The sequence below is a fragment of the Amphiura filiformis genome, chromosome 7 (assembly GCF_039555335.1).
Source record: "Amphiura filiformis chromosome 7, Afil_fr2py, whole genome shotgun sequence".
Lineage (NCBI taxonomy): Eukaryota > Metazoa > Echinodermata > Ophiuroidea > Amphilepidida > Amphiuridae > Amphiura > Amphiura filiformis.
Genome location: NC_092634.1, coordinates 24,802,531 through 24,946,709, shown reverse-complemented (window position 1 = coordinate 24,946,709; position 144,179 = coordinate 24,802,531). Strand labels below are relative to the sequence as shown.

The window sequence follows — 144,179 nt, the reverse complement described above, 5'->3', positions numbered from 1 at the left end:
CCAGTAGAAAACAGAAACCTAAGTCTGTCCCTGCTTCACGCTCAATTTTGACCTAAAACATCAATTTTTACAAAAAATTCATCATGAAATACTAACAAATAAATACTTTGCAGGCTTTTGCACCCAAATGCACTCATTTCACAGTATAAAGCAGGCGGCAAGTGGCATGATAGAGCCGGCAACTTGTGAAACCGCCAGGCCGTATGGCATTTTTTAAATAGTTTTGTGGGGTTCATTATCGAACCCCAACGGTTTTAGCTTGTAATTTATATTATTTATTAACATAGGCCTATTTGTTTGTGATATTTCAAGCATTTTAAAATTTCAAAATAATCCCATTCAATTACACTGTTGAGGATGGAAATTTACTTAATGCATGGCGCATACCACCTGGTATAAAGTATGGTAAGTACTAAGTATCTGATAGAAGGTTATTGATGCCCACTACCATCTGGGCGGCAGCCAACTCTCTTCTGTCGATGAATAGCCTTATCTTGGTCTATCATTTTCCACCGGTATGTCCTGGCAGAAGCACATTGGTAAAATCACCACCAAAGCCAACAGGCGAAACCTATTAAGGAGCTGTACCCTCTTAGGATCCGTGAGCAGCAATACATCAATCTTGTTAGACCTTACACAGTGTCGACACCCTGTGTTATAAATATAAACTTAATACTCTGTTGGTGAGTGACGGGCGATTGGTATTTCAAAGAACTCAAGAAAAGGAGTCCTATCTGATTGGCTAGAAATCGATCGCTAGATCGCTCAGTGGTAAAGTACAAACTCAAAATGGAGAGATGTATTCAATTCGATTGAAATCAATATTCTATTATTGACGCAGATGAAGAAATTAGTGGCATAGTGTGTCGATATATATACATTGTATAGACATGTGATTTAGTATTACAGCACCTACACGTGTTCCTTTACATAATTGTAATTCTCAAAAAAAGTATATCACAATTTTGATGAACGATTGAAAAATCGTTATGGATAAAATGCAGTAAAATATATCCGTAGCAAACAGCAATCGCCGCTATTAGTATATTGCATATCAGTTAGTGTATTGGAAACAAAATCTGGGTTTTACCTGACAACAAATCAAATTTTCTTGTAATGGCAATATGGATACTGATCATGCGCAAATTGTAAGAACGTAGAATAGAAACTCTGTGGCAGTCTCTGTGGTATCTCATATCTTGTAAGTTGTAAATGGTATGCTTAGCCTAGCGTCCGAAGTTTACCGTTTTCTAAAATCCATTTTCCGTGTTGTAATCCGTGTTGTAAAAATTGTAAATCCGTGTCATGAATAAAGCTAAAATGTATAAACAATGATATTAATGCCACAATAAAGTGTTCATATCGCGATCAATATGCTCATATCGCGATCAATATGCTCTGATTGGCATATTCTCACGATAATAGGCCGACTATTACGATGTTTAGAGGGATGGGGTTCATGCCTTGGTAATATACACTTATTTCGGTATTATTAAACAGTATTTTTATCATAAAAATTGATATACACAACTCATGATTGTTTTTAACATTTATTCCTCTTATCTTTTAACAATTTTTGTCACATCACACAAAAATGTCATTTTCCGTGTTGTACCTCCGATTCCGTGATTTTTTCTTCCGTTTTCCGTAAAACGGAAAACTTTGGACTCTAGCTTAGCTCGAGTCGCTCGGCCTATCTCGAATAAAATCGCCATGCGTAGCTGTTGAAAAACGAGAGGATTTGTCGTACTATCACAGCAATTTTTGACACGAAGATATAGGGATGATGACGTCGCGCTATGCCTCATTTGGAATAGGCCTACTGCAATCTGGAGCCCTCACAGTGAAAAAGATATCACCAAAGTATACAATGGTATAAAGCATCCAACGCCAAGCTGCCAGGTTCGTCCTGCAAAGATACATGTACTAGCGTAGAGACACAGTCTCAGGTATAATACAGCTGATACACATATTAAATCATGTGTAACTTGAAAACGCAAAATCGTAATCAACTCATGAACTGGAATTATGGAATTTTACACTATTTTCGTGATTATGATCTAGTCCGTGAAAAATGTCATAAAAAGTGGATGCTAGGATCGCGAAATACTCCTTTAAAGCCATAAGTATAACATTTTCAAACGAAATAGATTAGCATTTCTTTGCCATAAAATGTTAGCTTTTACTGTCATATATATCCCCTTTTATTTTTGAGCCGAACAACTACGGCAAAGCAAAGAAATTGGAATTTACTACCAGCGCACATGTCGCCAATACGTATCACTCCTTCGGTCATGTTATAGTACGACCTTTTGTTGTGTATATCACCGTCCCGCACGCCGTGTACGAAGGCCTACTGTGCTGTGTGTTATGAACATCGTGTATGCGTTTGACTAATAATTCCATCGTAATAATAAAGCGCCGGTTCCGGCGTTTTATTCAAAATTTCGGATTTTGACAAAACTATGTACAGCACCTAGAGTCTTGATTTTTGCAGGCTATATTGGAAATAAAGTACAATTTAATCGTGTAAAAAATGAATTAAAAAAATTCAGTGAGGGCGTCCTCCTCAGCAAATGTTATAATATGGCTTTAAAGCCTTAATGTACGATCTTATATATGAAATTGGTTTATTTTTTTCAAACCTGATTTTTTTTGCATATTTGTAATGTTTACACATGTCCCAACTTGCACCTAAATGGAATCAGCCAAATTTGTTGTCTTTGTAGGTCATCAGAGCAAAGTTCGACATATTATCATAATTTTAAAAATTATGACTTCATGTCCTCCCATAGAACTGTGTGTTAAATGGCCAAAATAACCAATGGGGTTTCTTTCACCATACCTTGTTATTTCAGCTTAACCCTTCCCGTAGTTCACCACGTAAACTTGTATGGCTCAAAATTCGGACCGCTCGCCATTAAGTTTACGGCTTTCTGTGTTTTGAAATTTGTTGATGTTTTAATGATCCCCGATTTCCGGTCGATTATTTTAGCTGTGTCATGTCACGTGCATGACGCTAGTGGGTACCAGCCAAACTTCAGAAAAAAAATCACGATCGCCGATAACGATGTGATAAATGGGACTTACATAGGATTACACAGAGATATTTCTTGCTAAAATTTGACCATTTCTAGGTAGCTTGGCCCTACTTTGTCTGCGTTATATGAAAAAGGACAGTCTTATTAGTAAGTAAATGTGCAACGCTTTTGATGTTTTGATGTTTTGGGAGACTGGGAGGGATCAGAACAAAAAAATGATGGAGTCATGTGTGTAATATTCCTTCACCACATTGTCGTACGGGGACAGTCTTATACGATGGACAGATAGTATACAAATACAACATGTTTTTTCGGGGAAGTAGTTAAAACTACTGGTCCTCGAGGTGTTGGATGATTTGACTACTTCCCGACGCGTCAGCGGAGGGAAGTAGTCAAATCATCAACACCGAGGACCAGTAGTTTTAACTACTTCCCCGAAATGAAACATGTTGTATTTGTTTTACTATACCTCATTTTATATTTTCACTATCACGGTAAAATTGTAAACAAAAGTCAAAACACACACCAGTCAACGTGGCGGCTAGACCTGCCTGCATGTCTTCGGTCCTAGCCTTCAACTGGAACTACGTGGCGGCCGGCATGGTACGGTAAATAAGCTTAATTTTTTGCTTACCTGATTTTATTGCAGGATTTCTGTTAAATTAATATTTAAATTTTGACATACATTATTCTAATTTTCTTTTTTAATTTTCCATAAATAACATTTTGTTTCATAAAACGTCAAATTCGCGTGTTATTATCCCTCGATAATCTCAGCAAAATAACTGCAGCAGACGCCATTTTCACGCTTAACGCATCCGCAGAATCGCCGCTGTGTAGCATAACGCTACGTCTGAAGGAACGGTGACGCTGCTGGGTCGAGACACCGTGTGGTAGTAGGGTGCGGAAGTTTTTACTTCTTCGCTGCGCGCGTAATTGCACAGGCGCGGGAAGTAGTCAAAATACCGTACTCGGACGCTGGCGTTATTAACCAATAAGATGTCTGGATTACCTAATAAATATTTATGAGGTATAGTACCGGGTAATATCAGTTTGTGAATGAGGACATCGTATATCCTTGTACTACCCTTCCCGGCAGTTATTATGAATTGAATAACAAAATTGAAAATTAAAATTTGACGGAAATCGTACATTAAGGCTTTAAGTGCTTGTAATGTATTATTACTATAGTTCATTCATTTTGACTCATGTTTTACCTTCACTTAAATACATTATCGTACATTGTAATTCATGAATTCGATGTAAGCTTACCGATCCGACTGCTGCCGAGAAAAAGAATGGCTGCTATGCATTTACTTCCGGGTTCAAATAATTATTTATGGGCGCACACCACTAAATATGTCTCATTGTCCCTGGTAGAACTAAACTACACTTCTGCACACTATAGAGAGGTTTATAACAACTGATCATAACAGCATAGGGGGCTACTGAATATTTCAGACTTTTTTCCGAAATAGTTAATAAATTGTATTAACGGGTTAGGCCATTTTAAATCGACTTTCGAAAAGTTTTTTGATACATTCATTGATTTCTCAAAAAGTAAAAATCGCAGTTTAACAAATAACGGTTCAAATGAAAGCCATTATTGGGGGCTAATTGTTGTATCACTATGAAAGGCCTGACACCAATATAAACACTTATTTCGGTGACCCAAGTTCATGGTCATTTCTGCTCACGCACTTTTTTACAGATGGCCTAGAATTTCATATTTCGGTTTCAGCGATTGCCCGAAAAAGGTGGTATGTTTTTGAAAAGCGTTTCCGCTTGGAAGATGTAGATAGTTGTTGTTGCTATTACTGTTCGCGATTTTAATTTATGCATTTTTTAGCCGACAATTTTCAATGCATTTTACATAATAGAAATGTCGCTGGCATAAATACCGATATTTTTAACAGTATCGTTTTTTTAAATCAAAATACCATCCAAAAGAGTTCCCAATACTTTTATGAAACCGTAGATACCAAATCGGACTGCAGGTGATGAACAGATTTTGAACTAGAATTAAAAGAACCAGCGTAGGCCTTCTCAAAATGTACTTTTTAAAATATCGAGTTGTTTAATTTTGGACTGCTTTTTCCTTGTTTTTTATAACAAGAAAATGCTTTACATACCCCAAACTTCTCACATAGTCTTGGCTAAGTGTCCGTTACTGGTTGATATTATTAGAATTAAACGATTTTCATGATTAACTTACTTTTACCGCAATGTTTTCCCTCGCAATGCATATCCCCAAAATGGCGTTGCTTTCTGTCTCACATTAATGACAAGGTTATCCCAAGATGTGTGAGAGTTTCTGACACTATATTCACGGGTATTCTATAGCTATTCAAACATATACAAATTTGGCTGGTTTGCGATAAGCTATACCATTTTCACCCTGATGTGGTAGACTGGATCCTTCAGTTTTTCAACAACTACGCACGGTCATCGGGTTGTGCTGTTGGTGAATAAGGCAAAGTGACGGATTGTGGGTAAATAAAAGACGCCGTCATTAGAGGCCAGAAGGATTCAGGCTACTGATATGGCAGTGACATCAGCACTGTATGAATTTCATTACACTCCCTAGCGCTCGATCAAAGCGCTGGTGTACACTCGCACGCCGCTTAAAGACACCGCATAGATGCGCCGAGCCGAACAGCTGCTTCAACGCTGCTGACGCCACTGCCACATCGGGTGAAAACTGGTATAGGTCAGGCTTCCTCAAATAGGTTTGTTGAAGCGCCACATGAAATAAAAGACTGAAAAGCGCCACTCAATGGCTGCGAAGCAGCTTTCATGGTGCTTTAGCACGGCCGGGGAGTCAGAGGGTGCCCCCTGTGAAGTTAACGTGTGTTTTTTTTAAGTTGAGGTGCAAATGACGCCATTTGGTGCAATATTTTGCACTATTTTAGCCTGTCTTTACACGGAGAACATGGGAATTTATTTATTTATTTATTTATTTATTTATTTATTTATTTATTTTAAATCTAAACGGCGCCTCGCGCCACTCGGGAAGCCACGCTATTTGCGGACCCCTGGTATAGGTAATAGATGACTATGAAAACTTTCCACATACCGAATATGGGTTTAGCCCATATTTAATTGCCTTTAGGCCCTATGATTTATTTTTAGAAAAGAAAGCCTAAGACTGGAGCCTAATCAATTGAGAAGGGAATGGATTTTGTCACAGTAATATCAAAATTAATATCGTCCATAACAAGAAGGAATGCATCACGATTTTTTGATATCCAGCTATAGTATTTTAATTGATTTACACTGAACATGAAGCTATAATATCTCTACTATATAGCTTCATGCATGGACATTTGCAGACCGACCTTCTCCATGTAGCGAGTACCACATTAGATTGTGTTTACAAGAAATATATAATAAGCGCCACTTCCACGAAATGTCCTATATGCCAGCAACTTTGATGATAATATATTATCTACAACATCACACCTGTTTTTCAAGAACTCTCTTTTATCCATACTGCAGTTACTGTCCGTTTTCCTATACACAATACACAGTGCTCTTTCCCATTGACGCGTGACCTTTACAAATAGCCCTACGTTAACAGTATGGGGATATGACTAGTTAACGTCGCTGTGTGAAAAATAACCGGCCAATATTAAAAGTACTCTTCTAAAGTTCTAGAAAATATAGTTTTTAACATGTCCTAAATTTTTAGCTAATTTAGATGTTTGGAAATATTCGTACTTTGGTGTTTTAGTTAATGTTATAGGTAATAGTACATTGCCTAGTTAACGTCGCTGTGTGAAAAATAACCGGCCAATATTAAAAGTACTCTTCTAAAATTCTAGACAATATAGTTTTGTAACATGTCCTAAATTTTTAGCTAATTTAGGTGTTTGGAGAGGGTCGTACTTTTGTGTTTTAGGAAGGACATGTAAACGACAGATAACACCAAAAATATGAAGAAATTATTTCTAAACCGTGTTAAGTCAAAAATCATTATGTTGCTCATTTTCAAGAATGCTGGTTTACAAAAAGCACGGCATTGTCTGATTTCGTGAACAAAGCCACACATAACATTGTTTCCTTTCGTTTCCTTTATAATCGGTTACCCAACTGAAGCTATGAATACCATCTTTATTGCGATATCGCACATGAAAACAGTCACTTGTGCACAACCAGAGAAGATCCGATTTAATCAGTTGAGCTGTTTCAATGAGTGTTATCTTGGTTTAATAGCTTTTAATGGGGTTAAGTCCTGCAAAGGTCGAGATGAATTCTACTGTAGACATGACTGCATCATGATTCACCTCAAAGAAAGGATTAGAATTATTATAATAGAATCCCTGACCTGATGCAACGCATTTTTAATGAGTTGCTGAGGGACTAGAAATCTTTATGGTCGAATGAACAACGTATGACCACTACACAGGTCAATGGCCTTATTGTGTTCTGGCGGGTTATTTAAAAGCACGGTCCCTGAATTTTTCCAGACAAGGAACAATAGGAACAAATTGCCTGGCAATGGGGTCACATATAATCCCAGTATATAGTGTGATCAGAACATTATAGGCAGGTAATCATTATAGTATAATCAGTACGAAAAGTCCAATGCGATTTTTAATGTATTTTAAAAATTCAAAGAACCACTTTTTAGCGGGAATTTTTGCAAGTTACACAGCTGAAGTTGTAAAATGGTTGAAATACTACAATATTACGGCGTAAACAAGAATATGTTTGTTTGGTCTTTGTTCCTACAGCCACATCCCTTAAGCTGGTTTCATACTACCCTGCCGCTTGCCGCTGAGCGGCGTGGAGCACGCGCATTGCAGACAAACGGACACAATCAAGGCTTGTCATTGGTTGAAACGCCCTGCCGCTTGCCGCAGCGGCAAGCGGCAGGAAAGTATGCTGGGGGCATTAGGCCTATAGTATAATCTGTTAATGATGCTATCTACTGAAGATAGCACATATCAGATTGTGTTGATGTTGCTATCTACTGAAGATAGCACATATCTGAGATTGTGTTGATGTTGCTATCCACTGAAGATAGCTCATATCAGATTTTCACAGTCTGTCACAATATGAACAGTAAGTTATTCACTACGAAGCATGCGCAGTCGACGAGTGATGGAGTTAGTCATCTGTCATTATCATGTCAGATTGTGCATGCAAAAAGAACAATCAGAATAATTTTCAGATTAGTGTTAACAGGCCTACCATAGAGCTGTATAATATAAAACCTTGTACAGGACTTTGGTAAATATAGCCCATATCAGATTGTGTTAATGTTGCTATCTACTGAAGATAGCTCACATCAGATTGTGTTAATGTTGCTATCTACTGAAGATAGCTCACATCAGATTGTGTTAATGTTGCTATCTACTGAAGATAGCTCACATCAGATTGTGTTAATGTTGCTATCTACTGAAGATAGCTCACATCAGATTGTGTTAATGTTGCTATCTACTGAAGATAGCTCACATCAGATTGTGTTAATGTTGCTATCTACTGAAGATAACTCACATCAGATTGTGTTAATGTTGCTATCTACCATGTCTACTGAAGATAGTTTATGTCAAATTGTGTTAATGTTTCTACCTACTGAATATAACTCATAATACATTGTGTATTCCGACTGATATGAAGATAGCTTAAGTTTTGCCATCTATACTGAACATAGCTTATATCTGTGTTAATATGTTACTAGTATCTACTGAAGACAGCACATTAGAGATTGTATTAATGTGGATATCTACTAAAGATAGCTGATATCAGACTGTGTTGATCTGATATTAGCACAATCTGATACTAGTATTAGCTATCAGATTGTGTTAATCTAGCTATCTACTGAAGTTATCTCATATGCAGACTGTATTTTACTGACGATAGCTCATTTCTCAGATTGTGTGATGTTGTTGTTATTATTATTATTACAAAGGCATTTATTAAGCGCCATTTCTAGCGATCACAGCGCATATACATAATAGGGGCCTACAAGCATAATACATATTAATACATTTTTAAAAACACAAGAATATAAGCAGCATAGTTATTAAAAACAAAATTAAGACAAATTTAAAATAGGCAATTAAAAAGCCTATACATAAAATACACATCAAAATTTTAAAAGCGCGTGGGCACTGGCAGTGGTGTCATACACAAACTAAAAATGTGGGAAAAGGTGGGTTTTTAATTTCCCTTTAAAACTTGACACAGAAATTGATTCACGCAGGGTGATCGGCAGCTTATTCCATTCCCTTGGAGCAAAAGCCTGGAATGACCGATCACCGGCAGTTACTAAGTTGGTTCGCGGCTCATACAGTCGTGTAGAATCATGTCCAGATCTCATACCTTCCCTTCCAGGTACGCGTTTGCACAGACAGTCAGAAAGGTATGGCGGAGCTTCATGGTTAAGACACTTGTACACATAGAGCATGTTTTTAAACAAAATCCTGTCATTTACCGGCAGCCAGTGCAGATCAGACAATAGAACTTCCGCATTCTGGTCTCGGGGAACACGAAACACCAAACGAGCCGCTCTGTTTTGAAGCGACTAAGTCTCTGCTTTTGACCCCGTACAACAAAGCATTGGCATAGTCCAAACGAGAGGTGATCAGCGACCTGGCAAGATGGTTACAACAGTCAAAATCAATGTACCGACGTATTCTAAACATGTTCCTGATATGGAAGTTAATAGAGCGACACATATCACTGACTTGCTTGGACATGGACATAGTTGTGTCAAAAGTAACACCAAGGTTCTTTACAGTGGGTGAAGCGGCAATTTCTGCATCTCCAATCTTGACTTTAAGCTCAGGTAAATTGCTTAATTTGTAGGAAGTTGATGTGACGAAAAACTCAGTTTTCTGTTCATTTAGTTGTAATTTATTGCTTGTCATCCAACATTTTACGTCGTCAATACACTTAGACAGTCTAGAAAGAGCACGTTCGTCATCCCCAGGTACACGCAGGTCAAAAGAAACGTACATCTGTGTGTCATCAGCATATATATGGTATCTGATGCCATGCTTTCTTATGATGTGTCCCAAGGTATATGTATACATACTAAATAATTGCGGGCCCAACACGGATCCTTGAGGAACACCAAACTCGACGGGCTGAAGAACAAAAAAATCATTTTCCACAGTCACGCGAAAAGTGCGATTTTGGAGGTAATTTTGAATCCAATGTAAAACGGTACCAGAAATGTGAAAAGTGTCTTGAAGCCGGTGAAATAAAATGTCATAGTCAACAGTGTCGAACGCTGAAGAAAGATCTAATAATACCAACAATACAACCCGGTGATTATCAATTTCAGCTAAAATGTCGTTCTTTACACGAAGTAATGCCGTTTCTGTGCTGTGTTGCGGCTTATATGCCGACTGAAACTGCTCATATAGTTGGTTAGCACTCAGGTGTTTATTGATTTGATCAGCAACAATTCTTTCAATGATCTTTGAGAAATAGCAAATGTTAGACACTGGACGATAATTTTCAAGCTGTTGGGGTCCAGACATGGCTTTTTTAAAATTGGCGACACCACTGCCTCACGAAGCACACTTGGGAAAATTCCACTGGCAAGAGATTCATTTACAATATCAGTAAGTACAGGCAAGATAGATTCAATATTTTCTTTGAGGAGCCACATGGGGATTGGATCTAAAACACAACATTTGTTTATCTACTATCTACTAAAGATATATTATGTTACTGTTGCTATCTACTGAATATAACTCAAATCAGACTTTTAATGTTGTTATCTACTGAAGATAGCTCATATCAGACCATGTTAGTTAATGTTATTATCTACAGGAGCTTATAAGAATTTAGATATAGCACATAATAAGCTATATATAATGAATAATGTTGCTATCTGCTGAAGATAGCTTATATCAGACTGTGTTAATGTGGATTGATTGATAGTGGTGGCACGTAGCACACTTCGCTCTTGCAATAACATTGAATTTCCTAGGATTTTCTTTGATTGTTGATTTGCTTTCTTCACAACTACCCGTGTGAGTACCTAAAGACACTTTTGAACTGGCGATTTCGTCATTTTTGATCTGATTCAGCCATAAATATCTTGCAATTTTTATCGTGTGTCTTCAAGTTACATTGCTTAATACACGTATATAGCATAAACTGTACAGTACTCTACGCACTCGGTGAGTTAATTGATTATTGAAGTGATTGATTGGTGATTGATTTTTGACTTTGTGAGTTTGAACACTCAAGTGCTACCATCTCGTCTCCCAAGATCCTTGTCTGAAAAGGCGTGATCAACACTTTTATGTCAAATTAGTCAAGCGAAGACCAAGCAAAGATGCCCACTAAAGGAAAAGCCAGTTCGTGTCACGACTGTCACACCACATCAAATGATGTTAGTAGTCGTCAAAGTGACTATATGTTATGCAATGGTTGTGAACTGAAACGAAACCCACCAAAAACAATCGCCCCAACCAAAATGGTTCAAGCTAGTCCCAACGGCCTATCAAAATATGTTGAATCCCTCACCGAAAAAGACAAAGAAAGTAATAATACCATCCCCGATACACAAACTGTTCCAAAACAATCTGCTGGTGCGGCCAATTACGATGTTATTTCCGATACAGAAACATCCGTAATGTGTTCAAGCTCCGCGTGCAAAGTAACACCAGCCTCGGAAACATCACAACCAAAGTGTACCTGCATTGCTTGTTGCAAAGACTTCCACACAAGTTGTGTAGGTTTGAAAAAACAGCCGGCAAAATCAACCAAATGGACATGCCCTGAATGTAAAAGCAACACTGATTAATGTCATCTTAAAAAAGCTTAACCAGACTGTCAACACCCTTCAGCACGCGGTTTCCAAGTTGCAATCCAATCAGCAATCCCTTTTGGAAACTCAGAATGTGCTGCAAAGGGAAAATGCGGAGCTTAAGAAGACTCAAACTTCACTTACCAAAGAAAACGGTGAACTAAAAAAGCTAATGAAAGAAATACAGACCACCCAAACAAAACAAACTGCAGAACCCAAGAGTCCACATAAGACACTGATAATCGGTGATTCAATCCTCCGTAATATCAAGGACTCGGACTTCTCAAATGCCCAAGTAACAAGTTTGAGTGGTGCAACAATTTCAGATATATTCAAAGAAATTGACTCCTTGGACAACATCACAACTTATTCTGATGTTGTTGTTCACGCCGGAACCAACGACGTGTCTCGAGGAATAAGTGAATCATCAGCTGCCATGGAGGCAATCGTCACTTCCCTCATGGTTAAAGCGCCAACCACCAAATTGCATATTTCGGCCGTTTGTCCTCGTATTAAGAAACCTGCAGCAATTGATGAACTTAACACCGGACTCAAAGATCTTGCCACACGGCTTGGTTGTGGGTTTGTGGACATTGGACCTGATATGACTTACAAAAACGGCACTGTTGATAAAACTAGACTTTGTGATGGACTCCATCTTAGCGATAGCGGAGACAAGTTGTTAATAGATGTCCTTGCTGATGCTGTTCCAAGCCTGCAAAAAACATCGCGCTGGGAACCGGTAATCCCGAAGACTCGTCGGCAAGCGACATATTCGTCAGCTTTGAAACGAGACAATCAAAGACGTGGTGTAAACAATGCAAATCGCGACACTGATGTTCGTTACAGACATGATGAAAGTCACTCAATGACTCGTCGGCAACCCTTTTCGGCGGCATTGAAACGTGACAATCTAAGACACGGTGAAAACAATGTCAATCGGGACAATGACATACGCTATAGCCAGGATGAAAACCTCTCAATGACTCGTCGGCAAACTTATTCGGCGGCATTGAAACGGGACAATATAAGACATGCCAATCGCGACATTCATGTTCATATGGTCACGACGGAAGTCACGCAATGTACTCAGGATGCCACAAATGTGGGTTGAAAAATCATAACGCTGATACTTGCTTCCATCGTGAAAGACTGCATATATTCATGGTGATAATCTTGTTGTTAATAATAATGTTGTTAATAGTAATGTTGCCATGGTTGTTGGTAATCATATTGTTGATAATCATGTTACTGATAATAGTGCTGTTGATAATAATGTGTTTTATAATAATGTTGTTGATAATCATGTTGATAATAATCATGTTGATGATAATAATGTTGTTGATAATAATGTTGATGATAAGCTTGTTGATGATAATAATGTTGATGAAAATGATGTTCATGATAATTATGTTGTTCATAATAATGTTGATGATAATCATGCTATTAATAATGATGTAGTTGATAATTATGTTGTTGATAATCATATTGATCGTAATAATGTTGTTGATGATCAGGTTGATCATGATAATGTTTTTGATAATGATGTTGTTAATGATGAAGTTGATCATAGTAATGTTGTTGATAATTATGTTGTTGATAACCATGTTGTTGATAATAATGTTGTTGATAATCATGTAGATCATAATAATGCTGTCGATAATCAGGTTGATCATAATAATGTTGTTTTACCCAGCACTGAACCACCGTGTACTCATGTAAATGAAGATGAAAATGTCACTGATAAGACTGATTTTGTTTCAAACCATGCAGACTACTTGCAACTTCAGGATGGCAAAGTTCCCCATTTAAAAACCAAGGGTATAAAATTTGCGCATATTAATGTCCATAGTCTTATTGGTAAAATTGACGAGTTCAGATATTTATGTGGTAATACATTTGATATTATCTGCGTCAATGAAACTTTATGTGATCATACAATCAATGATGATGAATTGAAGTTAGATGGGTACAATATTTTGAGATGTGATCGCAACAGAGGCGGAGGAGGTGTCGCTGTTTTTATCAATGATAGATTTAATTGTAAAAGACGGGATGATTTATGTGATAATACAGTTGAATGTATTTGGGTAGAAGTTACCCCTCCACATATGAGTTCAATCCTTATTTGTGCAGTGTATAATCCAGATGGCAAAAATAATGCTTTTTCTAACAAGCTATCAATTATATTATCAAATGCGTCGGTTGAGAAGAAAGAGCTTGTATTACTTGGTGATTTTAATTGTGATTTTTCAATTGGTATTGATAGTAGTAAACAAACCAAAGATCTAAAGTTTGTTTGTGATATGTTCCAACTACAACAGTTCATTACTGTTCCAACTCGAGTGACGCCTACAAGTAAAACAATTATTGATTTATTTTTTACATCGAAATGTGAATTGTACGGAGAAAGCGGTGTTATACAAACTGCCATAAGTGATCACTTTATGATCTATGCGATTCGAAATGCAAGGCCCATCAAGGGTGGCCATAAGACAGTTGATTATCGCTGTTTTAAATATTGTAATGAACAAATGTTTGTGAATGATCTCCATAAAATACCATGGTGTAGTATTGCTGATTATGATGATGTTGATGTTGCATTGAAAAATTGGGATACCATGTTCTTTGATGTAATAAACCGTCATTTACCAAAGAAAAGTAAGCGTGTTAAGACCTCCCCAGCTCCTTGGTTAAGTGTTGAGATTAAGAAGAAAATGTTACAAAGAGATTCTCTTCACCGTTCGGCAGTTCGTACAAATAATGTTCTTGACTGGGAGGCATATAAAAGAGCACGTAATGATGTAACATGTATGATAAGATCTTCTAAGAGTGATTATTATAAGAACTTAATCAGTCAAAATTATGTAAAAACTCCAGTAAACTATGGCAATCTCTTAAAAAGGTCCTTCCAACTAAGAAATCTTCAAATCCATCATCCATTGTTTATGATGGTAACGTTTTAACATCTGACGATGATATATCAAATGGCCTTAACAAACATTTTGCAAATGTTGCAACAAAGTTAATTGGTAGTTGTAATAATAATTGTACTGGTAATGTTAAGAATGAAAGTGTTAAGTTGAGTAAAGTTAGCCCTCTCCTTGATTTACCTCTCATAACTCCTGAGTTTGTTGACAAGGAAATTCGTGCAATGAGTGCTAATAAGGCCACTGGTCTTGATGATTTAAGCTGTAGAGTGCTCAAATTAGCTCGTCCTGCTATTGTAGACAGCTTGACACACATTTTAAACCTATCCTTGTCAAAGGGTATTTTCCCAACTGCATGGAAAGAGGCTAAGGTTACACCATTGCATAAAGGTGGTAATCTCGACGACACTAACAATTACAGGCCTATTTCAATTCTGCCTGTGGTAAGTAAAATAATTGAAAGGGCAGTGCATAATCATGTATATTCTTATGTAACACAGCATGGCATTTTAAATGAGCACCAGTCAGGTTTTCGGCCAGGGCATTCTACTGATACCGCTCTTATAGACATGGTGGACGACTGGCTCTCAAATATTAATTCAGGTAAAATGACCGGCGTGGCCTTTATCGACTTACGTAAGGCATTCGATACTGTAAACCATGATATCTTGATTAATAAATTGCCTCATTTCAAATATATAGTTTTAGTTTTGGTTTTGGTTTTGGTCACGTGGTTTCCTATTGTCCTGCCTAACCACTTGAATCATAAGATATCGAACTCATTGTTTCTACCTTTTGTTTAAAACCGAACATTTGTGTCAGTCAGTTTCGGTTTTGGTTTCAGTTTCTTATAAGTGGTGTGGATCGTAAAATTATTTGATTTGAAGTTACCTACTCTAAGTATACAAAAGAAATGTTTAAATTTCGCAGTGCAATATTCACGAGCAGAGAAGTCGAACAAAGCAGTCTACATTTGAAAGCATTGATTTAGTTTGAAAGCATTGACTTGAGACTACGAATTAGCCTAAGCTGATTTCACTGTGAAAATATATAGACCATCGAAATATTTCCACAGACATTACAATAGGCACTTGACAGATTATGACTTCAGTGATATAAACACTTTTATACACAATTCTATTTATGTGCATGTCGCATGACGGAAGATCAATATCATAGAAAGCTGGTTTAAACTAACTTTTATTCAATTTATTTATTAGAGAATAGAGAGAGAGAGAGAGAGAGAGAGAGAGAGAGAGAGAGAGAGAGAGAGAGAGAGAGAGAGAGAGAGAGAGAGAGAGAGAGAGAGAGAGAGAGAGAGAGAGAGAGAGAGAGAGAGAGAGAGAGAGAGAGAGAGAGAGAGAGAGAGAGAGAGAGAGAGAGAGAGAGAGAGAGAGAGAGAGAGAGAGAGAGAGAGAGAGAGAGAGAGAGAGAGAGAGAGAGAGAGAGAGAGAGAGAGAGAGAGAGAGAGGCGAGAGAGAGAGAGAGAGAGAGAGAGAGAGAGAGAGAGAGAGAGAGAGAGAGAGAGAGAGAGAGAGAGAGAGAGAGAGAGAGAGAGAGAGAGAGAGAGAGAGAGAGAGAGAGAGAGAGAGAGAGAGAGAGAGAGAGAGAGAGAGAGATCGCCAGGGAAAGAGGGGTGTGGAGGGGAGGGGGTAAGGGAGAAAGAGAAACAGAGGGTCTGCAGAGAGCATTGAAGTGGGAAGGGAAGGAGGGGAGAGGGGGCTCAAGAGTGGAGTGGAATAATAGGGAAGAGTCGATATCGAGCTGTGGGGAGGGGGAGGAGGAGCTCATAAGGTGGCGGAGGGAACATAGGTAAGAGGTATGGGTTGTGCTTTCGGGAATAATGAAAATTCATAATCAAATCATCTACATCATCATGCATCGTTTATGATTTCAGACAAATAAACAAAAAACACCCCACCCCCACCCCTCAAATATATGCACATAATGTCTATGCATAACTTATCAAACTCTCTGGAACGTGTAATTTTATGGTGTCATGGAAGTGTGCAGCTACGGCAGAGAACATCAAAAGTCGTCCGCGTTGATAGATCCCGATAATGAAAATGTTAGCAATCAATAGGTATTATATACGTATGGTTATAGGCCATGATACTTTTGATTATATATACCCTCTTGTGTCCTCTCAGCACAATAGTGTTATGATTGCATACCAGTTCATCTCCACATTTTAATCCCTTGATTTTTGGTTTCTGAACAATAGAGAAACCAAAACTATATATTTTGAAATGAGGGAAAGTGTGATATTGGTGCATCTAGTAACACTCTAAAATGGTTTAGGTCATATCTGACTGGAAGAATGCAAAGAGTTTTATTTAATGGTATTGTTTCTGATGCACTTCCCGTGAAAACGGGAGTTCCACAAGGCAGTATCCTTGGGCCACTTTTGTTTCTTATTTTTATTAATGATATGCCAAGGGTAATTAAACATGGAAAGATCTCAATGTACGCTGATGATACCACACTATATGTTAGTGGAAGTGATGTTAATGTAATATCCAAGAAGCTCACCGATGATATGGAAGAAATTACTAAGTGGCTTCGTAAAAACATGCTTTTCCTCAATACTGACAAAACAAATGTTATGCTATTGGGCAGTAGTTCAAAATTCAGTACGCAATGTTCATGATGATTCGTTTTCAGTTATGGTAAATGGTTGTAAACTTGACAGGGTAAATAAGGCTAAATGTTTGGGTGTGGTAATTGACGATGAGTTGCTGTGGCACAAACAAGTAAATGGTGTTACTCAGAAAGTTTTCTGTAAGATAGCTCTTCTAAGGCGTCTTAGCACATTTCTTGATGCCAATATTTTAAATATTTTGTATAAGTCATTGATTCAGCCTCAGTTTGACTACTGCAGTGCTGTATGGTTTGGTAGATACAACGAGGATGTCCATAAACTCAGTGTATTACAAAAACGTTGTGCCAGAATTATATTGAGTGTTAATTATCTAACTTCATCTGATATTATGTTTCCAATGTTAGGATGGAAGTCACTTCAAGACCGTTGTAACTATTTTAAGGCTTTATTGATGTATAAATCTCTAAATAGTTTGGCTCCATCATATCTCTCTTCAAAATTCAATTATATTTCAGATAGACATTGTGTTAATACGAGACAAGCCGCAGCTGATCTGCTGGCGCTACCACCATGTTCCAATGGCAATGATACTGAATATTTCAAGTCTTCATTTTCCTATAGTGGTGTTCAAGTATGGAACAAAATTAATCTTGACATCAGAAAGTCACCAAGTATTCAATGTTTTAAGCGCATGTACAATTTATGATGAACATAATGTTTGTTGCTTTAGGACCAATATTGGTCCATTTTGCATTAAGAGTATATCGTATGTTTTGGTTAATGTTGATGAATTTGGTTGTTATTTGTATCTTATTTTATGTTATTGTTAATTATCTCATCATGGTTGATGCGCACAAAACATCATGATAAACAGTATCTTCATTTTATGTTTGTATATAATTATGTGGGGGGGTGGTGTGTGTGTGTGTGTGTGTGTGGGGGAGTGTATAAGGTGTGAGTTTTTACGTGAGGGGTGAAGTAGTGTGGGATGTGTATGTTTGTGCGGTAGTGGAGATATGAGGACGATAATGTTGTGTGGGGAGTAGTGCAGTGGTGGATATTTGAGGGTGATAGGAGAATATGAGTTCAATATGAGTTTGATTTTGATTCGGATTTGTGCAATATATTTGATTATAATTTTGTGCCATGTTGAGTTACCAATATTATAGTAGTACTTTGTAATGATTTGTTCTTAACATTGTATTAGTTTAAGTACTTGTAAATTGGTATTCTCTATTTAAATTGTGATTTATATGTTTATGCTTTATTATAATACTCATGTATCTGTATGTTTTTTAATGTTATGCAGGGCCCCGTGTAAGAACAGCATTTTAGCTGATCGGGCCACCCTGGGTAAATATGATGCAATAAATAAATAAATAAATGTTGTTATCTACTAAAACAGCGCATCAGATATTGTGTTTAGGCCAGAGTAATGGAAAAATGAGAAAACCTTCCCTTGATGTGCTTAAAACATAGTGCAAAAAGTTTACCTTTTGTTTGCATATTTATTTAGTTATCTTGTCACAAAAATCGTGCAAAGGTGTGAAAAGTGAACTTTGAGAAATCGACGTTTTAGTAAAAAAATGTCAACATTATGCACAAAACATTCGTATATATTTTTAAATGGTAAGACTTTCACACTTGCGAAAGCTGTATCTGATACATGGTCCTAATTTGCACCCTTTTGCACCAATGAGTCCAAAATGCCTGCTAGTATATACGCCAATAATTCAAAATAATTAAAAATCTGAGTTGCATTTGTGACTGCAAATCTTTGTATTGTTTACACACGTTTAACAACATACCAAATGCAACTTTAAAGCGTTGGACTGCAAGAAATCTCAAATTCGGGCGTAGACGAATGTCTTCCCTTATTCTGCCTTAATGTATCCACTAAGATAGCTAATATGAGATGGTGCTAATATTGCTATCTTCTGAAGGCAGCACATATCAGATTGTGTTAATGTTGCTATCTACTGAAGATAGCTAATATCAGATTGTGTTCATGTTGCTATGTACTGAAGACAGCACAAATCAGACAGTGTTAATGTTGCTATCTACTGAAGATAGCTAATATCAGATGGTGCTAATATTGCTATCTTCTGAAGGCAGCACATATCACATTGTGTTAATGTTGCTATCTTCTGAAGATAGCTAATATCAGATGGTGTTAATGTTGCTATCTTTTGAAGGCAGCACATATCAGATTGTGTTCATGTTGCTATCTACTGAAGGCAGCACATATCAGATTGTGTTAATGTTGCTACCAACTGAAGATAGCTAATATCAGATTGTGTTAATGTTGCTATGTACTGAAGATAGGTAATTTCAGATGGTGTTAATGTAAATCTTCTGAAGGCAGCACATATCAGATTGTGTTAATGTTGCTATCTACTGAAGATAGCTAATATCAGATGGTGCTAATATTGCTATCTTCTGAAGGCAGCACATATCAGATTGTGTTAATGTTGCTATCTTCTGAAGATAGCTAATATCAGATAGTGTTAATGTTGCTATCTTCTGAAGGCAGCACATATCAGATTGTGTTAATGTTGCTATCTACTGAAGATAGCTAATATCAGATGGTGCTAATATTGCTATCTTCTGAAGGCAGCACATATCAGATTGTGTTAATGTTGCTATCTTCTGAAGATAGCTAATATCAGATAGTGTTAATGTTGCTATCTTCTGAAGGCAGCACATATCAGATTGTGTTAATGTTGCCATCTACTGAAGATAGCTAATATCAGATGGTGCTAATATTGCTATCTTCTGAAGGCAGCACATATCACATTGTGTTAATGTTGCTATCTTCTGAAGATAGCTAATATCAGATGGTGTTAATGTTGCTATCTTTTGAAGGCAGCACATATCAGATTGTGTTCATGTTGCTATCTACTGAAGGCAGCACATATCAGATTGTGTTAATGTTGCTACCAACTGAAGATAGGTAATTTCAGATGGTGTTAATGTAAATCTTCTGAAGGCAGCAAATATCAGTTTGTGTTAATGTTGCTATCTACTGACGTTAGCTAATATCAGATGGTGTTAATATTGCTATCTTCTGAAGGCAGCACATGTCAGAGTGTGTTCATGTTGATATCTACTGAAGTTAGCTAATATCGGATGGTGTTAATGTTGCCATCTTCTGAAGGCAGCACTTATCAGATTGTTATAATGTTGCTATGCATAATATTGCTATCTTCTGAAGATAGGTAATATCAGATGGTGTTAATGTTGCTATCTACTGACGTTAGCTAATATCAGATGGTGTTAATGTTGTTATCTACTGAAGATACCTAATATCAGATGGTGCTAATATTGCTATCTTCTGAAGGCAGCACATATCAGATTGTGTTAATGTTGCTATCTTCTGAAGGCAGCAAAATATCAGATTGTGTTAATGTTGCTATCTACTGAAGACAGCACATATCAGATTGTGTTCATGTTGCTATGCATAATGTTGCTATCTTCTGAAGGCAGCACATGTCAGGCTGACGTTAGCTAATATCAGATGGTGTTAATGTTGCTATCTACTGAAGATAGCTTATATCGGATGGTGCTAATATTGCTATCTTCTGAAGACAGCACATATCAGATTGTGTTCATGTTGCTATCTACTGAAGATAGCTGCAGTTATCTCAAATGCAGACTGAAATGTTGTCATCTAATGACGATAGCTCATTTCAGATAGTGTGACTGTTGCTATCTCATCAGATAGTGTTGTTATCTACTAAAGACAGCACATATGAGAATGTGTTAATGTTGCTATGACCTGAAGATAGCTCATATCAGATGCTGAAGGAGCAGTCATAGTCTTTATTTTGTTCAACGGCACGGGTGGGAGCCGGGGGATACTTGCGTTATATTTTATGATAGGGTGTGTCACTCAGGCTTCAAAACCATCCCCAAATTCTAAGAGTGATTGAATTGACATGAATTCGGGCAATTGCTCCAAAACATGGACCATTCCCTATTTTCTCTAGGCCTATATAACCTTTCCTGTATTTCTTATATTGTAACAATGACCTATAATTCCTTTTTTTCCCATATTTAAGAAAGTAACAGGTTTTTTTCACACTAGCGAAGTTTATAATTATAAAATTGACAATTTCTGTATGCTTCGCGTACAGTTGTCGTATTTTTCCTGCAGGTCAAAGGGTAGATATTACTTGCCTCTACTTTTTATATTATAGACATCATACCAGTCCAAAATGATGCACAAATCATGCAAATATTAAAGTATCTTTAGGACTTTTCTCTGATACCATTATATTTGACTTTGATGTCCTATTTGTCCTATATTTTTATTCAAAATGTTCCTATATTATTCCTTTATTTTTTTTAAAGATTTTCTGTCAAATCTACCCCATTTTCAGCTCATAATCTAGGGTTATGTGTTGAAAACAGACCAATTGGAGTAACTACAGAATACCCCGCTCAGGGTGAAAGCTCCCCGACTCCACTGCATCAAATGCCAAGAAGAAAAATAATTCTTTTGTCACAGAAGTGTATAATAATTAATCTTGGAACAACTATCTGTCAAAAAAAATCTTGCATTTTTGGCCCCCACACATGTGTTGGGCTTATGTTATCGCCCAGATATGGCTGTTTGTTTGTCTGTCCAGTTGCTTGTCCCAGCGGAAGCAAAACCATTAATCCACTGTGCAGCTCTAACGCAATAACCGATCAACTTCATTATTATGTTTTCAGGGTTATTAGGAGTTAAGAAAACCTACTAATGATAATATTGGATGGCTTATTTCGCATGATACCATAACATATCGGATTCGTCATACAAATATCGAACTCGCCGTTGGCTCGTCCGATATTTTTATGACTCATCCAATATGTTATGGTATGATGCTCAGCCATCCAATATTATATCAAACTTGGTATGGTGATAGGATATGGCGACCTGATGTGCTGTATAGTTTAATATTTATGCATATCAGTGCCCTTATTTGCAGAATTATAATTTGTATTTACAAACCTTATTTACACGCCTTTGTGTGGGGGCCACCTTAATTACGAACCGCGTAATTCTTGTTACTACTTATTTTGGTCTAAATTAGATTTGAAATTTAAATTAAAAAAAAAATTATTGCTGCAATACACCATGGGATTGACGTTAGTACCAGATCAGTAAACACTGATTTCCAATTACTGGAGGGTAGTCATGATTAGGGTTAGAGTTAGAGGTATGGTTACAGTTAGGGTTAGTGTTAGAGTTATTCATTCATTTCATTTCATTCGGCTGCGAAGCAGGCGACTACAAAGTTTCTCCATGTACTACGATCTGAAGCCAAAGTGGCAATGGCATCTGGCAATAGAAAGTTGTCGAAATCCCCCAACAGTTTTTGCACATAAGACAAGTAGGATGTTCTTTGCCTTCCAGGTCTTCTTTTACCATGTAATGGGGTGTAGAGAGCATATCTTCTGCATGGTTCATCTTCCTGCATCCTCAGGATATGTCCCAGGAATCGTAGTTGTCGTGATCTGACAGAGTTATAAGAGGCACAGTGTTGGTGATGGCATAGACCCTTTCATTACTAACATGGTCGGTGCGCTTGATGTTCAGCATTATCCTGTAACATGATGTACCAAAAGCGTTGATCTTATTTTCCATATCAGTAGATATCACCCAGGACTCACAGCCATAGAGCAATACTGTAACACAAGTGGTGTTAAACAGCTTGACTTTTGTTGCAACAGTGAGTTAGAGTTAAGGTTCGGTTTATATTAGGGTTATATTAGGGCGGGGTTAGGGTTAGAGTCAAACCTCTTTCCGGCAATTGGATATCAAAAACTACCTACCAGATCAGAGCTATATCAGGTACAGAAGTATCAGATTCAGTAAAAGTTCCCCGGGGAGGCACTCCCACCACTTTGGAGGTGATGCGTTGTAGGGCTGTTAAGAGTATAAGACCCCCCTTTTCAGCGTCGCTGTCACCCAAAGACCGCATATTTGTTTACGAACACATGCTCTGTCCCCCAAAGAACCCCAATTTTTCCATTTGATCTGTCACCCAAAGACCCTTATTTTTCAACTTGAACAGGGACTTTCATTTATCACTGATTTTGTTACTTATTTTGAAAACAAACAAAGAAATTTGAAGCCATTTAGAACTAGAAAATCAATGTTCAAGGTTCCTGTGGCACTGTTTTGGCTTTTTCCTCAAAGGTTCCACCGAATGCCCCTTACTTTGTAAGTGTCAGCCCTACACCTATATCCATTTCAAATTGAAGTGACCCCCCCCCTCGGAACAGTTCCAGATGTAATAAGTTGTCCAGACGGCTAAAGAACCATAATCATGAGTAGAAACTTGCAGCTGGGAATCTAAGATCGTTGCGGAAAACTGAAATCACAGCAGAGAACTGACAACGCAGTCTCTGTCACAACAGAATACACACAGAAAAATGTCAGATATTTCATAATGGACTATTATAGGCTTGTCACAAGATCTGATTAACCCTAACCGCCTAGGGGCTTTTTGGCGACGGGAAGGGAAAGAAGGAAGGAATAAAGAGAGAAAAGAAGGAAAGAAGTTGTTTGCTCTGGGTGGGATTCGAACCCGAGACCCCTCGCATAGTGCCAAGCACACGGTCGGCGACACCTTGCCACAGGTCTTGGGCTTCACTGGCCAGCGAAACCGTGCCTATCTATCACTTAGGGCGATTGCATCATCACACCACGTGGGATGCACGCACGAACAGCGCATATATCAAGTAGTATTTTGTAGTATACGGTACGGTTAGGGTTAAGGGAAGGGGTATGAACGTTTGGACAGTATTTATTTTGGGACATTGGAGCACATCAGAAATATCGAATTGCATTCTGAATACGAAGAATGTCCTTCTGATATCACATAATTTTGATTTTTTGAAATTCGCAACTTAATACACATTTTATGGCAAATCATTAAAAATTGATATTTTTGATATTTAACAGTACTCGAAGTAAACTTTATAAATCTGATGATTTATACTTAACGTGTATGTAGATGGGATGAAAAGCCGACGATCAATGGAAAATTTTGACCTTTCGTATTGAAGATATGAATTTTTTTTCCAAAAACACCAAAAAATTTGGTCTTTTTGGGAAAAAAAATCCATATCTTCAATATGAAAGGTCAAAATTTTCAATTGACCGTCGGCTTTTCCTCCCAGCTACATACACTTTAAGAATATATCATTAGATTTATATAATTTACTTCGAGGACTGTTATATATCAAAAATTTGAAAAATATCAAATTTTTATAATTTGTCATAAAATTTGTATTATATTGTGATTTTCAAAAAATGAAAATTATTTGATATAAGAAAGACATGCTTCGTATTCAGAATGCAATTCGATAGGTCTGAGGTGCTCTCATGTCCCACAAAAAATACTGTCGAAATGCAATAAACGCTCATTCTAGATCCCTTAAGGAAGCATATAATTTTCGATAGTGGTAACCTAACCCTAACCGCCATGGGGCTTTTCGGTGACGGAAGGGAAAGAAGGAAGGAATAAAGAGAGAAAAGAAGGAAAGAAGTTGTTTGCTCTGGGTGGGATTCAACCCGAGACCCTCGCATGCCAAGCACATGGTCAGCGACACCTTGCCACTGGTCTTGGGCTTCGCTGGCTAGCGAAACCGTGCCTATCTATCACTTAGGGCGATTGCGTCATCACACCACGTGGGATGCACGCATGAACAGCGCATATATCAAGTAGTATTTTGTAGTATACGGTACGGTCAGGGTTAAGGGAATAAACCAAATGAACGATGATGTAATATTTAAACGAAACTATAGTGGAAATTTTATTTGAATGAACACAGCTGCCAACAGCGTGATGATTCTCCACGTACACTGTGTGATGAATCCAACCATGCCAATCCGCTTATGATTGGTTAGTATTTTCATTATTGTAACGCTCGCGTTGTACTTTGAAATATGGGATACACAATCGCGGGTCGGATCGCTGCATAAATGTTGGCACCTGTGTTCATTCAAATGAAATTTTTACTATAGTGCCATTAGGGAGGGAGGGGTTAAACATGTGATGTCGATTACATTTCTTTTATGCTCTTAAAAGGGCATTTCATGATCCATAGCCTCATCCCCCCACAAAACTCAAAAAAAGTTGAGATATTTATACCACTGAAACCTCCGCTACATGTTTCCATGTACCAAATATTTCTTGCAGATTAATTTGTTTCACAAAAATATCATGAAATTTGAATTCACGAAATACTCCTTTAAGAAACATCGATGATAGTCCCACTTTCGGTTTCAATGGGGAGGGAGGGGTCAGCTATGAAACAGTATACAAATATTAACTGTCTATGAGTAGATGGTTTAAATATAATCACGAGGTGAAAGATGGATTGTTCCATTCCACGAGCGAACGGCGAGTGGAATGGAACAATACATCTTTCACCGAGTGATTATATTTCGACCATTACACGAATTTAAGACAGTTAATACTTGTTTTATACCACTCATGCATAAATTCTATTACTAAAATACTATTTAAGGCAGGAAATACATTTTTTCATCAACATAACACCATGTTTTGCGGTGATATACTTCGCATTTTGGGACCCACCCCATAACTAAATCGGCGAGTCCAAGAGTCAGCGCACGGCTTGGCGCAGGCGCACTACGGCAAAGCACTTGATGGTAAAGACTATCACACGGAGTGGGTGATAGTAAAATGGCAAATGGTAATCAACCAATGAACTGTCTAGAATTTAAGTATGAGTGATATAAATACTAATTACCATTTACAAATACTAATTACATATAAACAAAACTATCAGTTTAAAATGAACACAGCTGCCAACAGCATGACGACTTGTACTGTGTACACGCCTGTGTGTGCGTAACAATATTTTGGTTGTTTCCTCATCATCATGAGATGTTAAGAAAGTTGCATCAGCACTCATAGCATCATTCGTCATAAAACTAGTTTAAAACACAACAAATGTATAGGTTCAAATGTCCACATTATTGACAATACTATTTATTATACTTCATTGTAACAAATTTACAGTACACACATGATTCGTAATTAAAATAAAATAATAATATAGGTGGAATTGTCAACATTTTAATTTTGATTATTAAGACACACTTGTGACATATTGTCTGAAAGTAAAGTGGTTTTTGCTTTTCATTTACAGCACATTTGTTTTTACTTAATATTTAATCTTCAAGAGTCTATTGTAAAACTTCAAATCTCACTTTGAACAATTGATCTGTTTTAAAAGGGAATTTTGTGATCCACAGCATCATCCCCCCACTTTTCTCAAAAAAGTTGGGATTTTTATATCACTGGAAACCTCTGGCTACATAATGTTTATGTACAAAAACAAAAAATTTCTTGCAGAATAATTTGTTAAGCAGGGATATCGTGAAATTTGACATTCGTTCTGGTATACCAGAATGAAATTACAACACATTGTCTATGGAGCAGTGTAATAATCATGCATATCTTGCAAACGCAAAATCTGAATCAACTGAAATTTTGGGAATAACCTTTTCTCGTGAATATCTACTGAAAAATGTCATAAAAAGAGGATGCTAGGATCACGAAATACTCCTTTAAGCAACACTTTGTAAGGTTATATGTATGACCCAATTAACAGCTTCATCCTACACTTCGCCGTTCAAAATGCAGATTTTGGTACCGGGTCACAGCTCATATTGTTCTCATAACTTCTGTGATATTTCAGGCCACAGTTGCTTCTATAATTCATATTGCTGGAGCAATACCATAGAATTTGGTCTTCAAGCATTTTTGCCTATGAATGAGAATTTTTTGAACGAAAGAGATCGATGAAAGACAGACACAAAAACATTACAATTACAATAATACATGTTTGTACAGCTGCCTGTATCATCAGCTGCCTGTATCAGTAATATAGTTGCTCTAACTCCCAACTCTTTTTGTGGAGGGTGTCTGCCTTTTACCTCTTTTGTCAAAAAAACTTCATTTAACACATATATGTGACGTGTCATGTCAAAAGCAGACACTTTTGGGCAGGTTATCAATTTTGAGATTTTTACATATCTTAAATATAGAGATATTTTGCTCCACAATGCTGTTTTCCCCAATGAAATAGGACATTCCTAAGCGAAGATATTGAGATCGTAAGTTATGGTTTAATAAAATTGGAAATTGAGATATCGACCTTTAAAAATATTATTGACAATGTTGAGAGTAGGATTTACCTTGAAACGTGTCTCAAGAAATACAAGATGCCAGTTATATTCTGGTCTGAAACTATCAGACAATATTTTTAACATCAATAATATCACAAATTCGCAACAAACCCAAATTGTGAAAAATTCACCCCCGGGCAGATTTTTGGCTATTTCTCCATTTACGATCCTGCCCTCTGCTTTTGACATGACACATCACATATATGCTTGTTGGCGTAATTCTATGGTATAATTCAAAAGACCACACACCTACCTTTCAGCTAAAATGCACTTGAGTAGCACCAATAATAATAATAATAAAATACTCATTTTCACACTTAAAGTTATACTTGATTGCTTAGGGATTGCCATGTGTTGCTTAAAAGCGATGCAGCACTCTTTGCTTTTGCATTTATATCAGGGGTGTGATTCAAAGCTTGTGAAATATCCAGGAAGTAGTAGAAAATCCTGAAAAACGGCATGAAATTGGGCTAAAATTTCCCAAAATAGGCTGAAAATCAATAAAATTGCATGAATTTTGACCAAAAAATGCATGAAATCTGGATAAATCCTGACGAATCGCACCCCTGTTATATACTAGTCATGGCATTCAAAACCAAGGTTGTTGCACATGTAGATGAGGGGTTGTTTTTGCACATTTCATTAATATATTTTAAAAACCTACAATTCATTTGCAAAATAATAGATCAGTAAGCAATAATTGGTAACTGCATTTTATGTGACAAGCTACATCTCTGGGAGTTGAAAATTGTTCAACTGACAAACATGACATCACTTTCACAAAAACGTTGGTCACTGGTTGATCAGCTGGATGCTCTGAATACTAAAGAGCGTGCATGAGAGCTTTTCTGCAAAAAGCAATCGAGTAATAAATTCAGCTTTACAAGATCAGAGCTGTTAGTGACCTCTATTGAAAAAAGAGGAACTTTGTTCAAAAAAGAGGAAAAGCACTGAAATATGCTCAAAATGGGCTGAAAATGAAAGAAAAGCTGAAATTTTGCCTCAAAGAAATTTCCAAAAAGAGGAATTCAGCTTAAAAGAGGAGATTTCACACCCCTGCAAGATAGACCTTTTTACAATTAAGAGCCTGAGGTACAATATTTCAGTTTGGTAAGTACATACCACTACAACAGCGAGTAAAAAATATCATAACATTTGTCGGTGTATTTTAAAAATGCCTTAATTAAATATTATGTATTTACCCAAAAACAAGAAAGACACTTGGTGGTATTTTTGTAACATTAAAACAAATGGTAGAACTTTTAAAGATCATATTTCCTCCTTCCTTTTGAAAATCAAGAACTATGCACCGCAGGTGCGAGCGTACTGGGGAGCGTATTCACCAAAATAATAGCTGGAAAATTTATTATAGGAATCATACCCCATAATCTAGAATTATATTGACAAGTTTTATTCAATAAAAATAACAACTTCAGGATTTTTTTCTTATAGATTTCATCTAATATGCTTCAATGTTCACTTCATATTCCTTGATTATATAGTGGTCAATGGGCTATCAAAGTAGAAATCCATTTACCCCCAATATGGAAGCTATACATGATCTTAATCTTCCATACAGGGGGTGTAGATTTCAAATGGGGTTACCTGAATGGGCAATTCCATTTGAAATCTACACTCCCTGTGTGGGAGATTAAGGTCTTCCACCGGTGTATGGATTTCAACTGGAATAGCCCAATAGCTAGACATGCCCTTAATATCCCACACAGGGAGTGTGAATTTCAAGTGGGTTACCTGAATGGGTGATTCCATTTGAAATCTACACTCCCTGTGAAGGAGATTAAGGTCGTGTCATCCACAGGGGGTGTATGGATTTCGCATGGAATAGCCCAACGGGGAGATCAGGAAAAAAAAAAAAGTGTTTGTTTGCCCAGACACGACCGACCCAAAAAATCCAAAAACATCAAACACTTTTTTTTTTTACAATGATATATAAGTAATAGCGGTCTACGTGTTCATTAACCTATAATTAGGTTTGACACAATAAATACACAATTTTAGTAACATCTACCTGATATATTTTCTAAGCACCCCATGTATACATATTTTGCTTTGCAAAAATGCCTTGGAGGCTATAAACAACATTTAACATTATTTCATCGATGGCTTTGCAGCACCTGAAAGATTTGTATTACATAATCTTACTACATTATAATATACAATTATTTAAGTACAATAAAAGGCATTTTGCTCATTCATTACATGAGCAGGCAAACCAAATATTAAAATTCATCAAGGTCAATGATAAAAATAAAGCTTGACATAGAGTACTGATGAATGGTCTTCAATCTAGGTTTTGCGTGAAATTGAAGCAATTGGAACAATTGAAAGAGCTTAAATTTGTTGCAAAACCCCTCACTGAAATTTGATCATTTCAGTGGGATTAGTGAGTTTCAGTGTGATTATTGAAATGACCTTGGACACTAATCACACTGAAACTCACTAATCCCACTGAAATGATCAAATTTTCAGTGAGTGTTTCAGTGATTATTTTAGTAGTTATTACAGAGACCCTCTTTCCAGCATGCTCAGTGTTCATTTCAGATGTCAGTGCTTTTTTCAGTGATTTTATTTCATAGTGTGACATGGCAAGAAAAGCCTCACCTGCCAATGAGTGTCAATTTTCTGTGACATGTATGCATGCTGCAAGAAAAGTCAAAGACCTTTGATCAGTACTGTAGGCACTCATGGTGTTCTATTAAAGTTAACAACCAATATATATATATATATATATATATAATATTGAAAATCAGCTGCAATTAGAAAAGACTGCAATTCAATACATTCTGGTTAGAGATAGAGATAAGTCTTTATGTTCCACTTCTAAGTGTCCAAACTATTGGCAAATAATAATTGGCAAGTAATTGTGGTAAACTACTGCGCACTTGCTTTACATTGTCATTGAATGGCCTGCTTTAAAGTGTGCAAACTATTGGCAAATCTAACTGATTGTACATGTATATGTGGTAAACTACTCCACAATTGCTTTACCTTTATTGCTGGCCAATAATGCATGCTGATTTAAGGGATAGGGTATGAACATTTGGGCAATATTTTTTGTGGGACATGAGAGCACATCAGACATATCGAATTGCATTCTGAATACGAAGAATGTCTTTCTGATATCAAATAATTTTGATTTTTGAAATTCACAATGTAATACACATTTTATGGCAAATGATTAAAATTGATATTTTTGATATTTAACAGTACTCAAAAGTAACTTTATAAATCTGATGACATGTACTTAAAGTGTATGTAGGTGGGATGAAAAGCCGACGATCAATTGAAAATTTTGACCTTTCGTATTGAAGATATGGATTTTTTTCCCCAAAACACACAAAAAATTAGGTCTTTTGGGGAAAAAAATCCATATCTTCAATATGAAATGTCAAAATTTTCAATTGATCGTCGGCTTTTCCTCCCAGCTACATACACTTTAAGAATATATCATTAGATTTATAAAATTTACTTCGAGGACTGTTATATATCAAAAATGTGAAAAATGTCAAATTTTAATAATTTGTCATAAAATTTGTATTATATCGTGAATTTCGAAAAATTAAAATGATTTGATATCAGAAAGACATTCTTCGATTCAGAATGCAATTCGATATGTCTGATGTGCTCTCATGTCCCACAAAAAATACTGTCGAACGCTTCAAAACGCCATTCCAGATCCCTTAATCACATGAAATCACTGAATTCACTATTATTCTTGATTGTACTATTATTTCTTACCTAAAATTGAATGGACAATTAACTTTTTTTTCTAGATTGCAAGACAACTATTAGTGACACATCTGATCCAATCAGTCCCAAGTAGGCAATTTTGAAATTGGGGATTGAGTTGTCATCAACACCTTGCAGATTAACCAAGTGTGCTTGCTGAAATTCTTTCATCTCTAGCATATACACTTGGTTGCAAAATTACTGGTATGTGCAGTAGGGTGGGCCAAAAAACACTTTTTTTCTCGGATCGACTTGGAACTCTCGGAGAATTTTACTGGGGTATATACTAGTATTGTGCTGAAATATTAATAGCGGACATGTTTCGCCCAGGCAGTAGATTTTCACAAAATCCCTACTTGTTTGCTATTTCTTACTGTATAACTCTATATAGAGAAATCAGTAGAAACAATCTGGGAAAAGTAGGCATTCAGATGCCATCCTAACCAATATTAAACACTTTGGGTAGTTTGTTTGGACCCTCTAGAACATCACCAAATAGCAAGCCGTCTCCAATTGGTTACCATTATTTTTGCTAAAGACACGCATGTAAGTAAAATATTAATGATATTTGAGTTGCTATATTAAGGGGTAGGGGTAGCATTATGGAGAATTTCCCCAGTTCTACTCAGTCAAATTTCCAAAATGCGGTATTTTTGCACAGATATGAACTGCAACATTGCCAAAAATAAATGCTATATGATTTTCGGTTATCCATGTTTTGACCAGAGGTCAAAAGGACACATAGCCTTGAAAATTACTACAAATCAGGCGTCACATGACCCTTTAACACCTGGTCATGTCAGAGCTGCTCTAAATTCATATCTCATGTATTGTTTGTACTTTTGCAGTTCATATCTACCCAACAAGACCAAGATTGTGAAATTTGACTCAGTAGAACTGGGGAAATGCTCCATAATGCTACCCCTACCCCTTAATTTAGCAACTCAAATATCATCAATATTTAACTAAATACATGTCTCTAGCAACAAATAATGGTAACCATTTGGAGACTGCTTGCTATTTGGTGATGTTCTGGAGGGTCTAAACAAACTACCCAAATTGTTTAATAATGGCTATGATGTCATCTCAATGCCTACTTTTCCCAGGTTGTTTCTACTGATTTCTCTATACAGAGTTATACAATAAGAAATGGTAAATAAGTAGGGATTTTGTGAAAATCTACTGCCTGGGCGAAACATGCTCCGATCTTACTGATATTTTAGCACAATAGTAGTACGTACCCTAGTAAAATTCTCCGAGAGTTCCAAGTCGATTCGAGAAAAAAGGTGTTTTTCGGCCCACCTAATGTGCAGCTATGGTTTTACAATTGTATTTTTTGCTCCCCATTTGTCGCCTGTATCTCAATTTCACAGTTGCCCCCTTTGGCCTGATTGGATCAGATTCTATTTTAACGATATGCACGTTTGACTGAACACATCATGACGAACACCCATGCACACTGTGTAATGTGGAAGTGAATCCAACTTGCTCCTGCATGATTGGTTGGCATTTCCAATAAAGTCCTTTCTTTGATTTGATTAGTATTTTCGCCTATGACCACATTTTGTGATATGAATGTTCATTGCTGTTCAAATCAGTGTGGTCCTTTTTTTTTTTGGGGGGGGTCCAAGTATTTTACATGTTCAGTGGCATATTAGGGTCAGTTATTTGAGGGGCCAAAGACACAAATATTGGTGGTAGCTGCTGATGTGAAATACATACTCCCCCTGTGGAAGATATTTCCAAAATCTTCCACAGGGGGAGTGTGAATGTTAAATGGCATACCCTATAGTTTTTGCTTGGGCCTAGCTTGTCCATTCAATTTCTTAAAACAAAGAGTTGTGCGAGATTTTTGACATTAAGTACAGTTATCAACAAACTCATTTTTTAGCTGCGGGTAGCAGCTCTATAAGTCACCATGTCTCTCCGTCTGTTAGTCTGTCCGTCCGTCCGTTAGTAACAAACGCTAAAAAATGCTGTTACGTCTACATTGTTTGTCGCATGGCTATGATACTCGGTGAGGGGAGGGCCTATACCGCCCCATACTGGAAAAGAGTTTCATCCAAATTTGGGAAAATGAGGGGAAATTGAGGGAAGTTAAGGGAAATTGAAGAGAATTAAGGAAATTGGTATTTTTTTAAAGAGAATTAAGGAAATTGAAATTTTTTATATTTTTTTCCTAAATTTTTTTTGGGAAAATTTTTTTTCCTAAATTTTTTTTTTCCTAATTTTTTTTTTTTCCAAAATTTTTTTTTTTTTTTTTCCAAATTTTTTTTTTTCCGAATTTTTTTTTTTTTCCAAAATTTTTTTTTTTGACATTTTTTTTCCAAATTTAACTTGAACCTGCTTCAAAGACACCAACACTGCAAAATTGAATTCCTTGTCCCGCAGCGACCGCTACGGATCCGACGGTACTTGTTTCACCTATACTGCCTATTAGTAGGGTCAATTTTGGACCTCCAGTGACCATCATTTCTAAACAGCAATTTTTTGATGGATTCTTGTACTTTGGGGTATTTTTTAACAAAAGAAAGTTGTCTTTATTTTAGAATTAAATTTAGCCCATTATGAAGATTGGAGCCAAAAGTGTTTTTTACACTTTTTAAATAAGCTCCTATGTCCCTCACCAAAGTGTGGGCATTAGCTGGGAAGGCCAAAATCCAAAATGGCCATGTTTTTGAAAAAGTAATTTTAGGTATCTTCTGAGCGCTTTGGTCGTTTGAAGTCATTAAGGTGTCATTTTAATTATAATTTTGTGGTGAGAAATCCATTAAAGGCATTATTTTACCCATTTTTGGCCATCTTTGTCATCAAATCCCAGATGGCCGCCTTTGTCTGTACTAGAAATACATTACATTATACAGTACATTGAGAAACATCTCATAAAATGTATTACAAGTGCACTTAATTCATCGTTTGTATTATAAATTGAACACCCATTCAATGTTTGTAACATTTATTCACAAATGAGATCGTCTGCTACTGAAAACAATCCAAAATGGCCGCCCATAGCAACAAAATCCTCATAGCAACGCATTAAAATAACAAAAAATCAATGTTTTTTGACATATATGTGCATTTATTATACCTATCTTAGTATATCAAGGTTGACTGATTGTAAGAAAGTGAAAGAATGGTCATAGGGGGTTGAGGTAAACAAAAAGTTCAAAATGGCTGCCCTTAGCAACCAAAAACATCACAGTAATGCAGTAAAACTACTATAAAATAAGTGATTTTGACCTTAATGTGTATGTAATTAGTCTTATCCTAGCAAATCGAGGCCTATTAATTAAATGAAGATACCAGTTTGATCAAAGGAGGTCAAACAAGTCCAAAATGTTCAAAATGGCCGAATAAAGGAGACCATAGCAACCATCATTTTACCTAAGAAATAATAAAATGTCTATAAATCATGCACTTTTGACCTGGTTGAGTATTCAATGTGTCTTTTTAAGTAAATCATATCCTATTGATGGAATGAAGATAACAATTTGGTCAAAGGTGGTCAAACTACTGATAAAATATCCAAAATGGCTGACTAAAGACGGCCATAGCAACCAAATTCCACATATGCAACAGCATGATAAAATTACTATGTGTTACTATGTGAATGGTTGCTATGGTCATCATGTACTTTTTGACCTGGTTGAGTATCAAATGTGTCTTTCCTAATACATGAAAGCACATTGATGGAATGAAGATAACAATTTGATCAAAGAAGGCCAAACATATCAAAATATTCAAAATGGTTTTAATAAAGGTGACCATAGCAACCAAAATTCAAATAACAACGCTGTAAAATTAATTAATGAGATTGTCTGCTATACCTCGTAAAATTTAGAAAATGTATATATTTTTATATTTTCCAAAAGTCATTATGCCGTTTTGAACCATAAGAGGTTGTTTCTGACTAATTTAGTGATAAAAAATCCATTCCAGGTACTATTGTTAGGTTTTCTGGCCATCTTCATCATTAAATCCAAGCTGGCCGCCATCGGCTGCACTAATAGAAATCCACTGAATTTTGCAGTATGCATTTATTTAAATGAAACCGATAAAACCATGTTATTCACTGTTTTCACTATTAATTCAAAAGCTATTCAATTCTTGCAATATTTATCCACAAATAAGATCATCTGCTATATCATCCAAAATGGCTGCCATTACTGTGCAATTTTTGAAATTGTAAACAATTTTGTATCTTTTGACAGCTCAACAATTGTCCCAAAATTAGTTTTACAAATTTTAGAATTTCTAATTAATAAGTAAATCTTGTAGCCCATTATGAAGATTCTGAGCCAAAAAACATGTGTTTTTTACACTTTTTTAAATGTAATTTAGGTTTTCAGCTTGCATTCCAGGTTTTACAATTTTGTATTCCATATTTCAACTAGAAACCAATCAGTGCCGAAGTTTTGATTTATATTTACATCCATTGAATCGGTTTGGCAATTTAACCCACTAAAAGGTAAAACTTTAAGGCTGATCATTTGTAATTATAAATGTAGTGTGTGTCTCAAACTGTATATTTCTCAAAAGGAGGAGAATAAAATAATCTATTTTGAGTATCAAAATTCACTGAAAAGCGTTAATGGATTACATTAAAAAGTGTAAAAAACACACTTTTGAATGAATCTTCATAACTATGGCAGCTTCAAAAATGATGAAGACAAGATACTAATGCTTGAAAAATTACTCAATTAGAAATTCCGAAAAATACAAATTACTTTTTGAAAATTTGACGCTCATGCCAAATTTTGGATTTTGGCCTCCCAGCTAATGCCCACACTTTGGTGAGGGACATAGGAGCTTATTTTGTTTAAAATACCCCAAAAAGTACAAGAATCCATCAAAAAATTGCTGTTTAGAAATGATGGTCACTGGAGGTCCAAAATTGCCCCTACTATATGGAAGGCGGTATTATTTATCAGAGTAGTTCAACACTTTCTTGCTAATGGAGAGCTTAAACTCTGTAAACACATGTGGATTCCTGGTTGAATTATGCCATGAAACACAGGCATTATATATCTGCTGAAGATGCTGCATAGCATACTGTGACCGTGTGACTTAGGTGATGACCTGATTCTTTCTAAACGATAAGAACAAAGCTTGCATCAGCAAATGCCAAACTTCCCTGGAAAACACTGGAATGTTAACACAGACTTTCGGCATATTAGGATATTTCAGTTGAAATCCTTACACCCCAGACATGACCTTAATCTTCCACACAGGGGGTGTAGATTTCAAATAGAGTTTCACCTATTCAGGTATAACCCACATTTGAAATTCACACTCCCTGTGTGGGATATTAAGGTCATGTCTTCCATAGGGGGTATGGATTTCATCTGGAATAGCCCATTTTTGTCTGTCATCACCTCTCACTGAACCTGAAATGAACCCCTTGTGCACTGGCATCCAGTGTTGCAATGACTGGAGCACACCGACATCACCCGGTTAATAATTACATACTGCAGAGACACTGAAATGAATACCCGGGATCGATACACCGTGAATGTGCTATGCACGATTTGATATTCAGACGATAAATCTTTGGATACCAGGGTAGAAAATGATGAATATCTCCCGTAATTGATTTAGTCTAAAAGAATCCAAATTTGGTTCCTTGCACTTGAATATATATGTTCAACGGATATGATAGTCGTTAGCTAGCGTCTTGAGAAAGAAGCGTGCGTCTTGAACTCAAAACCTGACAAAAATATTCTGATTTTATATGGGCCGAACTATAGCTAGCTGCACTCACTCGTGGACATGTGGTGGAGGCAGTCTAAAAGCAGATGACCCATGGCGTATACATGTTCACTCACACACAGAAAGGTCAATTATACAGGCTATTGTCAGTAGCCTTAGTCCGATGTCCCTCGGCTCATTATGTGTCTCAAAACTATTAAACAGGTCGGAACAACAAATGGCCATGCGTGGCTGTGGATTCAACCTACCACAGCGATTTCTGCCATGAAGATATCGGGGCGATGACACTGTGTGGAGTTGACACGAGTCTGACTCAAGTCATGATTTTGCAGTGACTTGACTTGACTTGGGTCCGTGGAGGCAAATGACTTGGTAACATTGAACATTTGCATTCAAAATTCTTCAAAACTGAGCCGGTTGGTCATATGCTCTAGTTTGTATACATAGATTAAGTTTGATTCAGCTGAAAAGCAAGCATTCATACCAGTATATGTTTGATGTGCAAGGTCAGAATCTGAGAAACAATCAGTGCTGAAATGACTTGATGTGTACTTAGGCAATAGAAACAAATTAGTTTGATCTTTTGATCGACCGTTGATGCTTATTTGATCCTTATTATTTATGAAATCAATTAATTAGCCATTGTTAATAATTCACTGTTGGCAGAGGGGTCAGACCCCCACCCTTTTTTATTTTTGTGGCACCCTTTTAACCAAGGCACCCTTTTTATGTACAAAGTCAGGACCCCCACCACTTGCTTTATCTGCCATTTGAACACGCTGATATCCCTCAAAAAGCTGTAGCCAACGTCATGCCGCTGTTTATGTCCATGTTAACTTGTTAACATTACGGGGTGTATGCGAAGCAAAGAAAGAACCACTTGCGGCGCTTGCGACTATGGTTATTTATAATATGTCAGCCTAGTGGATGTTAACATGCATCAAATGGAATTTTATCTTGCGATATGGTTTGCAGGTTTGGCAATTATTCTTTGGAAACTAGGATGATTTTATCATTCAATAAAAATATATTACCCTTTTTATTTTACTCCCACTCTTTATATCAATCCACCCTTTTTTACCAACAAAGTTTAAACCCCCACCCTTTTAATGATTTTCCAAATTTCAGAGTGGCACCCTTTTAGTCCCTTTAAAAAGGGTGCCCTGCCAACAGTGTAATTCTGATATGAATCTTTGCCTGTATTGATATTAAGGTACTATACACCCTCGATAAATTTGTGTCTATTTTGCATTTTCTCAAAACTAATAACACAGTGGTAACAAAGTTATGTATATTATAGGGCAAGGAATCCAATTACTACACTGAATTTCAGTGACCCAAGACAAGCGTTTTGTTATTTATGATAAGAAATAAGGTAACGCTAGGATGTACCTTGTTTCCTATTATACTGAACCGCTTGTCTTGAGTCACTGAAATTTCAGTGTAGTAACTGGATTCCTTGCCCCAATAATATGTATAACTTTTGTTAACAGTGTGTTATTATTTTTTGAGAAAAATGCAAAAATAGTCACAAATTTACCACAGGGGTGTAGTACCCCCTTAACCAATTTAAATTTAGCATTAATTCTTGTTAATTAGTTGTTAGTTCATTAATAACAAGTATCGAAGCAGCATCGATGGTCGATCAAAGATCATACAAATTTGTTTCTGATGCCTAATAGGTGGTGACTTAATTGGCATGACTTAAGAATTTCAGTGACTTGACCTGAGCAATGGCAACGACTTGACTCAACTTGACTTGAGATAATATTAAAGTAAATAACTTCACTTGACTCGAGTCACAAACAACCTATAATTTGACTTGACATGTGACTTGGTCACAATACCTACCCACATCATTGTTTAAAAACAAATATATTTCAATTGGTGCAGTATCAAAGCGTGTGTGCTAACCTAATCCTGCAGAGGGTGGACGTATGTGTACAAAGGCAGTTTATTGGAATGCTTGCAACAATGTATAAACTTTGCTGCCACTACCATACTCGAGATGAAACATAGCTGAATCTCTTCAAGACTCATTATCGCCACTTTTAGATGTAACAGTCTTTTCTGTGGAAACTGATTCCACTTCGTAATGCTGCACACTCTCGAATGTTCCCGGCTCAGTAGAATCACCCTCCAGGTGAGCTGTGATTGGAACCTCCATAACATATTTCTTTGCAATTACATTGGTCTCTGTCTTTTTTCCAATGGCAGCAGCAGCCGGAAAATTATATGTCACACTTATAATTTTTGTATTGGATGATGTCTTCTTCTTTCCAATATAAAATGTGTCCTCTAAGCCAAGTGTAAGCTTTCCTTCGGCTATGATTGGAATTCCTGTTTTAAGTTCAGCACTACCTTTGATTGCAGTTGCATTTCTCCAGTGGAATTCATACGTATTGGTAAATTCTTCAGTATCGTTCAAGCTTCCTCCTCCTTGCTGATCTATGCTCGTCAAATTTGTGTTGGACATTTTTATCTTTACAGGAACATCTGTCTTCTTAAGACGGCATTTTGGGTCATCCATATGAAAGTCTATCCATTTTACGACCTATGGTGACAGAGAACAATGATTTTCAAATAAAAATGTAAGATTTGGGTCATATGCAATGTCCGAAATAAGGAAAAAATGGATGTTGTCCCAAGACAACTAAAGCATAAATTCTATGTGTCCTCAAAACATTTCAGTTGTCCCCAAAATGTGTCATATTCTTCGATGTTTTTTGCTCTGGAAAATCTGTACCAGTAGCTACAAATCGGTAAACCTGTAGAAGCTTCAAAGGTTTCCATTCTGATCGTGCAAATCTTGAGCACTGACACCATTGGTTAACTCAGTGAAATGGTTAATTAAAAATATTCAGAAATGGACATGCTCAACAAGTGGTCACCACAACATGTAGCCTAATAAAGTGTGCTAGCTCAGTGGTCCATCTATCTTTCTTACAAATTACAATCAAATATGATAAGTCAAAACTTACCAAGATTTACATACATGTATAAATCATGATTTTGGAAGTAAAATATAGTGGTTGTCCAGGGGACAAGTACACAGCTCATTATGGTTGTCCCCAGTGACAAGAGGAGAAGAGGATACATGCTTATTTTGAACACTGGTCATATGATTTCTTTAGGCTATTGTATGTAAGGCACATGCATGATTATGAAATATGTACATGTGATTTAGGAGATGCTACATGTGAAATTGTTTGGCTTTATAATTGGCTAAAATTATTTTGCTTTTGTTACTGCTCGCATGAATTCACATAAGCGTGCACCAGCCATGCATTACACAACGCAAAACTGGCGTATATGCTGCACCCAACTGTGCACTGTACAGCATTCTATATCAAGGCGTGATGTTATGAGTTATTTTTCCGCCAATAAGCCAAGCAAACTTGGCTTGAGATTAAAAAGTAATCAATATTTCATTTGATAGTACCAAAATTCAGCAGAAATTACAGTACAAATGTAACTTTCTGGTGATGTTGTGCATGCTGATCGCTAACGCACATTTTCCCTCAATGATAACTGTAAAATGTATTTACCGTCAAAAATGGGTATTTTGAATAATTTTCGTCACACTTGATCTGAACAGTATTCCACCTAAGGCATAGCTCAAAAATTTCAAAGAAAAACAACACGGAATGCAAAATATAATTGGTACTAGCAAATCTTACCTTTTTCTTCTTTCGTCTAAACAATTTTGACATCTTATTTTTCGGTTTTGTTCCAGAGGCAGCTGAAAAACAAAAACATTTTGAAAACTTTTGACAATGTTGCTGGTTTTGTGGGAAGCAAGTCCCAAGTTGTATTGGGCTTTTCCATTTAAAATCCACACTACCCCTGTGGAATATTTAGCTAAAGTCTTCCACAGAGGGAGTATAAGTTTTGAATAGAATAGCCAATTGGATAACTTCCATTTGAAATACTCACTCCAGTTGTGGAAGATATAGGTAAAGTCATAATACAGGTGGAGTATGGGTTTCAAAATATTTAACCTTGACCAATTACATTTGAAAAACATACTCCCCCTGTAGCAGATATTTCCAAAATCTTCCACAGGGGTAGTGTGGATTTCAACTGGATTAACCCATTGTAGACAATGCTTTAAAGTTTATGACACGCAACAACAGAAAAATAAATGTGATTATAGCTAGTTTTCTGGGTTGATAGGATGAACAAATTTTAATCATACCCCAGAGCAGCCAATGCACATAAACGTTGGAGACCTTCGCAATACTAGCACAACGCTCTAGCCAACTGAGCCACAGAGGCACGCTGGAGAAGAGCGGAAGATATAAATCTGTAGGTATTAGGTTTGAACGATGTTTTGAACATCTATTTTGGATTTGCATAAAACGAGCAATGTTAACAGCAACCTGAATCTCTGGTAAAGAAAAAAATCATACCTCCTGGTGCATCTCCCTCCTCTGCTGGTTGACTGCTGGAAGCAAGTATTCCACCTGTAATTGAAATATAATAATCTGTTCTAAATACATTGTACAGCTGATGTTTTTTCCTGCTGAGGGCACAGAATTAAAACCAGAGAACACAGACTTGACCACCATCTTGATACACCCATGGAGCAAAAATTGAGGGTATTTGGTTTCACTCGGAATGCACTTGAAGCAATCGTTGTCAAGTGAGCATTACATTACATACTAGATGCATTTGAGAGACGCACTTGATGCCAACTGTACACGATACCTACATGCTTCTGATGAGACGAAAAATTGTTTTTGTTTGTTTTCACGCACCATAGGCAAGGACCCGAATACGCCCAATTTTTATCCCATAACTGACGGAGCTATTATATGTGGTGGTATAGTGAGTCCGGGTTCTCTGGATTTAATTCTGTAGTTGAGGGTGATACTTTGATCCTATATGGTAGAGAGCCAATTAACATTTTGCTGCTTTGCATAGTTCGCAGTGGACAACTGAGTAATACGTCATGGCAATTATGCGCTACTTTGCATCATGCACTGAAGGTAACATGCTAATTTGCATGATGGTGATAAAAGTTTTGATAGTGCATGCACTTTACCCTCGCGATGGCCAGCTGAGAATTATGGGGCCACCATCTGTGAAAACTGAAAAACCACAGAAGATTTGTACGATTTTGTGAGATAAAATTGATGTTTAATTCATGTCAAATTAGATGATAAATTTGTTATCCCTGACAAACAGGAGATACTTAATATGCATGTTCTTCAATGCTGAAATACACATGACAAATATTCTTGCCACAATCATCTAAAAATCGATGTTACTCTACTCTGAACAGAGTTATAGACCACAAACCTAGAGTCCCTATGAATAGTGTTTTACCATTCATATTTTAAATCCACAATGCAAAAGCCTAGCTGATTGTTATTCATATTACCCATATTATAAGCTACTCATAAATTAAGCTTACCGTTATCTGAGGGACTTTCAGTGGCAGTGTTTGGAGCAGCATTTTGTTTTTGATCCCCCGAGTTGTTTGAAGAACTTGCAGCTGGTCTGTTGCTGTCATTACTTAGGAGGGCGCTGTTTGCGGCATTTTGAGTAGCAGCTGTTGTTGATGTAATGGATGAATCTTGAGGTTTTGCAGCATCTTTCACTGAAAATATATGTATTTTATTATAATAAGTTAGACCAAATGAAAAATAGTTAAAAATTGTCAATAATTTCACAATTGAGTAGGCATCAGAGCGCAAATACATTATCGGAGAGGACAAAATTGATGTAACTTTTTCCATTGATACCTGTGCTAATATCCAGATTCTGAGAGCATTGAGGTAACTAATGTTTTTGTTGTCACAATATTTCTTAACTCATCTACTGTATGAATGATTGCATTTAGAAAGACCAGGGCTGAGCGCCACAAAGATGTATCTCCATATCTACAACCCATGGGTCAGCAGCACAAAGACATATGGCCAGTAGCTGCTGTATGATTGATTGCATTCAGATAGCCCAGGGCTCAGCGCCACAAAGACATATTTCCATTAGCTGATGAGGATCGTATCGGCAACCCATGGGTCAGCAGCACAAAAATGTATTTCCAGTAACTGCTATAATTGAAGACCGAATTAAAAAGACTAGTTTGCGTCTGACTTCAGAGCAAAGGCGCCGACGTGATTGGTTGCTGACCTGCACAGTACGGCATTTCTGGTCTGGTTGACAGGACGTCATATGCAAACTAGTCTTTTAAATTTGGTCTTCAATTATATATGAATGATTGCATTTAGATTGAGGTAACTAATGACTATTATGGCCATTATCTGCTGTATGAATGATTGCATTTAGAAAGCCCACAGCTCAGTGCCACAAAGACATATCTCCATTAACTGCTTCACGTACGTGAATGATTGGGTCAGCAGCACAATGATGTTTGTCCATTATTGTGCCACATAAAGCTATTTAATGCTCTCCTGCAAATTCCAAAAGACAGTCCCTGTAACACACAAACATGGCTGAGTCCAGACTTCCAAGTGCTATCGGTGCCCCGATAGGTACCAATGGCTTTTCGCACCCTGAACATTTGCACAGTGCTTTAGTTTTTTAATCAAATGAAAACCAATAACATTATGCAAAGTTAATTATTATGCTTGATACAATTTATTACATGACCAGGATATCATAAAGAGAGCCATGCACTACCTATAAACCAGGCACCAATAGCACTATAGGACCAAAATCGATGTCGTGCCTGATCTCTTTGGATCCACACAAAATGTTCTCATCTTTATTTACCTTCTTCCATGTTATCAGGTGCGTCAACAATATCTTCTTCCTTGAGGTCAGTCTTTGAGTGACTACTTGAATCCTCCTCTTGAGGTCCTGCAGAACCAAGTTAAAAAATATTTTACTTGATGTTTTAAAAATTCTTGAAGCTGTCATGCAAATTAGAAAGTCAAAAGTATGTCATGACTTATGCTGGGCATGATGATTCACCCTGCCCCTTGCACTTTTGTGCAAGAAAAGCGGCATGCTGATGATGAGTGGCACTGGCATGACTCTGAAAGCCAAATGACGACCCCCCTTTTCAGGCTCCTGCTCCATGCCCTATATATTTGGCACTTTTTCCACAATTTTTAGTATTTTCAGACTCTTATTTTATTTAGCATACAAGACACTTTTACTGAGGGTGGAGGGGAATCAGTTTACAATATCCTATTTTTGAAAACTTATGTGGCACATATCTGTAATAAAATACTTTGTTGTTACAAGAAAGCATGGTATTCCTACCTTGTTTTTCTGCCTTTTCTCTAAGATAACGCTTTAAATGTATTCTTCAGAACCTTCTCAAATGCCCAACTACCATGCTCTGTTCCTGTTATACCCTTCAGTCCTGATGGGATATCAGCATCACTGAAGCCTTTATCCTTTACATACAAAACAGTTGTCTCTTCCTCCCTAACTGCTTTCTCACAAGCTTGAATAACATACTTTTTGCACCAAACATCTTTCAGAAAACGTGGTGTGAGAAGACACATTGTATATGAACATCTTTCCAGCATGATGTAGAAGTTTGAAAATTTATCTTTCCCTAAAACCAACTCATGCATGGATATAGTTGAAAGCTTCATCTTGGTGAAAAGTCCAGTAACATCTTTATATATGTCTGTGTCCACATCATGCTCACTAAACAGCAGAAAAATGTCGTATGATTCGTTGTCGCTGAGTGTACGAGCTCTGTTCCCAGGAGTTGGTCTTAGAGGAGATCCATCTGTTTCTGATGACAAACCAGATGGCATAGGATTGTCTGTAGGTTGGGCTATGGCTGATAGTGATGAGAATCGATATCTAGCTTCTCCCGTATCTCCTAAGATAAGAATAGATAGACACCCAATAAAAATGTTAGAGTTTACCTCATTTACAGTTATTCGGCTGTAATCATCCTGTTAGACAATGACAGCATCAAAATACAATAATTACCCACATATCCTGTAGGGGACTATGTGCAATTATACAGATAAATAAAGAGCTATGTCCTATTGAACTATCAGCCAGTTCCAATCAGTGTAATGCCTGGCTGCGCATTCATCCTGCCCTGGCAATCATGGGAGACCAGTGTCTGAACAGTGTCAGAGTTACCCATGATTGTAAATTAAGGAACAAGGTGGAACAAGTACATCTGCAATTTCAAATCAAATATACCACTGAAGATTTGGCACATGCCCCCCCCCCAATCAACTTGAAAGTTTAGAAAATCCCATAAGAAAACTGAAGACTCTGCTTGTGCCCCCCCCCCCCCCATCAGATCCAGTGCCCCAATCATGGTCGGTGGCCCCAATAGAATGACTCACGCTACGCCACTGACTAGACTAGTGGCTTCTTCCATTGAAGAAGCCACTAGTAGTACTACATTTTATTTTGGAATTGTATGAAAAGAATGTCAAATAAGATTCCAAAAAAAAATGGTTGCACAAATACACATACCTTTTTCAATATGTTCTTGGATTTTATCTGAACAATCAGTCCTCCCCATCTGTTCTAAGGCAGTTTTCAAATCTGCAAGAGTCTTTCCACGCTCTCTCCATAAATCCAACACATATCTTGTTGGATTCTCCTTCCTTTCCATATCATACACATCATCTGCAGTTAGGTCCAAATATTGACCAGCCAATCCTCGCCAATCATTTCCCAGCGGATGGTTAGAATTCAACAACTTTGATAAGCTGGTCAACAAACTATATTGAAGTACAAAGGGTTCCCGATCCTGTAATCGGTAATTACAAAAATTATATCAGCAAGACAAGTAACTCAAAAAGCCTACTTTTATTTAGTCTTAATTTAATTGGTACTCTCTATATGAAGGGCTTGTTTCCAAACCATGTTAAGTCCACAACCACATGTTTCTCATTTATTTGTGTGATACAATCACAATTATTTTGACAAATTTGACATTAGCAACTATGAGTTGTACCATCAACAAGCCATTATTTACCACAACAATGTTGCTTAACAATATGCAGACTATTGTTCTCATTTGGGAACCAAAGGCCTCACACGGTATTGTTACTGTGCATCCATCCACTGTTTGCTTTGTAATGGTGCATCCAACTGAAATTACTATACCTGTAGCATCACAACCTATTGCAATATCGCACCTAGGTAAATCAGAAACATGTGTTTTTGGATTTAACATGGTTTGGAAACAAGCTCTTCAGATATAGGACACCCTTTCTTCAATCTTCCGTCAAGCAACTATAGCAAGAATTCCCATAACTACTTGAGCCCAAACCAAAATGAATATTCAGTGAGTTAACCAAGTTCCATTCATCAAAAAGTTGATTTAGCATGCCTTTGAGGTCTTTTGCAGCAGTTTGAGACTGAGGACTGTCCTCGGTTGGGGGTAAGTCCGCAGTTTTGGGTGAAAAATCTTGTGTGTGTCCTTGTTTGCCGGCAAACACGTACGCACACACACACACCCCCACACCCCTAGCTACAGCCCTGGTCATATGAGATCTGCAAGTGTTACTTAAAGTGTTACATCCATGGACTAAAGAGATACAGACAAACTCCAAACAGTCAAAGTCTCAGCATCACCCGATAATGAGGACTGATTGTTCCATGAAATGCGACAGGCAAAACTGCTACGCACATACCGTGAAGACACACAACGCTGGCATAATTGTTAGACACGGCACGATTGAACGATCGGCCCTCATGAATATGCGAGAATTCACAGTATACATTTAATGTACCGGGACTTTGACTGTTGGAAAATTGTCTGTATTGGTCTATAATTACATCATCATTTATTATGCACAATGTATAGCTTTAATGGTACAGATACTGTATCACACTAGTTAGGTTTCAATGGTACAAGTCGCCTCTGGTGCTCCTGGGTTAGTGCTGAGGCAGAGGATGATTTCAGGACTTCCCATCATGCACTGTAAAAGTGTTATCACCAGAGTTTCAACTGCCACTATATTGTTCAAATCCCATTGAATTCTGTGCAAAAGATATTGTTTTAAAATAATATTGTGTGTGTGTCATTATATTACTTGGTCAATTTCAGAACAAAAGTGTGTATAAAGGATAATTCACACCTTCTGTAGATAAAGTCTGAATTTGGTTGGCATTCTCTGCAGATTAAAATTCAGACTTTTGCTCTACCTGTGGCACATTTATAATTGGGTAAATGGACCATGAGCATGAGAATAATCTGTCCTTTGGTGAGACCACGCAGCCAGAAATGTTTTAAATCATTATTTCCGTCATTCTTACATACCCGATTCATATTATTGTTATTTTCCACATAAAAATTCAAAAGATGACAAAAAAACTTACAGAGTTAGTACTAGGTTGAGAAAGTCCAGCTGCTTCAATGGTGCTTGTTCTTCCTGTAAATAATAAAATAAATGTCTTTGATTTATGATATACATTTTGACATCCAACAAAATTTGGAGGACAATGAGGAGAACCTGCTAAAATGCTAACAGGATTATGGGAGGAGGACCGATTTTAGAATGCAAGAGGAAAACTGGAGTAACCCATGATGGCCATTAACCACGAGGGTATAAGCCCACCTTCGGCTATTATAATAAGCCCACCCCCTATTTTACAACACAATCTGGGAACAAGGGTGCACTCAGGTATAAGCCCAGTTGTAATTTTGGCTAAGTTCTTAAATCAAATCAATGCTTTTCCATCACATTTAAGAACAAATATAAAAAAATATCAGTTGATAATTAACATTCCATACTTGTTAAAAAAATTTGACATAGATGACAGAAATTACTGGTACACCGGGCATGATTGTTCTTATTTTAAAGTACTAGCCCTCCCCGGTTATAAGCCCACCCCCATTTATGAAGTGAATTCTGCCATGGGAGGGTGGGCTTATACCCAAGTGGTTATGGTGTAATCTGCAACTATACTCATGTACAGCACTGCGGGGGGGATTGCAGTGGTTGAGAGGTGAAAATAGCGATTAAAATAAAATAAATGTAGATATTTATATAGCGCTTTATGCCGTAAACAGCCTCAAAGCGCTTTACATTTATTCCGCCGTCATTAGAATATGTCGGAACCACGTTTGCAGCCTACAAGTGGCGCAGGGTCCATCAGTACAACGACTGTGACTACCCCTAACAGCTTCCCATTGCACCTGGGTGGGGTGAGGCAAGCGAGGCAAAGCGCCTTGCCCAAGGGCGCAACACGGTGGTGGGACGGGAATCGAACCCACGCACGCCGAGCAAGCTCTCAGATTATGAGTCCAAGGCCGTAACCACTGAGCCACCGTCTATGTACCAGTTCATCATCATCATTTCTCTCTTCTTTATATGGTCGCATGTCACAAGTTGGTACCCCAAAAAAGGTGGCGGTGTTACAATTTTTCGAATGTAGGCGAATGAAAAATGTCATAGTGAACCAACCCCTTGTCCTATTGAGCTACATTGGGTCTCATTTCAAAGCTAAAGAACAGGGCTAAAACTGTGTAAACTAGTACTGAAAAGTGAGTCAAGGAGCAGGTGGGTGAGGAGTAATGTATTAGCATAGGAAAATGTAAGATTTCCATAGTGTTGGTTTGAATAAATTATTGTATCTTCATAACTCCTCGTCATATTGAGCTTTTTTAAAATGTCTCATTTTAGAGCCAATTACTCAAAGAAACAAGATTGACTTCAAAATTGATCAATTTCATATTCAATATTAGTTTCTCATTACATTTTGTACCACGGGTTGCCTCTAAATGCACAGAAGTCAATGCAATCACGTGCAAAAACTGCAAAGGTCCATATCTCCTTTAATATGCACTGTATCATGATAAATGTATGTATTTTCTGAAAGGAAATTGCACAAGGAAACTAATTTTTGCATTATAAAAATGGTAGGAAGTAGTGTTGGGAAAATATGAATGATTAATTAAATTAAATTTAAAAATATCAACCTTTTTTTGGCGCACCCTGTATATCGTGAATGCGATTACATAATTTTTTTTTGAAGGGTGAGACTGATACATCACTATGTTGTGAACATATCCTAGCACATTGGACAAAATCAAACTTCCAGACATTTGTTGTGGGGTATTTTATGTGAATAAGGTCCAATTTGAGAAAAATGCATTTGAAAATTTTGATTTACATTGCGGCCTATGGGCTAATTAGTTATTAATTAGGCAATTATGCCAAAACGATAAACATTTTTGAGGTAAAAATGGTATGAGATGTTGCAGTTTTACAATATCTATAACATATTAAAACTTAATTTTTTTTTGACCATTTTGACCATGTAACACAAAATGGACCACCTCATGACATGCAACCACATGTGACCGTTCACAGCTTAATGAGCCGTAAATTCCTCCCCGGTCAATTTTGTTTTATTTCGTGTTTAAAAATAAACATCATAAACTTAAAAATGGTATATCATTTGACTTCAAACGATATCCAGAAGCGGGGTTATGGTTTGTTAAACTTTGCTCCTTCAACAAAATTATAACTTTTTCCTTTCTACATGTGTCTCTTTTTCCACATTGCTGGCAATAAATATCAAACAGTCATAATTGGCGGTCATTTCAAATCATCCCCAAGTCAACGAGGTTTAAGAAAGTTCTCTCATTGTTAATTGTTGGTTATGCATACCCACCACTTGAACAGGATTTAGCCAAAGCAAACAAAGACCAGAGCTATTAAAAGTTCTATAGCCATCTAAGGTAGAAGCTTATTATCCACTTCAACAATATGATTATTGATTAATATTTGACTATTAAAATGAGATCGATGTCGGGCCAGCTTAAGGGGGTACTACACCCATTGATTTTTTTTTTTTTTTTTTTTTTTTGCATTTTGTGAAGAAATTACAAAAAAATTGGACAAAGTGGTATGCAAAATGAAGGGGCAAATCTTCTCGTTTTATTGGTGGTATCGGTATCAATGTAGCTTACATGCTTTTACAGATAGAAGCCAAAAGGAGGTACATCACTGATGATTTAAATTCACTTCATTTTGGAAAGCTTACTATCAACGGATTTCGTTAAAATTTTGGGTATGTGTTGCTAACACATTAGGGAAATAAAGTTGATATGTAAAATGGGAATAAGTGGTTCCTGATTTCTTTTATGACTTCATGAACTTGGTGCTCCACAACTATCAAAAAAGGAACTGGTTAAAATGCTTCTATTTTCAATGTTGAGCTATATTTTGTATTTTTAACTTGCGACATTATTGCACTGAAACTTAATTAAGCCATAGGTAACAGGTTACAACAACCATACTACAGCAATGATGAAAAAATTGTATTTCTTGTCACCTATACAACCATATTGGGTAGTTTTCCGTAAGCTTAGCTTTTGTGATTTTGGTAACTATTTTATATTTATTTGTGAAATCCGTCTCAACTAGGCATTCTAAATTGTACTCACCATTTACATCCCAAGGTATATTAGTATATCCACCATGCACTTCTCGATATATATCCAGTTAAAGACAGAATATCAAAATTATGCCTCATATGATATCACAGACTCTCACATGTGTATTCAAAATTGATGCTTAAATTTGACCTGAACCAATTGACCTATAACCTGACATACGGTGACCTAATAGCCTTTTCTTCTCCTAACAACTAATGACTATGCATCTATTGTATAAGTGTTTATTTAATTTATTCAGTGTTATATCATGGTAGGTATTTTGCATGCACCACTATAGATTTTCTATAGAGAGTATAACAAAGGATTTAATGTATTCTATTCATGTACCCTACTTGAACATTTTGTAAAGAATAAATTATGGTTTGTTATGAAACACAGATCTGAGTTACTAGGTTACAGTAAACAAAAAATATATAGGGCTAAAATTACTTACTAAAATGGTTGAAAGTCACTTTATATGTAGATATATTTTATAAGTTCAGGACATGAGGTGATAAACATATATATGTACTTAATAAATTTGCAAAAAAAAAAAAAAGAAGAGGGGTACTGATGAAAATCGGGGTAGTCTATCGCCTTAAGTTACCGATGAATACGACCTTCGTACACATTTTACACCGTAGCTCAGAATACAATTTAGGGAATTTACGGCTCATTTGTGCTGCCGGGTCACATATACCATTAAGGCTATTTCTTGTAAAATCAGCAGATATTTTCTTGTTATTTTCAATTAACCGATTTTCATTACTTAAAAAGTGTGTGCTTGTTATAAATTGGAATTCTGCATGTAATGCATTGTGGTAATAGCGTGCTGTAAGTGCTATAAGCACAACCTTTGTAACTTCCAAGCTTAAACACACAAATTATTGTTTGATTCAGGCTTATAAAGATCTCTATTTGTGACACAGTGGATTTACCATTATGTGTTAAGCGCTCCACAGACTCCGAGTATTGTACGTACAATATTGTATGCAACATATCTACGCTATTTAATCTATTGCCATTCTATTTCCAGTAATGTTTAAGTTCTAACGAATGTTTGATGACAAAAAATCGATAATATGTTACATGTAATATCTAGTAGAAATATATCTACCAAAAAAACGTTGACAACGTAAAGAAAGCAGCAAGTTTAAAAAGCCCCACCTCGGCTCACTTTTTGAAACTTGGTCCCATTTGTAAAACGTACTGATTTCCTGGAACTGATTTAAACTTTATCATAATATTATCAACTTCAAACATTTCCATATGTGTTATGAGTCTTTAATGTGCCGATGCGATATTAATTTGTAAGATCAGAAAGGTTATAATCTTGCTCTTGCATGGTAAGCCAACATCCTATATATGTTTTGTTTTATAATATTAATTTCATGATTAATGATCGAATTAAATAAATAACAAATAGGCATATAATGCCAGTCATGCTATTATTAAAACGTTGGGCGCTGTATTTGATGTTCAAAATGGGACCAAGTTTCAAAAAGTGAGCCGAGGTGGGGCTTTTTAAACTTGCTGCTTTCTTTACGTTGTCAACGTTTTTTTGGTAGATTTCCTTTCTTTTTATGAATGAAGCTATGAAGCCGAGTAGCTCCAAGCTTGAAAAGTCATCCGGTTACGAAGTACTACATAAGACAAATAAAACGAAAAATAGAAGTTTGAATAATATTATCCTTGATTTATGACAATAAAAAATACGGTATATGTAGCTAAACCTATAAAATGTACGTGGTTCTTTGTAGCCCTGAGGCAATCTAGTTGGATATCCAAATTTGGCCGTTTGTGGTTCTTTGTAGCCCTGCAGGCAATCTAGTTGGATATCTCTATTGAGCGGCGGTTGTTGGCGGTCTTTTCGCGGTTTGTGGTATTCCTTTATTCTTCAAGCCCTGTCCTCTATCGGGCTAATTTATTGTTTAAGCTTGTTGGATATCCATATTTCGCGATGTGTGGTTCTTTGTAGCCCTGCGGGGCACTCTAGTTGGATATCCAAATTTCGCCGCTTGTGGTTCTTTTTTGTAGCCCTGCAGGCAATCTAGTTGGATATCTCTGTTGAGCGGCGGTTGTTGGAGGTCTTTCGCGGTGCGTGGTTATAATTTTCCTTATCCTTCATGCTTTGCCCTATATCGAGGGCTAATTTATAGTTAAAACTTGTTGGACATCCATATTTCGCGGTGTGTGGTTCTTTATAGCCCTGCGGGGCAATCTAGTTGGATATTTCTATTGAGTGGCAGTTGTTGGCGGTTTTTCGCGGTGTGTGGTTCTTTATAGCCCTGCGGGGCAGTCTAGTTGGATATTTCTATTGAGCGGCAGTTGTTGGCGGTTTTTCGCGGTTTGTGGTTTTAATTTGTAGGATATCCATATTTCAAGATTTGTAGTTCCTGAGTCCTGCGAGGCAATCTAGCTGGATATCCAAATTTTGCAGTTTGTGGTTCTTTGTAGCCCTGCGGGGCAATCTAGTTGGATATCCATATTAAGCGGCGGTTGTCGGCGGTCTTTTGAGATTTGTGGTTTTAATTTTCCCTTTAATTTCGGGCCGCCCCTCCTCTACATCCCGAGGATGCTTTTCAATAATTTAAATTATACGGTGTCAAAAATTACTATTACTTGGTATGATAATTTATCTTACCATGTTGACTTATTGTTTGTTTTTTAAGTCAACTGGACGTGACAAAATATCCTGCTATGTCAGTGACATTAATTTGTTTCTAAATTGACTTGGCATAATAATTTATTTCGCGAAGACGACATCCATTTTTGGTATGTCGACTTAGCATGATAATATATCTTGCCATGTTGACTTGTTTGTTCAATTGTCTTGGCGAGTTATTTTATATCGTCATGTTGACATAATGCTGATAATAAGTCGACATGGCAAGATAATTATCTTGTCAAGTTGTGTCACATAGAAGCTTCCGTACTATATATGCTTGATAAATGTTATTTGGATTTTTTTTCCTGCTGGCCTTCCATACTAGCGGAACAATTTTCCACACCTACAGAGTGTTTGTAATCAACCTACCGGGACGTATGACAATTGTCATGTTCTACGATAGCTGAAGATGACAGAGAGTCAGGTCTCTAAATCGATTCAACAACCATTCATACATATCACAATCATGTTTTATTGTCCTATTATCAGGCAAATTTGTCCGTGGTAGGACAAAATATATTTAAATGAGAATAACAATGAGTAACGTCACGTCGTATACCCTATAAATACCTGATCTAGTTTCTTGTGTTATTCAGATTTCTTTTGATCCTTGATGGTGTTGTATCACACTATGCTGTGTTTTTAAATTTTTTTAATAAAAAAATAATATCACAATAGCACTGGATGTTTAAAATTATGTTATCCTTGATTAATGACAATAAATTGTTTAATAAAATATTGAAAAAAAAAAAGTCAGTTGGTCACCGGGTTTCAACTCGGGATAGCGTGTCTGGAGTCAAACGCCTAACCATTAGGCCACGGGCCTCTGCTGAAAATTGCTGTGTCGAAATACAGCATTTATTATATAAATGGATGCGTCAGTCCGATAAGAACAAAAGAATTGTGAAAAATTTGATTTTTTTTGGCGAATGGGGCTCAGAATTTGTATGTAGGGTATCTCAGAAACTGCTAGGGTATATTTGAAAGTGAATCTGAAAAAGTAGTGTGGAGGTGAGAACCAGGTAGACCTGTAGCAGTGTCCAAAAATTCTGGATCAGTTTGATTTGCAACTAATTTTCGCTATGAAATACCGCGTGAAATGGAAGCAAAAATATTTGTTTATTACGAACAATGATTGACTGTAGGATTGACTGTAGGATTGGTGGCCCTTTTGGAATTAATGAGTTGTCAAGATATTACACCTGGGACTGTAAATAACATTTACCATGGTTTTAGATACATTTTGTACCCAGCGAAAAATAACATCGAGCAATAGAAGTCAAGTGTTTTAATGTTAGGTGTAAATATAGTCTCGCGGGAGCATATGTTATTAGTCTTCTTTATCAGTCTTTTTGGTGCAAATTCTTTTTGGTTTTTGGTGCCCTAATAACAGTGATTGATTGATTGATTGATGATTTGATTGAATCTCTTTGTTCACAAACATGTTCTTACCCTGTGCATTGGTGGTTTCTTTCATCAGTACTGTCTCTTTAAATTCCTCCTCTGTGTGTCTTTGGTTCAATGTAATCTCATCTCTTCCTTCCAACTCTCCATCTACAGTAGAGTTGTCTTCTTGGCCCACTTGTTCTAACTCAACTTGTATGGCTTCTGTATAATTTGATGTGATTAAAAATACATTATGATATACTCAAAATAAAACACTACTATTGATTGTATACATGTGAACAACTCCTCCTGCTCTGTAAATTATCACTATGACATTTTTACACTGAATCATATTATATCTGTAATGAACACTGAAAATTTAACACAATGAACAGCACCACTGAAAATAACACTGAAATAGTTCTTTTGTTATTCTGTATGCAAATAACCATTGTCCAACCACACTGAAAAATGGACTGAAACTCCTCCGAAAATCATTGGCCAGTCATTAATCCCACTGAAATTGATTTAATCTCACTGAAATTGCTTTAATCTCACTGAAATGAGCTGGCCTGTTCTATTGTTATGGAAATTAGTGCCCTGGATCATTGCTCATTATAGCAGACACCCGGGGGGGTACTCAAGTTTGGTTTTGGTAGGGACGTGCAGCTGAGAATTTGAAAGTGGACCCATAAATATACCAATTTTTCAAGAAATTTGGACCCATTTATATACCAAAAGTCAAAATTTTCGGCCGAATTTAACCCAAATTGTCTTGGTTTTTACAAATTTTTGGCTAGAATAGGGGAAAATTGGGCTATTTTCCGAAAAAATTGAGAAAATTTTGAAAAAGGACCCATTCATATACCAAAATAGGCTTTGAAAAAGGGGTCATTGATATACCAAAAGGCTGAAAATGCTACCCATATTAGCGGCACGTCCCCCGTATGGTCATTTGTACTGAGTACCCCGGAGCAGACAATAGCCACTTGATATACCACTGAAAAATACACTGAAATACCACTGAAAACAATTTCAGTCTAACAATTTCTTTTTTTGATGATTTTCAGTGTTACCCTGTCATTTTCAGTGTGATTTTCAGTGTAAAAAGTTCATAGTGTATATATAATTATATAAGGTTATGAGGTACATGGGCAAAAATATTCTGTGGCCAGACTCATTAATATACATTATGTACTTAACTTGGGGATTCGCATATGAAAGTTTATGTACTTGTGCAAAAATGTACATACTGTCAAGAAGTTGTTTTCCCGGTTTTAAAAGTTTTATGTTAAATAGGGACAGTCCCGATTTTTGGCGGGAAACCTCTTTTGTTCAGAGGAAATTCCGATTGGTAGCCAAAATCCTCTGGATTGATCAATCTTTTGTTCAGAGCAAACCCTGATTGGTCACCGAAATCCTGTACCAATCGATTGGGGCTGTTCCGTTTTGTGTCCAAACTCCCTGGCCAGGTTGTTCGTGTTCATTTTTTTTATTCATGTAAGGGAGCAAGTATATTGCCGAATGTCCTTTCCTCTAAAATAAATATTGAGTCAGTGGAACTTGCCCTTTCACAAATAGGGAGGGAGTAAAGTGGATGTAGTCTGAAACTACAGTTGTACCAGATTCCTTTTTTTGTTAATGAGGGAAGGATTTCATTCAATGTAGTGGGAAAGAGAGTAATTTGATATGGGAGGAGATAAAAATGGGGGCATATTTAGCCATTTTAGCCTAAAAAGTGTCAATTTTTGCGCTCTTCATGCGAATTAGTTCCACTTTGCACCATATTTCACCATTTTAGCTTCAATATGGCAAAAAAAATGTCCAACCCCACCCCACCCCCATGTCAAGAAGAAATCTACACCACAGCTATTTTTGATATCCCTGTTAGAAATTTAATTCTTCCAGATTTAGAAAAAATGATACAGAATTTATAATGTAGTGAAAAGGTATAAGTTTGACATTCTGTTCCAAAAAAAAGTCTCCTTTTTATCATAAGTCTCCAATTTTGTTTTACTTGCTGGCACACAGGCGTTAATAGGACATACGACATGTGGCATACGTACAAGGCTGATGAAACTGCCATTGCATCCGACTCCCCCTGCTAGCACAGGTACAGAATCCATTTTAAAGTCCAATATGCTCAAGAACCCACCCATGATGATCAAATGTTTGGTTCTTTACCTTCATATTCTTTCAACTTTGTCTTCAATCGTTGATGTGAAATGAGGTCTTCATACAGACACCTGACATTCGCCTTTGAAATGCATCCATTCTTCTCTAACTGTGTGAGCAGGTTGAAGATGTCTTCAATGTTGTCTTCATCACACCCTAATAACTCAGACACCATATATTTCATATCATCTACTTCTTGATCTGCCAATGTCATGGTAATCTCCAAGAGAAGATATCTGTAAGAGTCAAAGAGGTGAAAATAATCAGTGAGTCCAGTTCACAGTGGCATAGCCAAGGGGGTGGTATGCCCCCCTTGTGAGAAGTCACCCTGATATTTCAAATTTGTATGCCTTTTTTGTACTTTTTAACCCATTTTTGACAATTTCGTGAAATTTTTCCCCCTTGTTAAGTTGCCTTTGCCCCCCCCCCGAAAAAGTCCTCACTGCCAGTCCCCAAATATCTTTGTCAATCTGGCAAATCTATATTGGATTATCATGCTTAGGGGGGCCAATATACAGTTGGGGGGGGGGGGGCACTTGTTTTCCGAGGTGGATATCATGCCCAAGTATGGACTGTCAAAACAGACCATAAAACTTGATATTTTTTATTGTTTTTTTTTTGTATGTCTGAACTATGCAAGGCATTTAACAGCTGCCGCCCTGATGGGGTCTTAGATGTAAACAAAACAACATGTGCGTTCCCCACCAAACACTGTCCATTTTCTCCTCGTTTTTGTCATCTTTCACTCCAACATCCACAAAATAATTGTTTTAACCGGAACTGTTTACTGTGTGCCGTTGTTTCAACTTATTTTGATACTGCTATTTGAAAATTAACCTTTGTTTTGTTTTACAATTTTATTTACTTTTTATGGTGTGACAAACTTAATGCGTACATGTACTGCAAGGTGGCAATCTCAAGTCATCCAAGCTGAAACACAAATACCGTGGCGGTGCTCGCGATCAACCATGCCTGACGCTAGGCGTCCTGCGCGGTATTTGTGTTTCAGCGCAGTGTTGGACCCAATATCGATTGATCTGTGACGTCTGGGAAAAAGGTCTATACATGTACATTTCTCCTTTTTTTTCAGTTGTTCACATCTATGAGTATATCCTCTTCTATCATTATTGATCCTTGTTATGTTTTGTGTTTCATAATTCACCATTATCTATCTTTTTCTTCAAGTTTAAAGAAAGTATGTAGAATGCAAATACCGTAAAACCTTGTCTACAAGCATATAGAGTTGCAAGCTGCAGCACGGTTTGTTTTCAGAGACTTAGGCGAACTACATCTGTGTCAAGTCTGATTAACACCTTGGGCTGGGACCAACTCCACACTAGGTGTCTGGCATCACAGCTGACCATGTTCTACATTACAAGATCTAACATGGCCTGGTAAATATATAGGTGCCTCACATTATCCAACCAGCATCATACATAGGTAGACACGATCATCAATTGAAATATTCCATACCAGAAGAGCCACCATAGACTGCTACAAATATGCATATTATCCTAGATCTGTCAGATTGTGGAACCAACTACCATCAGCAACAGTATTAGCACCATCTCTAGCCACTTTGAAGGAAGCTGCCCTACCAGCTGTGAGGGAGATGAAGCTACCTGTTGTCTCAAGACGGACTGCAATCACCACTGCAAGTATGTTTTTTATCCCGCACCCTAAGTTCTTCGTTTGGTAAGGTCATTACTTTTTCTTCACCTACACTTTTCTGCACTTTGCCTGTTGATGTCACCTCTGCACCATCCTAATATATAGCTTTTAAAGCTGCATAAGGATTCACCATTGAAGATTGAAGAGTGTTTTGATGAAAGCTAAATTAATCAGGGCACCATCCATCGACAAAATTATAACATTATGGAGTTTGAACAAATAAATTACTGATACAAATTTATACAAACAAGTATTATTGCAAGACCAATCATTTGTATTGGTATATTTACGGCTGTTTCGTATTAATTTAGCTCTCATCGAAAACACTCTAGATATATTCTTATAGACGAGGTTTTACAGTATCAAACAAGACAAATTGCCATAGTTTTAAATGAAAATGTTAAAACAATTATTCAAAAAGTAAGGACATACCTGTACTTGCTAATGTGTTTCTTTGTCTTGTTAGTAAACTTGGGTACTTTCATTTTTTCAGCTAATCCATCACAAAGATCTATCCTTCCTACCGCATACAGTATCTCCAGCAACAAAGAAACATCACAGTCTTTTTTGACATGCCTTCCTCTTTCTAGAGCTTTGAAGAGGTCTAGTCCTGTTTTGATATTATCAAGGTCCTGATGTGCTATGTGATCTTTGCAGAGGAAGATCAGTCTTTTCTTGTCAACGATTTGCAATTTCTTACTTATGTCCATCAAAGCTTTTGTGTGGTCGGAAACTTGCGTCTTCTGACTCTTCTCAGCCATGTCGGCACTGTAGATCTGATGGAGGATGATGAAACAAAATAAGGTTGGTAATAAATAATGACATTAAATTGTAGCATTGGGCTATTTCAGTTGAAATCCATATATCCTAATGGAAGACATAACCTTCTTACTTACCTCCCTTCCTTCCCTCTCCTCTCCCCTTCCCTCTCCTCTCCTCCTTCTTTCTTTGATAAAAAAAGAAGGAATTGGAAGCAAGACCACCGACACTAACTCCCACACACATGGGGGTGTGGATTTCAAATTGAGTCACCCAATCAGGTAACCCCATTTGAAATTCACACCCCCTGTGTGGAAGATTAAGGTCATGTCTTCCACAGGGGGTATGCATTTAAACTGGAATAGCCCATGGTGGCTGTGGTTTTCATGGACAGGGACTGTTGAAAAAAGTAGGAACTTTAATACAGTGAAGTCGAACGCGGAACGCTTGATCGGAGCACTCAAAACACTAGGGATCAGGGAATAGGCTATGAGGGTATAACCCCCCTAAAAAATTTTTTGCTCTATTTACGATGAAATATCATCATCCACTTCCGGAAATGTAAAAACAATTTTTTTTTTTTGAATTTCCGGAAAAATCCGGATTCCAGATCCGGATCCAAAAACAAACAAACAGAAATCCGGCAAAAAAGAAAACACTAATGGAGAGTGACAATATTCACACAATTGGCATCCCTCATCAGTCTTAAGCTTCCCCTCCAGTTATACTTGGAAATGTTTCCACTTTTAAATACAGTGTGTAAAACAACTAAGGGATCTGGAATGAGCGTTTCAACAGTATTATTTGTGGGACATGAGAACACATCAGACATATCGAATTGCATTCTGAATACGAAGAATGTCTTTCTGATATCAAATAATTTTCATTTTTTTAAATTCACGATATAATAAAAATTTTATGACAAATTATTAAAATTTGATATTTTTCACATTTTTGATATAACAGTCCTCGAAGTAAATTTCATAAATCTAACGATATATTCTTAAAGTGTATGTAGCTGGGAGGAAAATTGACGATCAATTGAAAATTTTGACCTTTCATATTGAAGATACAGATTTTTTTTTTTTTATTTTCCTAATTTTTTGGTGTTTTGGGGAAAAAAATCCATATCTTCAATACGAAAGTTCAAAATTTTCAATTGATCGTCAGCTTTTCATCCCACTTACATACACTTTAAGTATAAATCATCAGATTTATTACTTCGAGTACAGTTAAATATCAAAAATATCAATTTTTAATCATTTGCCATAACATGTGGGATTACATTGCGAATTTCAAAAAATCAAAATTATTTGATATCAGAAGGAGATTCTTCGTATTCAGAATGTAATTCGATATATCTGATGTTCTCTAATGTCGCACAATAAATACTGTCCAAACGTTCATACCCCACCCCTTAACGTACCAGTTCCTTTTTACAATTACCCCTGTATATCCTATAAACAAAGACAGATAGAACCAGGAGCCAATAGCGACATCTTTCAGCTCAGATTTACGACCTCATTCGTTGAAATTGTTCAAGAAATAAAGACACAATGATCCAAAACCCAAGGAAGATGCAAATTCAAAAGTTGCAGTTTGCTCCATTGCCTGCTCTATTGATTTTCGAGCAAGAGAATAAGTGCTGTGCTTTCCATTGATTAGCACATTCGAACTAGTAGTGTTGTGCTGTCATTGATTAGGGGTGGTGCAATAATAATTATGTGTACCCCCAGGGTGGTGAATTATAGGGGGAAGGCAAAGATTTTTTGGCAGCCCAAAATGGGGTGGGGCAAGCATTTTTGGCAGGTCGAAAGGGGGGGCAAGCGATTTTTGGCACAGATATTTCGGGCACTGTTTCTATATTATGCCCTAAAAAGCTGTAGGAAAAACATTAGGAACACATTCAAATATGTATGCAAAATGTCCTGCTTGCTGCGCTTGCATTATATGATAAAAAGACAATTTAAGGTGGTACACCCCTGGCCAATTGTGTGCCTATTTTTGCATTTTCTCAAAAATTATAGCGCATTGGTGACAAGTAAGATAGGTATATTATAGGGGCAAGGACTACACCTACTGCACTGAAAATTTTATTTCAGCACAGACAACAGATTTTTTGTGGAATTACAGTCAAAAATGAGGGAAAACCAATATTTGATCAATAAATCAATAACTACTTTGTCTTGAGTCACTGAAATTCCAGTGTATATAGTAACTGGATTCCTTGCCCCTACATTGTATAATATACATAACTTTTGTTACTGGTCAGTGTTTTATTAGTTTTTGAGAAAAATGCAAAAATAGTCACATTATTTATCAAGGGGTGTATAAGTACCACCTTAAGGTTTTAAATTCGGGTTCCCCAAAATCTTGGTGTGTATTAGGGGGGAGGCAAAGATTTGTTGGCACATCAAGGGGGGAGCAAAGGTTTTTGGCACATCAGAAGGGGGGCAGATTTTTGGCACGGCCAAAGGGGGGGCAAGTGATTTTTGGCAGACCACTTTGAGAATTCACCACCCTGGGGGTAAACATAACTATTGCACAACCCCTAATAGCACATTGACTAGTCCAATTTTTTATTTTGTTCCTTCTAGATTTTTTTAAAGATTTAATGCGGTTTCTTTAATACCGTTTCTTTGATTCTTTAATTCATTCTTGACCAATTTCAACAAAAGAGGTTTTAAAATCAGAGCTATTAGGGTACAGGTACTGGTTGCTTGTTTTAATTTTGACATATTTGTCTTTGTTTAGGATATATACAGGGGTGAACATATTAACTGGTACCTTAATAAGAGGGTAGTACACCCCTGGCCAATTTTGTACCTATTTTTGCATTTAAAAAAAAAATTATAGTGCATTGGTGACAGGTAAAGCTAGGTAAGATGTATATTATAAGGGCAAAGACTACAATTACTGCACTGAAAATTCAGCAACTCAAGGCAAGTAGTTATTGATTTATTGATCAAATATTGGTTTTCCCTCATTTTTGACTGTAACTCCAGTCCACAACTGTTGTCTGTGCTGAAATTAAATTTCCAGTGCAATAGTTATATAATATTGGATGGCATTGAGGGTTGTATGAGAATATCATTCATGGCAAGTGCAGTATATTCTCATACAACCCAAATAAAGCCATCCAATATTATTATTATTATATATATGAAGCTGACTGAAACTCATAAATGAAAACATTCATGCATCAGAAACGCAAGGCTTTTTATAGACACAGGCCTAGGCACCCCTGTAGGCTAGGCCTAGTCAAGGCTAGGCTGGCCTTCGAATGCACACGCACGCACCACGCAGACAATTGAGTAAGCTTACCGTGAAAATGTTGTAAGCCTAACTACTGCAATACCGCCGTGAAACGAGTAACCATGTTCTCTGTGCTCCGTCAATATTATTTCCTGATAAACTCAGATTATACCCAATGAAATTGCCGTATTTTAGCTGCAGTTTTGTGCTTTGCAGGACAACATGACTTGCTGCACATCAGAGGGAGTCGACAATACCAAAATTAGTCTCAATCACTGTTTGTGAACGCTCTACGTGAATACTGCGTTTATGTGATGCCTGCCTTCTGGGTATTGTGATGAGCGTGCGGGTATCAAGATATATTGAACAGTTTTGTAAAAATACTGAACAGTTTGATTTAAACGTCATTCAGTACTAAAAATGAGTGGTATAGATGGAAGCTTCATATTATATAATAATTGTAGTTCTTGCCCCTATAATATATCTTACTTGTCACCAATGCGCTATAATTTTTGAGAAAAATGCAAAAATAGGCACAAAATTGGCCAGGGGTGTAGTACTCCCTTAATTCATTTGCTCACCGTTCGCAATGTTTGTCGGACCCGGACATTCACTTAGCATCCAAATGCCAAAATGCGGCTTGCTCAAAGGGTAGATGAGAGTAGTCTTCTGCTTTTTTCTACTGTTCCCCTTGTCCCCTCTGATAATCATCATCCCTCATGCATTGCCCCAACGCAATTTCAATCATTTTGCAAAACAAGCTATAATATCAGCAGCAAGCGGCAGCGGGGTATTTTGGCTATGTGCTTTTCTAAAGGCTGCATTTCTATTAATTACCGTAATCACTCGGGTATAGCCCACCCCCCAGATGGGCAATTTCACTTCAAAAATGGGGGTGGGCTTACATGTATACGGTAACCGGGGAGAAGGGCTAGTCTAGTTGAATTTGAAAATAAGAACAATCTGCCCCATTTGAATATGCCTGAAGTACCAGCAATTTCTATCATCTATATCAATTTTTTGAAGTATGGAATGTTAATTTTTAACTTATATTTTTTTAATATTTGTTCTAAAATGTGAAAGAAAAGCATTGACATGATTTACATTGTAAGAACTAAGCCAAAATTACTACCAGGCTTATATACCTGAGTGCACTGCACCCTTGTTCTCAGAATGGTTTGAAAAATAGGGGGTGGGCTTATACTATAGCCGAAGGTGGGCTTATACTATAGCCGAAGGTGGGCTTATACCCAAGTGGTTACGGTATATAGGTCGTTTACCTCCTGTACAAAATCATTATTTACCTGATTGGATACATAAAGTGGTCATCACTTGATGTCAAGTTAATTAGTAAGCTTAAGGGGGTACCACACCCCTGCCCAATTTTGTGCATATTTTTGCATTTTTCTCAAAAATTATAGCGCATAGGTGACAAGTAAGATGTATATTAAGGGGCAAGGACTACAATAACTGCACTGAAAATTCAGCAACTCAAGGCAAGTAGTTATTGATTTATTGATCAAAGGCCATGGGAATTAAAGTAGTAGATTTGCGTCCACCGCCTGCATGCTCCAAAACCTACCGCATATTTTTTCACTATATTTGCAAAAAATTTCATTATTTACCAGAAACATGAAAAAATGGCTTTCAAACATAAAATCAACAAGTTTGAAGTTGGTAAAACAGTCGTAAAAACCGTGAAAATGAGTCTGCAATGATGTTGTTCACCCGTGTTGGTTGTTCACCGCGAGTCCCAGACGTGTAGTTAAGTACAACACGCATGACAGGCCAGGCAACGGCCACGCTGGTAGCCAACAGCCATCTTGAAAAAAAAAACCCCACATGAATGCTAATGCATGACCCCTGTTAAGGTCATAATTTCATTCATAAAAACATGTTATAGCCTTTGCATCGGGGCCTGAGATTGGAATTCCAGTTTCCTTTCTCACGAAGTAAGGGCTAAGAGTAAAATTGTACAATTGTGTTTGGGAGTGGCCTTCTCTCTTTTCTCTTTTTCCTAGCTATTTTCTTCCATTTCTTGCTTTGTTTATCAAAGCTATCTAGGCCAGCATGCATATATTAGCCTACACTGGCTATCCAGGCTTGTGCATTTGTATGAGCTTGGAACGGTCCACGGTTTTCCATGGATTAGCATGTGTTCCTCACGGACCAACCTGGGTAAACAAACAAACAAACAAACATGCCTGGTCAATCTCAACCACTCCAAGCTACCGATTAAGACCACGTGATTGGGTTCATGAATATTTAATGAGCAGCGAAATACTGCCTCAAACGGTAAAAAAGATGACGGGGTTCACCAAAATTCCGATGCTATGCACTTTGCATGCTTTGTGGTGCCTGGCGTGCTAACCTGCTCCTTTACTTCTAACTTTGTACAGCGTGAATGGGGTAGTTTGTTTGTGCCTAGTAGATAGAAATAATGAATAATGAAAAAAAGCTGCATGTGATTTCAAAAAGTTCTGGACGCAAATCTACTACTTTAATTCCCATGGCCAAATATTGGTTTTCCCTTATTTTTGACTGTAACTCCACAACTGTTGTCTGTGCTGAAATAAAATTTCCAGTGCAGTAGTTGTAGTCCTTGACCTTGCCCCTATAATATACATATCTTTCTTGTCACCAATGCGCTATAATTTTTGAGAAAAATGCAAAAATAGGCACAAAATTGGGCAGAGGTGTAGTACCCCCTTAAAGGCCTAGTGATTTGCTCATCCGGACGATCGCAAAAATCCTCAAAATTCAGATTTTGGTACCTTTGTCATTGTCATAGATGTGCTAACTTAGCCTCGGGTGGTTCAGCCGAAAGTCAGCGTATTTAAGACAAAATAAAACATTTTACATTTAATCTGTAATTTAGATACTGACAGTATCTAAATTAGCTACATGTATTTGAATGGGGCTTCAACTTCGTCCAGTACTGCTGTTTTCTTCGTTTTTTGCCAAATTTGTCATTTCAAAAATACCAAATGACAATTTGAATGACCTAGCTATCCTTCACTTTTAAGCAATTTATAAACAATTTTAATTTTTTTACACTTGCTGAATGGGTCTTTAAGCTTTTCTGACCAAAACATGTGATGAGATTGAGCTGCATTTTACTTTTTAATTTAGATCGACAAACCTCTACTCTGCCCCAGGTAGACTATCCACGACCACGACCACGATGACAAGCCATTTAGTTGATACTACTAGTACTATAATATATACTATTCATAATAGTAGACTATCCACGACCACGACTATATCCAGGCTGGACACATCACACTACCGTGTGATGTGTCCAGTTCGTCGCCGAACTTATATAAGATGGAGAGCTTAGCATAACGGCCTGCCTATTTACGCTTCCTGAAAACACTCTTGCACATAACATACAAAACCACAAATTCACTAACTTCAACTTGCACTACCGACACCATGAAAAATATTTTAATTATTACCGATCCTTCAGAATACTTGCAAATATTGGCAGTTTCATAAAATCCTGCTGCTGAAAATCGTAAATTCCACAATCTTCTGTCAGATCCAGGTCAGTAATCACAGGTGGGCGAATCTACCAGCGTGACAAGACCAGAGATAATAAAAGGATGAGAGGCCACGCCGCACAAATAGCTAGCCTGATTGGCAAGCGTCGTCGCTGGCCAGATCTTCTACGGTCGTGTATGATGAGTAGAGACCATAGAGCCCTATAGGGTCGCATGTCATGAGGTGGTCCATTTTGTGTTACATGGTCAAAATGGTCACAAAAATTATTTTTTAATATGTTATAGATATTGTAAAACTGCAACATCTCATACCATTTATTACCTCGAAAATGTTTATCATTTTGGCGTAATTGCCTAATTAATAACTAATTAGCCCATAGGCCGCAATGTAAATCAATATTTTCAAATGCGTTTTTCTCAAATTGGACCTTATTCACATAAAATACCCCACAACAAATGTCTGAAGTTGGATTTTGTCCAATGTGCTAGGATATGTTCACAACATAGTGATGTATCAGTCTCACCCTTCAAAAAAAATTATGTAATCGCATTCACGATATACAGGGTGCGCCAAAAAAGTTGATATTTTTAAATTAAAATTTAATTAATCATTCATATTTTCCCAACACTACTTCCTACCATTTTTATAATGCAAAATTAGTTTCCTTGTGCAATTTCCTTTCAGAAAATACATATATTTATCATGATACAGTGAATATTAAAGGAGATATGGACCTTGCAGTTTTTGCACGTGATTGCATTGACTTCTGTGCATTTAGAGGCAACCCGTGGTACAAAATGTAATGAGAAACTAATATGAAATATGAAATTGATCAATTTTGAAGTCAATCTTGTTTCTTTGAGTAATTGGCTCTAAAATGAGACATTAAAAAGCTCAATATGACAAGGAGTTATGAAGATACAATAATTTATTCAAACAAACACTGTGGAAATCTTACATTTTCCTATGCTTACATTACTCCTCACCCACCTGCTCCTCACCCACCTGCTCCTCCACCCCGTCAAATTTCAATTCCAGCTGATGTCATTTATTTAGTTTGACTCACTTTTCAGTACTAGTTTACACAGTTTTAGCCCTGTTCTTTAGCTTTTAAATGAGACCCAAAGTAGCTCAATAGGACAAGGGGTTGGTTCACTATGACATTTTTCATTCGCCTACATTCGAAAAATTGTAACACCTCCACCTTTTTTGGGGTACCAACTTGTGACATGCGACCATAGGGCTCTGTGGAAGAAACGGTTCCTAATTGACCTTTTCGGTAAATCCCATAACCCTTTGCGAGTACACCTGCGATCTCGTCATTTGACGTCATACCGACTTGCAATGCGCCGTAACGATGTTCGATAAGCGATGTGCGATCGGCGCGAGCGGCGTGACGAGAATGACGAAGTTCTTAGGTGTACTCGCAAAGGCTTATGGGATTTACCGAAAAGGTCAATTTTGAAGCCATGGATAATATATTCATTTATACGAGAACCATATTTTTGTACCAATCACAGAACAGAATTTCACTTACTCACAGCTGTCAATCATTCTTGTGAAACGTAAGCTCCGCCTAGTATCAAGGTCTTCTTCTGCGCATCGGTTGTGCGCATTAACTAGCCTCCAGCACAAATCCTGTGCACACGATCAGGTTGGATGGGCGGTTTAGGGTACATGCCACCAAATAGCTTTCCATAGACTTTACGTGCAAAACAGGGGTCACGTTTTAGGCTATAAGTCGAGTTACGTCTTACTTTGAAATATATATTTGATATCATTTTAATCAGAACAAAATTCTGCATAACATATCTGAAAATGACACCATATTTTAGGTCTACTTTTTGAGAAAAAAAAGCGCTATATAAAAAGACCCGATTTTCCCCGTGTTTACGTCTGACTGCTAACCGCGTTTTGACCTCGTGTGTTCATGCGCTCATCATCGTAAACATCACTCAAATTTTCGCGTTTTCTGTTCAAATTAGTAGAGATCACATTCACAAGTTCTAGCAAAACACGATTTGCAACACTAAAATTGTTACTATTGTACCGATTTTGCACAATTTTTATGCAAAGTTGGGACTAACTTTTACCGGAAACCGCTTCACACGCGGATTTAGTGGTATGAACCCTTTACGCCTGGTTTACACAATAGGAACTGCGATGCATCCTAAACTGGATCGTTTCCGTGTATTCGCATTGCATGGTGGGTAATCGCCTGCCAGTTTGCGTAGCTCCGCGTTTACAACAGTTTAAAATCAACACAGGTAAATCCATATAAAAATTAACATGGACACAAAATTGACATAGCTTATGTAATTCAAATAATAAAATAATAAAATGTAATATTATCATGATAGATGCACGCTTTTATTAAAACTTGAAAAGATTATTAAGTCCAATAATTTGTTTGTGTTAGCTTGCACGAGTCACAAAATGGCGACCCATCACGCATTTTCTGCATGTGCCGACATTAGTAACTCATAGTGACTGTCCTCAAACTAAGCGCCAGTGTGTCTCAGGCCTGATAACGACCCCAGGTAATTTTATGCAGAAAGTTTTCTTGCGAACAGCTGCAGGTGACATTTAAACAATGAACACGGCTTGTTTATGTACATGCGTGGGGAGGCTTGTACGTCAGCTGACGTGTTTTGGACATGTTCCGGCGTAAAAAAGTGTAGTTTTTCTTCATGAAAAATACCAGCGTGGCAGCGATGACCAGTTTTTTGTGGGCTATTTGATTTACAGGTATGTCGGTTCGTCATAGGGTAGAAATGATAGCTGTACAATTTGTATAACATACAGTTTAACATAGGCCTAAACATTTATGGGCACAAATCGACCTTCCGTATTATGCACAAGTATGTGGAAGTGGCAGGCATAGACCACGACCACGACGACAAGCCATTTAGTTGATACTACTAGTACTATTCATAATAGTAAGACTTAATAGAACAAAGCTGCATGTATACATGTACATGTATGTATGCTGCATGGCTGCTGCTACTGCCATGACTGCCCTGTACTATGTAATTTTATGTGTCATTCATTGGTGTGACTCACTGCATGCATGCATGACTTGCTGCTTGGACATGATCATGGATGGGAAATCCCCGCGATATTTATATTAATAATCATCATTACCTCATCATCGATCTAGAAAATATAGATCTAGAAAAGTCTGGATGGAACTGAAGTTGAAGAGAACAACATTAACGTCAAATTCTTCTGTGAAACACACTGCTTGGCTGAGAGAATTCATGTCAATTTCATTTTGCAGTCATGCAATGTCAAATGTCATGATAATACCGCGCTGCTGGTGCATGATGGTGCAACTTTTCATGAACTGAACTTCTTCCGCATTCTGAATAGTCTTACACACAGACTTTAAGATTGGCGCGGGTTGGGTGGAAGACAGCGTGCTCAAACACCGTCACTCGCAATGACTTTGCTAAGACTAGACTCGACCTTGAAAAGAGCCGAATTCTGCAGCTGGTGAATTTTCAGTGCCTTGCCCTTTGCTTCCTTGCATGTAATCCAATCCCGTGCTTGGATTACACAATGTCACAAATGATAATAAATAATGATGATGATTAATGTTTATTTTCAAATGTCATCTTTATGTTCCTGGTGTCCAGATACTTGGCCAATGGACTGGTAAGTAATTTGTTTTTAATTTTAAAATTACAATTTTTACAATTACAATTTCATGCCTTACAATTGAATTATACCTGATCGCAATCAGTACGACGGCAACTTCGTGACCTCTTTTGTTCGATAGAAACTTTTTACGGGTTGGTGAACACGGGTTACGTAACTAAATGTTGAAAATTTGGCCGGCAAACATGTTTTAGCGAAATAGCTCCAGAAATGGGAGACAAGGGTCGCTTTTTGCTTAAATTGCGTACCATGATCACGGATAAGATACCAAACATTTGTGTAAAGAACAAAAAGCGAGTAAAAGTTGAATAATATTGAAAATAAAGAAGCTTGAACATGTCCAAAGTGGCGGAAAATGAGAAAAATTGCATGTCACGATCACCAAAATGGTTATATCTACAACTATGAGCAAACGCCGGTCGTATGCTTTTCTGTAATGATAGATATTAACTAACTTGAGCTTGTATTAAATTTTCAGCGAAAATGATTGGTGGAACAATCTAGTCGTAGGTTGGAAAGTTACTCTCAAAACGGCCCGTGTCTCAATCGTGCGTGTCCCGTTAGTGACAAGTGTCACTAGCAAAATAGCAGCCGGCCTTGTCATTATATCAAATAATAAATAATCGTCAAATAATCGTCAGAATCGTCCAGTTGACTCCAGTGATGTTTATTTATTCAAGCAAAATACTGCATTGACTTACAAAATATTGAAGTCAATATAAAAAGTAATATCATCTCATTTGACTGAACTTAAAAGCAGTTTTAAAAATATTATTGTTGATCGAGTCCCTGAATGAGAAATAAGATTGCAAAAGATACGGGAATGGTACAGTAGGTTGTGATGGTCTAGTGGTTGACGCCGTGGTTTGAAGTGCGAGAGGTTGAAGGTTCGAATCCTACAGCATTTCGACTTTTTTTTCTCTCTTGTTCTTTTAGGCCTATGGTGTATGTGTGTCGGCCCGTCAGTATTATGATCAATTGAAAATATTTCTATGCGACACATTTGCAATGTTTTTCTTTATGCGTAGGCTACGTATTAAAAAAAAATAAGATAGCGTCAGCCATAATTTACTTAATTTCAAACCTGATATTTTGGCATAATATTATTTGTAATTTTCACCGTTCTTACACCCTACCCAGACATACACATAATTGGAATCAGCGTTTCGTTGTCTAGAGTAACTTTAATTATCTTCAATAGAACACCATAAGCGGTCAAGATAAAAAAAAAATGCTTTCTTTCATTTTACCTCATTATTTCTGCTTCAAATGATCAGAAACCCTTCCTGAAAGTTGATTACTACTATCATAAATATTTAAAAAACAAAACCGATATGGTAGGGTTCGAACTTCCAACCTCTCGCACTTCAGGCACGGCGTTAGCCACTAGACCATCACAACCTGCTAACTTATTCTCGTACCGCTTGCAATGTTATTTCTAATTCAGTGTCTCGCTCAACAATAATCTTTTATAAACTGTTTGTAAGTTCAGTCAAATGGCTTGAAATTACGTTTTATATTGACTTCGATATTTAATAAGACAGGGCAGTATTTTGTATGAATAAATAAATATCACTGTAATCAACTGGACGATCCTGACAATTATTAATCGATTATATGGACAAGGCCGGCTGTTAATTTTCCTGCTGGACACTGGTCACTAATGGTCACGCATACGATTATGAGGGAAGCCGCTTTTGAAAGCAACTTTCCAACCTACGACTCGATTGTTCCACCAATCATTTTCGCTGAAAATTTAATACAAGCTCAAGTTAGCTAATATCTATCATTACAGAAAAGCATACGACCGGCGTTGGCTCATAGTTGCAGATATAACCATTTTGGTGATCGTGACATGCATTTTTTCTCATTTTTAGGCTACTTGCGCACAATAAACATTCATTTTCTCCACAATAATTGGACTTTTACACGTTACTGTTTGCCTTATACTCATGTTTCATATCTTATCTATGGGCTCAATATGGAAATGAAGGGAGAAACGACTTGTGTATTCCATTTTTTTGATGTTTTCTGAAAAACTGTATTTGCCACCTGATTTTCAACATTACGTTACGTAACAGCAGAGGTCACGCCGGTAAAAATTACCGGAAGTGAGCTAAGTTGCTGTCGTACTGCAATGTACCAATACCTTGAATTTATGTCCATGATCATGATGATCGATGCCTGATGATGCATGCTACCAACCCGGGCTACCAATACTACTAGTACTAAGATCTTAGGGCTGGCATTTTCTTCGGGGCTCCCCCGGGGGTCAGAGAATTTTCAGACCAAAAATAGAGGGTGTGTTATATAAATTTTTTTAACACCCAAACTGGGGGGTTATATTTATAGAATTATTGAGGGCTGACTTAAAATTTCATAATCGAAATGTGCGTACAATCTACACAATTTTTACGCGCGCCTTTTTTACAAGTTTACGATATAAATTTTAACGCGCTCCATGCACTTTCTTCGTGCTTCGCGTCTTAGTTCCGCCAATGAATAATTTGTCTTGATTCTGTGTGTGTGAGGGGGGGGTGGGGTCATATAAATTTTTCGACCCAAGATTGGGGGGGGCGTAAATATTTTGGCCCGTGATAGGGGGGAACATAAAAATTGACTCTGGTCACCGACATATTTCGACCCAAGATTAGGGGGAGGGTCGTAAATATTTTGGCCCGTGATAGGGGGGGGCATAAAAAATTGACTCTGGACACCGACATATTTGGGAACCCCCTTCCAAAGAAAATGCCAGCCCCCTTATCAGTGGCATAGCCAGGATTTTGGAACCGAAGGGGCACAACTTGTAAATGTACGGACGGAAATATTTTTTGCCGACGGAAGTTGTGAATGGTTGCCCCAATTTTTATTTCAATGGTTTGAAAAAGTGAAGAGCAAAAAAAAGGATATCAGGCGCTAGGAACCGAAAAACAACTAATTTTATGTATAATTCAATTTTTAAACATTTTTTATACAATTTTCCATTCTCTTTCATCACTGTGCAGTAAAAGCAAAATAAAATGTGTACATCCATATCAAAATGATAAGTTTGTCAGCTGCTACATGTGTCTTATTTCACATACTGGTAATAGCTAGGAATAAATACCATGTGCACTCATCAAGTGTATGTCACTTCAAATCATCCCCAAGTCAAATTATATAAGAAATGTTCTCTGTATTCCTAAGCCATGTGACTTGGGATGATTTGAAGTGACCTCCACTTCAGAGATGAGTCTGGTATTTATTCCTAGCTTTTATGTGAAATGAGGCACATGCCGACAAATGCAAGTGCATCGTTTTGATACACAAATATTAGTCCATTTATCACCCAAATTATTTTCACCAACACTTTCCGTCTACCGACGGCCTCTCATTAACCAACGGCCATCAACGGCCCCCTGCCCCCCCCACTGGCTACGCCACTGCCCCTTATATTTAGTACGTCCATGATGCTACTTGCTAGTAGAGACTCCCCCCGGAGTACAATGTAGCTCGAGATACTAGCTAAAATACAGGTTTACTGCACTTTACTATTTTATGTCCATTATCTTGCTGTATTTCAGCTAGACTGCCATGAGTAGAAAACCCAGGTTTTTTCTGAGAACAATACAAACACGTAATCTTTTCATTATTCGTAAAGAGGAGGGGATCATCCCTGAACTGTTGACTGTACTTCAAAAATACACTCATCTACTCTAGGTTCCAGAGTAAAATATAAACTAACAGCTTGTCTGTACGCAGTGCGATTACTCATGAGGGAAAAATTTCACCCCTGGCGTAAAAGGCTCTGTAAATCTTACCCCTAAATGGCGTAATTCAGCGTAAGAAACTAAAATCATGAAAATGGACCTGGCGTAAACTGAAACTATACACCCATATAAAATTGTTCAACGCACTAAATAGGTACATGTAGGCCTACAGTGTAATTTAAAGAAGAGTCCCAGGGGAAAGAGTTATGTGCCCCATGAAATTTACATAAAACATCATTTATTTCAAGTTTGGCTTTTCAGAATTAAAGAGACATCGGTAGTAACCCAGGTGAATAAATGTCGGTCCGGTGCTGGCATTGCCAAAAAGTTACCCTAAACGTCGAACTGGAAGTTGAAAATGATACCCTAAACGTCAAAACTTTACCTGAAAAGTTTCCTTTTTTCTAAAAACGTCGACGCTGCCACAAAGCCAAAAATCAACCCTTTTTCGACGTTTTTGGGGACGAGCATGCATACATACCACTTCACTTTGGTATGCGAGTGACCCTGCGGGGCTAGACTGTGGAACTCAGTCTTCAATGATAGTCAGTCCTTTATCTTTTGGTCGTTATATGACTATCATTTGATGACTGAGTTCTTATACATTGTATCTTCCGAGGAGCAGTTTCAGACAATAGCTTGGAATTATCGGAGCAGAGCTGTTATCTTTTGAATTGTTTTATGACCACTCAAGCATATAGTCAAACCTGTCAAGGACACTCGGCGTGAAATTGAAAGACCATCCATGTCACTCGCCACAAAAGAATGTCAAAGGTCATAAAACCCCCATAAAACACCAATTTGGTGTCTTCTGCTCCCAAGAATTTGTACCTAAAGGCCTATGGCTGCATGCATGCATGCATCATTGCATGATACACCCACCCTCTTGGATTTTGTTCTCATTTAGCTCAAATCAAACGCACCTTTCATGAACCCCTACAATGTAAGTGAGATCACCAGAAAAAAATTCAAATTCCATTTCGTTTGTGAATGTCGGGCTGTCAAAGTTTGGCGACCTTGACGAAAATTGGGAATGACCCTCTTGTTGAATATGGTCATTCACTGGCTGTGTCTGAAATGCCTAATGCCAAAAAAGATAGATTTTGAATTTCGTTGGGATTTTTTTTTGGGGGGGGGGTCAAAATCAGCACTTCGTAAGTCTGTTAAATCAACTTTTTTTTTTTTTTGAAGGACCAATGATAATGTCACAGTGCACTTATATAGGTCCTAATTATATTCAGAATGGATTAACAATGTGCAAATTGTCTTTGACCAATTCAAAACAAAAGAGAAATGTCTAGACCCCCTACAGAATTTTCGGGCCCCCTAAAGTGGTTCAGCCACAAATGGCACTTTAAATCAGCAAATTTTGACCCCTAATAACTTACGGTTTTACAACAGATATGAATCTAGGTTGTTTGTTTCAGACTAGAATTGACCAAATTATAGCAGTAATACTACAATAACTCATTTTGTCCACACTGTATGCTCACTTTCAATACCATGACAGTACTTTTCTTTTACCCTAAATAATATTTGTTTGTTTTTCTTTTGCAGATGAAAAATGGCAGCTGAGAAAAGAGGTAATTTCTCAACAATTTTCTATTTCTCATAATCGTAAATTTATTATTTGTATAGTGCCTTCAATGATGTGCACATCTCAATAGAACTACTTTTTCATCAAAATTAGTTCACAAAATTCACATCCTCTTATTCCTCTATGATGTCCATGTCAATGGTGATTTATGTTTGGATATGCGCTGGTGAAGTGACGTAATAAATCGGATTAACTACCATAGCAATATAGGTGAAATTTTTTTTTGATTATATTGCGCTGCAATACAAGCAGGTTGCACTCATCATATGTGTATGTCTGCAATCATAGATTATTAATTTTACAGGTGCAAGTGATCAGTATGATATGGTTCAATGCAGAGGTACCGCGTGAACATACCAGTGCAGCGCGGTATATTCAAAAATTGTTCTCACCTATTGCTATGGTAGTTAATCCGATTATTACATAACTTCGCCAGCATATTGAAATGTCTAAATATCACCAGGTTGGCGCACTCAGGAGTGGACAGGCTGGGAAATAAGAAGTGCCGGACCAGGGGCTACTTTGTAAAAAAATAGCCCCTGGGTCACAGTGTTTTACAGGAAACCAGGGGCTATTTTCAATCATTGAAAATCATTTCAAGCCCCTGGTGCATTGACAATGCACCAGGGGCTATTTTGAAAGCACATAATTACTGATGTTCGATAATGTTATGATAAATGCCTTAATAACCATTAACCATATGAACATGCAGGCAGAGAATGCAAGAAATAATCCTAAATTCTATGAACAAAATGCACAATTCTAATTAATAGTCAAAATGACCATTAGTGCCAGGTGCCAGTTTGAACAAAAATAGGTGGCCCCTGGTCACAGGTATTTACTTCAAGAGAACCAGGGGCCTTTTGGGGCTTTATGGGAGCCAAATGGCCCCTGGCCACCACTTATTTCCTAGCCTGGTAGTGGACACCCTACCAGCCCTCGAATTAACCCACGGCACCCACGGCATAATGCCGTGGGTGCCCATTCCCACTGCCGTAATGCCCTCAAAATATGTCCTTTACCAACGGCAGTCACTTGCCGTGCCCTCTAATGAAGTTGCCGTCGGTGCCCCAGCCCTGTCCCTTCATTATAAAATCATCTTTCAGACTGTTTGTGTGTGTTTTCTTTGATTTTGAGAAATTGCCTTGGTGCCCTTCTCAAATTTTCAACAGTTGCCATGATGCCCTCTTGAAATATTACAAACTGCCTTACTGCCTTGCCTTTTCAGTGAAAATCCAAGGCAATTATCAACTTGCCCTAAAAAAGTTGCCGTGCCCCCCCTTCAGATCCTTAATGCGAGGGCTGCACCCTAATTTGTCAAACATATGTGTGTAACATATTTTATGTTTGCTTTTAAAATACTTGTTTAAAGATAGGAAGCAAAAAGACATCAAAATAAGAAAATTGGCATCATAATGAGCCGTTTGCAACAATGTATGCTCGGGGAGTCAGGGTCAGTAATCGGTTTTAATATCACACTTTGTTGCTAGACAAGCTGATGATAATAATAAAGTCATTTGATTGGATCAGATTCTGTGACACCATGACCAGATCATGTGGTTCTTAATCTTGCATCTCTGTATTTTTTATCTAAATCATGTTTATTTTCTGTAATTCCTTTCCATAGCAAAGCTGAAGCGCCATCCTTCAGAAGTACACTTGCGAGAGTTGGCAAATGATATAGGACATGAATGCGACAAGCTCGCTACCTTCCTAGGTTTCAAGAAAGCCGAGCTGGACCAACTACACCTGACCCACCGAGGTTTTGAAGACTGTGTTTTTAACATGCTGGTTAATTGGAAACAAAGGAACTACAAAAAATTAGATCTGTTTAAGGACTTGTGTGATGCCCTTGAAAAATGCCATAGAGTTGATCTGGTGTGTAAAGTGGAAGACTGGAAAGAGGAACCACATAAATCACGGGACATTGTAGATGAAGATGAACCAGATGCATCTAGTCCTTCCAGTGCTACAGGTTAGTTGAACATGTGTCCCTTATCCACAAACCTGGAACATATCAAAATTTTCCTCTTTTTTTTAATTTTGATGTAAAGAAAATACTGAGTCATACAGAACGGTAAACTGCATATCCGTCTTTACACGCTTTTCAATGGGAAATGAACTTTGCTGCTTGGATGATGTCACGAGAGGTTAGCATTTATTCCTTATTGAAAAGCGTGTAAAGACGGATATGCAGTCGACCAGCCTCCATAGAAAGCAAGTAATTTAAACATTTTACTTGGCAAATCTAATGAAAAAATAACCCACTACTTTAGCTGTATACTTCCAAAGATATACAAGGAATTATTTCAGTTGAAATCCATACACCTCCTACAATGTATGGAAGACATGACCTTAATCTCCCTCACAGGGGATGTAGAGACTTCAAGTGGAGTTACCCATTCAGGTAATTAAAACCCCATTTGAAATTCACATTCCGTGTGTGAAAGATTAAGGTTATATCTTCCATATGGGGTATATTTATTCCAACTGGAATAATCTAATTTGTCAAGGTTTCAAAGACATTTAGTATCAATGCATTTCTTATGAGAAACACACTTATGAATTTTCCAAAATGATACACACCACTGAGCCAGGGTTGTTGATTTTTTTATTTGAATCAGATTTTTTTTGATTTAAATCAATTTTTTTGACATTTTTGATTCCAAGAACTGCTGTACCCCATGATAAAGTCAAAAGAGTACCAGTGGAATGCTAGTTATATGCATAATCCTACCAGGTATTTACAAAAATCAAAACATGGTTTTACTTGTGAAAATTTTCAAAGAAAAAATTTGGTAAAATCATGGGGAACAAACCTGTTGAATTCTGCACCTTGAAGATGAATTTTTAGCAATAGATAAAGTGACATCATAGAGGTATTTTAATTGTATCCAAAAGTTGTAGAAGCATTTATGAAGTAAAATAAGTCAATTTAAGCAAGAAATTAACTTTTATCAAAAATGGTAAAAAATGGAAAAAAAGTTTTCAAATCAGTGATTTAGAAAAAAATCAAGTGATTTAACTCGATTTAAATCGGCATGATTTAAATCAAACAACCCTGTCACTGAGGGATTATTAACAAAAAGTCAGTGGGCATTTATTGATTAAATAATCCTCTATTTCTGATATAATTTTGTGCTTTGATAAATTTTTCGGTATCACAACCATTGACCCTAAAAAGGACAATTTTCTTAAATGTGACTAATTTTTATCATTTCTGTGTCTTTGGCCTGCAATATACATGTATCTCAAAATCAGATCTGCCAAAATGCTCCAGGATTTGTATGACTTGTATGTATTTCAAAATCAGATCTGCCAAAATGCTCCAGGTTTTGTGAGATAGAACAGGTCTCAATTAACATGATCTGTTTACATGTATAATCTGTAATTAACTTTAAATTGTATGCAACCCTAACTCTAAACCTTAACCTAGTTACCAGTGTGTTGTTGCGGGGGTGGGTGCGTATTGTATATTTACCGATGTGTGGCGTGCAGGGCCTACGAGAGCTAGCCTTTCTAGTAATGATTTTCTCAATTTCAAATCCAAATACAGCTAGGCCAGAACTGTCACGTAGTTACAGCTACATAAACAAAACTCTAGAGGAAGAACAACTCCGTGATCTCAGTGAGAAGATCGGCGCAGAATGGGAAAAAGTTGCAACATTCCTAGGTTTATCACCCATGGATGTTTACAAGATCAAGTTTAGTTATATAGTTGCTGGAGACCGTGTGTTTGAAGCGCTGGTACAGTGGAAACGAGGGATGACCAAGAACACCAACATGGTGAAGACATTGGCGAAAGCTTTGGAAGACAGCGGAAGGAGGGATCTTGCAGAGGAGATACGAGAAATGGGTGGTAAGTAAGGATCAGAATTTAATGAAAAGGGGAAAGCTGATAGAATTAACTTGTTTCATTGTTTATGTAGTACTGAATTCTTTTTGGGTTTTTGTCCACTTGGATGGGTAAGGTTGATTGATTATAACAGTCATGGTGAGATTTGGTCAATTGATCAAAAGAGTGAAAATATTGATCAACACAGGATTTAGCTGTAACTGACCTTGACGCAACGTTCCCGGAACCACCGCTAGGTGGCAGCACACGACGAAAGCTTTGATGGAACACCTTAATTACTTTCATATGCGAAGACCAGGTAATGCTCTGAGATGCCCCAGATATCTATGATGTAGCCACAATTTTGACATTGTACATGTAGCGCATGGAATGCCTTAGGATGGTTTCAAAAGGGTTGGAAACGCTGATAAATATACAAAAAAGTGCATTTAATCAACAGATCTAACAGACCCATGACGTCTGTGTGATGTCACGGGTCTAGCCGGGTATAGCCCCCTTCATCTGGCCAGACGCCACCATACAACGGCATCTATCTCTAGTTCCGGAAAACTCTGGGTTATTTGGTCCATCTGATCTGCACATATAGTATAGCACTATAGTACTAGCTAAATGTTGATGAAAATATCCAACAAAATCCTTTCAAAATGTGGGTTTTGGGTGACGCACATTCAACAAAATGTATCAAAGTGATCCATGTGCTTAGCAAAATCCATCATCAGGCATCACCAAAATAATGACAAATATGTGATTCCATCATTTGGCAGGAAAATGTGAGAGAGTGTCCATAAGGAGTGTACCTTACACCAGTAGGTGTTGCCAGTTTTAGACCAACTGATTTCTTATGATGAGATGACTCATGCTTTACCTTGCTGATGATTTTTATTTCTAATTCTACAGGTTATAATGAAGAAAAGAGGAAGGAGGACATTAAAAGAGATGTAAGTGGATTGTATTCAGAGAATTTCTGACATCCAGCCCTTGAATTAACCCACAGCACCCACGGCATAATGCCGTGGGTGCCCATCCCCACTGCCGTAATGCCCTTAATATATGTCCTTTACCGACGGCAGTCACTTGCCGTGCCCTCTAATGAAGTTGCTGTTGATGCCCCAGCCCTGCCCCTTCATTATAAAATCATTTATCAAACTGTTTGTGTGTGTTTTCTTTGCTTTTGAGAAATTGCCTTGGTGCCCTTCTCAAATTTTCAACAGTTGCCATCGATGCCCTCTTGAAATATTACAAACTGCCGTGCTGCCTTGCCTTTTCAGTGAAAATCCAAGTCAATTATCAACTTGCCCTAAAAAAGTTGCCGTGCCCCTTCAGATCCTTAATTCGAGGACTGCTGACATCTCTGTCAATCAAACTCCCCACAGCCTGTGATCGGTTAGCCAAGCACAGCCAGGTGCATATTTTTTTTGATTGACAGTTGCTAGGCATTATAATACTTGGTTAGATCTGTGAGTAATTACGATTGTATTGCAATTGAAATACTTTTACTTGAAACAGATTCATCGGGTTTGTATGAAAGAGTTTTTTGATTTGTCAAAACCAGTTGAAGAACTTGCAATTTTTTTGCTAACAGTTTCGTCAGTGAACCACTGACTTTTAAGTTTTTCTAAGCTTGTTGTTGTTGTGATGATCCAACAGCTGATGACTGGCGGGAAATTGTGATCCATTTTTGGAGATTGCTACCGGAAGTGACATAATTTCCCGCCAGTCATCGGCTGTTGGATCATCAAAACAACAAGCTTTGAAAAAATCAGTGGCTCACTGACGAAAAATAGTAAATTCTTCAAACAATTGGTGTAGCATTTACGCTACATGCGCATTGCAAAATGCCTGACTGGCGCACACTTATGAGAATTTGCGCAATTAGTGCATGTTAGGACTTTATTGATGTATGCAGTAAAAAACACAAATAATTTTCGCCAATTATAAGCCGAACAAACTACAATGTATAGCTTTGAGTGTGGGCCTGTTCATCGGCAACTGACTTCATTTGCGCAAATGAGTAGGTTACCGCATTATACAGGGTAGAAAACACGTTTGTGTAAATGTTTTCTTGTCAGAAATGAGACTTTGAGTATTTCTTCTCTATAAAACTGGGGCCTAAGCACGGATGAAAACCTCAGCATTGCTGGATGCAGATGTTCTTCTGACTCATAAATCATTGAACTCCTATTCAACTAGGCAAATAAGATTACCCAATCAACAAAGCAAAGTATTGACCCATTGACGTTACCTAAGAAATAAAATATTGTTTACTAATTATTGCAGTGAATATAATAAGCTTTTAAGCTCTTGTGATTGGATAAAAATAAACAATCAGGCCTTGTTCAAAGGATATCCTGATCTGCCGGGGAAATTAATATAACTGTCTTGATTTACTTTATTTTTATCCCTGTTCTTTTTAAATCACACAGTTGCTGGAGCTATACAATCTACCACCTTTTCTTGGTGAAATACTGAAAGGTTATGAGAAAATAGAAAATCCAACCATACCCTTTGACCTTTTCATGGAACTTTGTATAGCACTTGATCCTCCTGATGTACTCGGTAATGACTGGCGCAGACTAGCTGATAGACTAGAATTAAGTCGCTTCATCTCCTATCTAGAATCAGAGTACAAAGAAGGTCCGACGTCGGGAGTATTATGGTGCTGGATGAAAAAGAACAAGTCATTGGAAGAACTCGCCAAAACGCTTGATGAGATGAATCGAGGCGACGTTGCGCTGAAGATCAATGCTCACCTTGGAATCGAACCACGTGAGGATGATGTTCAAGGTAACGAATGAGAAAGAAGCTAGCAGCTACAGCTATCCAGTATTTGACATTTCACATTCAGATATGAGAGTACCCAATGGAATGTACATGTAGCAGACTACATACCTGAAGTTTGTGTGACATACAGATACCTTAAAAAAATTGGTGGGTTCTCAAAGTCAAAAGTGACCTTTCACAATGGAGCATTATAAATCTCACCCGGGGGTACTCGGTATACAAATGACCATATATACAGGGACCTGCCGCAAACATGAGTAGCGTTTTTCGGCCTTTTTGTATATCAATGTCCCCTTTTTCTAGGCCAAAATTGGTATATGGATGGGTCCATTTGTCAAACTTTCTAATATTTTATTAGAAAATAGCCCAGTTTTGCCTGTTCACTATAGCCAAAATTGTTGAAATTTCACAATAATTTGTGGAAAAAGTTGTAAATCTAAGATAATTTGTGTTAAATTTGGTGGAAACTTTGACATTTGATATATATCAATGGGTCCAAATTTCTTTGAAAAATTGGTATATTGATGGGTCCAATTAGAAATTAACAAGGCCCAAACAGCATGTAGGTTTTGACAGGGTCTCTGGTAATTGGGTTGGATTGCCAAGTGCTATCTGCTACAGGGCAAGTTCAAATGATCTGTATGCAACTTTGAAAAAATATATATCTATCAGTATTCAAATCATTTTGTTACCTTTTGAATATTCACACACCCCCTGTGGAAGATTTCACTGCCATCTCAATTCCAGTTAAACCTTATGTTGATAATGTTCAATCCAGCTGAAAATTTTGGCTAGTTTTATGTGAAATTCCAGCTGAAAATTGTAACATCCAGTTGAATTTTGCACAATTTGGCCTAAAATTAGACAAATTCAAAATCTTCCAGTTTGTATGGATGAAAATAGTGGATCTGGAATAATTTACACTGTTGAATTTGGTTGGAATTTCACAATTTTCCACAGTGGGAATATGGTTTTCAAATGGAACAGCCCCAATTTATTTGTAAAACTTCCACGCTATACCTTTTATAGTTTTGAAAAAGAAAATGTTTTGTCAAATACTCACACAAAAAAATGTTGCACACAGATGAGCATTTGACTTAGTGTTTCTAGCTTAATGTACATGTACTGCTGCCCACAAATGAAGATATGTCACCTGTATCACATACTGATGTATTTGCAATGGCTGCCTTGTGTGACCTTTTATTATTGTCATCTAATATTGTATAAAGTGTTATCACAATATTACAATCCCATGTCCATTCATAAAAGAAAGAAGCATGGTGTAATATTATACAAATATTAACTGTCTATGAGTGTGATGGTCGAAATATAATCACGAGGTGAATGGATTGTTCCATTCCACGAGCCGAAACGGCGAGTGGAATGGAACAATACATCTTTCACCGACATTTTTTCATCAACATAACACCATGTTTTGCCGTGATATACTTCACATTTTGGGGTCCACCCCATAACTAAATCGGCGAGTCAAAGATTCAGCTCACGATTTGGCGCAGGCGCACTACGGCAGAGCACATGATGGTAAAGACTATCACACGGAGAGGGTGATAGTAAAAATGATCAATGGTAATCAACCAATGAACTGTCTAGAATTTATGTATGAGTGATATAATAAGTAACAATATTATACAGTGGCATGTCCGGGGGTCTTTGGGTGCTGAAGCCCCCTCCCCCACGCTTTGTTAAAAATCATGTAAAATCAGCCGTTTTTTGGCAATTTTAGCCATTAAGCCCCCCGCATAAATCTGAAAGAGGGGCTGAGCCCCCCGCAGGAAAAGATCCTGGACGCGCCGGTGATATATAAAGTACAATGATAATAAAAATCATTGAAGGCAGCTATTGCAAATATGTCACTATGTTCAGTTCAAATTAATTGCATCTTCAGTTCAATATTGGGCTATTCCAGTTGTCAAATCCATACATCCCAAAACCATGATGTAATCTTCCACACACGGAGGGTGAATGTCAAATAGGGTTATACCTGAATGGGTGACTTCATTTGAAATCGACACCCATTGATTTCCATAGGGGTTGCATGGATTTCAACTGGAATTGCCCACTGATGCTAAAAATCATTAACAATGGTGTAAATTTGAAATTACTTGGTACTCTAGGTCGGTAAACATGAGTAAGATTTAATCTTTCCCTAGTCCTTTTAAGAGGGCTGAGCTTTGAAGCTTTCGGTACTCTAGCGAGTGTCATTTTCAGAGCTGATGATCGTTCTGAAGATGGATTCTCTAGGGAAAGATTAAATCCTACTCAATGGTGTAAATGTTGTTGAAATCAGTCTTTATATTATTTCATTAAGTTTATTTGAGCAGAATTTAACAGTTTTGCATTTTGATGTTTGCATAACATAAGAGCTACCCATGTTATGCAAACATGCTGTGTCCATTCAAAACAGCAGCGTAGCCAGCCTGAGGGGGCAAAGCTAAATATCTGTCTTCATTTGTAAATTTTTAGTCCATTTTTAGTCATTTTAATGACACTTTACTCTTTGCCGTCCCCATTTTTATTCCTAAATATTTCTGTTGAAGGGCAGTTTCCCCTGGCTCAACCCTGGCTGCACCACTGGGAAAAAATGTATGTGTTTGTAATTTTTGTAAGAAAAATCTGTTTCATCCATCTATTTATTCATTTTGTTGTAAGAATTATTTTTTTTCAAATTACCATGAAGTATATCTTTTGATTGGATTACTGTTTGCTGTTATTTTTGCTTATAAAATTTTTTGTGTGATTTTCATGTTTTGAGAAATGTTGCGTGTTGTTTATTGTGCGGAATCTATGTAACTCTATTATATACTGTATATTTGTGTGTTGTCTTTAAAGCCATATTATAACATTTGCTGAGGAGGACGCCCTCACTGAATTTTTAAAATTCTTTTTTACACGATTATATTGTACTTTATTAAACCAATATACCCTGCAAAAATCAAGACTCTAGGTGCTGTAGTTTTGTCAAAATCCAAGATTTTGAATAAAACGAGGGAACCGGCATTTTATTATTACGATGGAATTATTAGTCAAACACATACACGATGTTCATAACACACAGTACGTGCACGGCGTGCGGGACGGTGATATACACAACAAAGGGTCGTACCACAACATGACCGAAGGAGTGGTACGTATTGGCGACATGTGCGCTGGTAGTAAATTCCAATTTTCTTTGCTTTGCCGTAGTTGTTCAGCTCAAAAATAAAAGGGAATATATCTGACAGTAAAAGCTAACAAATAAAAAAAAAAAAATGCTAATCTATTTTGTTTGAAAATGTTATAATATGGCTTTAAGTTTACATGTCCATTCACAAAAATAAAATCCTTGCGAAAATAACAGCGTATACAGAACTGTAAAAGTGGAAATTTTTGTGGAAAATTAATTTTCATGCTCAATAAAGCTACCACAAAAATAAAAACGTGCGAATGTGTTATTTCATGTACTAGATAGATCTATGCAAGAAAACTCAAAATCGCGAATTTAAAAACAAGGGAATTCGCCAAAGCATGAAAAATTACACACACGAAAACAAGCACCTTTACAGTATATTACAGAAATGAAATTAGCTGATTTTAAATTGGTGCAATATCTATTTTGATGATGATTTCGATCATTACAATCCAATCAATTTCTTGCCAATATTTGAGGCTATCGTAGTAATTTTAAGAAATAATTTGTAATTAGGTAGTTTAGTTGTATTTTTAGCTAAAGGGGTAAGCATGGTAAGGATTGATATGGTAAAGCTATTTAATTTTGCTAGTATTTAATTTCGCTTATTACCAATGACCACCATTTTTGTTGGTATTTAATTTTGCTAATCCAGCAATTCATATGTACAATTCAATGTAAAACTGTTAAATTTGCGGGTATTTCTAGCGAAATTAAATCTCTAGCAAAATTAACCCCATGAGAACTACCTGTCGATTGACCAAAAAGAAGTTTTCATTATCAATTGGACCAATCAGCAACATTGTTAGAATAATTTTGCCACACAAAAAAATTAGGGTGAATTATTTGCAAAGCTCCATTGTGATTGGTGATTAAAGTGACCAATCAGAGGCAATGTTAGATCAGCAGGTAGTGCTCAGGGGGTTAAGTGGTTTTACAGTATGCAATGATCTAACCTTGAATGGTCTATATGACCACGTTTCTGTCAGAGTGTTACTTAAAATTAAAGATGCATTCGGAGGGGGCAAAAGCCCAGACCTCACTGCAAAATTGGGTCTGGATTAGCTGGGAATAAGAGCATCCAAAAAGTGGTCAACCCAATTTTAAATTCACACTCCCTGTGTGGAAGATTATGGTTGTGTCATTCAAGGGGTGTAATGTATGGATTTCAAATGGAATTAGGGATCGTTCACAAACACTTATAATGGGGGGGGGGGGGCCTGACAATTTTCATCCCTCTGAAGGGGGGGGGTTAAAAATCACCTTAATTTTTCTCATAGAACATTAGTTTACACTATTTTCTATTGGGTTGACGTACATTTTTCATGGCCAAAAGGGGGGCCCTGAAAGTAATATTAGGTTCGAAAGGGGGGCCCTGAAAAAAAATTTCATTTTGCATCAGGACCCCCCCCCCCTTTACAAGTGTTTGTTAACATTCCATAATGGCGGCAGATGAGTGTTAATCTAAAGCTTGATGAAAGTAGGCAGTGGCGGCAACAAGAATTTTTTCTGGGGGAGTGAATTGGGGATGAGGGTATTCAGCGCATGACAATTTGCCTCAGAAGTGCATTTTTTACTCAAAACGTGGGGTTTTAGGTCGTTTTCCATAGGACCATTTTCACCTTGCCCCCTGTGGTGCCGTCACTGCAAAAATTACAAAAGGTTTTTGCCCTTTGGTTATCAATTTGATTTATTTAACAAAATGATCCAGCTGCAGTTTTTTTCATTTGAATGAACACAGCATACAATGCATGATAAGGAAGTGAATCCAACTCACTCCTGATTGGCTGGTATATTTGGTAATGTATTTTGATTGGTCTGATCAGTATTTTGCTCTACCCACATTTTGTTGTTTGTCATACTGCGCTGACTGTTCAAATGAAATTACGGGGAGGGGGGGGCAATTTCACCTCTCCCCACTTTTGAGGCAAAATCTCCAAAATTACATAAATTTTGCCCCCCCCAAAAAAAAAAATCCTGGTGCCGCCTCTGCTGACATTGTAGCTTCAAATGAATGTGCAGCAGTATTGCTTTAATTATTATAAGTATTAGTTTTAGTTGTAGTAAAAGAAGCACTCTTTATGATCACAGCCACAGGGTTGCCAACAAATTTCAGCCCAAATCACGGGTCAAATAATCGAAAAGTCTCCAAATTTTTCCGTTGGTTTCTATGGGGTAGGAAAACTTATCGGAAGTTGCGGGAGCCAATGTTGAAAAGTGGCCCAATATTTTTTCTTAACCATTGGTTTCTATGGGACAGGAAATTGTCAAAAGTCGCCCAATTGGACTACCAAATCGCGGGTTTGGCAACCCTGCACAGCTTGCAAATCATGAATTGGGGATAAGAAGATGTTATAATTTAAAAAAATGTACCTTGTGTCTTATAATTAATTCAACATATTTTTACATTGTAATATATGCATGTCAACTTTACTACTTTTCTAAGGTATGAATTGTGCCCAGGCGCGTAGCAAGCGGGGGGACAGGGTGGACGAAGTCCATGGGCCCCGAGGGTTTAGGGGCCCCGAGCACAAAAGCGAAAATTAAACAAGGGCTGATAATGGAGAGCAGGGCCGGATTTTTATACCATTGGGCCAGATGTGGCCGGGTCCAGGGCAATTTTGGGCCCCCAAATTTTTGGGGCCCAAAAATTGCCATATGCATCTTTCTTTTCACTCCAATAACAGCATGATTTTTGTTCAAAATAGGGCAAAATTGTAAAATTTTCCGCGCTTCACACGCATTCAAGTAGCAAGATTTATGTTGATCTGGGCCAAAATAGTCTGAAATTGAATTGAACAAAATATGTTAGTCCCCCTATAGTTAAACCAAAACTTGGCCACTGACTTGAGTGCACATGCCTTCCTCGGCACATGAGTTTGGGGCCTGTACTGCTCCTTGTCCATGGGCCCCTGATGCTCTTGCTACGCCCCTGATTGTGCCTTTTTCTTATAATAATTTTATAAATATAAATTGACCAATAATTTGTACAAATCAAAGAAACCGCAAGTGGAAATATGTAAATAATGATTAACATACATGTAAATAATAACATTTACCTCAGCCCTCAAATTAATCAAAGGCTTGATGCCCTATAGACGTAATCATTGTGACGTCAACGCCGCCATCTTGTGGGTACAGAGTTCCTTGTTGCTAAGATCATCGCGTTGATGCTTTACTGAAGTGGTGCATCACACGCTGGGACTTCCGCGTAATCGGGACGTATTGTCTAACGCATGACATGCAGAACGGCAGTACCCACAAGATGGCAGATCCCACGGAAAAGGCTGACAGCCTCTATAGTGTTGCCTTGGGGCCATGCATTTCTGTTTTCAAGCCATTGAAAAGCATGTAATTAATTGCTTTGGATTGGCTGCCCTTTCAAATTCTTAATTTGAGGGCTGAGTTACCTGTAACATTTTAAAACCCAATGGGCTCAAAGAGGGTATATTATGAATTTGGCTATTGCAATTGAATATCACACCCCCATTGTGAAGGATTTAGACTTCAAATTCCAACAAAATTCAACAGTTTAAATCATTCCAGATCCCAATCATTTTTCATCCATAAAAGGTGTAAAAGATTTTGGAATTCCAAACCAAATTGTCTAATTTAGTAATTGTGCCAAGTTCAACTACAAGTTGATAAATTTTATCAATTTTCAGCTGGAATTTCTCATAAAGCTACCAAAATTTCCATCTGGACTGACAATGGGCTACTCCATCTAAAATCCACCCTCCCTCTGTGGAAGATTTTGGAAATATTTTCCACAGGGGGGAATATGAATGTCAAATGGAATGAATACATTCAAAGCTCAATTTCAATTTCAATTTCATACACCCTCTGAGAAAGTTTCAACCTGAATCTTCCACCGAGGGAGAGGGTGTTTCAAACGGTGCTGCTAATGTGTTCATTCCATTTGAAATTCATACTCCCACTGTGAACGATATTTCCAAAATCTTTCCACAGGGAAAGTGTGGATTTTAAGGTTGGTCTGAACCATGGAATTATGAAAAGCGTTTTGGTCTTGTAACTTCTAAATTGTTGATCTAAAGTGTATAAAAGTATACATATTTAGAATGGAAATGACCTGAAAAATTCAACGGTGACATCAGATTTATGTAAAAATGCTTACTTTTGAAGAAAATCATCAAAAAGTGTGATTTTGACCCAAAAATTTACATACACCATAACTAATTATTTTTTCAGTAAAAAAAATTTTCTTTTTGATTTTCAAAAACTAGTATGAAAATCTAGGATCCGTTTTTGTTTTTTTGAATTTTGACCATTTTTAGAAATATTCGATAAAAATGGTGGAAATTTGACAGTTTCAGCCTAATTTGATATAAAATTGGATCGGTTGAGCGCATATTTATTGGTCGAGCTATGAGTTTTAAAATATTTTACAACTCATAGCGAGACCAATAAATATTGGGCGTAAAGCATCCAATTTTATCATTATTATGTTTTGGATCCACTATTATCACAACTTGGATCCATTAAAACATAATAATGGGCAATACTGGTGTATATTTTTGTTTTTTTTGACGGAAATTTAAAAAAATGAAAAAACGGTCCCTAGAGGAAAAGGATCGAGCTGTACACGATAAGACCAAAATCTTACCTTTATTTTCTATAATGAATCTGTTAGCTTGCACGAAAAATTGAAAACATGCACGAAAATGAACACGTTTTAAATCGCCGTTTTGCAACCCTTGTTTTAAAATGTGATAATCTTGATTCCTGTAATTCCTGCAGCTCGTAGTCGTAATTAAAATACAACTTCCACACATGTTTTACGAAAATCCAAGCAAAATTTTCCATAAAAAAGAGGAATAACTGTTCATCAAGTCGTATGAATTTCCTGGCCGGCTATGTCTTCGGTCAGAAAAGTTGTTTTTAAGTCTCGCGCGAGATACAGGGGAGGGTGAATCGCACGCGTGTTATTAGTAGCTTGTTGCGTTTTGCATCGGGCGCAAGGCAAACATACGCGCCCGTTTACCAACGAGATTGGCAAGATTTCCCGCCATTGACCATGTGGACGATTTCAGATGGAAAAGGGTGAAATACCATATTTAAAAATGATAGAAATTTGGTAAAAAAATTAAAACCTAAAATTTTTCAGTTTAAACTTTAAGTACACAGACTAATGAATCTAGAATTCAAGAAAAGTGGAATTCTGCATTTTTAAAACATGCCTTGGTTCAGACCAACCTTAAATGGAATAGCCCAGTAAGGTACAACTGGAATTGAGATGGCAGTGAAATCTTTACAGTGAGTGTTTTAAATGGAATAGCCGATTTGTGTCAATCAAAAAGCTCTATTTTGATTGGTTACCCAGATAATTTTATCATAAAATTAACCAATCGGAGGTAGTGTTAGAACAATACCAGGAATATGCTGGCTCAGCTCAAATCGCACTGGAAGCTGTCAAAGTTAGGAATATTTATTCTAAACATTCCAAATTATAAACACTCCAATATCACTGATATCAACATGTGTAAGTGTTAATAATTCATAACACAAATACCTCTATTCAGTTATGAAGTGCTATAATTATGTGTAATTTAATTACCACTATAGATGTTAACTGGATCACACTTTTGAATCCTGAATTAAGATCTAAATGATCGCCACACGAAGTCGACTACAATGTACTATTGTCATTCCAAAAGGTGCGCGATCCAGTTACAATGGAGTTGACATCACTGGCGATCAAATATGTTAACATGTTATAATGTTAATTATCAATGGCCCAAGATGCATTTTAGACATGTAAGGGACCATTTAATATTACACCAGGTGGAGTGGGAGTTTTGACCAAAAAATCAGCAAAAATTTCCCCCCTTGTTTTCCCCTTTTTCTCCATTTAAAACTTAACATCCCCATCATGGTTCAAGTAAAAAAAATCAGATTCCTCCCTCAAGACTCCAAAAACAATTTGCATTCCCCCCATAATACCGTCTGACATAATATTGAATGGGCCCTAAGGTTACACTTAAATGTTGCATGTGTTTTCGGACCATGATTTGAACATTAATAATATATAAAGCTTTCTACTTTTAAGAAACATATTGAAGTGTTAAGGGGGTACTACACCCCTGCCCAATTTTGTGCCTATTTTTGCATTTTTCTCAAAAATTATAGTGCATTGGTGACAAGTAAGATATGTATATTATAGGGGCAAGGACTACAACTACTGCACTGGAAATTGTATTTATGCACAGACAACAGTTGTGGAGTTACAGTCAAAAATGAGGGAAAACCAATATTTGATCAATAAATCAATAACTACTTGCCTTGAGTTGCTGAATTTTCAGTGCAGTAGTTGTAGTCCTTGCCCTATAAATACATATCTTACTTGTCACCAATGCACTATCATTTTTGAGAAAAATGCAAGAATAGGCACAAAATTGGCCAGGGGTGTAGTACCCCCTTAACTGTGTTTTATATCCATCATTTTTGCAGTGGGTGTATGCTTATGAACCTTTTGGACAGTATTTATTTTGGGACATTAGAGCACATCAGACATATCGAATTGCATTCTGAATACGAAGAATGTCATTCTGATATCAAATAATTTTGGTTTTTGAAATTCGCAATTTAATACACATTTTATGGCAAATCATTAAAATTGATATTTTTGATATTTAACAGTACTCGAAGTAAACTTTATAAATCTGATGATTTATACTTAACGATATGTAGGTGGGATGAAATGCGACGATCAATTGAAAATTTTGACCTTTCGTATTGAAGGTATGGATTTTTTTTCCAAAACACCAAAAAAAAATTAGGTCTTTTTGGGAAAAAAATCTATATCTTCAATATGAAAGGTCAAAATTTTCAATTGACCGTTTTTCCTCCCTGCTACATACACTTTAAGAATATATCATTAGATTTATATAATTTACTTCGAGGACTGTTATATATCAAAAATTTGAAAAATATCAAATTTTTATAATTTGTCATAAAATTTGTATTATATTGTGATTTTCAAAAATGAAAATTATTTGATATCAGAAAGACATGCTTCAGATTCAGAATGCAATTCGATAGGTCTGAGGTGCTCTCATGTCCCACAAAAAATACTGTCGAAAGGCAATAAACGCTCATTTTAGATCCCTTAAAAGATTGTTACATGTTGGTAGAAATTGACCTACCTAAGCTAAGGTCCTATACTCAGATGGTTTTTGTTTACACTCAAAGACATTTTTTATCAATTTTTGGAGTGAAAAAAGGCAGAAAATTGGGTATATACACAGGGCCGTTCCGACCATTAGGCCAGGTAAGGCGGTCGCCTAGGGCGGCAAACGTATAGGGGCGCAAAAAAGGGCTAAAAAAGGAGAAAAAAAACGGGAACGGAGAAAGAAAAGGGAAGAAAAATGACATCGCCTCCCTCAGGGGCGCCGAATTGACAAATTCAATATCGATTCTGCGCCCTTCCAAGCGATAAAAGTCAAAATTTTCGCGCGCTTTGCGCGCATTTCCACAAGTTCATTTGCAATATAAATTTAAGACCGATATTCAATATCATTATAACGAAAATTCATTAGTGGTAAGTCCTATTTGTTTTGTACACATTTTTGCTCGCTCTGCGCGCAATTGTTTCAAGAATAAGGTGTGGGGATGTCATTATGTGTCCTTAGCCCAGGGCGCCACAAACCCTAGCTCCGCCACTGGAAAACAACTGATTAGTTTTAAAGGGGGTAACCCCCTTAACACTTTTTTGGTATGCTCTGGTGGGGCGGCAGGGAGAGGCTTTGCCTAGGGCTGCAAAATCCCTAGGAACGGCCCTGTATATACATTTGAAAGTGCAGCTGAAAAAAATCTGATACAAAATACATGCAATCTGAAACTACAATGACTGTGAGACTGTTTAGTTTAAGACCCACTACAGGATGTCTGTGAAAGAACTGTATACCATTGTAAATTGTAATTTTTGAATATTTTAATTCCTGATCCAAACAAGTCCATACTCCCCTGTGGAAGATATTTGAAATATCTTTCACTGGCGAAGTATGAATTTCAAATGGAATTAGCATATTTACCAACTCTATTTGAAACTCACCCTCCCTCTATGGAAGATTCAGGTTGAATCTATCTCACATGGTGTGTGAAATTTAAATGGAGAGAACTGCTGATTGCCAGTAGCATATCAGTAGACGACAGGGGGAATGGCCCTCTCAGGTAGCTCATGCAGGGAGGGTCAGCTCCATCTACTGGGTAGGTCAGTTCTATCTACCGAGAACATAGCGAACAGAACTGCACATCTTCTCTTTAGCTCGTTAAACACCTTGATTTTGGGTTAAAGTACTGTAAACTTCCCAAATTTTGTACTGTGTTCACTTTTGTGTTGATTTTGGGCTAAAATAGCATTATATCCTGATAAAACCGGGCTCAAATGATGTCCATCAGGATTTTTTATCTTTGCCCCCCCCCGACAACTGACCTCCGATACACCACTTCTGATTGCTGAAGGCTAATATATTGCCTTGTGTTTTTCCGTAGCTCTATGTTCAGTTTTTAATTACAGTAACACCAAGTAGTTTAGTCACAGTAACACTTCGTTGGGTGTATCTTATAGTAACAGATGTGAACATTGGGGTGTATCACAAATGGATATGAACATGGGGTGTATCACATAGTAATGCATGTGGACATTATGGTGTGTCACATAGTGACAGATGTGAACATTATGGTGTGTCACATAGTGACAGATGTGAATATTGGGGTGTATCACATAGTAATGCACGTGAACATCAGGGTGTGTCCCCGGGGTGTGTCACAGTGATGGATGTGAACATCGGGGTGTATCATATAGTAATGCATGTGAACGTTAGGGTGTCACATAGTGACAGATGTGAACATCAGGGTGTATCACAAAGTTATTGATGGTGATCGCAAATTTATCAAAAAAGAAAGGAACATCGGGAAAATGTTTAGCAGGTGAATTATATTGAGCATAGATTATAAACTCGTCATTAATGTTTAGCAATACATGTCTTTTAGAAGTCGAATGTTGAAAGTTATGTAAAATTGTGCATCTCATATATATAATAGATTGGCAAATTTATCTGTCATTATGTGAAAAAATTATGATACAATATAATGCTGCAGAAAGTATGTAGCTACTAATTGTGTAAAAATATGTAATTGAATTTATTTGATACTAAATATATTTTTATGATTATGCTCGCCAGTACTATGATAATAAATAATCATTACATCATATTTATAATGTTATCATTATTTTGTAAATAGTGCGCTTCATGTTTTGTCAATGATCAAATTGGGTTATCCCAGTTGAAATCCATATGTGTACATCCATATCAAAATTAAAAATGATGCACTTGTCGGCTGCTACATGTGTCTATTTTCAAATAATAGCTTTGAATAAATGCCAGCCTCATCTCAAGTGGAGTGGACCCACCCCCAGCTTTGACGCCCATGTAACCGAATTCGGAGGTGAGAAGAGTCCGTAGCTGAAAGTGCTGACAACAGGATCTAGGAAAAAAAGATGAAAATTAGGTGGTCTCACCGGTATTTTGAGGTGGTGGGTCTTTGGGAGCTGACGGCGTACCTGTAAAAGGGGGTCTTTTGGAGCTGCGAACAAGTAAAATGGGGACTTTTGGAGCTGCGAACAGTCAAAATCAAGGGTCTTTCGTGGCTTTCTGGTTGAAATTCGCCTGAAAAAAACTTTTAGAGCTGAAATTATCAAAATCAAGGGTCTTTCGGAGCTCTAATTTGGTCAAATATAGGGGGTCTTTCGGAGCTGCGAAATCCAAAAAGTGGGGTCTTTCCGGGGGAGCATACCCATATGGTCATTTGTGTTGAGTGCTACCCCCCCCTCCTGGGGTCTCACCCCTTGGTAAAAAAATCATTCAAATGACTAATGAAGAAGTTGATAAAGTTGACTAAGAGGTCCATTTTGGCATAGGAATAGGTTATTACTCAAAATATTCTCAATTTTTCAAACAAATAGCTTAATCCATGTTGCTATTGTTTAAATTATGTTGAAGTAGGCCTACTTGTAGGGCCTCCTTGCAAATCAGAGTTTTGTCATTGAAGGGGCTACCCTGCCTAAAGAAAGTTTAAATAATGAAGAAAAATGCATTAAACTGAGTACAAACAAGCTCAGTAGTAGTTCTGTGGAGATAGCTCTTGATATTTTGAGAGAAAATGTGACGTGTCATGTCAAAAGGAGACACTTTTGGGCAGGATCGTAAATGGAGAAATAGCCAAAAATCTGCCCGGTGGTGATTTTTTTCACAATTTGGGTTTGTTCTTGAATTTGTGATGTTAATAATGTTAAAATTATTGTCTGTTAGTTTCAGACCGGAATATAACTGGCATCTTGTATTTTTTTAGACATTTTTCAAAGTATTTCGTACTCTGAACATTGTCAATAATATAGGCCTATCTAAAGGCCGATATCTCAATTTCCAATTTTGTAATACCATAACTTACGAACTCAAGATCTTCGCTTAGGGATGTCCGATTTCATTGGGGAAAACGGTGTTGTGGAGCAAAATATTTATATATTTAAGATATGTAAAAACCTCAAAATTGATAACCTGCCCAAAAGTGTCTCCTTTTGACATGACACGTCACAAAGAATACAGGATATCTAAAAATTTGGGACTTTCTAATTCTATGTTGATTATTTGTATTACTTTTGTATTTTTTTAATAATAAATATAGGGTCCACAACTTATAAGTTCCCCCCCCCCCCAATAACACCCACCCCCTCGGGCGGTGGCCCTGCTGGCGACAACAAAGGTATAGTTTCATAATAGTTGCACAACTTTTTTTAAACCTTTCACATAATTTTTTGCCCTTTTATCAATTTCATTAATAATTTTTCTTGCCGCCCCTTCTGCCCCGCCATTTTTTCTTTAATAATTCTTCTTGCCGCCCCTTCTTTTTTGCTGCCCCCTGCTTTTACCTGGGGGACTCGCACCCTCAAACCCCACCCCAAAATATGTGCATGACACACCCCCTCTCCCCATCCTCCCCAGTCCAGCACTAATTGATTGGCAGTGTTTATTTGTTCAAAGAAAAAGTGTAAATAAGGTACATTTCTATAACGTGTCTATAACATTTCCAATACTGAAAACAATAGAAACTATCCTCTTAAATACCATTTTTATAAAAAGGACTTGAATCTGAACAAATCTGAACTACAGTAGGGATTTATTCACTGTGAAACAATTATCTAGAAACACTCAAGAAATTACCCTAGCCTAAGTGTATAAAATAGCTGGTGTGTCCGTATTTAAAATCGATTGACTACAAGCATGGAATAAAGAATAGAGCACGTAGTGCGATGGAATTGCAACTCCAATCTTCGATGTGAGGTCAGCGATCGTCACGCTTGCAACATGTGGACGTAGATGGCAGCAGCATTTTTCTTTAATTAGCATATTCGTGACGTCATGTTAACGTAAGTCTCTACAGCACTACGCATATTTTTTTAGGTCGCTTTTAGTACTGTCGTGGTGGCAGCAGCATTTTTCTTCACTTTTCTAAAATGGCGGCGCCCAGGGTTTAATTACAAATTCTTCAATTTATCAATATTTCATGAAAATTTACCAAACAAACGGATACAGTCATGACAGGTAATATTTAAAGTACACGTATAAATGGTCATAGTTATAAAAGAAAGAATATAAGAAACATAAACAAATGAATTGTAGCAATATTCAATATTAATGGCAGCGGCCGTGACTTATCAATGGCGCTGGCGGGTAATACACGGGGGAAGCCGACGGTGTCGCCACCTTTTTGCATTGCGCTGGTATACGAGTTGCAACGGCCTGCTACAAGTGCGTAATGTTATTTGCGTATTTGCACTTACTCACAATTTTGTTTATCGTTGCGAAGTGAAGGTTGAGTAATCCGCTAACTTTTGCACTGTGATTTCACCGAAAATGCCACCAAAGAAGAAAGGAAAAGGAAAGAAGGGAAAAAGAAAGGAAAGAAGAAAACGGTACGTATTTGATATGTATGATTAAAGTAAATTTATGACTAAACGAGGATGTTGTAAAATGTCAAGTTTCTGATTGTATTGGTGCTGAATTCGGCAACCATTTGTCCATTATTCTGGATCTGGATCATTTATGAAGCAGAATAATAAAGCAATAGCAGTTTGGAAGTAAACATATATAGCCGATCACGATAGGTGATCTCAATAGCCGATCACGATAGGTGATCTCAATAAAATTAAAGTGCAGTTGCACTTCAGCTCAATTTTAGACTGTCATGACTCAGTCATGACTGTTCAAAAAGAGGCAAGTATTCTGTCGGTCCGTGTCACGTCACTTCCGGTTGATGATGTTCGAGTGAAAACAAGTCCCTGATTCGATTTTTGTTGATGATTTCTGTCATTGGTGTTATGTAAATTTCGACCGCAAATAGTCAGTGGAATCACACAACCGTTTCTAAGTCTTCAGAGTGGAAGAAACTTACTTGATTTACCGCTTATATACTGACAAACTTAAAATTAAATTCCATGGTCGAGTGTTGTTTTTTCCGAAATTGAATGCCACTCCAGCATCATCGCTATGTAGCCTCCTTCACAGTCGGTTTCTGTTGTTCATAACAAACCGTGAGCCACATGCAGTTTGGGCCCGAGACTAGAGATAGCCCGGATGTCCGACTGACAGAATAGTTTGCAAGTTCCATTTCAATAAACTTACCTACGAATGGTACCCTTCGCAACTACCGTAACCACCCGGGTATAAGCCCACCTTCGGCTATAAGCCCACCCTCTATTTTTCAAAACATTCTGGGAACAAGGGTGCACTCAAGTATAAGCCCAGTACTAAATTTTGGCCAAGTCAATGCTTTGCTCTCATATTTAAGAACAAATTAAAAACATAATTAACATTCCACACTTACAATTTTAAGAAATTGACATAAAAGATAGAAATTACTGGTACATTGGGCATATACAGATGAGGGATAATTGTTCTTATTTTTAAATTCCAGCACTAGCCCTTCCCCGGTTATAAGCCCACCCCCTTTTTGAAGTGAAATCTGCCATCTAGGGGGGTGGGCTTATACCCGAGTGGTTACGGTAATAGGAAGTTACTTACTGCATGTACATGCAGCCTTCGTAAAATTACGTCTAGTATTGCTTGGGTATTCTTAACTAGGCATGGGAACGTTAAACGCATGTACCGTTAAACGCACATATGATCCGTTAAACGTTTAGCACGCAAGTCATTTTCAACCTTTAATTTTCCATTCTTCAATGCTAAATCAACAGGTGAAAGTAACAAAATCTGAAGACGACCTTAATAATTTACATGAAACTTGCTCAAAACATTCATTATTTAACACTAATACGTCAAAATAATGCATAGTTTCTGACATGTTTGGGCCGCTGACTTCACTAATTTTACCTTATGCAGGGCCTTATGTACGGTGCCATTGGTACTAGTATATTCTGTCAGAAATACCAGTTTTGTGAGGTGCACCGCACTATCGTATATTCATGAAATCTTGCCACCAGACGGGACTGGATCAATGCGTGTTAATACGTTAAATGCACGCATCACTGATGCGTTAAACGTTTAGGAAAATAAACTGAATAACCAATCCCTATTCTTAACGTTACAGACGCTTGCTCGAGTTACCAAGCCAAAGGGTTAAAAGTTTTAATAGTGAAATGGACCCGAGGTGACCTATCCATTAATTTCAATCTCACCAATGTAAATAAGCAGACATTAAATGTCACCACACATGTTCAAGGTAGTCTTTCCGTCCAGTCGTCACACTTGCATGACTTGTGATAGGCACATTATACAATGTATACGAGGGGGTATCCAAAAGTTTTTGACATCACCCAGAAGTGAAAGAGCTATACCGATGAAATTTTGTCAGTGTAATCACTGGTCCTTATGTACATTATGGTCCAAAAATGGTCTCATAAGTATGTTTACTTTCTTTACAGATGGCACTAGATGGGCAGTAGGCGCATAACATGCAATATGGTGAAAATTGAGGCATGCATCATGATTAAGTTCCTGCATTTGAAGGGTTAGGCCTACAATGCTCAGAAAATCTATGATGAAATGAAAGCAATCTACGGTGATGATTGCCCATCATATGGCACTATTACTTTTTGAAAAAGGAATTTCCAAACTGGCCACATGTCACTCACAGATGAACAAAGTGGGCGTCCATCACTTACGGATGATGCGCCACAGTGAAAAAACTCAAGAAAGTGGAGGATCTTATCACGAAAGGGTTATGCGCCTACTTCCCATCTAGCGCCACCTGTGAAGAAAGTAAACATACTTATGAGACCATTTTTGGACCATAATGTACATAAGGAGCAGTGATTACACTGGCAAAATTTCATCGGTATAGCTCTTTCACTTCTGTGTGATGTCAAAAACTTTTGGATACCCCCTCGTATATTCAATTGATGCTCAAATGGGAAAAATTTAAAAAAAATTATGATATGATGAATTTTCTTGTTTTTTATAGATGCAGAATTAACAATAGAAGACAAATACAAGAGAACACTGCATGAAATAGAGGCACTGAAGGATCATTTAGGTAAGTGTGGGTGATCTGCATAAGAAGACGAGATAACGATAGCCAGACAGATGCAAGACAGACAGACAATGAACCAATTTCTATATTACCGTATTCGTCCGAGTATAGTCCCACGTTCGAGTATAGTCCCACCCCCATTTTTCAAAAATTCCAGAAATTGTAAAAAAAAAAAAAAATCGGTTTGGAGTGTCCCTGGACCTAGACCTAGATGCTAGGATCATTCATGGTTGACCTAAACAAATATTAAAAAACTCAAGATGTTTTGTATTTTTAATATGAAAATTGATATTTTGTATTCATGTCATACTCTATTAAGGATATCAAAATGCATTCAAATTCAATGCATTTTGATATCATTGATAGAGTATGACATTACAAATTATCAATTTTCATCTTAAAAATACAAAACATCTTGAAATTTTTTATTATTTTTTTTTAAATTCGAGTATAATCCCACCCCCCAATTGTGAAAAATTTTCACCTAAAAAACGGGTGGGACTATAGGCCTACTCGGACCAATGCGGTATATCACTTATCACTAAAGAGGGGGGATCATATGTATGCATGCTTCGAAACAGATTCATCAGGATCGTTACCTAAAGTCATTGATTTATAAGCAAAAGTTCATTTTGATTGGATACAAAGAGGGCTATATTATGTATTGAGCCAATCATGCAGAGATATCAGTAGGGCTGAAGCGCAAAAAACTCTAGAAGCTATATTTTCAGAGTTCCCACTGTCCTTGAAAGTCCTGGAAATTTGCACAAGGTTCTTGAAAGTCCTTGAAAATTGGAATTTTACCTAAACTATAATTTTGACAAAATTTGGGGAGGAGAGGCACTGTCACTTTCGGTGTACGGTAATTCGTGCCGCATGGAGAGCCTCAATGCCTCATCATGATTTTTGTGTTGTGGTAAGTCCTTGAAAATCATGCTTTTGGACCTTGAAAGTCTTTGAAAAGTCCTTGAGTTTTAAAGGCTTCATGGTGCGAGAACCCTGTATTTTGATTGGTCAATCAGATGATTATATCCTGTAAATAACCAATCAGCTCGTGTCTTTATTTTACAGCCAATCGTAAGGAGCTTGCAAGAAGAGCTCAATCACACAGTGAAGAATGGAAGACAAGAATGAGAGGTGCCGAACAAGATCTAGAACAACACGAAATAGACCAAAAAGATGTAACTTCAGGTACGTTGAAGTCAATCTTATCTTGTCAGTGGTCCAGTTCACTGTCTGTATGATGTATTTGATTTTGTTGGTTCCTGTTATTTGTAATTTTGAGTCTTGCATAGAATATGCCAACATGTTGCAAGTGAAGTGGGTAGGGTTGCTAAGAATAAGCAGTTGTGTTATTTTTGCGTATTTTGGCTCCAAATACGTTTTTTAACATTTGAGAAAAAAATCTTTTAAAAAAAATGTTTGTGATTTTCTGTATTCCAGAAAAATACAGCACTATTTTTGGGGGTTTATAAAAATATTATCCTGTATTGCCACAATGAAACATAGCTAATTTCCCAATCCTTTAATTATATAGCTCTACATGTAACTGGCAATAAAAGTCAAATTTGAATATCTTTGCAAGTTGAGGGAAAATGTGCCAATTTTGCATGTTTTCTTACAATTGTAGTCAAAAAATTCTAAGACATGGCACAAGCCTATGCATTCAAAATCTTGAGTTTAGGCTAAGAGTTGGCTCAAAATTTTATGTTATTTTTGATAGTTGATTATGAAAAAGATTAGAAAATTTGTTTTCCAAAACTTAGAATGCATAATGTGAAATTAGTATATGTACAAGTTTTTCAGCTTGATTGTCACAGCATACAAAAAATGCCCTAAAACACATGATTTTGCCTCTTATTTCCTGGAATAGGGACCGGGGGGGTGTACTCAAGTTTGTTTTTGGTAGGGACGTGCCGCTGAGATTTTGGAAGTGGACCCATAAATATACCAATTTTCAAGAAATTTGGACCCATTGATATACCAAAAGTCAAAATTTTTGGCCGAATTTAACCAAAATTGTCTTAGTTTTTACAAATTTTCCCAAAATTTTAGGAAAATTTTGGCTAGATTAAGGAAAAATTGGGCTGTTTTCCGAAAAAATTGAGAAAATTTTAAAAAAAGGACCCATTTATATACCAAAATAGGCTTTGAAAAAGGGGTCATTGATATACCGGAAGGCTGAAAATGCTACCCATGTTTGCGGCACGTCCCGTATGGTCATTTGTACTGAGTACCCCGGAATAGGGAGTAGTACCTTTGCTAATTCCATGCTCTTTATTGTTTTATTTCAGACATGACCAGACAATATAAGACAATGCAGACTGAAATGGAGGGTAAAATCAGACATCTTGAAGCTGAACTGTCCAAAACAAGAAGCCAACTAGGTAAGATTATGTAGCCACTGAAATGGAGGGTAAAATCAGACATCTTGAAGCTGAAGAAGCCAACTAGGTAAGTTTATGTAGCCACTGAAATGGAGGGTAAAATCAGACATCTTGAAGCTGAACTGTCCAAAACAAGAAGCCAACTAGGTAAGTTTATGTAGCCACTGAAATGGAGGGTAAAATCAGACATCTTGAAGCTGAACTGTCCAAAACAAGAAGCCAACTAGGTAAGTTTATGTAGCCACTGAAATGGAGGGTAAAATCAGACATCTTGAAGCTGAACTGTCCAAAACAAGAAGCCAACTAGGTAAGATTATGTAGCCACTGAAATGGAGGGTAAAATCAGACATCTTGAAGCTGAAGAAGCCAACTAGGTAAGTTTATGTAGCCACTGAAATGGAGGGTAAAATCAGACATCTTGAAGCTGAACTGTCCAAAACAAGAAGCCAACTAGGTAAGTTTATGTAGCCACTGAAATGGAGGGTAAAATCAGACATCTTGAAGCTGAACTGTCCAAAACAAGAAGCCAACTAGGTAAGTTTATGTAGCCACTGAAATGGAGGGTAAAATCAGACATCTTGAAGCTGAACTGTCCAAAACAAGAAACCAACTAGGTAAGTTTATGTAGCCACTGAAATGGAGGGCAAAATCAGACATCTTGAAGCTGAACTGTCCAAAACAAGAAGCCAACTAGGTAAGTTTATGTAGCCACTGAAATGGAGGGTAAAATCAGACATCTTGAAGCTGAACTGTCCAAAACAAGAAGCCAACTAGGTAAGTTTATGTAGCCACTGAAATGGAGGGTAAAATCAGACATCTTGAAGCTGAACTGTCCAAAACAAGGAGCCAGCTAGGTAAGTTTATGTAGCCACTGAAATGGAGGGTAAAATCAGACATCTTGAAGCTGAACTGTCCAAAACAAGAAGCCAACTAGGTAATTTTATGTAGCCACTGAAATGGAGGGTAAAATCAGACATCTTGAAGCTGAACTGTCCAAAACAAGAAGCCAGCTAGGTAAGTTTATGTAGCCACTGAAATGGAGGGTAAAATCAGACATCTTGAAGCTGAACTGTCCAAAACAAGAAGCCAGCTAGGTAAGTTTATGTAGCCACTGAAATGGAGGGTAAAATCAGTCATCTTGAAGCTGAACTGTCCAAAACAAGAAGCCAGCTAGGTAAGTTTATGTAGCCACTGAAATGGAGGGTAAAATCAGACATCTTGAAGCTGAATTGTTCAAAACAAGAAGCCAGCTAGGTAAGATTATGTAGCCGGAGTGTGATTCTTGATGATTTTGACTGATTTCCTGGATTTTGTTTGGCCAAAATTTGCGCAGTTTTGTTGATATTCAGCCCGGTTTTTTTTTTGGGGGGGCATTTTGACTATAGTCGTAGTCTTGACTATTTGCTGTAGACTTGGAAAAAAGTGATTGTCGCCCAACTCTAGTTGCTGTACCTGCTCTTCAAAGAAATAAAAAGTCCTATATCGCAATGATAATAAAACCTACAATCAAGTGCAAATTTGCTGGGACACCTCCATAGTTCAATGACTGTCCCCGCTCCCCTGTTTCAATGTTGTATACCAAACGCATTATTTTTGAAATGTGCTATATGTTTGCTCCAACATTGGTTGGTGGGGGAGGGAGGGATTCGAAATAGTTGGAAACTATACAAGTAAAATATCATATGGTGAACTTCTTATGACAGGTTTTATTGAACAGAGGGCGCGAAATATGAACAAGTGTCGCAGCGAAATGTGCACTTGATTGTAGGTGAACCCCTTAACTCTTTGATGATGGAGGACTGCATAGAACTGATTACAATTTGGTTTTTGTTTCATCATGTAACAATTCAATTCCCTTTCTCTCATTATAAATAGCTAAAACTGAGCAGAAGCTGAAAGCAACACAGGTGGAGAAGGAAACCATTACCAAAGAAAAAGATACCACTATCGCTGACCTACAGGAGAGAATACGTACCATGGAACATTCATTTGAAGTTATGCTACATGTAAGTACTCTGATTTAAACAATTCTTAATGCACCGTGGGGAGAGCGGAAGCTTAAATTTAAGTGCAAATTCTGTACTTTTAGGTTGTATATAAAATAAATCTATTAAAAATATATATAAAATAAATCAATAAAATTTCGGCAACACAAATTTTATGACCCCCCCCCTCATACACCTTACCCCCCTAAACAGGCTAAAATTGTGTTGTAATCAGTCTTTTTAAATTAAATAAACACACTATATCTCTGGTCATCTTGTGATGACCTACATTTTTGTCACCAAACATTTTATGACCCCTACTATTTTTACAAATATTTATGACCCCCCTGAAGAAAGTGATAGCCCTCTAATTTTAAAATTGGCAAAATTTGGCCTGAGTGGATCAGATCGTGTCACTTTCAGCACTCCAAAACAATTTCCCATTGCGAATGTGATACAACTTTTTAAATGCACCTCATACTCACGTTGATAAACAACAGTGCACCTGAATTTCAAGAGTACATGGGTCAATTTGGGCAGCACAAGAAAGTTGGTAAAGTTATTTTGAAGCCTTTTTCTTATGAACTTTGTTGAAATGTTTTTACAATGCCAATTAAAAAAAGAAAGAAAAAAAAAGCGCAGTGATTTATAGTGCGCTACGCACAGGCACAACGCCTAGACGTTGATCCACAAGCCTCAGCACACTTTACATGTTGTCGCTGACCACTATGGCCTCACATCATTCCATAAACCATTAAACAACAATTCAGGGACTTTTGCTGTTTCAAGAGCGCACACCCTATAGGCATACCACAAATAACCATCGCAACCAGGATCAGCTCCCCGAGTTTCGTACGGGTTACAACAAGACAAATTAGCAGTGAGTTCCTTGTTCAGGGGAATTTCCAGCTAACTCAATTGTTCCACGAGAGCATACTAGGCAACACCAGGGTTCGAACCCGCAACCTCTCGCACCATAGTCGAACGCCTTATCGATTGAGCTAATTATATTATGTGTTGTATTGTTTTTTACTCCCCACTTTTTTGCCTGTATCTCTATGTCACAATGGCCACCTTTCACATGTTTTCAATGGTATGTTCAATAGGCTAGTACAGTTGAAATCCATACACCCCCTGTGGAAGACATTACCTTGATCTTCCACACAGGAGTGTGAATTTCAAATGGGGTTACCTGAATGGGTGACCCCATTTGAAATCTATACCCCCTGTGTTGAAGATTAAGGCCATGTCTCCCATAGGGGGTGTATGCATTTCAACTAGAATTATAGGCAAGGGGTTGGGGGATGTGTCCTTAATCTTTCACACAGGGAGTATGAATTTCAAATGTACCTGAATGGGTGACCCCATTTGAAATCTATACCCCCTGTGTTGAAGATTAAGGCCATGTCTTCCATAGGGGGTGTATGGATTTCAACTGGAATCAATAACCCAATATCAATATGTTAAGTTCTCTCTTTAGTTGATGAAAGTAACATGAAATTTATAATTCTCTTTATTTTATCAGGAAGCTTTGGATAACCTGGTGCGAAAACTCGATGTGGCAAAGAAGAGATGGCATGACGAAGCAACACACATTCATATGGTTAACAAACAGAAACTTCTAGAATTTGGATTGAATCCACTGGATATATGATGGTTGCAAGTCGCTCAATTAGATGAATATTCAGATATCCGGACTTTTGTTCCATCTGTCAGTCTTACTCCCCGGACATGGAGTGAAACTTTGCATTGGAGTGAATAGGGAAATTGAAGTTTCCTAGCAAATATTGCAAGCGTTAATTTAAAGCTTGAACCTACCCACCTCAAGCCTTGGCATATTATATCGATGTCACTTGCCGAGGATTGAGATCAACAAAAATATGACCTCAGTCATCGGCATCCAATCAACGTCAATAACATGTCACGGCTTGAAGTGGGTAGGTTTAAGCTTGAAATTGATGCTTGCATAAATGTTATTTTAAAAACATTTTGACAAATTTTGAAAAATGTTTTAAAAACTGTTGTGCAGAGTTGTAGCTGTGGTGGGCGGCAGAGCGCACCACTCAGTTTTGGAGCCAACCACTCAACTGCAATTTTGGCATTGGAGCCCACCACTCAAGAGTCCAAAATTGCACAATTTTGTTGAATTAGTCAAGAATTTGATCAATTTTGACAACAAATGGCCAAATATGCAAGATTTTCATCAAATGCCACCCAGCACTAAAAATGTCCTAACTACAATCCTGCTGTTGTGTCTACTAGATATCGACTTCCTCTGTATAGAAGTTGAAGGCATATCTACAAAATAAAAAATAGGAATTAAAAATTATTTAAAAAATGAAGCAAACAATATTTCAGATTTGTTAAAGATTTATTCATAACTAGATTAAAAATGCAGGTTCCAGTTCATTTTCTCCACATAGAAAATATCAATTTGCCTTTTCTTTCGTAATTTTTTGGAGTAACCTATTCCCCTGATAAGAAATCAAACTTTTGGAATTGTTTCACCAAGAGATATTTGTGTCCCCTACATGTCAGAGAGCATGAGATGGAACAATCAAATCTGGGTAAAAACAACCAAAGCAATCTATCACAAGTGACATCATGTAGACCGACCAAATCCGCTACTGGCTACTCCCAAAAGGCAAAAAAAAATGGTTTGCTTGTCCTCTAAAATCAGGAAAAAGATTCTACTATACAAAAGAACACAGACCCTAATTTTTGCAATGTCTGAGAAATGGTGTGTTTTTTTCTGTTGTTTTTTAGAATGTTGATGTCCTGAATTATAACAAAAAATTTTAACAAAGTTCTTAGCCAGTTTCTTCACATTTCTAAATCTAAACAGTTTATCATTTATGAAGTGATACTTTAGTGAGCTATCCAAATATTTCAATGCATGTTAGAGGTTCTATGGACAAGGAAACAATTTTTTTGCCATGCAGTTTTTTTACCTATGGTCATTCTTAAACATTTGAGAAAGTTCCTGTAATCTTACTGGTTCTTAGCTGTGTTGTATGACACAATATAACACAGTTTAGCACATCGAGGCAATACATGCACGTATGTGCTTATGAGGTTTTGTGGACAAGCAAATAATTATTTTGCCAAGCAACAATTTTTTTGTATAATGGTCATTCTTAAACACTTGAAAAAGTTCCTGCAATCTTACTGGTTCTTAGCCGTGTTATATGACACAATATAAAATGGTTCAGCGTGTGCGCCTCAACGCGATACACATACGCGATTATGTGTTATTTGAACCAATCAGAATAGCACAGCAACAACAGAACAGATCAATTTTAAGACCTCGGTCATTCCTTGTAAAATGCAGGATTTAATTTGATTAAAAATTTGGTATACGTATGATTAATATTTTTTATTTCAATTGAAGTGTTTAAGAATGAGAATAAAGATTTTGTTTTTAGCTGCTGTTGTGCATGTATCGTCTCATATAACACAGGCGACATCATTATTTTTGGTGTTAACTCTTTTTCACCTTGTCCAATGTCCAACTTGAAAATAATATCGCCTGTGTTATACGAAACGATAGATGAATGACAGTGGCTCAGAACAATACCTTTATTCTATAATTAAAAATAGCTTACATGTACAACATTTTATTCCCTTGTAGTTCAGTTTTAAAAAATATCTTTCAAATCGTCAGTCGCAACACATAGTGGCGTAGAGTGATTTTTCAAACTTTCCGTTTCACATAGTGGCGTACAGGTTTAGAGCTAGCTATTATCCTATAATAGTTATTTCTTGTTTACTATTAACGATGCAGTGTTATAGTTTGAACCTTAAACTTCAATTTCAAATGGAATTGGGCCACTGAGAAATAACAGTGGAGGAGTATCGACTCTGTTACTAGTAGCATATCCTTCAAAAATGTTTTGCTCGGAGACGTTTTTTGTCCTTCACGTACGCCACTATGTGTTGCGACCGACGAAATATATTATATTAAAATCATGTGTTGAAATTGCATACATTAAAAACATTTCTGTTGACAACTTTTGTAATTTTCACCATTCAATCAACATTAAAATGAAAGTTAACCATTTTATGTCCCCCCATACATTTCTGATCAGGGTTTTTTAACACCATTCTAAATATAAGTGCAGTACTGTATACGCCAATATTTTCGTGTACAGATATTTTCGCGGTTTCGAGTATCACTGACAATTTCGCGAGGTGTTAAATTCACGGTTGTTGGCAACTTATATAATAAGATACATATTCTTCATTTTAACATATTCGCAGGTTATTATTTTCGCGGGCACATACTAATCCGTGAAATTCGCTCAAGTAAAACCAACACGAAAATTTCAGCGTATACAGTAAATTAATGAGATCTGAAACTGTGCGGATGTAAATATTATACAAAGTGTACAAAATGTGTATTATAGTTGTAAAAATACTTAAATTTGGAAATGATAATAAATATGTGATATTCAAGTTATTTGTTACAATGTGTGTCATTTTCTAAGTGAATTGGACATTTTCAGGGTTCTGATATCAGTATTATTTTAGCCTGGGAGCTAGCAGCACTAGTTTTGCATCTCTCAGGACCCGGGCCCAAGACTGACCCAATCAACTTTTATAGAGGTCTTAAATTCAAGAGGTTTTCAAAATTAAAGATTAAAACATGCCCGTAAGTGGGTAGGGTCAATCAAAGGTCAGCACAAGGGTGAAATTTCAAATTGCCCTACTCAATCTGTTTAAAACATGAATAGAACACTTCCAAAATGCCTCAAGTACCACCTTAAGGTTATCATTAAGGGAATTCCATAAACAGTGTGCGCATAGTCCTAATTGAATGATCAGTGAATACTTTCTTATTTCTTGTTTGATTTTACATATTTATATTTCTTATGTGATAGGTATGAATATCAGATCATTTTACAAAGAAATGAGCATGGTGATTGATTAACAGAATATTTAGGGGCTGTGCAATAATTATGAGCCCCCGGGGATAAAATTTCCAAACGGCTTGCCAAAAATTGCTTCCCCCCCCCTTTTCGGCTTGCCAAAATTTTCTCCCCCCCAATTTTACCCTCCCCAGGGCTCATAATTATTATACAGTCCCTTATACATATACACACATTTCTAGTTCCTATGTATCAAAGACATTAAAAGAGTAGTATTGTATATGAAACCAGTGGTCCAGAATTTTGTGTTGATATATCTGCAATGATGTCTGCTTAGTATGTTTATACACAGCAACGATTTAAAAAGTCAGGATTGAATGGCTTTTGTATTTATATTACCTATCTTCTGAACTTTATTTTCATTTATCCCATAAACTTGAGGAACAATTACCTTAATTTTTATGTGAACTCTTTAACGAAAACAATGTTAGTTTTTTAATTCCTCTTTATATATATTCAGTTATGCCCCATAACTTAATAACTGCATGCCCTATGCACAAAAATGTTGCATTTTTGTTATCCCTAGGATCAGACCAATAATTTTGATATTGTTTTGAGTGAATTTGGCGCATGTTTAATTTTGTCCCTATGTGTATAAATTATGATCTAATAGGTCATTTTAAAGGTCCTTTTTGAGGTTGATGGAATTCAAAATATTTGCATTTAGCATATACCCGAATTAACAAAAACAAAGGACCATTCAATATTTGCGCCAGGGGTGCATGGGCGCGTTGACCAAAAAAAAATCGACAAAAAAAACATTTGCGTTCCCCTAGTGTCCACTCAAAATTTTCGGATTCCCACCTTGTTTTCCTCTTTTTCTCCTTTTAATATAAAACTTAAAATTCCCCTTCATGGTTCAAGTAAAAAAATCAGATTCCGCCTCAAGATCCCCCCAACCCCCAAAAAAATCTGATTCCCGTATACCACCCCTGGCGTAAATATTGAACGGTCCCAAAGCTGGTTGTGCAGCTTTTTAACGCAAGATTCCCGAACACCGCTTATAAAAATAAGCATGTTATTTCCAAACTAGAACCAATACATTTGTATAATGATAACCTATTGGAAAAAAGTTTTTAAGGGCTCTGGTATGAGCGTTTGGACGGTATTTTTTGGGGGAACATGAGAGCACATCAGACATATCGAATTTGGTATTTGATATCATTTGATTTGTTTGATGTGCTCTCATGTCCCCAAAAAATTCTGTCCAAACGCTCATACCAGATCCCTTAAGGCCTAAAAGATATATAATTGTGTTTGCTGGGTGAACAGTGGCGGCCCGGGGGGGGGGCATGGTCCACCCAATCTTAGCTTTGTCCCCCATGCACTTTTTCACAATCAATAGGCCAAATATGCCATATTTTACGCAAATTTAGGCAATTTTGCCACCCTCATTATTTTTTTGTTTTAGTTAGTGAAAATGAAGACTGAAAAAATTGTTAAATATCTATAGGACCGACTATAGATAACTGTTTAGTTTTTATGGTAATATGAACCGATTGAGTGTTAACTACATGTAGCTCATTTGCAATACTTAATGCCATTTGTGTGCATTACGAATTGTTATGCGCAGCAATTCTGACAAAATAGTATGGAGCAGATGATCCCCCTACCCCTAAAAAAATCCTGGTGCCGCCACTGCGGGTGATTACAATATACGTGTGATACTTTACAAAATACTAGTATTATACATACAAATAGACCTGGAAATACACTTATATTAATACGAGGGTCATTCAAAATGTTCTACCTCCATCATCACAACTCTCTGTTATCTTATGTGCCAGGATATTGAAATTACCCATGATTATACTCTTACATCTTGCCTACAAAATGAATTTGATGAAAATATAATTTTGTTTGTCTAGATATGTGATGGTTAAAGCGAATACAGATTTGGTACGTTGGAAACGGTTAACTGAAGCCGAAAGTTTAGTAAGCACGTGTAGCTCTGGATAATCCCCATAAAAACGTTTTTAAGATGCGGTTGTCCAACAGCATACTCAGGATAAATATTTTGTTCCTATACTTGAGCTCTCTGACATGCCTTGGGGCTTCAAAACAAAATAAAACATGTTTTATATGAGAAAACATCGAAGGTTCAACAGACACACAAATGTTCAGTAGCGAAATTTGTTAGATTTCGACTAGACCACATTTAAGGGTAGGCCTAATATTGGTAATTACGTCCTTATTTAAGCAATTGATGCATCTTAACTTGGAAATAAGATGAACAGTTTGTCAATAACCTTGTATATACTTACAAAATATAAAAAATGTTCATACGTTTTATTTGATTTTAACTCTTCAACCCTTCAACCAATTAATACGACTTGAACCAACAAGTGCTCACTCGAGTCAACAACCTATGGAAAAGGGTGAACTTATGAAGGCTATTCTGAACGTGTATCGGTTTTGTTGTGCAAAATACACGATACCCAGTAATACTGTACTAGTTGCAAGCATTAGATAATGATTAATTATTTGAACAGAAATAAAGCAATTTCATCATTTTTCAGAAATACATTTGTAACGATTTGGGCAATCTTTTTATTCAAAATTAGCCTTTCTTATCTGACCGTTTCCAACGTACCAAATCTGTATTTACTTATTTAACCAACATAATAATTATCTTAACATCTTATCACATTTTCATCAAATAACTTTTATTTCGTAGCCAAGATTTATGAATATAACCATGGGTAATTTTAATTTCGTGGCACGTACGATATTCAGTGATGTGACGGTGGAGGTATAACTTTTTGAATGACCCTCGATCGTACATAACAAAAGTACAAACTAACGTGACAGTGTCGTAGCCAGCTTTTTGAAACAACAAAATTAGGGCAGTGCAATATTTATGTGTACCTCCGGGTGGTGAAGTATAGCGAGGGGGGGGGGCAATATTTGAACCCAGCAAACACAGAAATGTTCTTAAAATGTTTTTTTTTTTTTCAAAACCTTTTAATAACATTTAAATGTCGGGTTATATAAAGGTCATGAAAACGTTTTTAAAACGATATTGAAAATATTTTGGGCAAACATTTTTCGCAAAATATTTTTTCAACCCCAGAATAACATTCTTTTTAGAATGTTTTCTTTCAAGTTTTCAAGAATGTTTTTGGAATGTTATTAAAACGTTTTTATACCCTTTATATAACCCGACATTTAAACGTTTTCTGTAAAACATTTTTGTTTGCTGAGCAGTAGATTATCAAAAATGCTTTGTAAGGTTATGAAAACGTTTTATACTCTTTAATATACCCTTTATATAACCCGACATTTAAACGGTTTCTGACAATCTTTTATAACCTTTTGCGAATGATGTCGAAAACGTTTTGTGTTTGCTGGGTTAGGCCTAAAAATTTGGTTGATTGGTCTACATATCAATTTGTAAGCGCTCTTTAGCAAAATCTAGTTCATTGAATTTACAACCGTATGACAAAACTTTTTGCACAATATTTGCAATTTTAAATTTAAAACCTACATTTTGGTCAAAAATTGTGCCTGTTGGATAGGTCGTTTTTAACAGATTTACCACATTCGCCTTGCTATATTAACATGGAATTGTGTTATCTGTTGCGCGCAGGCCTAATGGAAAAAAAGTGTATTTAGGGGGAAGTGTTAGCTTTCGTTCGATATAAAAAATCTGATTGGATGAAGCGTACACTTGAGATTTTGACAAAAAACAATCACAGATGCCTATTTTCCACTAGATCTCACACAGCTCTTATGATGCTATGCACTCAACCGTGTAGTATAAACACTCGGACTGCGTAGAGGCTAGACTCGCTGTATATGGAAATATCTGTGTACTCGGGTGTATTGAGGTGGAAACTGTGCGTAGATGAACTTTAATTTCGTAGCCAAGATTTATGAGAATAACCATGGGTAATTTTAATTTCGTGGCACGTAAGATAACAGTGATGTGACTGTGAAGGTAGAACTGTTTTGAATGACCCTCGTACATAACAAAAGGACAAACTAACGTGACAGTGTCGTAGCTAGCTTTTTGAAACAACAAAATTAGGGCAGTGCAATATTTTTGTGTACCTCCGGGTGGTGAAGTATAGCATGGGGGATATTTGGCAGGCCAAAAAAAGGGGAAGCATATTTGGGCAAGTCGGAAGGGAGGGCAAGCGATTGTTGGCAGAGCGAAAGGGGGCATGTGATTTTTTGGCACATATGTTTTGGGTACCGTTTCTATATATTACGCCCGAAAAGATGTTAGGTAAATGTTAAGAACACATTCAAATACGCTCAAATGTGACGTGTCATGTCAAAAGGAGACACTTTTGGGCAGGTTATGAATTTTGAGTTTGTTACATATCTTAAATAAAGAGATATTTTGCTCCACAACGCCGTTTTCCCCAATGAAATCGGACATTCCTAAGCGAAGATATTGAGTTCGAAAGTTATGGTATTATAAAATTGGAAACTGAGATATCGGCCTTTAAAAATATTATTGACAATGTTGAGAGTTGGAATTTACTTGAAAAATGTCTCAAAAACTACAAGATGCCAGTTATATTCCGGTCTGAAACAATCAGACAATATTTTAAGCATTAATAACATCACAAATTCGCAACAAACCCAAATTGTGAAAAATTCATCCACCAGCAGATTTTTGGATATTTCTCCATTTATGATCCTGCCCAAAAGTGTCTCCTTTTGACATGACACGTCACAAATATGATATTAATGCAATTTAAATTTGGGTTCCCCAAAGTCTTGCATACAGGGGGCAACTATTTTTGACACGTCAAAAATGGGGGGCACATGTTTTTGGCAGACTATTTTTAGAATTAACCACCATGATTTGGGCTAAAAAACTGTTTGATTGGCGTAACCCGACCGATCCGACCTTTCCCAAAAAAAAAATCCTTTTAGGGTCGGTCAGTTTACGCCAATCAAACATTTTTAGGCCTTACGATGACAGCCAACAAGTCCTCAACGTGCCCTTCCTCCACGCGCACTTCCTCCTTTAGATAATTTTAAAAACCTGGTTAACAGGAAATTACTCCAGCAAAATCAATAGATAAAGTCTAGCCCATCCTCCACATTGAATGGTGGTACTTATGCCCAAATATGGCACCTGCCATTCAATAATCACCCACTTGAAATCCCCTGGATCGCTCCACTGACCAAAGTTATGGACAGATATGGGAGTTGTTTTTGCTGTTATTTGTCACTTACATATCAGGGAGGTACGAACATTTGCAGATGCCCCACCTACTCAGTTTTTAGCCTACATGTAATATACACATTATTCCTGATTGACATCAAGTACAAAAATATCCGCCAAGTGGTTTAGCTTTAATGCCCTTCGGGAGCGGTCCACAAGTGAGTGATAGTCACTAAAAGTTGCATTCGATTTACACAGGGAATTTTGCAGGCCATGCGTGCCCTTCCTTACTAAATCACCAAATTTCCAAACATCTAAATTAGCTAAAAATTTAGGACATGTTACAAAACTATATTTTCTAGAATTTCAGAGAGTACAAAACATATTGGCCGGTTATTTTTCACACAGTTACGTTAACTAGGCAATGCCCTATAGGGCCTACCGTACCTATAACATGCACTGTTTGTAGAGGTCATGCGTCAATGGTGACAGCACTATGTATAGGAAAATGAACAGTAACTGCAGTATGTTTAAATAAATCCATGTGATTCGTGCTTGATACTTATTTTTCTAACATATAAGGCATAATGTTGTGATTGTCAAGAGTAGCTAACCAACAAAATATCGCACAACGAAAGTTGAACACAAGGACATCATTGTTTTGAGATATTTTCTTTATTACTTTTTATGTTTCTCTTATTTTTCACTGTTGAACAAAAGAAACATATTGAACAATTAAATAATGAAAATAAATCAGTTTTAGAGCTTGACTCTTGGTGGTAACAAATGAAAGAAGATGTTCATTAGAGCGATCGAGAAGAAGCGTGTTTTTGGTGAAAGCAGTTCTGCACACTGTAGGCCTATCGCCTGTCACCAACATAGTGAAATGAATAACAATCTTGTGCATTTAGGCTTTGCTTGGATTTTGTTGACATGAAATCGCTGCTGTTTATTTTATTCTTTGTTTATCAGAACAAAATACCGTGACTGCCATGCTATGGCTGGGCCCACTCAAATGCCCCGCCAAATGCACGGTGGCTGTGACATAATGAACCTCGTGTTGCATTATGTCACGTAAAGAGCTTTATAGTCAGGAATGCGGGTTGCACTTCCCTGGTACGTAGGTTGTGAACTTGACAGTAGAGGGTACATAGATTATGTCATGAAAAGGATATATTTATATTTGTTAACATTAACTTTATCTTCAAAAATCTACATGTAACCTTGTTTTGGGACACCCGGTAAATACAACAAAACCTACATGTATACATAGGCGACGAATAAAAAAACATGTTCTAGAAGCAGACGGACTTTTCAAATAGGGTCGGTCGGTTTTTTTCTCCAAAACACAAATTCTGGGTCGGTCGAGCCCGTAGAACAGGGTTTTTTTGTGTCGTCTTATAACAAAAGTATAATTTATACGACAGTGTCGTAGCCAGTTTTGTGACAAGGTATAGGCACAACATTGCAAATGTACAAATGGTCAAAAATGCCGACAAATTAATAAGTTTGATACAAGTTGTATAATACTTTTTGTTTACCTCATAAACGCAGGCCTGTCAGAAAAGCTTTGTTTTTAACGCATTGCAATAATTCCAGGCAATTTAAAAAATGTCAAAACAAACCAGCAAACACAATACGTTTTTGATATCTTCCGCAAAAGGTATAAAATGTTGTCAGAAAACGTTTAAATATCGGATTATATAAAGGGTATATAAAGGGTGTAAAACGTTTTCATAACATTGAATTTTTTTTGATAACCTACTGGAAATATTTTAATATGAAGACCGAGCGCAAGAAGACCGTAAGTCCACTTGGCCCCTCAACATGTATACACTAAAGTTACGTATAATTTCTTAGGGTTTTATAATGTTTTAATACATGTTCCAGGGTGAAAACATCATGAAAGGTTGTGAAAGATTGGTTTTGGCCCCTGAACATGTATAAAACATTACCAAACTATACGCAATTTCGGCGTATAAACGTTGAGGGGCGAAGTGGACTTGCGGTCTTCTTGCGCTCAGGTCTTCATAATATGGTATTATTTAAGGAAGGGTATGAACGTTTGGACAGTATTTATTGTGGGACATTAGAGCACATCAGACATATCGAATTGCATTCTGAATACGAAGAATGTCCTTCTGATATCAAATAATTTTGATTTTTTGAAATTCGCAATGTAATACACATTTTATGGCAAATCATTAAAAATTGATATTTTTGATATTTAACAGTACTTGAAGTAAACTTTATAAATCTGATGATTTATACTTAATGTGTATGTAGGTGGGATGAAAAGCCGACGATCAATTGAACATTTTGAAGATATGGATTTTTTTTCCAAAACACCAAACAAAATTAGGTTTTTTTGTTAAAAAAATCCATATCTTCAATATAAAAGGTCAAATTTTTCAATTGATCGTCGGCTTTTCCTCCCAGCTACATACACTTTAAGAATATATCATTAGATTTATAAAATTTATTTCGAGGACTGTTATATATCAAAAATGTGAAAAATATCAAATTTTAATAATATGTCATAAAATTTGTATTATATCGTGAATTTCAAAAAATGAAAATTATTTGATATCATAAAGACATGCTTCGTATTCAGAATGCAATTCGATACGTCTGAGGTGCTCTCATGTCCCCCAAAAAATACTGTCGAAACGCCATAAACGCTCATTCTAGATCCCTTAAGTGTTGATAAAATATTTGCCAAATAGGGCCTAACGTTTGCAAAAAAATAACATTTTGGAAACATTTTAAAAATATTGTTGTAGTGTGTTTTCATGCAAATCATTTTAAAACGTTATCATGACGTTTATAGACCTATAACTCGACATTTAATGTTAATGTTATTAAAATGTTTTACCCACACTAAAACCAAAAATATAACTTGTTTAAGGGGGTACTACACCCCTAGCCATTTTTTTGCTTATTTTTGTGTTTTTCTCAAAAATTATAGCGCATTGGTGACAAGTAAGATATGTATATTATAGGGGGGGGGGCAAGGACTACAACTACTGCACTGAAAATTCAGCAACTCAAGGCAAGTAGTTATTTTATTGATCAAATACTGGTTTTCCCTCATTTTTGACTGTAACTCCACAAAAAATACACACAAAATTGGGCAGGGGTGTAGTACCCCCTTAAAACAAAAACGTTTTTATGTTTGCTGGGAAGGGCGGATTTCCAGTCTACTTTCGCTAAGCCAGTGTTATCAGCACTGATGAGAGAGGCTGGTACAAGTATCGGTTTGTTAGTTCAACCAACTCAACTCTCACTTACGATGACAGCCACCACGTCCTCTTCCTTTCCCACGTGCACTTCCTCCTCCACGTGCACTTCCTCCTCCACGTGCACTTCCTCCTCCACGTGCACTTCCTCCTCCACGTGCACTTCCCCCTCCACGTGCACTTCCTCCTCCACGTGCACTTCCTCCTCCACGTGCACTTCCTCCTCCACGTGCACTTCCTCCTCCACGCGCATTTCCTCTTCCACGCGGACTTCCTCCTCCACGTGCACGTGCACTTCCTCCTCCACTCGCACTTCCTCCTCCACGCGCACTTCCTCCTCCACGCGACCTTCCTCCTCCACGTGCACTTCCTGCTCCACGTGTATTTCCTCCTCCACGTGCACTTCCTCCACGTGCACTTCCTCCTCCACGCGCACTTCCTCCTCCGCGTGCACTTCCTCCACGTGCACTTCCACCTCCACGTGCACTTCCTCCTCCACGTGCACTTCCTCCTCCATGTGTATTTCCTCCTCCACGTGCACCTCCTCCGCGTTTACTTCCTCCACGTGCACTTCCACTACTTGCACTTCCTCCACGTGTACTTCCTCCACGCGTAGGCCTACTTCCTCCCCGCGCACTTCCTCCCCTCGCACTTCCTCCACGCGCACTTCCTCCACGCGCACTTCCTCCATGTGTACTTCCTCGTCTGCTTTGTCCACTTCCTCCACGTATACTTCTTCCATGTCCACTTCCTCCATGTCGATCACTTTGGTGGCGGATGATGACCGTACGCGTATGACTCATATGATGAAATGTTCCTCCAGGCATTACAAATGGCTGCGGACCATGATAACCCTGAAGTACCGGTCTCAAAGAACCAGGTTGCGGGTCATGAGATAGCGGTCTCTCTGGACTCGGGGGAGGCAGCCGAGGATGTCGGTGATTCAGAGATAGAGCTTGTAGACCTGCCAATACATGAGGTAATTGAGTCGGGATATTGGTCGCGTTATTATCGCTATCAATTCTTAGGTATCCAGCTTCAAAAAACTCGTCACATATCTGCTGAAGCATCGCGTCTAATGTTCCAAACAGAACTAGAAAATCGACATCATCATCGTTGGATTGCTTCAAAGCTTGCGTGACAATCTCACAAGCATTCCTCGCTCTCCGAGTCCTTTCAATTGCACCTCCCTTTCCACATGACAACGATGGAGCATCTCCATACGTTTGGTTGTCCATATCGTCAGCCACCCCTAGGATTTTATCTACTTTCTTTCGTAATAATTCTCTACGGTTCTTGGTCGCTTCTTTGAGGCCGACTACATCGTGCTCAGATGAACGATGCTCGGTAACAGCACAATCGGAACAAACCATGACGCCACATTCAAGGCAGAAATGGCTTCTTCTTCGGGATGGTTGGAACACTTCTGTTGCATTGGTTGAGATGATTTGTATCGCTTAATGGATGAAGTGATTTCAACCACTTTATGTTCTCGGGAAGCCACAACACGAAGATGGGCTTCCTTACAGAACTGACATAACCCTTCATCACAATCATGGCATCTTGCAACCGGGGCAATATTCTGTCCGCACGAATCACAGGTCTTTGCTTTGCTTTGACCTCCCGACTCATTCCAACATGATTTTGTAGCTTCCTTCCCGTCATCGCCACCTTCCTCCGATGCTCCAAGCTCTTTCTGCTTGTCCCAGATGGCCTCAACTAAGTTCCGCAAAGGAAAGTTAATGGGAAATGGAGCCAAGTCGCCATTGGGGACATTGTAAGTTTGACGACATGTAGGGCATTCGATGGAAGTGTTTTGTGCTTGGAGGTACAAGAGCAAACACTCGGTGCAAAAGCTATGTAGACATGGTAAGAGTCGCGGGTCTGTGTAGAGGTCGCAGCAGATTGCACATTCTAAATGTTCCCGGCTAATCTCCTCTAAGGCATCGGCCATCTTGACGATGATGACGTCTTTCTGGGTATCTCCATTCAGAAAATTACTTTAATTTTAGTTATTGTTCATCATCATTATGCATTACATGATTCAGTTGTAAAGTACTTTGTAACGTGAGTCTAACTATTGTTACTGGTTCTGCAACTTCTGCTGATCATGCGTCTCTGAGTAAAGAATTGTTCCAAGTTTTCAGTATAAAGCGTATACCCGTATAAACAAGGAAGAAAAAAGCCACGAGGCGCTGTGCAAAATATGACGCACAAGTTCCATAACATCAGTCAATTAATATAATGGCAATCGTAATAGTAGCTATGAATATACTATAGACAAATCAGTACTTTGCACTGTCGACTTTGTATTGTATTTGGTGTAATATCAAATGCCTTTGTCAATGACATATACATAACACATTGAACCCAATAATCATGATAATCTCTGACCCCGTCACCATAGTTTGTGATCTTAATAAACCACCTTCATGCCTGACTTGCATATAATGCATTACAAAAGTACAACTCTAGGGCCAAGAAAAAAAGAATGTATGTCTCAGACACCCGTGCGCATTGTGAAATCCAATTGGCCGTATTTGGTTTTTTTTTGCCCATATGTTCATTTTCAGTATCGTATAGCGATCCAATTTTGTCTTTTTTTTGCAGTTTAGTTGTTGTTTTTTGTACACATTTCGCCATGATTATAAAAGAAACAAACCAAACTATTCATTGTGTATGTATATTACTATGTTTCTGTATTTGAATATCAAAAAGTACATAAATATTGTGCCTTGACTGTAAAAAAAAAATACCGCATATCGCATACTAGTATCTCATTTTCTTTAAAAAAATTAAAAACGCATAGCACTTAGCATTTTTACCAATTGTGTCTGAGACATACTTTCTTCTTTTTTTTTTGGCCTAAACGAACGGTTTTTATTTCTGTAAGCCTAAGTGCTATCTTAGGTAGATAGCAGAAATGGTGGCCCGTCACAGTACGGGAACGAGCCGATAACACCATTAACGAATATGACGCACAGTTTAGTGGCTCCAGTAATCTAATCCAATCTAATCTCTAAGCCAAGAATAGAATAATATAGCCGCGTAAATACGATGGTATATACCGGGGGCACATCAATTTTTTGGAGATTCGGTGGGAAGTTCTAGGAGCTGACGTCGTACCGGTAAAAGGGGTCTTTCGGAGTTGCAAAAGGTTAAAATCAAGGGTATTTCTTTGCTTTCTGGTTTGAAATCGCCTGCAAAAAACCAGAAGGGTGAGGAAAAAGCAACTTATTTTGGGATCTTTTAGAGCTATCAAAATCAGGGGTCTACTATTTTGGTAAAATTCAAGGGCCTTTCGGAGCTGCACGGGATAGCATTTGACATTGTGTTGAGTGCCCCCGGGGGTATATATATAAACTGAGCTCAAAAAGAAACTTATAATGTTTTACAACGCGTGAATCACAAGGTCATATCTTAAAATACCGTCAATCAAAATGAACCAAAATTACACACAGGATTACTTTAATACTCTACTCAAAACACATGTCAGTAACCAAGCAGTTGTCCAACTGACACAACAGCAAAATGCACTGTCATGGGACAGCTTCCTGGACTTCCTCCACTTTCACAGCCCAACATTTGGCACCCAGCACAAAAAATATGTGAGAATGCACACAAGATCCTTGCACAGATGATAAAACGGTGCTGCTTTCTGCTTTTCATACACTTTTTTCATGAAACAGAGCTGGGCTGTGAATGTGTTCCAGGAAGCTGTTCCATGTCAGTGCATTTTGCTGTTGTGTCAGTTGGATAACTGCGTGGTTACTAACATGTGTTAAGAGTAGAGTATTGAAGTAAACCTGTGTGTAATTTTGGTAGAATTTGATAGACAGGATTTCAAGATATGACCTTGTGAAAAATTATAAGTTTCTTTTTGAGCTCAGTTTATATATCTAAAGTTCACTTGATGTCAAAGGTTATCAAATTTGGATGTAAATGAGACATGAAAAGATTTGAGATTCAAGCTTTATTGATTATGTTAATTTGTTTATTTATTTATTTCATATGTGTTGCCTTCCAATATTTATAAACGTATCAACAAATGTGACCCGCAGATCTGGTCCAATCAGGCTAAAGTCGGCAATAATGAAACTGATATAGACCATAGCAATTATAAAGCAATAAGTGAGGAGAAAAAAAACAAGAATAAAAAACAAAAGAAAATATACATAATACGGTTCATAACTTTGTAACCAAGTATTCAAAAAACCTAGGGATTCAACATCATTATTGTAGGTACTGAGCAAGTTAAGTAATGGTATATAGTACCTCAAGTTTCAAAATTTCTGACTTTGGCCTGAGCGGATCAGATTGGGTCACAAATATACTGCTGTATTCGCAACTTTGAACACTTTCAAAATAGATGTGACAATCCGCGATTATTTATAACTAATCAGTAATTATTATTGAAGACCGACTTAAAAAGACTAGTTTGCGTGTGGCATCCTGTCAACCAGACCAAGAATGCCGTACTGCGCAGGTCAGCAACCAATCACGCAGCGCCCTGACGTCAGACGCAAACTAGTCCTTTTATAGTAATGTGTGCATAGATAAGCTTATATAATGACATTTTCAGCGAATAACAAGGTGTATACATGGCCCAATCAACAATGTCATCCCCACATCATCCCAATTTAGTATTCAATTTACGTGATACATTGGTAAGGATAAATACGCTATTTTTCACATGCAAGTAAAACTTACCCTAGACTTCTCCGTAATCCACTTGCCAATTGTGCATACTCTGGCTATAACATTTAAGCTTAAAACTCCTATTCAATTATTTGTGCACAATTGATAGATTTTCACATCTGATCTTTTTAGTCACCGCACTCCCTCTGTTAGCTTCCCAAGTGGACTACTGACTTTGACTTGCAGTTAACATTTTTAACACGAGACTCTATGGAGAGTTAGGCCAATTTCTGGCCTAACTAAAATTGGTCATGATGTAATGCATCTTTAAATGAATCTGGCTTGTGATTGGTCACCCAGATCTCGTTATTGTTTAAATCCTCCCGACACGTACCATTACCATTAACTATACATGGTACACAACTAATGCGGCATTTTTGTGCTGGCGCGAAAGTTGGTGGATGAACGTACACATCTAGCCCGTATTGTACCACCATGCTTAGTCTTGTGGTTAGATTTGATTGATAAACAAGTATGATTGACAGTGTGTTTTAGAGAACGAAGTCCCGGGGTAAAGTTCTGCTTAAAAGTGAAAGTCCATAGTCGATTTTTAACTCGGATAATAAACTGGCAGATTCTAAAATTAGAATTGTTCAGTATTGAAGTGCCATTATAGTTATGCCATTATGATACGTTGCATTCAATAATATAAGCCTACGTATACTTTACTTTTACTGTCACAAATGTAATTATATAAACTTTTTCATAACCATTTTATAATAGTATTTTGATGTTATGAATATCAGTATAATTTCGAGTTCAACTGAATGCGTTCATCATGATTAATAACATATTTTTATTAATCAAAAATCGACTATGGCATAGTCTAAACTTACCCGGGAAAAGTAAAACTTCCCCGGGAAAACTTCACGTTAAAAGATTGATATCTCAGCTCTCAGCATGGTTTGTGGTCATCGGGCCGGGTCATAACATGTCTATATTTTTCATATAAAATTACTTTTGATGTGTAAGGTTAGAAACTACATTATGTTAAAATACGTTTTAGAAAGTTACACGTTAGAAAAGAGACCAATCAGTGGAGTAGCGAGTGGAACCCCTCCCCTCCCCCAAATCATGGAGCGTTTGTTACATCACAGATCGTCGGTACACGGTGGTCCCGGGGAATAACCATACTACATAATTCATGATGCAGTCATGTCTACAGTAGAATTCACCACGACCTTTGCAAGACTTAAACCCATTAAGCTATTAAACCAAGATAACACTCATTAAAAACAGCTCAACTGATTAAATCAGATCTTCTCTGGTTAAATCCACACTACACATGTTTCTGTTTTACCTGTGCAATGAGCTGGTATTATAGTTTCAGTTGGGTGAACGATTATAAAGCAAACGCAAGGTAACAATACTGTGTGCGCTTTTGTTTACGAAATGAGACAATGGTCTGCTTATTGTTAACCAGCATTCTTGAAAATGTGAAGCATAATGGTTGCAGACTTAACACGGTTTGGAAATAATTTCTTTATATTTTTTGGTGTTATCTGTCGTTTACATATCCTTCCTAAAACACAAAAGTGCGAATATTTCCAAACACCTAAATTAGCTAAAATTTAGGGCATGTTACAAAACTATATTTTCTAGAATTTCAGAGAATACTTTAAATATTGGCCGGTTATTTTTCACACAGTGACGTTAACTAGGCAATGTCCTATTACCTATCAAATACATTAAAACACCAAAGTGCGAATATTTCCAACACCTAAATTAGCTAAAAATTTAGGACATGTTACAAAACTATATTTTCTAGAATTTCATAGAATACTTTAAATATTGGCCAGTTATTTTTCACACAATGACGTTAACTAGGCAATTGCCTATGCTTCTAACATACACTATTTATAGAGGTCACACGTCAATGGTGAGAGCACTGTGTATAAGAAAACGGACAGTAACTGCAGTATGTATTGCCAAAATCTACGATGTGCTTCTTCACTTTCTCCTGTTGCAATACATAATGAACGACATTTTTGGCACATCATAAACATTATTGCAAATTTTTGCGCGTCCGCACGCACTTATATGTAAGCAATTCTCAATTTTTGACCGGTACGACACTAGCTGACACTAATGTAAAGTGGTAGGTAGTGGCGTAGCTGACTAGCTGGGATTTTTGTCAGGGGCAGGGGTAAAGCTTGCGTGTGGTGGGGGCCCAAATCCACCCAAAAAGGTGGTTACCCAGCAAAACGTTTAAATGTCGGGTTATATAAAGGGTGTTAAATGCTTTAACAGTTAGAAAACATTTTTGAAAACCTGCTGCAAAACATTTAACATAATGGTATTGCGTGTTGACAAAATATTTGGGGAAAATGTTTTGCAACAAATATTTTGCAGTAACAATTTGACAACATTTTAAAAATGTTGCTATAGTGGGTTTTTTCACATTTTAAAACTGTTTACATGACCTTTATATAACCCGAGGTCAAAACCAAAACGCGTTTATAATGTTTTAAAACATTTTTGTGTTTGCTGGGTAGGTACGGGTGGTGTGAGGCAGCAACCTTTTTGTTATTTTGAATTGTATATACAATGAAATCACTATAAAGTTACATGTAAGAACTTTTCAACGTGATATTTTTAGAAAATTACGATAATGACCATCATCGCAACCTATAGACGGGTACCAGTATCGGTTTGTTAGTTCAACCAACGCAACTCTCACTTGCGATGACAGCCACCACGTCTTCCTCCACGTCCACGGCCTCCTCCGCGTCCACGGCCTCCTCCACGTCCTCGGCCTCCTCCACGTCCACGTCCCCTTTGGTGGTGGGCTCGTCCTGGATGATGAAATGGCGGGGCATGATACCATCCCGGAAGTCCCGGCATGATGTCGATGGCAAACCGTGAAGGGTGTTCTCCAGGAGGTAGTGGTCCCTCTGAAATCGGGGGAGGTGGCTGAGGGTGATGCGGGCTTAGAGATAGAGCTTGCATAGCTGCCAATACACGAGGCAATGGGGTCGGGTTATTGGTCGCGCTATTACCGCTATCAAGTTTTAGGTATCCAGCATCAATAAACTCGTCACATATCTGCTGAAGCATCGCGTCTAATGTTCCAAACAGTACTAGAAAGTCTACGTCATATTCGTTGGATTGCTTTAAAGCTTGCGTGACTATCTCGCAAGCATTCCTTGCTCTCCGCGTTCTTTCAATGGGGTCTCCCTTCCCAGGTGACATCGATGGAGTATTTTCATACTTCTGGTTGTCCACATCGTCAGCCATCACTAGGATATTTTCTGTTTTCTTTCGTAAGAATTCTCTACGGTCCTTGGTCGCTTCTTTGAGGCCGACTACATCGTGCTCAGGTGAACGATGCTCGGTAACAACACAATCGGAACAAACCATAACGCCACATTTAAGACAGAAATATTTGGTTTCTACTTCGGGATGGTTGGGACATTTATGTTGCATTGGTTGAGATGATGGTTTGTGCTGTTGAGTGGTTGAAGTGAATTCAACAACAATATGTCCTCGGAATGCCAGAACACGGAGATGGGCTTCCTTACAAAACTGACATAATCCTTGATCACAATCATGGCATCTTGCAACCGGGGCAACATCTTGTCCGCACGAATCACAAATCTTTACTTTGCTGCGACCTCCCGACTCATTCAAAAATGATCTTCCCGCTTTCTTCCCATCTTCACCTTCTTCCGATACTCCTAGTTCTTTCTGTTTGTCACAGATGGCCTCAACTAAGTTTCGTAAAGGGAAGTTGATGGGAAATTGAGCCAAGTCGCCATCGGGGACATTGTAAGTTTTACGACACGTAGGACATTCGATGGAAATGTTTTTTGTTCGCAGGTACAAGAGCAAACACTCGGTGCAAAAGCTATGTAGACATGGTAAGAGTCGCGGGTCTGTGTACAGCTCACAGCAAATTGCACATTCTAAATGTTCTCGGCTAATCTCCTTTAAAGCATCGGCCATTTTGACGATACTTATATAGAGACTCACTTTGTAATCTTAGTTATATTGTTCATCACTATTAATCATCACATGCAGTTGCCAGGTAAGTCTAGATATTGTTACGAGTTCTGCTGATCATGCATCAATGAAGCTCAGAATATTTTCAAGATCATAATACGAAGTATAGGCTATAAAGTAACAAGGAACAGAACCACCGCGACTGCAAAATCTGACGCACACTAGTATGAAAGGCTCGAGTCAATAATTTATAACCTAAATTATACTCAAGCAAGCAAATTAGTACTTTGCACTGTCGACTTTGTATTTGAAGGGTGGTGCCAATGGAATACAACTTGTTCATGAGCAACGGTTGCTGCCTATGTATCAGCTTTTCATAAACAATGGGGTTTTAAGTCTATCTACTACATTTGGAAAAGTTGGTGCCATGCTAAAAAACATCAGAACTATCAGTAAACATGTTTTAAATACACGGTTGTTTGAAGTGATCATTTATTAAGTTTTCTGAGAAAACATTATAATGTTCAATTCTAAACCCGGACAATACCAACAGGTATCACACTGACACTGATATTGTTTAGCCATTTTATACATAGATTGTCGTTTTTACATCAAATTATTCATCTTTTTCTGCTTTTTGTGGTTATTTTGATTCTTTAAGGGATACTGCACCCTGGCCAATTTTGTGCCTATTTTTGCATTTTTCTCAAAATTATAACACATTGGTGACAAGTAAGATATATATATTATAGGGGCAAGGACTACAACTACTGTAGTGACAATTCAGCAAATCAAAGCAAGTAGTTATTGATTTATTGATCAAATATTGGTTTTCCCTCATTTTTGACTGTAACTCCACAACTGTTGTCTGTGCTGTTGTCTGTGCCCCTATAATATACATATTTTACTTGTCCCCAACGTGCTATAAGTTTTGAGAAAACTGCAAAAATAGGCACAAATTTGGGCAAGGGTGTAGTACCTCCTTAGACTGATTCTTTAAACTGACCTTAGATTTCATGATAAAAAGTGTTCTGAACATTTTCTTGCCATTTGTCGGTATTTTTCTGATGTTTTAATACCAATATACAATAATGTCTACCCTTTGTAAAGATGCAAACAACAGGCGGTGATGGAAGCTATATCGCCAATTTTGAGGTCGCCATTGGATTAACACGTAATCATGAAATCTTCACAAACAATTCTAAATTTGTTATGTGGTGTCAAAGCAAAATGATCTTACTCTAAAACCGTCGGAGTACGACAATGTACCACACTGCAAGTATGTTAATTTTCCATTTGTAATTGCTAACCGTGTATTTTGAATGGGGCTGTCAGCCCTGTACCTTCGCCAGCCTCGTACGTCACGTGTTGTGCTTCCTATGCCGCCTGGCAAACAAGACTTAACATAAATAGCGCCATCATTGTAAATTACTACATTTTACATGCCATCAAACAACCGTGAATTAGTGTCATCAGAAAGCAAACAAACACAACTATTGTCACCGTCATATAAATAATGGATAAAGGTATTGGATAAACTGTGCTAAACTGTCTATTTAAACTCCTCAACAAAAGTTTGGAAAGTTTTTTCAAGCATCTGTATCTCAAATTATGTGTGACATATTCATATCGTGTTGCATATCAATGGATAGCTACAATACTCCCCCTTTACAATGACACCCCATTTGAAACAATACCAATTTTCACGGCTGAGTACACGCCTTGTGAATGTAGTGGGTCTCAAACAGAATTTGCCAAATTGACCATTATTCTGTGCTCAAACAACGCTAGCCACTTACCTCAATAGCGGGTTGAAAAACCACAGGCAGCCACAATAGTCAGGCACCTTCTCCTCATGCTGCGCACCGACCTGGTTACACGTTACTGTGGGATGACATTCCATTCTTCAACAAGGATTCGTCGCAGGTCATTCAATGTGGTTCGTATCGGCTTCTCTGGCACGTACAGCACGGTCAAGCTGGTCCCACAAGTGTTCAATCGGGTTGAGGGCTGGCTCCTGGGTCTGGCCTGATGGTAGGCCATATTCTGTAGGTAGTCGTTGACTACCGTGGCTCTGTGGGACGAGCGGTGTCATCTTGGAGGATGGCATTAGGTCCCAGATTGTGAAGATATGGGATTGCAGCTTGCTGCACAGAATAATGCTCAATTTGGCAAATTCTGTCTGAGACCGCACTACATTCACAAGGCGTGTACTCAGCCGTGAAAAATGTTATTGTTTCAAATGGGGTGTCATAGTAAAGGAGAGTATTGTAGCTATCCATTGATATGCAACACGATATGAATATGTCACAAATAATTTGAGACACATATGCTTGAAAAAACTTTCCAAACTTTTGTTGAGGAGTTTATATAGTCATCCTCTATTTGTTAATGTTTCCAAGGTTTTCTTTAAGCATTTTGTTGGAGGGGTATTTTTAAAATTTTTAGACACTTTCAATTGTGAATTCTGAAAGACATCTTTAACAATGTATGTATTTTTGGATTTGCCGTTTTGTAAGCAATTACACTGACTAACATGACTAAGGTGTATGAATCACATAAAATGAGTATACTATTATCATTATAAAGATGGGGTTAATTCCTTCGTCTTCAACGATTCAATGCTTTAGATGTAAACCCCGTGACATCACGCCAAATGGAAATGGAACCAATGGCAATTTGGTCGGTGGGGGTACTCAGGTTCGGTTTGGGTAGGGGTGTGCCGCTGTGAATTCGAAAGTGGACCCATCAATATACCATTTTTGTGAAGAAGTTTAGACCCATCGATAAACCAAAATTCAAAATTTTGGCGCAAATTATCTTAATTTTTACACATTTTGTGGCAAATTCCATAAACTTTGACTCCAGTCACACAGTGAGACAAAATTGGGTTATTTCCGAAAATTTTAATGCAAAATATCAGATGTTTCTATATTCAAATCATGTAATATTTGAACGCGTACGTTTTCAAGATTTTGTACGTGTTGGACTTTTAACTTTTAATTTGAAGGGGTTCACAGAGTACGTAAACGCGTAAATACGTGTGATTTGTGCGTTAAAGTAAACATTGAACATTGTTATCAAAAAGTAATAAAACATTACATTTTAGTTCGTAAGTAATCAATTTTACCATACAACCACCTGAACACACAAAGAATACTACCTGTCCACTTGGGATTCACTTTACTCATTAAGGCTACGTAGACGAGGTTTTGTTGGTCGAAGCAACCTAAAAATCGATTTTCATTATCTAGATCAATATATTACTGAACATTAACACCTTGATGTTTTGCAAAAGTTCATTCTACAAATCGTATACTTTGCAAAAGTGTTGTTGTTTCAGCCCTCTTTACAACGTAACTTAAGGTTGGTCTGAACCCTGGAATTATGAAAACTTTCGGGCCTCATAACTGCTAAATTATTAGTCTAAAGAATATAAAAGTATACATTTTTAGAATGGAAATGACTTGATGAATTCATCTGTGAAGTCCAATTTGGGCCAAAATGCTCATTTTTGAAAAAAAAAAAAAAAAAAAAACAGGTTTTTGGCCCAAATTTTTCGTGCAACGTAACAAAAAATAGTTTGGGTAAAAATTTTGTTTTATTAATTTTTAAAAACTAGATAAAAATATCTAGGGACCGTTTTTTCATTTTTTTGAATTTTGACCAACTTCACCAAAAATATTTGAAATTTGGGCGAAAATCAGGCTTTTTTTATAAAAAATGAAAAAAAACGGTCCCTATATATTTTTATCTAGTTTTTAAAAATTAATGAAATATTTTTTTTTGGCCAAACAAATTTTTTGATACGTTGCACGAAAAAATGTGGGCCAAAAACCCCGTTTTTTGGGATTTTCTCCAAAAATGAGCCTTTTGCCCCAATTTTTTTTTCACAGATGAATTCAGCAAGTCATTTCCAGTCTAAAAATGTATACTTTTATATTCTTTAGACTAATAATTTAGCAGTTATGAGGCCCGAAAGTTTCCATAATTCCAGGGTTAAGACCAACCTTAAGAACCGCAGTACCTATAAAAGTATATTCTGTGATATTTTAATTCTTCTACACGCTACAATGCAGTTTTTGCCACAGCTCACTACCAATCGTCAGATGCTGTGAACTACCAAATCACAACAGTTTTAAATAATTAATAACCTTAACACAACTTTTATAAAAGTCTTTTTATTAATAAAAGATCTTATTCCTGGAAATATACTTCATATCAATAAAATTCTCAACCTCAATTTAGAGCAAATTGGCAGTTATCGTGCATCAGAATATCTCCAGCGTTTTCTCTGAATGTTCAGGTTCAAAGCCTGGTGTGATTCTATAAATCTGCAATGCAAGGTAAATGTCTTCTTAAATTGCTTGCAGTCGCCTTTCTTATCATGTATTTCATTTGTTTTTGCCACAAATTAGGTGCATGAACTGTGACATGTCGTAAAATCAGGTTTCGGATGGTGTAAACATCTCAACTTTTTTGGAGTAAGTGGGGACATGAGGTTGCCACTGTAAGTCGCACACCGACATCGCCTGGCTAATAATTACTTGGCACAGCAGAGACACTAAAATCAATACCCGGGATCGATACACGTGAATGTGCTATGCACGATTTGATATTCAGACGATAAATCTTTGGATACCGGGGTAGAAAATGATGAATATCTTCCGTAATTTTTTTATTTTAAAGAAGCCATATTTTTTTGCTTGCACTTGAATATGTGTGTTGAAAGGATATGATAGTCGTTAGCTTGCGTATTGAGAAGGAAGCGTGCGTATTGAGCTCAAAAACTGACAAAAATTCTGACTTTATATGTGCCGAACTATAGCGCAGCGTATAGGCCACTCGTGGAGGCAGTCTAAAAGCAGATGACCTATGGCGTATACCATGCTCACTCACACACAGAGAGGTCAGTCACCAGGCTATTGTCAGTAGCCTTAGTCGGATGTCCCTCGTTCCATTATGCGTCTCAAAACTATTAAACAGGTCGGAACAAAATGACCATGCGTGGCGGTGGATTAAACCTACCATGGCGATTTCTGCCATGAAGATATCGGGGCGATGACACTGTGAGTCGTAACTTGGGATGTTTCATGCCTGTGCCCTCTAAGCGTACTTGAATTCAGCTGACGCTTGTACAGCGTTCAGACCTGGCGACATCGCTCATCTTACACGCGAAGTTTTAGTGTCGATCACCTCAGCCAATATGCCCACATTCCGCGGTACGACTGCGACCTTCTGTTCTTTTCGCTCAAATGAGCTGCGGAAATATCAGCAGATGTGGAAATTGCACACTGCAGCGCGCGATCGCGGAAAATAAACCGCTGTATCTGTGGCAATGGAAACATGCCCGCAAGACATCGAAAATATATTTCAGCCTTAACTCCACATTTACCTCATCAACTCATCTTCTGGTCATGGTCTTTCATGCATGGCCTCTGTATCAACGAACAAGTATTTGTCATTGTGTTTCAGGATAAGATGGGAAAATGTGCCGAGTCTGGTGAATCGTTTGAGGTGACAAAGAACGTTAGTCTATGTACACTAGATATCCTGCTGCAGTGTGCCTTCTCACAACAATCCAATTGTCAAGTAGCTGGGTACGTATCAAGTTAATATATATTAGTGAAACACAAACGTTGGGAACCGAGCCATCCCAGCAAACACAAAACGTTTTCGACATCATTCACAAAAGGTTATAAAAGGTTGTCAGAAAACGTTTAAATGTCGGGTTATATAAAGGGTATATTAAGAGTATTAAACGTTTTCATAACCTTAAAAAACATTTTTGATAATCTACTGCTCAGCAAACAAAAATGTTTTACAGAAAACGTTTAAATGTCGGGTTATATAAAGGGTATAAAAACGTTTTAATAACATTCCAAAAACATTCTTGAAAACTTGATACAAAACATTCTAAACAAAATGTTATTTTGGGTTGAAAAATATTTTGCGAAAAATGTTTGCCCAAAATATTTTCAATAACGTTTTAAAACGTTTTCATGACCTTTATATAACCCGACATTTAAATGTTATTAAAAGGTTTTGAAAAAACATTTTAAGAACATTTCTGTGTTTGCTGGGTTCAAATATTTTAACATAATGTTATTTAAGTATTGACACAATATTTGGCAAAAATGTTTGCAAAAATAGTTTACAATAACATTTTTTGAAAACATTTAAAAATATTGTTGTAGTGTGTTTTCATACAAAACGTTTTAAATCGTTATCATGACCTTTATATAACCCGACATTTTAATGTTATTAAAACGTTTTTACCTAAACCAAAAGCCAAAATATAACTTATTTAAAACGTTTTAAAACGTTTTTGTGTTTGCTGGGATGTTGCAATATTTTGACCGAAAAAGGGTATTATTTCTTCCTGCCACCCAACCACCCTCTTTTCGAAAATGTCAAGTGTTCCCTACGTCGAGAAGCACCCATGAGCGCTGTCGAGGCTTGTCGCCCAAAACCTCTGATCGATGGACCCTGCGTTGGACCTTCTGGGCGTACTAGTATTACCTGGATGGGCAAAGTAACTCGTAATCTCGGATTGTCTCAGTTCGTCAATAGAACGACAAACAGTTCGTCAATAGAACGACAAAAGAAACTGCATGTATCACAAAATAATAACGTCGCGTTTTTATTGCCACTACTACCATCCCGCACGCGTAATCCCAACCCTAAACCCAATATCTGTATAATAACCCTAATTCTAACCCTATAACTCATGAACCCTTGTCCTAACCATAATCGAAGTCCCAATCTTAACCCTACATCCACACACTAATATCTTAGGTGGCGGAAGTGAGAATTAACCATTTTTAGCAAAGCGAAATACTGTTGTTTATCTGTAAACATATTGATGACTTTTTCTCTTTCTATTGAACCACAGTGAAAACGACCCATTTATTGTAGTTGTGAAGCGTATTTCGGTTGAGATACTCGAGCGATGCTTGTAAGTATGGTATTTGCTGGATAAACCAAACTTACTAAATAAAGTATATATTTCAGGGAGAAAAAAAAAAAAAAATCACTGCTGGAACCCCTACACAGATATATATATTTATACAGGTTGTAACTACTGATACAATTGAGTAAATAGTGTTAGGCAATCATGTCATTTATTAATTGTATTGTGTTTTACTTAGTCGTCATGGTAATTTCTTAAACTACTACATAAGTTTTGTTTCAATAAAATCGGCGTTCTACAAGTAAAGACATAGCCAATTATGTCAAGTAGTCCTAAAACAGCTTGGGTTACTTTCGTATCTTTGTGTAGCAAAGTGACTGAATTATGAATCATTATAGTCGGTGCTCTTAAGGGATCCAAAATGAGCGTTTATTGCGTTTCGACAGTATTTTTTGTGGGACATGAGAGCATCTCAGACCTATCGAATTGCATTCTGAATACGAAGTATGTCTTTCTGATATCAAATAATTTTCATTTTTTTTAAATCACAATATAATACAAATTTTATGACAAATTATAAAATTTGATATTTTTCAAATTTTTGATATATAACAGTCCTCGAAGTAAATTATATAAATCTAATGATATATTCTTAAAGTGTATGTAGCAGGAGGAAAAGCCGACGGTCAATTGAAAATTTTGACCTTTCATATTGAAGATATTTTTGGTGTTTTGGGAAAAAAAATCCATATCTTCAATACGAAAGGTCAACATTTTCAATTGATCGTCGGCTTTTCATCCCACCTACATACACTTTAAGTATAAATCATCAGATTTATAAAGTTTACTTCAAGTACTGTTAAATATCAAAAATATCAATTTTTAATGATTTGCCATAAAATGTGTATTAAATTGCGAATGTCAAAAAATCATAATTATTTGATATCAGAATGACATTCTTCGTATTCAGAATGCAATTCGATATGTCTGATGTGCTCTAATGTCCCAAAATAAATACTGTCCAAACGTTCATACCCCAGCCCTTAAGATGGATAATTTTAAACAATGCGGAATTTGAAGTGGTATTTCAATTTATTAGTTTGAAATGAATATCATATTATTTATTTACTAATGCCTATTAAGTGAAAGCAAAACATGAATATTCTTTGCTTATGTTCTGAAATCTTTGATGATAAGCGTGAAAATTCGTTTTACGCAGTACAAACTCCGGCTATTTACTAAAATATCGCGTTTGAACCTGAACTAGGAAAGAAATCAATTCAAGATATGATTCTACTGCATATCACATTTACTCCATGACCCCTTTTTAATTTTTTCTGAAATGCAAAAATGCAATTGCTAATCATGAGAGTCAATTTTACGCGATGCAAATGCAAAATTCCAAAAATGGCTCAACTCGTTTTCTGGACGATTTAGTTAATTGAGCATGCTAGCCTTTGAGCCTGAACTAGTAAAGAAACAAAGTAAAGTTTTTGTGTTAGCCAAGATGATACTGATTCCACTGGATATAACATTGTTGCCGTGATCTCTTCTATATTTTTTTAAAAAGCGAAATTACAATTACATAATTTTTTATTATTATAGTCTGTATATAAATAAGTATACACTATATTTAACAACAGGAATAATTTCATTTTGGGGACTTTGGCGCAGTCATTACACATTACATAACTCATATATAATATTTTTGTCATTTGATTGCCCAATTACTATTGATTATTTTAGCGCCAGTTTCAAAAAGGCTATTGCACTCTGCGCAGATTGAATAGTCAATTTTCCATTGCACTTACGCGCATTTACCATGGAAACTTTGAACGCGAGCTTGTAGTGATCGCGGTGGCCACCTCGACTAGCTAATTATAAGTATGGGTGTTGCTTCTAAAATAAATCTAGTTTAGAATTAAGTGCAAGAAAAGGAATTTATATTTGAGTAATAAAAATATTGAATGTTTTTATTCGTTCAATAGAAAGAATATGTTCACATGATGAAATTTGAACTGTTTGAACTGTGTTAATGAGCACTTGTGCTTAAGGGGCCATAGTCCCTCATTTGGATTTTTCAGAGTGTTTACAACATGTTATAGGTTTCAATAAGTATATAATTCTCAACATATTATAGAATTGATGTTTCTGCACATTCCTGTTTTAAAAAAGAAGAAGTAAAAATCATCTATACCGGTAGTATGTGTCCACCATCATTAAATCTGAACAATCTTTTATCTCATGATAATAATAATTTTGTAGTGCAACCAATCCTATCCTGTTCAACAATTTCGTGTATCTCAATTTCACCTCACGGGGTCGGAAACATCAGAAAGACTGTGAATATGTGCATAAAGTGGCGGAAGATGTCATCAACCAACGAAGACAACAACTTCGTGTAAAGGTGAGTGTTGGCCTTTTAAAAAGTCAAATTCTAATCTTCGTGTTAAGGTAAAGGCCAAGGGGGTAGAAAGTTTCCCCATGACATCAAATTCCAAGAGAAAATTGATGCATTTTCTATCTCTTACCATGTTGGTATAATTCAGATCATGAAAATTGTACAATGTTGCGTTTTGGCCACGTTATTTGGTTATTCTGTGAGCTAGACAACTTGCTACATTTTTGCTCTTTATATCACTGTTGTACAATATGATCGAATTATGTCAAAGCCGGGTATCATTTTACATTACAACGTTTTGTTGTGAGATGTTATGTTATGTTATGTTATGTTATGTTATGTTATGTAATGTTATGTTATGTTATGTTATGTTATGTTATGTTATGTTATGTTGTGTTATGTTATGTTATGTTATAGTTCATCCCGTGCTGGTGATAAACAATTTCTAAAAGTTTAAACCGACATTCAGCACAAAAATCCAACAAACCTTGAATTTTCGATGTGTGACACACACATCCTCATTAGAAGAAGTCCTAGGATGTTGTGATGGACTTGTCCTTTTGTTGATCATTGGCGGCTTTCGGTCGAATGAGGGCGTTATATAAGGTTGGCAATTGCAGTCCTTGATCATGTAATGTTATGTTTTAATCAAAAGTTTAATGAATCGTATTAAAACGTTTTTATACCCTTTATATAACCTGCTGTGTTGTGTACCGACCCTCCAAATTTTTGTCTTGGAAGGGAAACCAAACAATACTTTTTTGCCTTATAGCAAGATGAAACCGTTACCAACTCTGAACCACAACGAAAATATTTGGATTTCCTGGATATTCTCATCTCGGCGCGGGATGAAAATGGCGTTGGCCTGACAGATCTTGAAATCCGAAATGAGGTGGACACTTTTCTTTTTGCGGGTCATGACACTACTGCTAGTGGGTTGTCATGGATGCTATATGCTATAGCAAAATACCCAGAGCACCAAAGGAAAGTACAGAGCGAATTGGATGACATTTTTGCAGAGAAAGGCAACGAAAACGTTGAATGGTAAGTATAATACAAATTTCTTGAAATACATTACTTACTTGATCTTGCCGTTAATTTGATAATTGTAGGCGGTTGGTTTTTTTTATTTTATTTTATTTTCTTTATTCTGGATATCTCTTTCAATACATATGTACTGGTCTCCCAAGAGGTCCAGATAAATGTTGCAAACAAAATGTTTAAAAAATAAGTATACAAAATTACAAATAATACAAAGAACATATTGAAAAACAATAATGCGATTATGAATCTTGCTTAAACAATAGCATTTTTAAACATGTGTAGACTCAAAGAGTCATAATCCAAACGCACGCCAACTGGAAGATTATTCCACAACTTAGTTCCTCTATAGTGAAAGGTACGTTTACCCAGAGTGTTCTTCCAAAGTGGAACAACTGAAGTTTTTGAAGATTGACTACGGGTACCTTTTGTATGCATACATTCGATCTTGATTTTATAGGGTTTTGAACTTCGTTAGGAGGGCTAAATTTGATATTTTACCTTTAAGCTAACTCAAGAACCGTGTGACACACAAAGCTTAAACTACATTTTTTCTGAATCCTTATGACTTGAGGATAATTTGTGTTCTTTTAACAAATTCATTCAGAATCTTAAAGTTTAATAGTTTAAGAGCACAAAACAATGCATGGGTGATTTTTCAATAATACTTCATTTTTGAGCAATATTACTTGTACGTATTGGGGCTAACGTATCTGTGGTAACGTACCTGTGAAGCCCTTTCCCGCCTTTGTCTTAATCGTGCAAGTGTAAAAACTTACCGACTTAATATCCATACTTGATCAGTCATCACCCAATGTACTAAAGTCTGGTATGGTATTTGGCTTCATTTATTACAGCATTTTTACCAAGGGGAGTAATAGGCCTAAAAGACATTGCATACTATGAATACCAAACCTGGTTAGAAGAACCGTTATAGGGTGTACACAGATTGTGGTCAAAGGTCATGTAGGGGTTATTTGGGGGTCATTCTGCTACAAATTATTCATGCTACAACAACTACACTGGCCCAAACAAATTGGCGTCACCAATTCACAACTTCCGTCGGCAAAATATATTTCCGTCGGTACATTTACAAGTTGTGCCCCCCCCCCCCACCCCCTCGGTTCCGAAAACCTGGCTACGCCACTGTTGCATTGTTGCACTTTATATCAATAAAAGAAATAACTGTCAAAAAGTATACTGAAAAAAATGTGTTTACATTTACATTTACATTGCATTGGTTTATAGGTTATCTAAAACATCATACTTATGCTTCTGTCACACTACACCGAATAGGTCTTCCGTACAAGAAACGGATGGTATTTTAGTAAATCCGTTGTTGTTCGTCAATGATCGTTTTATGTTCTTTTTATGTCCTGCTATCATCCGCCAAATGCGTTTCGTGTTAGGTGATGTTCGTTAAGTCCATCGGCATGCACAAAACTTGAAACGGAGTGTACCGAATACACATGTTCGGTATTTATCCGATGTGTGTTCGTATGGTGCTGAATATTGCCGGAGTTTGTTCGCTCTCCTTTCGTTCATGTTCGTTCTTTGTTCGTTGCACTCGGCCCGTGTTCGTTGCAAATACGTTCCTGTGAGGCCTTCACCACCGGATAGCATATTTATGCATTCGGTGATGTACGTTGACCCAGACCGTGTTAGTGTCACACTACACCGGATCGGTCTTCCGTATAAGAAACGGATGGTATTTTAGCAAATCCGTTAGTGTTCGTCAATGTTCGTTTTATGTTCTTCATATGTCCTGCTATTATCCGCCAAATGCGTTACGTGTTAGGTGATGTTTGTTTAGTCCGTCGACAATACGTTTCAAGTTTTGTGCATGCACAAAACTTGAAACGGAGTGTGCCGAATACACATGTTCGGAAGTTGTCCGATGTGTGTTCGTACAGTTCTGTATATATACCCTGGGTTTGTTCGTTATTCTTTCGTTTATATACCGCAGGTGTTGGCAAGGTTTCGCAGGCGCTTGTGCCGGATGTAGGCCTATGGCGAACATGTGCATCAATCATGGGGGGGGGGGGTCTGAAGGGTGTGTGACACAATATCATATTTCCCCCAGTACTTTAGTGACTGACAAGTAGAAAAAAGGGGAAAGGAGAGAAAAAGAAAAGAAAGTGAGAAAAATTGAAAGAGAAGAGAAGAGAAAAAGTTAAATTGCACGTAATTTAGTAGGCCTATGCATGTAAGTAGTATTGAGCATGTTGAGGGAGGGCACTTTCTGAAGGGTAGAGGACGCAATATCAAATTCCTACCAGTTTTAGTGATTGACAAGAAAGAAAAAGAAGAAGAAAACATGGAAAAGGTTAAATTGTATGTTATTGAGTAGGCCCAGGATAGTATACAGGGTGTCCCAGAAAAAATTACCGAGTGAATGAAATTGAACGTAAGTCGAGAAATAGACATCAGAGTCAAAAATTTTAAAATGTAGCGCATAGCCTATTTTGTTGTGCATTACATGTGAAATTTTTATTTGATTCGGTTGACTGGTTGTGAAGAAATTAACGATTACATAATGTTCATTCCAAGTTTGATCAAAAGTCGCTTTTTCATACTCGCTCACCGCTTCCGAAAGATTGTGTGTCTCAATAAATATTTATTGAGTTCACATTATATATTTTATAATCCGACGATGTTATGTTATTCATGCTTTCACTGAAGATGAATAACAGTTTGTCCGAGAAAACCTTGATTTCTGCAATTGAAAGCTTTCCAACTTTAATTCTTCAGGTTACGCAACTATGTTATATTTTAATTTTCAAAAGAACATTTGAGCTAAGAATGACAATGATCAAGTGCTCACAGTTTTACGTGTGGTTTTTGATACCATGCAACATTAATATTGAAGTTTTAAAAGATTTAATCTTTGCATTACAATTTTTTGGAAATATTCTAAAAACATTAATGTGTGTGAGAATTTGTTTAAGCCACCTGGAATACTTTATGCAATGATTCTTTATGCAACATTGATATCAACATTAACGAAAAAAGTTATTTACAAGTACCGAGCATCATCTTACATGCAAGCTTTCATTTTCAATATCGTGCAGGTTTTCAAATTTGAGCGAAACCTAGATGTTTTGCAAGAAATAGAATGTTTAAAAAGAACGAAAAGGATTTCACAGAACAAATTATGAAGCCCGCCCATTGACAGTTAACCTCTAGTGCGCATTGTGTTGAATGGAATGAAGTGAATTGACGCATGCGTTATGTAATCGCTCATTTCTTCGCAATCAGTCAACCGATTCCAGTAAAATGGACATATAAGATGCAGAATAAGATGGGCTACACGCTGATTTTTAGATAATTGGATTCTGATGTCTATTTCTCGACTTACGTCCAAATTCATTCTCCCGGTAATTTTTTCTGGGACACCCTGTATAGTAAGCCTAAGTATAGGCCTGTGATTATTATAGGCAGTGCTTTAAATGTCGTTCCTTGGCCCAAAAGCCTGTGAAAATTACTGCCGGCCCGTCGATATGTAGGGCCCGCCCGTGACACTTTGTAGTCCCATTTTGTCACCAAAATCAGTATTTAAGACGGACTTAGGTCTATTACTGACTTTAACATATCAATCCATGCATGCTTTACCTGAAATTACGAGTCTGAAGTCTTATATCTTAAAGTGTCAGTGGATCAGTGTAACATTTTAAATTTTGCAAATTCAGTTCGGGCCTTCTTTGTTTTTTGTTTAAGGCAATAATAGTGTAAAAATGATGCACCAAAAACAAGTGTCCAAATTTTCCATTTTTAAAACTAAATTTTTACACAATAGGCCCAGGCCTAATAGGCCCTACAGTCCCCATGCAAATGGCTTCAATTGGACCTTCATTTTGAAAAATGGACAAGTCTTCCTTTTTGCTTCTGCTATGGACATCCACGTGTTATTTTTAAAACAATTGTTTATATTATACAATAATTGTGAAAACTTTTCAATGGCTTTAATTAGGCTTTCGTTTCACCAATTTGCGGCTGTTTCAAACTAAAATAGTACCCAATAATAGTGCTAAAATTGATCTAAAAATGACAAATGGCTTCAATTGGGCCTTCATTGTCCAAAGGTTTCTCACCTCTATTGCCCCCGGACTCTGGTTGCCCTGATATATCAGATTTGTAGCCCTTTTGTACTTATTAGCCAATATTTGACCATTTTCGTCAAAGTTTTCCCCCCTTAAAAGTTGTCTTTCCCCACTTTGTTCACCCTCTGAAAAAGTGCTTGCTACGTCACTGCCTCTAAGGGGTCAAAAACCCTCTCAAACACCCTCTCCTCCCCACTTTTCTGATAGTGTGGACGTCCCTGTTGGTGCCACATGCCACGGATTCGCCGGTTATTTGTCGGACGTTGAACGATTGAATATAAAACGCCTGCAGGATTATTAGCGGCCACAACGCATAGAGAGACGAACGGGAATCGGATCCCAAAATCCGTACATTTGTCGGACGTTGACCCCAAATCCGGTCATTTGTCGGACGTTGAACGATCGAATATAAGACGCCTGCAGGATTATTAGCGGCCACAACGCATAGAGAAACGAACGGGAATCGGACCCCAAAACCGGTCATTTGTCGGACGTTGAACGATCGGATATAACACGCCTGCAGGGTTATTAGCGGCCACAACGCATAGAGAGACGAACGGAATCGGACCCAAAATCCCACCGAATCTTCTGCCGGACTGGTGATTTTTCCACCGAATAAAATATTTTTGTATTCGGTGATGTACGTTAATCCAGTCCGTCGTAGTGTGACAGACCTATCAAGTTGTGAGTATGTTGAATTACGTGTTACACCGGGTAGCCCCGGGTATGAGCTGCTATGGTCAAAGGTCGAAATCAACAATGGCTACCTTTCTGTCAGTAGACGTTTTCTCAACTATCGTTCTCGGTTTGCTGGTAGCACCATTGATTTATTTATTTATTGGCATATTCACATATCTACGCACTGTTTATTACCAAACCAAGAGCGTGTTACAATGGCCAGGACCACCAAGACATTGGCTCACTGGCAACATAACACAGGTCGGTCCAAAATTAGAAAAGCTTGCGCTATTAAGTAGGGATAACCATCAAAATTTCATGTTGCTCCTATTGCTACAAAAGATTGTTTTCTGGATAGAACTCATCAACAGAAGTATTTTGGTGGTGAAATGGTCAAAATCGGTCAAAAACTTTTCGAATTATGAATTTTCAAAGTTTCCCATTCTGACCGGTCATTGGAACAAAATAAAATGACAAAGTCCAAAAATAGCAATTGGGAGCAATTCCAGTTGAACTTTTTTTCACAACCAAAAATTTCAATGTTATTGGGTTTAATATGACCAATAGTAGGTGTATGCAAACAAAATCTCAAGTGCCATTGAAGCTCATTGACTCATTCACAACAATAGAGGTTATCCACTTCACTCATGTGTGACTTCTAACAAAAGGCGCTGGTTCCCGTAGTATTCCTCATTCACACTGAGAACCTACTTCAAATTCCTTGGCCTGAACATAAGTTAAGACGGCAGTGGACTCACGAGCGGCTCTACGAATTACCTACTTGTTGTGGCTATCAAAAACAGCAAGAGGGTAGATGGATATTAGTCTCAATGCAATATTTTCCTCATGTTGAAGAATTATACCCAGGACGAAATTCCAACAGTACAACAAAATGCTTGGATCATATGACCAGCACACCCTTGATTGAAGCTTTACTTTCTTTAAAGGGGTACAGCTTGCAAGTCCAACCCTATAGACTCCATCCCAAATGTCTAGAAGTAAAGTGGGGATGCACTTCGTCGGTGTGTGGAGCGTCTTACCAACCGTCCCTGCCGTTCCTGGAGACGGAGGTTGCAACCAAAGCGTTCACCACCGGCCGTTCTAAGCTGTGAGCAGATGCAGATCAAGCCAGACAGTGGCCACAAACGGTCAGGGTTTCAATCTTAAAACAACATCCGGTGTTTCTCTTGTAGAACGCATCACAAATGATTGCATTCAAATACAAATTCTTTATCCTTGATCTTACATCTATTTGTGATTGGGAGTTATTATTGAGAATAAAACTCGTTGTAAGCATGGTCGGGGCAAGAAATAAAGATTATTTCAAATTCGGTATTCGCCATATAAATGTATCATGACGATAACGCAGAATGTTGAATTTAATACCAAATCTTATATTTACAGCACCCATTTTCTCGTGTAACGAAGGACAACAAGGATACAATAGGCAACGAGGGAATGCAATGGTTCCTAGATATGATGGCTGAATTTCCGAGGGGATTCTACTTCTTTTACAGTGGTATTGGACCGACATTTCAGGCCAATCACCCTGAATGCGCAAAGGCTCTTTTCAAAAGTGGCGGTAAGTGTAGTAATTATGAGTTCAAATAAGCAGCACCCGCGGATGTTTTAAGTGTTGGTTGAGGTTTCTGATAGAGACGGGATGTCCCAAATTGATTAATATTATCAATCAATGGACCGTAAGAAGCTCAAAAAAATTACATCACGTGGCTTGTGTCGGATGATGAGATATCAGAAAAATAATTGTTTTCACATAGTGACGAATAGTTATTTGCAATAGATTAATAATGAGATGTACGATTTGATTACAATTTGATATTTGGAAAATAAGTCAAAGTTACTTTTGATAGGCTGAACATTAATGCCAAGTCTATATGGAATACATTCTCCTACCCAAATGTTCACTTCTTGATCAATTTGCAATTGACATCCGTCACTGTGTGATGCACTCGATAAACTGTTGTGTATAATGCAATACATATTCATCAGAAAGACACATTTTCTTGACTTTAATTTTCTAGATCCTAAACCCTTAACCGGTCCCGGATATAATTTGTTTTTACCGTGGTTAGGCGAAGGACTGCTCATCTCCAAAGGAAAGAAATGGTCACGCAATAGAAAGTTATTAACGCCAGCATTCCACTTTGAGATTCTCCGGCCCTATATGACAATCTACAACAACACCGTGAAAATTCTCTTGGTAATGTATATCATATATATTATTGTTTAATAGGTGTGAATTGTGATATTAGAGAGATTGCGATGTTGCACACGTGGAACGTGGCACGTACGTTGGCCCGTGCGCTTATACGACGTTGAAAACGGTGTTAAATATTGCTAGTTTCGGTTCCAAACTGGTTGTGCTCATTCGTCACGAAGGTGAACAAGGCGGCTGGAACAAATATTAATATCTAGAGCTTATCTGATCTGATCGATAGAGGGCAATGTGATTGAAAATTTGATTGTTACACCGAGCATCAGCGAGTCTCTTTCTAATTCAATACATCATGCTTTTGATTTTGACTGAAAACCAAGGTTAGCATGCTGCTTGAACTTATTTGTATTCGTATTATTTTGTACTCCCCAAATATTACAGCTACCCAAAACATATATTTTGGTAGATTAAGGACAACTACATCCATATAATTATCATGACTATACTTTCAAAATGAGACTTATTTGTGCTGCAAATTAGGTGCATGAACTGTGACAGGTTTCGCCTGGCTAATAATTACTTGGCACAGCAGAGACACTAAAATCAATACCCGGGATCGATACACGTGAATGTGCTATGCATGATTTGATATTCAGACGATAAATCTTTGGATACCGGGGTAGAAAATGATGAATATCTTCCGTAAGAAGCCATATTTTTTTGCTTGCACTTGAATATGTGTGTTGAAAGGATATGATAGTCGTTAGCTTGCATATTGAGAAGGAAGCGTGCGTATTGAGCTCAAAAACTGACAAAAATTCTGACTTTATATGTGCCGAACTATAGCGCAGCGTATAGGCCACTCGTGGAGGCAGTCTAAAAGCAGATGACCTATGGCGTATACCATGCTCACTCACACACAGAGAGGTCAGTCACCAGGCTATTGTCAGTAGCCTTAGTCGGATGTCCCTCGTTCCATTATGCGTCTCAAAACTATTAACTTGGGATGTTTCATGCATGTGCCCTCTAAGCGTACTTGAATTCAGCTGACGCTTGTACAGCGTTCAGACCTGGCGACATCGCTCATCTTACATGCGAAGTTTTAGTGTCGATCACCTCAGCGAATATGCCCACATTCCGCGGTACGACTGCGACCTTCTGTTCTTTTCGCTCAAATGAGCTGCGGAAATATCAGCAGATGTGGAAATTGCACACTGCAGTGCGCGATCGCGGAAAATAAACCGCTGCATCTGTGGCAATGGAAACATGCCCGCAAGTCATCGAAAATATATTTCAGCCTTAACTCCACATTTACCTCATCAACTCATCTTCTGGTCATGGTCTTTCATGCATGGCCTCTGTATCAACGAAC

General features: G+C 37.3%; 4 protein-coding genes and 2 long non-coding RNA genes across 6 annotated transcripts in view; 4 read left to right on the top strand and 2 right to left on the bottom strand.

Moving 5' to 3' along the window:
- Positions 1-27,350: 27,350 nt before the first annotated feature.
- On the bottom strand, positions 27,351-95,243 carry LOC140156942 (uncharacterized). The gene is made up of 2 exons (XR_011859612.1): positions 95,204-95,243; positions 27,351-27,734 (listed from the first exon to the last, which is right to left on the bottom strand). It is a non-coding gene; the product is annotated as an uncharacterized lncRNA (long non-coding RNA).
- Positions 43,766-69,115, bottom strand: LOC140156941 (uncharacterized). Its single transcript, XM_072179984.1, has 8 exons — positions 68,941-69,115; positions 58,711-59,054; positions 56,617-56,843; positions 54,499-54,654; positions 47,312-47,364; positions 45,455-45,734; positions 44,261-44,837; positions 43,766-43,852 (listed from the first exon to the last, which is right to left on the bottom strand). Exons 2-7 carry the CDS (start codon positions 59,037-59,039, stop codon positions 44,281-44,283), a joined length of 1,602 nt encoding a protein of 533 aa, XP_072036085.1. The 5' UTR covers positions 59,040-59,054; positions 68,941-69,115; the 3' UTR covers positions 43,766-43,852; positions 44,261-44,280.
- Positions 69,318-81,894, top strand: LOC140156321 (uncharacterized). Its single transcript, XM_072179301.1, has 6 exons — positions 69,318-69,453; positions 74,763-74,788; positions 76,430-76,777; positions 78,359-78,661; positions 79,556-79,596; positions 81,082-81,894. Exons 2-6 carry the CDS (start codon positions 74,770-74,772, stop codon positions 81,451-81,453), a joined length of 1,083 nt encoding a protein of 360 aa, XP_072035402.1. The 5' UTR covers positions 69,318-69,453; positions 74,763-74,769; the 3' UTR covers positions 81,454-81,894.
- A 3,862-nt stretch (positions 95,244-99,105) lies between the features above and the next one.
- Positions 99,106-108,025, top strand: LOC140156940 (dynein regulatory complex protein 12-like). The gene is made up of 5 exons (XM_072179983.1): positions 99,106-99,197; positions 100,266-100,385; positions 101,489-101,581; positions 103,457-103,587; positions 105,092-108,025. Exons 2-5 carry the CDS (start codon positions 100,325-100,327, stop codon positions 105,218-105,220), a joined length of 414 nt encoding a protein of 137 aa, XP_072036084.1. The 5' UTR covers positions 99,106-99,197; positions 100,266-100,324; the 3' UTR covers positions 105,221-108,025.
- Positions 108,026-132,392: 24,367 nt separating this feature from the next.
- Positions 132,393-135,721, top strand: LOC140156320 (uncharacterized). Its single transcript, XR_011859522.1, has 3 exons — positions 132,393-132,456; positions 134,677-134,818; positions 135,585-135,721. It is a non-coding gene; the product is annotated as an uncharacterized lncRNA (long non-coding RNA).
- A 4,984-nt stretch (positions 135,722-140,705) lies between these two features.
- Positions 140,706-144,179, top strand: part of LOC140157735 (cytochrome P450 4B1-like) — a 14,339-nt gene continuing 10,865 nt past the window's right edge. The window contains exons 1-3 of the mRNA XM_072180982.1: positions 140,706-140,892; positions 142,036-142,213; positions 142,674-142,852. Coding sequence (XP_072037083.1) covers positions 140,713-140,892; positions 142,036-142,213; positions 142,674-142,852 — 537 coding nt within the window. The 5' untranslated portion in view covers positions 140,706-140,712. The remainder of the gene's footprint in view (positions 140,893-142,035; positions 142,214-142,673; positions 142,853-144,179) is intronic.

Excerpts from the sequence above, each read along its gene's own strand:
- LOC140156321 (XM_072179301.1), top strand. Across the intron at positions 78,662-79,555 it reads GGAGATACGAGAAATGGGTG|GTTATAATGAAGAAAAGAGG; the intron begins GTAAGTAAGGAT and ends CTAATTCTACAG. Across the intron at positions 79,597-81,081 it reads AGGAGGACATTAAAAGAGAT|TTGCTGGAGCTATACAATCT; the intron begins GTAAGTGGATTG and ends TAAATCACACAG.
- LOC140156941 (XM_072179984.1), bottom strand. The coding sequence starts at position 59,039 with ATGGCTGAGAAGAGTCAGAAGACGCAAGTTTCCGACCACACAAAAGCT. Across the intron at positions 56,844-58,710 it reads AAACACATTAGCAAGTACAG|ATATCTTCTCTTGGAGATTA; the intron begins GTATGTCCTTAC and ends TGACTCTTACAG. Across the intron at positions 45,735-47,311 it reads CTCAACCTAGTACTAACTCT|GATCGGGAACCCTTTGTACT; the intron begins GTAAGTTTTTTT and ends TACCGATTACAG.
- LOC140156940 (XM_072179983.1), top strand. The coding sequence starts at position 100,325 with ATGAGAGGTGCCGAACAAGATCTAGAACAACACGAAATAGACCAAAAA. Across the intron at positions 101,582-103,456 it reads CAAAACAAGAAGCCAACTAG|CTAAAACTGAGCAGAAGCTG; the intron begins GTAAGATTATGT and ends CATTATAAATAG. Across the intron at positions 103,588-105,091 it reads CATTTGAAGTTATGCTACAT|GAAGCTTTGGATAACCTGGT; the intron begins GTAAGTACTCTG and ends TTATTTTATCAG.